The sequence below is a fragment of the Euphorbia lathyris genome, chromosome 7 (assembly GCF_963576675.1).
Source record: "Euphorbia lathyris chromosome 7, ddEupLath1.1, whole genome shotgun sequence".
NCBI classification, from domain to species: Eukaryota; Viridiplantae; Streptophyta; class Magnoliopsida; order Malpighiales; family Euphorbiaceae; genus Euphorbia; species Euphorbia lathyris.
This window is the reverse complement of record NC_088916.1, coordinates 59,143,000-59,287,178: the sequence shown is the minus strand read 5'-3', so window position 1 is coordinate 59,287,178 and position 144,179 is coordinate 59,143,000. Positions and strand designations below refer to the sequence as shown.

The following is a 144,179-nucleotide window of genomic DNA, read 5'->3' as shown; positions in this document are numbered from 1 at the left end:
TGAATACTTAATGAAATCATTATCTCATTGACAAATAACGATATTTTGACACTTCAACTTGACACGTGATATTTCTTAAAAAAAAATTTTGCCACATTATGTGGAAATAATTAATTAGATTAAAAAAATAAAAACAAAACCTATTAAATTCAAGTGTCAAAATATTTTACTTATCAACGAGATAACGAATCGGTTAAGTTTTAATACAAATTAGGTGAATTTACCAATTGGGATAGATTAGGGGTCAAATGTAATTAAATAATAGATCAAAGGCTAAATGACAAAAGTTTAAATAGGTGAGCAGCCAAATAGTGTTTGAAGCATTACCGAAGGGCTTGATACACCCAATCAAGATCTCAATGTAACTAAATGAAAGAAGAGGGGTTTAATGTACCAAATAATAAAAGATTAAGGGGGACTGAGGATACTTTTTGCCTTCATCTATCATCTCCATCCATCTTGATTTACTAGCTTCGAATTTTCAAACCCCACGCCCGCCGAAAACCAATGGCGGGAACCCTTGGCGCCATAATAAATTGGAAAAACCTGCCGGTTCTTTCTCTATTTAAACTAAATATCCAAGTTTACCCCATCCTCCGTTCTCACATTACTTTCCCCAAACCTCCTTTCATCTGCCGTCGTCTAATCGTTCGATTTAACAGTATGGCTCAAGCAGAAATCCAAAACGATCGGCCTGAAATCGCAGAGCCAGCCCCTAAAATCCCCAAGCTTGAACAGAACGGTGTCCAGCACGCCTCTGACACTCCAATCTCTTTCTTTAGGGTGAAAAAGCTCTCCGAAAACGCTGTTTTGCCGTCTAGGGCTTCTCCTCTCTCTGCCGGATACGATCTTTCCAGGTATATTTACACGAATTGAATTGCATTTTCTTCGTATGAATCGTATCCATTGAGGATACTGAATTATTGTTATGCTCTCAGTGCGATTGAGACCAAAGTACCTGCTAAGGGAAAAGCACTCGTTCCCACAGATCTGAGCATTGCTGTACCTGAAGGAACATATGCTCGTATAGGTAATTATTTATTTATTTGTTTGTTTGTTTGATTTTGGCTAGATGAGGTGAGAATGAAATTGGGGGTGTGTTGATGTTGTTAATGTAGCGCCGAGATCTGGACTTGCTTGGAAGTACTTCATTGATGTAGGTGCCGGTGTTATAGATGCTGATTATCGAGGTCCAGTTGGGGTTATATTATTCAACCATTACGATACAGAATTTGAGGTGAAAAAGGGAGATAGGATTGCTCAGTTGATAATCGAGAGGATTATGACTCCAGATGTTGTGGAAGTTGAGGATTTGGATGAAACTCTGAGAGGTGAAGGAGGGTTTGGCTCTACTGGTGTTTGAGTCTATATTTTGGATGTGTTGGTTTAGTAATATTGGCAAACATCTCATTGGCATTAGATCAAAATGTAAGTCTCTGTTTTTGTAAGTTCTTTTGTGAAGAAGATATGGATTTGCAGTCTCACTAAGCATATATGATCTATTCAGATGTTAATGAAAACCCATGAAAGCGTTGCCATATTTCCAGTTCAGAACCAATCACCATATTCTGAAAAAAATCACTAAAAAGAGCCTAAGTTAGGGTGTTAATTTTGATTCATTTGACACATGTAGATTACATAACATGATCACCTATTTTGGTCAAGGGTGTCAGAATGGGTTGTTACTGTGTTACATGATTTATATAAATTACATGATACAAATGCAATAAAAATGACAATGGCCGTGTATGAGATCGCACGAGACCACTTCGATTTATTTTGAGTCGGGGGATGTGAGCATAGCAACCCTAGTAAAATACCTTCTGCTTCGTGTCAAGCTGTTTGCTGCAGACGAGCTAAGGTTATAATCAAGCTGAGTCAATCCAAGTTTAGCTCGTAAGAAAATGGACCAGCTCAAGCTTGTGCTCAATATCTTGTTTGTTTTGTGAGCTATTCGCAAGCAACTTGTTTATTTATTTACGGACTTTACTCGTGAGCTACTTGTTACTTTTGTTTGAAAACATATTAATTATGTCCATTTGAATTTTTTGAATGTATAATTACATAGTCTTAAAACTTATTATTAGTATTGTAATTGAATAAAGTTTGTTTATTAGTTTGCTCATAAACATTATAATATTATTGCTTGTTTATAAACTTATAACTGAGTTTTCTTGTGAGCTTTCAAGTTGAGTTTTCCGTATTCAAACTTGGTTTGTTTATGAATTGAGTCACACAGTTGAACTTTTATTGAGCCAAACGTTGAGCCGCTCATGAGCAACTCGGCTTATTTAAAATCCTACTTATCCGATTATGTTAGAAATTGACAATTTTAATTTTGCCACTAAATGTCTAGGACTGTTCCCTGGTACCAAACATACAATAAGCCAACATTTTTATTTAGAAATGGAGGAACCGTAAATCACAGAGACAATTTTAATTGAATTCTGTATAGGAGTAGCTTGTAATGTACAAAATAATTCAATGTTAGTGAGGCAATTCAATTTTTCATTGGATGTTGCTACCATTGATCATTGTAAATATAGTAGACTAATTGATTTCATTGAAACACACATAATCAGAGTAAGAAAGCATTTGAGTTGATGATTCTGATAGTGATAATAATGAACAAATATGTAAAAACAATGAGAGATTACATGACAGAATTCGGAATCAGACTGCGTCGAATCCAACGTTGATGATAAAAGGCGATCTACAAGTCGGGCAAGAGAGTCGTTTTCGCAGCCAAAGATCGATACACCGTACATGAAATGTATGGTTACAAACAGGGAGACACCTGCACCGCTCCCCTTTCTGAAATGCCTCCAAACATATAACACAGCTAGTTTCAACATCTGCTTCACAGTGAAACCAAGGCAGAGCTTGCAAGTCTCGGAGAGACAAGCCTAATGAGCTTTTTGCAATGCCTAAGCCCGTCCTATTATCTTCGTTTCGATCAATGAAATCGATGATTACGTATGAGAGAACCACGTATACCAAGATAAGAGTTGAAATGGCTAAATAAGGAAGCGGAGGAGACTGTGGCGGAGGCGGAGATGGTGGTAGAGGCGGATAAGGATAAAGAGATGAATGCATTTCAGAGAGGTGAAAGTTGAAGAAAATAGGAGCTATTGGGGGTGTTGACTTGAATATAAGGCTGTTTTGTCCTTTACTTGACATGTTATTTTACTTGCAAGGTACCCGAATGGGATGGCTATTCTATTTTCTTTGACCTCATGGCTTATGCAGCTTTGGCATATGCTGTGACTTCAACTGCAGATTGTGTCCTATAAAAGTTTTCCCCAATTATAAGTTCCGTTGACATTAAGAAAGCATGACAATTATTTAAGTTTATTGATGCCGGGGCTTACTAGTTTGTGCAAAGCTGAAAGTGATGGATGGTGTTGAAAAATTTAGAATACTCCTTGTATTCTTTAAAAAATATATGGATAAAAGAGTTGCTCTTAAAGTCTTCTCGGTATAATAAAAAATAATGTACATTTTCTTTAATAAGTGATACGAAAAAATTTGTGAGATCGTGTTTCGTTGTTTGAAAAGATCTTTTCTGGTGTCTGAGACCGGTAACCTACTCTGATGTCTAAGTTAACATAGTTTAGATAAAGTACTAAATAATTGAAAGTAATTGCAATAGATGTGTATTTACTTCGACGGTGTGATGTTGCTTTTTAGTTATAAGGTGTCCAAATATAAATCCATAAAGACAGCTAAATAATGGACACATTTTAAGTAGTTTGTATCATATTTGATTTGGAATTTCCTAATCCTAGACGAGATTGAAGAATTTCGATCCGAGAAAAACGCTGGTAACATCCCATTGGTCTGTCTAAGGTGAGATTTTATTCTTGTTTATTTTAATCCGACAACTTCCTTTAATATTTTAATCCAACAGCTTCCTTTAATCCGGATGCCTATGCTAACATGAGATGAGAACACATGTACATTAATATATTTCGTATTATATCAATAACTAATGCCTAAACATTAAAAATGGAAATGTCCAAACCAAGCTTGTATCAAAACACGAAATAGTTGCAAATTCATTCTCAAAAACACAAATTAAGTGCTGAAAAGGACAACTCAGAGCATACAATATAAGAAGGCAAAAAAAGGAAAAAAACGGATGAGTTGTCCCTAATTATAGCCTTATATTACTTTTGGTCATGTAACAGATGAGACATGTCTGATCCAGAGGCTCTTAATACATGCCATTTATTTAGGATAAGTACCCAAAATTTCACACAAAAATTCAGCCTCATGATAACTAGTGTACATGATGATTGAAAAAGTATTTGCAGATAAAGCTGCTGCTGATACCCTTGCTTTTCTTGAGAAACAAGGAAAAAAAAAAAACTCTTAAATACAAAGGTCACTTGATCATGTCTATGATTTCCAGAAAGCTGCTGAATTATTTCCGAAATCTCACGAACGACGCTCAACAGTTATATCCGAGGTAGAAGAGTCTGAGGATTAGCTGGGACATCCGAACTTTCCTGCCAAGTCAACGAGTGTTATATATATACTCTTCCATAATCACATTTGGGTTAATTATCCTTTCATCATTGATAATTGATAAAATTGCGGTTACCTCTAGGTATTTTGTCAGTAAAGCTGTAGTGCTGAAGTTAAAGCCCTCAACTGGATCTTTCTTTGTACGAGATGCATTAAGCTGCTTTCTCACTTGGGTAGCCAGTGACTATTTAACAAACAGATAAGCAAATATCAAATCTTGGAATAGCTCGCTTGCATCGTAAATAAACTTAACCCTGCAGAATTTCTTAAATCTCGTACCTTTCCTAACTCAACTCCCCATTGATCAAAAGAATTGAGTCCCCATATGAAGCCTTGCACTGCTACTCTGTGTTCATATATTGCTAACAACTGAAACGAAACAAAAAGGTGAATGTTGTCGGACAAGGAAGCATATAAAGATAGATATAGACAGATAGATTGTTTCTGCATGAGCATAAACAGCTATTCTATAAAATGGAATAAAGTATCCGGCGAAATTCACTAAGTAGATTTCAATACTATAGTCATCAATAATTTCAGGTGGGAACTTTCTAAGATAAATTAATGTCTAAATATGAATGCTAATCCAATATCCATTTCCGTACATCATCATATTAACAAAAATAGAGCACAACAAATGCACAATAAAAGCATTAAATCTGAACGCCGGGATTGCTTAAGAAGAATTAGAAAGCATAACTTGCTCCATAGAAGAATGATAGAAAACCACAAACCTGTCCAATTTTGTAGGCATCCAAGGATGAAAGCAGAATACTGAGAGAAGGCCTGTTGCCAGAGAAGGTCTGCAAAAGATAAGGGTGAATAAAAATAATTTTCTAAAAATAAAGCAACATTATTATAGAGAAGCTGCAAGGATTCAACCTTGTGAGGAATTAGATTCTGTGCAACATTCTCTTTTTGCAACTGCTCTGCTGTCTACAAAAGAATAATTCACAATCAAACCTTCAGACAATAACAATTACTTCCTCCGGCCCAAAAAGATAGTTCACTTCCAGCGTTTTACGTGATTTAAAAACATATAGTTAAGGTAGTTAGTGAATAAATTTTAAAATGTGGACTATCTTTTTGAAACGGAGGAGTATTTCAGTATCATTAGAGGGAAAAGTATCTTGCAACAAACTATGTAGATACAATATCTTCAAATTTTATACATCTCCTAACCAGAGAGAAATATACGAGTTTTAAGAATAGAAATGTAATAACTGAAAATTAGAAATTTATAATGATCTACGTTAATCCACAATATTAGCCAACATTTTTAAAGAATAACTTCTCATTATTATATAATAATTCTTACAAAAACAGCAGAAATTTATGAGATAAGGAATTATATACCTTTCCATAAGCAAGGGCATCTGGCTGTGCAAAAAAGTTAGACATGAGCTCATCATGGTTACTCACAACTTCTCCTGTTAAATCGGATAAATTTTATGTCAATAAGCACAATTGGAAACACCTTTTGAATTTGACTCTCCAATTCTCAGGATTCATAATACCTTCAAGGTATACAGGTTGCTGACTCTTCACAACACCAATAAAGTCGCAGGGAATTACTCGCCCCTGAAATTAAAGGAGAAGAAATACAATTTGGAGCATTGTTAATTATATAGAAGCTTATTTGGACTGAGCAAAAGCTAATTTTAATGGTCCTTCACATAAGAAGCCATACAAGTCAGTTTTATACAATCATGAGCCTAAGACGTCACAACTTTGTGGAAACAGTTTATGATGAGGTCCGGAATGTTGAAGCAATTGCCCAGGAGAAAAGAAAAATAATCCTAAAAATTTATTCGTTTTCTAACATCATCTAAGAATTAGGTTTCATAAGTACTCTTCTGCAGAAATTCTTATATTCAAATTGTTCAACAACATAAAAGCATTTGCCAAATATCATCACATGGGTTTCCAAAAGGTTTCTCCCTCTTAAGTATAATCAGATGCAACTATCATCCTAAAGTCTTGACTGATCCGTAATCAATAAGCCAGCTAGTATTGATTAGAAATTTGAGCAGAGCTCCATCAATCACTCATGAAGATTATTAAGCATAACAGAAATGTGAATGTATTAAGCATAAACAACAACAAAGCCTTAGTCCCGAAATGATTCGGGGTCGGCTAACATGAACCATCATATAAAACCGTGAAATCAAGTCATGTCAGCGACACAAATTCTCTCTCTCCACTCTGTCCTATCCACTACCATATTTTCCTCAATCCCCAATAAACTCATATCACTCTCCTCCAAGTTTGCTTAGGTCTTCCCCTACCCCTCACCACCACATCCCTTTGCCACTCTTCAGTCCTCCTAACCGGCGCATCAAGCGCTCTTCGTCTTACATGGCCAAACCACCTTAGTCGGTTTTCCCTCATTTTATTCTCAATAGATGTAACCCCTACTTTTGTCCTCATTATTTCATTACTCACCCGATCCTTTCTCGTATGACCACACATCCATCTCAACATAGGCATCTCCGCCACCGACATCTTATGAATGTGACAGTGTTTCACTGCCCAACACTCCGTACCATATAACAGTGCTGGTCTGATTGTCGTGCGGTAGAATTTTCCCTTCAATCTATTAGGCATGCCGGGATCACAAAGGAAACCCGTAGCACTCTTCCACTTCGCCCAACCAGATTTAATCCTATGAGCAACATCTCCATCTACTTCTCCATCCGTTTGGATAATAGATCCTAAATACCGAAAGCAATCCGATGCTTGAACAATTCTCCCATGCCTTTTCTTTTTTTATTAAGCATATATAAAAAATATATCGTGTATCATAACAGAACTGGATGTTAATGTTGAAAAAAAGAAAAGGCAGGGGATAAGATATTTTTTTTCCCCATTTTAGTGAGAAGCAGCAGGTAACAGAACAGTTTCAGTAACCAAATTGATTTTTAGACTATTTAACATTATTTATGTCTACAATTATGTCGTCATGCCAAAAGTCAAACATGTTCATGAAATTGGAAAACCAAATTAAAGTATAAAGCTAATTTCTGGAACTTTACACAAGAACAAAAAAGCATCTTTCACAATAAACTGAAAATTTCAGCAGGCTTGATATCTGTTTCAATAAAAACCGAAATCAAAAGGCTTCATGCAGTTGTCCAGCATTAAATGTCACTTTATATTAAATGTATATCTGAATGTTTACCTGGTGAATTAGTTGATAAAAGCTGTGCTGACCGTTTGTCCCTGGTTCACCAAAATCAATCTCCCCTGTTCCAAAGGGAAGTGGTACACCATCAATTGACACCCCCTTGCCATTACTTTCCATGCTAACCTGAATTGAAGTAAATTAATAAGGTTTATAGGTAGTTAAACCAACTGAATTCATTGTTCTCATTTAAATTTGAGAGAGAGAGAAATGATCTCCCTAAGACTTGCCTGTTGAATGTGTGGGGCAAATTTCTCCAAAGCTTGGGTATAAGGTAAGATAGCCTGCAGGATTACTTGAATGTGTTAAACGTGATAGGTAGATCATAAAGCAATTACGAAAAATCAAGTGCTTGTTTAAATAAGAAGTACTTACTCTTGCAGGATATCCAAGAAAAGTGACATTCCATACACTCAACAAACCCAAAAGTACCTGCAGGAAAAATGTTACAATAGAGAAACTAAGAATCTTATACAGCTTTTAAAAAAAAAAAAGAATCTTATACAGCTCATACAGTATCCAAAGGCCATATACTTTGTTGTTGAGATAGAGAAGGAACTTAATGAAATTGAAGCCCAAAGAAAGTAAAATAATAAGAGAAACAGCATAGCAATAATGGTACGAGACGAAAATTATATATTCTTCAAGCCACTTTTTGCACGGTTCTCCATCAACAACAATGTTAAACATAGCTGAATATTAATGATGTGTAAAAACAAAACTACAGACCTAATAGGATTTAACACATTGAGGGGTCTTACAGGAATATTTTTCTCAAATGGTGCTGAACTGAAATGCTGATCAATACTTGATGCTCCTTTCAAGAACCTTAACAGAACAAAAGGCAAGATCTTACTAACTTAAATCACAAGAAAATAAACCATAAATACTCATTAGATTAGTAGCAGAAGATAAGTTAGAAACTACAACACTACTGAAGAATTGAATAGGGATCAAGTTATGCATGAATGTATGAGATTAGGAATTCTCAGCACTTTTTTTTTCCATTGTTGTTCACAGTATATGCAATACGTTGCAAGAAAGGAATAATAGTTAAGATTAAAAGAATGAGTACCCAACTTACTTCTCAATGATTGAGAAACCATATTGAAGAGACAAAGGCAACATGCCAACAGCACTGCAAACTGCAATTAACAATCTAATTAGGAGCAAATATCAAATTCAGCATGATTCCATCCTAAAAAAAAGGAAGAAACTTACCACTATACCTGCCACCAACCCAGTCCCAGAATGCAAAAGCATTATTAGGATCGATACCAAATTTTTCGACAAGCTGCATTTAAAAAGGAAACGAGATAAGAAGACCTACATATGAAATCTCTCGTAATATTATTTTTGTACTCAAACATCGTCTGTAAAAAAAATTTATTTGTTGCTTATTTTGTCAATGGCACATTTTACCCACTGATTGATCCTAACACATAGATGGCTGGCATATTTCCTAATTAGATATCATGGGTGAAAGATGACAACTAGTTGAGGCAACCACAATCTACAATGACACATCATTCTGTTATAAGAAAGTTGCATTCATTAAATCAAACGGCTCTCTGCATTATGACAAGGATGAAGAATGGAGGTTCGCTCTTCCCTGGCATTTGTATGGAAGGTTTTGCAATTTCTTCTAAATATTTCTGAAACAGAACCTTGTGGGTGAAGAAACCAGTGAAATCATTTACTTAAAAAAAACAATGAACTTGAAGATATAATGGGAATAGAAACAATCATAAAATACTTAGGACTCCGTTTTCCACTGAAAATGAATTAGAAACTGCAAATGAAAGGATAAAAAAGACTGTACCTCAAGATTTGTGCTAACTGCTACCATATGCTTGGCTATTGCAGATGGTCTGCAAAAATTTACAAATAACTACTGAGTTATGATTGTTGTAAGAGAGTGTAAGAGCACGACTATATGTTGTCAATACAGCAGCAGGTCCTATGCAACTTATTTGGAAACACTTAAAATGATGCACATCTGCATTTCACTCACGTAACCACCGTTTTTCCCCCTAAGAGTTAGTAACAAGCCCTAATTCAGACCTTCAAAGCAATTGGGGTAGGTTTCGCACTCACCCAAGTTCTTTTGAAATCCATGCTCTCAGTGTCCTGGCATTCAGCATAGTTTCAGCTGTAGTGAAAGTCTTAGAGACCACAACAACTGCATATACATGGCAAAGGAACCCACACTTACATATTATAGCAAGAGAACAGAGCTCTACTAAAACATAGACAATAACACATGAGACATAACAGATAAAAGATTATGCATACCGAGGGTTGTTTCAGGACTTAAGCCAGTAATATTTCTAGCCACGTCAATTGGATCAACATTTGCGAGACTGCATCAAATGCCAAAATTAGGTCACACCACAGCATTGTGAATGAAATTGAAAACACATCTAACCTTGCATCGTGTTCCCAATCACCATCGTGCCATTGATACTAAACCAATGAATTATAAAGGCATAATGATGGAAATACTTACAATCGCAGCTGGCGGCCTTTTGCATATTTGCTAGCCTCTGGATCTGCAATTTGTCATCAGTAATGAATAAATGCTTTGGGCAAGGTCTCTTCATAAGACAACATAGACTTGTAGAAAAAAGGGGGATTGCAATACAAGGACAATCAAGCAAAAAACAACTGTGAAGCCCAAGCAGCAATTTAAAAGAAGCATCAAATGACCTGTTTGAAGAGCAGTGTGGACAAAAAGAGGCCCTAAGAAGCTGCCACCAATACCGACGGCAACAACATCAGTCAGCGGCTTCCCTGTAGCTCCAACCTAACAACAGCTGCCCATTACATGCAACTGAGGCAGGAATTCAATATGCAACCTTAAATTCAGAAGAATGACCAATATCTTACCCAGGAACCACTCCGGATCCTCTCAGAGAATTGCTTTATCTTGTCAAGGACATTCCAAACATCTGGCACAACATTTTTACCATCACTGTTTATAACTGAATCTCTCGGAGCACGAAGGGCTACATGAAGCACTGCCCTATTTTCTGTACTGTTGATCTGAAAGTGCCATAAAAAAACAAGTATATATATATTGGTAAAACCACAATCTCGAGAATCAGAAGCGAAGTCAAACTACATGAATTTCCTATGTCCAATTGTCAATTATAGAACGAAATATAAACACAAGGAACTCAAATGCCTTGATGTAAACATGAGTAAGCTTAGGCTAATTTAGAAGATCACGGATGGAAAATGACTTACACGCTCCCCATTAAACATGCGATGAATCTTTTCCTTAAGATGCGATGCCTGCATTAACAGGGAACTAAAATAAGAAATTATATAATTAAAATACTCTAATCTCCAGCATGGAAACTTCCCAACTTCACCTCTGCCAACTTATAGAGCTTATCAATCGTGTCAACATTGGCTTGTTGTCGTGAGTAGTCAAGAGTGATTCCATCAAAATCACTATGAAAAATACAATTCAAGTTACAATTACTCTCAAATAATTTCCCATTCTGCAGTAGACCAATATAAAATAGATAAACAAGCAGAAGAGCAATTAAGGAACATACACCATCATCGACTTGCATCGTTCAGTGTCGCTCAACAAATCTCGTAAATGAGTCTTCTTAACATCCTCAACATGAGCCTGCGCAATTGGTAGAGTTTTACTCAATCAAATACCGATTAACGACTATATGAACACAAAGTAAGAAGCGTTCTTCTATGTTTTCTACCTTCAAGTCCTTCCATGGCTGAGTTTCGCAGATTAGCGCTGATGAAGCCATCTAAAAGGAAAGAATAGGAGAACATCAGCAAGATAGAAAATGAAATCCGAAATTAGTAAAGTCGAAGAACTTTCTCATTGATTCCCTTTTGAGCATATAACCAATCAAATGATGGTCAAATGATCTAAATTAAATTATAATGGAATAAGAATTGGATCATCTAGAGATGGAAAATAAAATGGAATGTCAAAGATACCTGGAGTGTAGAGAGAGAGAGAATGAATAAGGAAGAAGAAGAAATATGGACCTTAAGCGTAATAAAAGAAAAGAGGTGCGAAGCGAATCAGATAGAGCTTGATGGTGGGTTCAGCTTTAACTAACGCACACGGGATTTTGGGGTTGATTGTGACTTCCGGTACACAGGTTGATTGAAACCAGTGACCCGCGCAGCTCTGGCGCATCTTTCTTTATTTTGTTCCTTTTTTTCTTTTTGCACGACCCAAAATATTAAATTTACATACATTTTTCAAGCTTTTAGCCCTTATTTAGACGGATGTTGTTATATTTAGCCTATGTTCTTTATCGCTGAAAAAAACTGAACTGAACTGAATGCTACTGAACTTAGCTGAATGGTACCGAAGTTAACCGAACTTAACAATAATTATGATATTAGACTTTAAAATAATTTTAATGATAATATTAGACATTAATAAACTTATAATAATAATAATGGTTCTAATAAATTTAATAATATCAATAATAAATAAATATATTATTAAAGATAAAACTAAATTGAATATCAAATAAAAGCTCGGGTTGATAAAATCTTGGTTCGATAAAAGCCTATGAAATTAAATAAAAACTAGTCGAAAACTCGTGCGATGCACGGGGTATGAAACTTTTATATAATTTAGATAAATAAATAAATTGACATATTTACTTTTAAATAATTTTATATCATGCTATGAAAAAAATTTATATTATGTATATTTGAAATTAATATATATTTTTTAATGATAATTCAAATTAAATTAATTTTAAAAATAATTGACTACTTTTTTATAGAATTTTAACTAAAGAGGAATGATTTATTTATTTTTACAAAATTTAATGATTTGTACTTTTTATGAATTTTAATACATTTTTAGATTCCAAATATTTTGATACAGATTAAAAGCGATAAATGGAGGTTTTAATCGTAAACCAACAAAGAGTTTCTTCTCTAGCTAAACTAGAAGGAGTGAATCCCAATAACAAGGTATAAACCTCGGTTCTCAAAGAGAATAATGTTTGATTGATAAAAGTTGCCGTCATTCTTACAAAATGAGGGTTTAAATACTTCCCCTTAATGATAACAAAAGACAAGGATTACCCCTACTAGGGTTACAATAAGGCTATCCCTAAAAGGGTAAAATAGGTGATACGCCCCGACAAACAGTACATTGGTACGGGTACGGATTGTCAGGGTTGTTGGTGAATTACTTCGGGAGGAAGTAAGCCTTGAGATCCGCCCAGGGTAGATATTGATACGCCTCCTTGCGTACTCCTAGATTCGCCCAGCTTGCTTGTCTTGGGGATCCGCCCTCCTAGGTATAACCTCCGTGGGTCTGATATCTGGGGATTCGCCAGAGCGCCTGTGATCAGTGATCTCAGTTAGGATGTCCGCATCATTCTCTCATTCTTTAAAAGAACTCGGCACCGATTCGCCCTGTTTGAACTCCAAAGGACCATCCGGCTTCCATGGACTAAGGTCACGGATGTTGAATGCTGGTGAGATTTTACCAAGCCAGTTCGACAATGTTATATGATAGGCATTGGCATTGACCTTCTTGGTGATCTTATATAGCCCGTATTTCCTAGGCCGAAGTTTGCTACTTGTGGCGTTGGCGAGTCTCTCTTTGCCCAAATATACCATAACCTCATCCCCGACTTCAAACTGTAGGTCCCTGCGGTGCTCATCCGCCTTAGCCTTTAATTTCTGATTTCTCTCCTCAAGAGTCTCTCTCACCTCTTGGTGCATCTGTACATAATCCTTGGCCAGCTGGTTGGCAGTCACGTTTCCTCTAGGAAGATGGGCTATATCAAGGACGTGATTCGGGGTCTTTGTGTATACCACCTCAAATGGAGATCTCCCAGTTCCCGAATGTACAGAGCCGTTGTAGGCGAACTCAGCTTGGGCTAGAACCACATCCCACATCCTGGGCTTATCCTTACACTTGCTGCGTAGTAAGTTTCCCAAGGTTCTATTGACCACTTCTGTCTGTCCGTCTGTTTGAGGGTGGGCGGTGGTACTAAACTTCAGAGACGTATCGAACAAAGCCCACAATGTCCGCCAGAAGTGACTGAGGAACTTCGTATCACGATCCGAGACGATGCTCTTAGGTACGCCATGTAGCCTGACAATCTCTTTGAAGAATAGCTTAGCAGTCGCCGAGGCATCATTAGTCTTGCGACATGGTATGAAGTGAGCCATCTTTGAAAACCGATCAACCACGACAAAGATGGAATCCATGCCCCTCTGAGTTCTGGGTAATCCTAGGACAAAGTCCATGGACAGATCCTCCCATATGGTCTCTGGCACAGGCAAAGGTAACTGCAAGCCCGCATTTGTAGTGCGTCCCTTAGCGGTCTGGCAAACATAGCATCGTTCTACTAAGTAGGCAACATCCCTCCTCATCTTAGGCCAGAAATAGCGGGAACTCACTGCTTCATATGTCTTATCTCGCCCAAAATGCCCTCCCATGGATCCGCCATGTAGATCCCGAACAACCTTCTCGCGAATGGAAGTGCAAGGTAGGCAAAGTTGGTTGCCCCTCATGAGATACTCATCCATCAGGTGATACGCTCCATCTCCATGCTGGTTCTTACATTTTTCCCAGATACTACCAAAATCAGGATCCGCCAAGTATTCTCCTCGGATGTGTTCAAAACAATCGGTCTCCAGGTTTACTGTCTTGATTAGTGACACCCTTCGACTCAGGGCGTCCGCCACCTTGTTCTGTTTCCCAGGCTTATGGATAAGCTTATAGGGGAACTTATCTATAAAGGCGGACCACCGGGCATGCATGGAGCTTCGAAGTTGTTTCTGACTTCCCAGGTACTTGAGAGCTTGATGGTCAGTGTAGAGGATGAATTCTTTTCCCACCAAGTAATGCTCCCATACTTTCAACGCCCTCACTACAGCATAAAACTCTTGATCATAAGTTGCCCACTTTTGCCGTGCCTCACAGAGCTTCTCACTAAAGTATGCAATGGGCCTCTTTTCTTGCATCAAGACACCACCAATCCCAACTCCACTGGCATCACACTCAACTTCGAACATCTTATCAAAATTGGGATACGCCAGCACTGGCGCTGTACTCAGCTTTTCCTTGATCAAGGCGAAGCTCTCTTCTTAGGCGTCCGTCCACTCGAACCCCCTTCCCTTCTTCAAACATTCCGTCAACGGGGCCACTATGGAACTGAAGTTCTTAATGAATCGGCGATAAAACGTTGCTAGCCCATGAAAACTCCTGATATCCCCCACGTTCCTCGGAGTGGGCCATTCTCGAATGGCTCTTACCTTCTCCCCATCAACTTGGACCCCATCGCCACTAACCACGAACCCGAGGAAAACCAGACTTTCCATGACGAAATCACACTTCTTAGTGTTGGCGTATAGCTGGTGTTTCCTTAATAGGTCAAACAATATCCGTAAGTGCTCCACATGCTCCACCAAGGTCTCGCTATGAATCAGGATGTCATCAAAATACACAACTACAAATTTTCCAATCACGGGGCGAAGCACCTGATTCATCAACCTCATAAAAGTACTGGGGGCGTTGGTCATCCCAAATGGCATAACTAACCATTCATACAATCCATCTCTCGTCTTGAAGGCGGTCTTCCACTCATCCCCAGATCGGATTCGTATCTGATGATAACCACTCCTGAGATCAATCTTGGAGAAGACTCGAGATCCGCCAAGTTGGTCCAGCATGTCATCCAACCTTGGAATTGGGAACTTGTACTTGATGGTGATCTTGTTAATAGCCCTACTGTCAACACACATCCACCAAGACCCATCCTTCTTCGGTGTAAGTAAAGCTGGAACGACGCAAGGACTCATACTCTCCCTAACGTATCCCATCTCGATGAGTTCCTCCACTTTCTGTCTCATGATGTCATTCTCCTTTGGGCTCATTCGATAGTGTGGGAGGCTTGGTAAACTAGCCCCAGGCACAAGATCGATATGATGTTGGATGTCCCTCAAAGGTGGTAACCCATTTGGCAGCCCTTCAAGGAAGAGATCTTGATATTCGCCAAGTAGGCGGGTCACTTCATTCGGCATCTCCCTTTCGTCCCTTTGGGCGGATTCGTGATTCGCCTTAACCATTACCACATACACCATTTGGCTCTCTTCACATTCGCTGACAAACGATTTGTGTGTAGGACAGACTACCAAAGTAGATTTCTCACCGGCCTTTGGCTCTCTCATCATTGGCGTAAGGACGAACTTCACCCCATTCTTCACAAATCTGTAAGTGTTCTCTCTTCCTGCATGGATGGCATCGTTATCAAACTGCCAGGGTCGGCCCAACAATAGGTGGCAGGCATCCATATCGACCACATCACAACAAACTTCATCACTGTAATCACCAATCACAATAGGTACCCTGCATCTCTGGGTCACCCTAAGCTCACCCACGTTTTTGATCCATCCCACTCTATAAGGGTTGGGGTGCGCCTCCGCCAACAACCCGAACTTCTGAACGGCGCTGCTGCTCACAATGTTCTCTTGGCTCCCACTATCTATTATCACATTGCATCGCCCACCTTTCACAAGACAACGGGTCCTGAATAGGCGGTGCCTCTGATCTCCCTCTACCCGGCTGGAGACTAACAAACGCCGTACCACATGAATGGCGTATCTCTCTTCATCCGCCTCATCATCATCTTCTCCTAAGGGTTCGCAAAATACTTCATCCCCTTCGTCATAGTCATCCTCATATCTCTCCACCATGTTGGCGCTCTTCCTCCTAGGACATTCGTTGGATCTATGGCCTGGCTCATTGCACCGAAAACATTTGAAAGGTGCTTGTTGGTCCCTTGTAAGGTTGCAAATATAGTTCCAAGGGGGGGGGGGGTTAGGAACTATTTTACCTTTTTTAAATAATTTGGGCAGATTTCTTTTCTTTAAGAAAAGTTTATAAAACAGCGGCACTTAACACTCAGCAAGACACTGGCTTAGTCAACTAGTGACTAGGACAGCTTCGTTGCTTAGGTCAGGAAATAGCACTTAGAGTCTATTCCTGAACCTGCTCGTTTGTAGCGCACAACTCAGCTTGACCTCTTTTACTTGGTAAGTTTTAGTTTGTTTTAAGCAAGCAATATGAATAAGGAGTTAAGGTTTAGAAATACTTCACTCAGCAGATTTATCCAGGTTCGGCTTCTTCTAAGCCTACGTCCTGTCCCCGGAACACCTCCGAGATTTCAAATCCTCTACTGAGCTCTTTAAAGGTAGAGCCTCAAACCTTTTACAATATCAGCAATTGAGTATGACAAGAGTACCTTCCTCTATACTTCTACTCAATCCTAATCTCTCCGCTGAGTACTTAAAACCGAGTACTCAGCCTCTCCTTTCAACTTCTAGAAATGATAAAGATTTTGTCCTAAACAACAATTGCTAGAACACCTTAGATGATTGAAAAACAATCACTCTAGACTTTTACACAAATGAATAGACTTTATAGTGTAAGAAATTTGCTTTGCTTTTGATGGAGAACTTTTATATACGTTTGGTCAGCGTAACGGCTTTTGCTCGAAATTCTCTGAAGAATGTGGATTCTGAATGCTCTATTTATAGAGAGCTATGAGAGCTTCTGGTTATTTCGAATTTCGAAATAACCGTTGGAGGGAAACGGCTTCATGTCGCTTTCACTCAGTCTGTTCAGCAGTTCTCCTAGCCAATCAGATTCCAGCATCTTCTGTTCTTCGGTCAGTGTGGCAGTATGTTCCTCCAAATCGGGTAATGTCAAACAAACAGCTTTCTGCGTCTTCTGTTCTTTACCAACAGAGGAAATACTTGGTCTGGAAGTTGCTTTGTAGTCAGCGGCTGTCTTGTACGCTTTGTCGAGACAGCTCAGCAGCTTCATACCGAAGTTGTCTACGTGGATCTTCTCGATCCTTCTTTGCTCAGCATGCGTTTCATTACTTCAACGGCAGCGTTTTGGAGATACGCAGGCTGAGTGATCTTTGGCTTGTTTGACTTGGGCCTTGATTTCCATATAGGGCTTGAGCCTTATGATCTTTATGTCTTATGATAAATTATAAACTCAACATTGAACAAACACATTAGTAACACTAAATCAAAGCATTTAAACTTAGTGTGTTGTAGAATATTTACTTTCACTTAATTAATTTTGTCAAATCAAAATCCTGTGGAAAGGTGTTTCAACAAACTCCCCCATTTTGATGTTGGCAAAACTAATCAGTAAGGAACTCAGCGTTGAGCTCCCCCATGATAGTTGACCTTTTTGATTAAGTGAACTCCCCCGTCAGGGCTGAGCTACTGACTTAGTTTTATTCTAAACATTCTAAAGTTTAATTGAATAAGTCTAAGGTCAGTTTTCAGATATAGGTCAGCTTATGGGACATATTCTATTTTACTCAGTATTCAGCGGAAGTAATGTATAGTGACAGAGCGCTGAGTAAATTATTTGTTCAATGGTTTATATTTGACAAGTTCAAACCTTTATACGCAGCATGCATTCAGATAGTTAAATAGTAATGCAAGTATTCCAAAAGTAACAGAAGTTAGGCATATTGAATTTTTTAAAACAGAAAAGAATAAGGACAAGGCAAATAATAAAATTCTTCTTCCTAACTTCTATCTTCTAACTCTCTAGTTTCTAACTTAGAGTTCCTTCTCCTTAGTTGCCACTTTTCTCCCCCGTTTTGCCAGCATCAGCAGTAGGCAAATTGACGGTAGGGGCAGGAGAATTGGCCTGATCCTGCAGCACACGTATTTGACCCTCCAAGGAATTCATATGACTGACCATAGTCAGCATGAGTTCGGTCATTTTGGTCAGTTGAGCATGTGGTGGTGGCTGCGGCTGGACAGAGGAGAAGTGATTGATCAAATCATAGATTTCACGCAGAATATGGTGAGTGACAGGTGGATGAGAGGACTGAGCATGAGTTGGTGGAGGATGGGCTTGTTTTTGAAGCAGAGTGTTAGCTGAGGCGATGACACGCCGTCCTGACTCAGTGGCACCTAGATGTGCATATTTGGCAGGAGTGGGCTCATACTGAGTGCCTTGTGTAGTGACAGGACTACAAGGCTTGTTGACCTCAGGTGCTGAGTTGCTTTGAGCTTGAGGTGGGAGTGGAGCTTCTTTTGGACTCGCAGGGGTTTTGGCTTGTTTCTCACTTGGAGGAACAGAGGCTTGTTTTTGTGGAGACCCCTCTTGGGTAATGTGGGGCTCAAGAACAGATTCTGCTTCTATTCTCAGTTTCTTCTCAGCTGACTCAGCTGGGTCCTGATCAGCTTTCCTCTTGTTGCTTTCCATCAGCCTTACCTTTCTCGGGACAGTACGAATATCCTTCGAGCAGGCTCCCTTTTTCTTCTTCTTCTCAGCTTCAGCAATCTCAGATGGCACAATAGAAGGATTCTCAGTTTGAGGTTCATTGGTTGGTTCTGTACCCTCAGCAGTGTGTGCAGCTTCAGCCATAACATCATCTATAATGGCATCCAGGTTTGTCAGATTTTCCATTTCTCCAATGGGTTGCTCACCCTCAGCCATAGGATCCTCCTCCTCAGAGGTTTCATTCTCATCATACCCTTTCAGGGGTTGGCTGTGTGATAGTCCATTCAGCAGACGTGCTGTGATAGCAGTTCCTGTTGAACTTATTTCATCAACAGTTTCTATGTTCTGGTCTTGTATTATCCGGGTGATGAGAGAACCTAAACGGAGCTTCCTTCCACTTCGTTGAAAGGCTCCTACCAGAAATACAGGTAGATTGAATGGAGTGCTGGTCAGCATATGCCAGATGAAACACTGTTCAAAGTTAGAGGCAGATGAGGGAGAGCTGAGTTTAGGGAAGATAAAGTTGGTCAACAAGAAGTGGGCCATCTTCTGATTTTTGCCCATGCAGGTGCTGGGTACTTCTCCCTTGTAGTTTCTGGGTTTACAGAACCCCTTCATCTTTTCTGCGATGGCTTTTGGTATCGGCTCCTTTGTTGTCCTGAACTGAATCCCTGTATTTGGTATCTCTAGCAATGTGGCTAGATATTCAGGGGTTATCACTATCTTTTGACCCTTGACTGTGGTCTCTAGGTAGTCAGAGTTATCTGCATCAACATGCAGGTTGGAGTAGAACTCTCTCACCATTGTGGGATAGGTTTGACCGGAAAGAGAGAAGAGACCTGTCCATTTGTTGTTTTTGATCCATTCACAGAATGGAGTCTCTGAAGAGATGAAATCAGGATGGAAGAATCGACTCCTTAGTACCTCTTGATTCTTGGCCCAAGAGTGTACTTTGATCATTTTTCTCATTAGGCTAGTTGAAGGACCAGCCTGGTCAGAGGATTTGAGAGTTGGAGAGAAATAACTTTCGTTATAAGACATTTTTGAAGTTTTGAAGCTCTTTGGAAAATTTAGAAGCTTTCTTAGGGTTCAATGTATATGTGACGAGGGTAGTGGGTTAGTATTTACTATTTATAGATTTTATGGTTTAGGGTTCCGTTTGAATTTTATCCAGCTTTGCTCTGGGTTGTCCAATCGGCAGAAACCCTGACACTTATGACACTATTAAGACGTTATTCGGCGCATGCGCAGTACAGGTGCCACTTCGCGTGTAGTGACATTAAATGCTAATAAGTGCTTTTACTTAGCGTTTGTTGATATAAACGTTTCATATTCTAAGTAGTCAGTGCATTCTTTAAGGATGGTTTTTAGTTCAAGTTCGAAAACTAACTTACTCAGTGTGCAAGATTACTCAGTATTGTATATTCAGTCAGTTTCAATGACATACTCAGCAAACAATAAATCATTCAGCATGTAATTCATTCAGCATTCAATATTCATTTAGCACAGGAATTTACTGAAGAGGATTAAACATACCAATTGCTTCTCTCAGTATGCTAAATTGCTCTCGTGCTAGAGGCTTTGTAAAGATATCAGCAAGCTGCTCGTCTGTTGGTACATACGTCAGCTTGATTTCTTTCTTGAGTACATGATCTCTGATGAAGTGATGTCGTATGCTGACATGTTTCATCCTGCTGTGTTGAATTGGGTTCTTTGAGAGGTCAATTGCACTTTTGTTGTCGCATTTGACTTCAATTGTCTTTGTTTGAACACCATAATCTTCAAGCTGTTGCTTAATCCAAAGGACCTGAGCAACACAGCTTCCAGCAGCAATGTACTCAGCTTCAGTTGTGGACAGGGCTACTGACGCCTGCTTCTTGCTGAACCAAGATACAAGACAGCTTCCTAGGAATTGGCATCCTCCAGAGGTGCTTTTTCTTTCCAGCTTGTCTCGTCCATAGTCAGCGTCAGTGTATCCGATGAGTGTAAAGTCATGAGTGTTTGGATACCACAGACCTGCATTTACTGAGCTTTGCAAATATCTAAGGATCCTTTTTACGGCTATGTAATGGGATTCCTTAGGGTTAGCTTGATATCTAGCACAATAACATACTGAGAACTGAATGTCCGGTCTACTTGCTGTTAAGTAAAGTAAAGAGCCAATCATACCTCGGTATAACTTGCTGTCTACTGACTTACCATTCTCATCAGCACAAAGGACAGTGTCAGTGCCCATAGGAGTGGATATTGGCTTACAATGTTCTAGTTCATATTTCTTCAATATCTCCTTGGCATATTTAGCTTGACTTATGAATATGCCATTCTTTCCTTGCTTGATTTGAAGTCCGAGGAAGAAGTTGAGTTCTCCCATCATTGACATTTCGAATTCAGTCTGCATTTGTTTGCTAAATTCCTTGCACATAGATTCATTAGTAGCACCAAATATAATATCATCTACATATATTTGAGCCAGCAGGGTATCTTTACCCTTTCTCTTAATGAATAAGGTTGTATCAGCTTGACCCCTGACGTAACCTCTAGTCAGTAAAAAGTTGGTCAGCCTCTCATACCAAGCACGTGGTGCTTGCTTGAGTCCATACAGAGCCTTTTTGAGTTTGTAAACATGGTTTGGGAACTTAGAATCCTCAAACCCTGGAGGCTGATTTACATAGACCTCCTCGTCTATTACTCCATTAAGAAAGGCACTTTTGACATCCATTTGAAACAGTTTAAAGTTCATGTAAGATGCATATGCACATAAAATCCTAATAGCTTCTAGCCTTGCCACTGGGGCAAAGGTCTCACCATAGTCAATACCTTCTTGCTGACTGTAGCCCTGAGCTACAAGTCTTGCCTTGTTTCTGACTACGTTTCCTTGCTCATCTAGCTTGTTCCTGAAGACCCATCTCGTTCCAATGGTCTTTTGGCTCCTAGGATGTGGCACTAGCTCCCATACATTATTTCTCCTGAACTGATTGAGTTCCTCTTGCATAGCATTCATCCAGAATTCGTCATCCTCAGCTTCGGCAAAGTTCTTCGGCTCAAGTACTGAGACAAAAGCTACATTGCCGAGATACTTTCTTAGTTGATTTCTTGTCATCAGCGTATTTCCAGCTGAGTCAAGAATTGCATTTTCTGAATGCCCTCTTGGGACTCTTATCTCCTTTGGTAGACTTGTGTCTTGTTCTATCTGTGTTTCAACATTCTCTGCAGAAGTAGATAGGTCAGTGAAAATAATTTTAGGTTCACTCTTACTCTTGGTCAGCCGTTTTATGAAGGACTCAGTAGCTGGTTCTTGATCAGCAGGTGCTGAGTTTGGTTCATCTTCTGTCAGCGGCTGGTATCTTCCTGCAGGGTTAGTTTCATCGAATTGCACATGTATAGATTCTTCTAATACTTGAGTTCTCTTATTAAAAACTCTGTATGCTTTACTGTTTGTTGAGTAGCCTAGAAAGATAGCCTCATCAGCTTTTGAATCAAATTTGGCTAAGCTATCTTTGGTATTTAAAATAAAACACCTACATCCAAAGGCACGAAAGTATCCAATGTTGGGCTTTCGTCCTTTCCAAAGTTCATATGGGGTTTTCTTAAGTATAGGTCTAACTAAAGCCCTATTCAGAATATAGCATGCTGTGTTGACAGCTTCTCCCCAAAAATACTTTGGAAGCCTATGCTCATCCAGCATTGTCCTGGCAATCTCAACCAGAGTTCTGTTCTTCCTTTCAACAACCCCATTTTGCTGAGGCGTTCTAGGAGCAGAGAAATTTTGGTCAATGCCGCTGGCTTCACAGAATTCAATAAACTTTTGGTTCTTGAATTCTCCACCATTATCACTACGGATATGAGCTAATTTTAGGTCTTTCTCATTTTCAATTTTTCTAACCAAGTTTGAAAATGTCTCAAAAGTCTCATCCTTACTGGTCAGCAGGATAACCCATGTGTACCGAGAGAAATCATCTACAATAACCAAGGAAAACCTTCTTCCACCCAGACTCAGTGGCTGGACTGGACCAAAGAGATCCAAGTGTAGCATTTCTAATGGACGCTTAGTTGAGACAATGTTTTTACTTTGAAAAGATTGCTTGGTTTGTTTTCCAGCTTGGCAGGCATGGCATAATTGATCTTTTTGAAATTTAAGTTCAGGCAGTCCCTCAACCAATTGCTTTCTTGCTAATTTGGCCAGGAGGTCCATGCTTACATGACCAAGTCTCCTGTGCCATAGCCAGGAATTTTCTTCCTTTGTGACTAAGCATACAGTTTTTGAAAACTTCTTTTCGAGGTTTAGCATAAAGACATTGTCTATCCGAGGGGCAGTTAAAATTAACTCATTTGATTTTCCCTCGTATATTTTACATCCAGTAGCATCAAATATAACTTTTCTCCCATTGTCACATAGCTGAGCTACGGTGAGTAAGTTATATTTGAGTCCGCTGACTAGGGAGATAGATTCAATAGTAGGGTTACCTCCGACGGTTCCTGAGTCTACTATCTTACCCTTCTTGTTGTCTCCAAAACTTACACTCCATCCTCGTTTACGTTCAAACGTGATGAACTGAGTTTCATCACCCGTCATATGCCTTGAGCATGCGCTGTCAATATACCACATCTTTGACTTCTCGGCACATCTCAGGCTTACCTGCATTGTAACTAGTTACTTTTAGGTACCCAACTCTTTTTGGGTCCTGACTTGTTAGGTGCAACAGGTATATCATCATATTTTATTTTATGGCGGCATACATGGACAGTATGGCCATTCTTTCCACAGAAGTCACAACTGACCTTCTGTTTAGGATTTCTTACTGACTTGTCAGCACCCCAGTGCTGAGCGTGCCAGCACACTTTAGTAGTGTGTCCTAACTTCCCACAAAAATCACATTGGACTTTTCGCTGGGGATTTCTTCTCTGCTGAGTACCTTGGTACTGTGTACCTTGATACTGAGTTCTCAGCGGAAAATTATTTTTGTTTGGAACCTTTAATTGGTTCTGAATGGTTGTGACATCCTTCCTCAGTTTCTTTGAAACTGACTGGACTTCAGAGACAGACTCATGAATTATTTTCATAATTTAATGCAAAACTGAGTTGTCTTGAAGAAGGTATCTGAGGTCACTCAGTTTGACCTCTTCTACTTCATCACAGCGCCGGCTGAGTGCTTTAATCTTCCTATTACACTTTTTAACAAGTGTATAGAGATCACTCAGGGCGTTACCCATTTCATTTCTGAGTTGAGAGAGTGAGATTACCTCATTAGATTGCTCTTCATTATCTGACTCATCAGATTGGTCAGCATGCTCAGAAATGCATGGCTCAGCAAGTTCGTCAGCCATAAAGCATATCTTCGCTGACTCGGTGGCCTCAGTTTCTGTTGATGAAGATTCATCACTGTCACTCCAAGTAGCCACCATTGCCTTCTTCCCGCTTTTCTTGTCTTTCCTCAGCGTGGGGCAGTTTGACTTAATATGGCCATCTTGGTGGCACTCAAAGCATGTAATGGGCTTTGAGCTGTCCTTTCTGTATTTGCTGTCGCTTGAGTCAGCCTTATACTTATCAAACTTTTTGTAAGGCTTTTTGGAATATTTGTCGTTCTTCCTGAACAGCCTATTCATCTTTCTTGTAAACATAGCCATCTCCTCATCATCAGTTGAACTCCCGTCAGTGGAGTCAGCCTTCATGACAAGTGACTTCTGCTTCTTGTCATCAGATTTTTCCTTCACCTCAAAGTTCTTCATTGATATCTCATGGGTCAGCAATGAACCGATGAGTTCGTCATATTTGTAGGTGGTTAAATCCTGAGCTTCCTCAACTGCTGTCTTCTTTGCTTGCCAGTCTTTTGGAAGACTCCTGAGTATCTTTTTGACTTGTTCTTCCTCAGTGAATATTTTCCCAAGTCTCTTGAGCTCATTAATGATGTTGGTGAACCTTGCGTTCATGTCTGAAATGCCCTCATCATTGTTCATCTCGAACAGCTCGTACAGTCTCATCTGCTGATTCACCTTGGATTCTTTTACTTTGTTTGTTCCCTCGTAGGTGACTTCCAGCTTTTTCCAGATCTCTTGTGCCGACTCACAACCTGAGATTTTGTTATATTCTGCAGCATCGAGTGCACAGTCAAGCATATTGATAGCCGAAGCATGGTTTTGAAGCTTCTTAAGATCATCCTCTGTCCATTCAACCTCAGCTTTAACAACTGACTGGCCATCAACAACTTTCACAGGTACAAACGGGCCTTGGACTATAGATAGCCAGGCACTCATGTTTGTAGCTTGAATGAAGTTTTTCATCCTATTCTTCCAAAAGGTATAGTTTGACCCGAAGAATAGGGGAGGCCTGGTAATGGACAGCCCCTCAGGTAATATCTGAGTTGTCTGGTTTCCAGGGAGAAACCGAGTGCTGTTTTCGCCCATGGTATGGATCAACTCAAGGTTGTTAGACCTTTAGTAATGAGCTTTTAGGCTCTGATACCACTTGTTGGTCCCTTGTAAGGTTGCAAATATAGTTCCAATGGGGGGTTAGGAACTATTTTACCTTTTTTAAATAATTTGGGCAGATTTCTTTTCTTTAAGAAAAGTTTATAAAACAGCGGCACTTAACACTCAGCAAGACACTGGCTTAGTCAACTAGTGACTAGGACAACTTCGTTGCTTAGGTCAGGAAATAGCACTTAGAGTCTATTCCTGAACCTGCTCGTTTGTAGCGCACAACTCAGCTTGACCTCTTTTACTTGGTCAGTTTTAGTTTGTTTTAAGCAAGCAATATGAATAAGGAGTTAAGGTTTAGAAATACTTCACTCAGCAGATTTATCCAGGTTCGGCTTCTTCTAAGCTTACGTCCTGTCCCCGGAACACCTCCGAGATTTCAAATCCTCTACTGAGCTCTTTAAAGGTAGAGCCTCAAACCTTTTACAATATCAGCAATTGAGTATGACAAGAGTACCTTCCTCTATACTTCTACTCAATCCTAATCTCTCCGCTGAGTACTTAAAACCGAGTACTCAGCCTCTCCTTTCTACTTCTAGAAATGATAAAGATTTTGTCCTAAACAATAATTGCTAGAACACCTTAGATGATTGAAAAACAATCACTCTAGACTTTTACACAAATGAATAGACTTTGTAGTGTAAGAAATTTGCTTTGCTTTTGATGGGGAACTTTTATATACGTTTGGTCAGCGTAACGGCTTTTGCTCGAAGTTCTCTGAAGAATGTGGATTCTGAATGCTCTATTTATAGAGAGCTATGAGAGCTTCTGGTTATTTTGAATTTCGAAATAACCGTTGGAGGGAAACGGCTTCATGTCGCTTTCACTCAGTCTGTTCAGCAGTTCTCCTAGCCAATCAGATTCCAGCATCTTCTGTTCTTCGGTCAGTGTGGCAGTATGTTCCTCCAAATCGGGTAATGTCAAACAGACAGCTTTCTGCGTCTTCTGTTCTTTACCAACAGAGGAAATACTTGGTCTGGAAGTTGCTTTGTAGTCAGCGGCTGTCTTGTACGCTTTGTCGAGACAGCTCAGCAGCTTCATACCGAAGTTGTCTACGTGGATCTTCTCGATCCTTCTTTGCTCAGCATGCGTTTCATTACTTCAACGGCATCGTTTTGGAGATACGCAGGCTGAGTGATCTTTGGCTTGTTTGACTTGGGCCTTGATTTCCATATAGGGCTTGAGCCTTATGATCTTTATGTCTTATGATAAATTATAAACTCAACATTAAACAAACACATTAGTAACACTAAATCAAAGCATTTAAACTTAGTGTGTTGTAGAATATTTACTTTCACTTAATTAATTTTGTCAAATCAAAATCCTGTGGAAAGGTGTTTCAACAGTGCTGGCTTCGCATACAGATTGTTGCTCTTAGGTGGTATAGGTGCTTCCTTGTATGGCCTAGTGTCTCCAACAGATCCCCTTCCCACACTGTTAACCTTGGCCCCACTGGCACTCGCCACCTGCTTGCCTTTGTCATAAGACCTCACGTTATCTCTTCCTCCAGGCGTATACTCAGTAGTGGCGGATCTCCTGGATCTCCCGGTCAGTTGGGATTCAGCCTTGAGGGCTAAATTCCTAGCATCTTGTACTCGAACCACCATCTGTGTGCCAATACGATCCTGGATGTTGTATCTCAACCCTTCTAGATACCTAGAGGTCTTTTGGCTTTCAGTTTCAGACAAGTTGGCTCTCGCCGAAAGCCTTAAGAACTCAGAAGTATACTCATGGACACTTCGGGTACCTTGAGAGCATCCCCTGTATGAGCTGTAAATATACTGCTCATAATCCGGCGGTAAGAACCGCTCCCTCAACATCGCCTTCATCCGTAGCCAAGATCGAATCGGATCTCTGCCCCCTCTTCTTCTTTCTTCCCTCATCTAATCCCACCAAACTGATGCGCCACCCTTCAGGCAATACGCCACCAGCCTTACTTTCCTCTCATCAGGAATCCCAGCATACTCAAAGAAACGTTCAACTTCCGATAACCAGTCTAAGAACCCCTCTATATCCAGTTCGCCTCCAAAAGACGGTAAGTCTATTTTTAGCTTAAAGGCATCATCTCTATCAAAGTTCCCTAGACCTGGGTATCCCCTAGCAACCTCCACACGTCGGTTGTCAACTGGCCCAACATCCCTCATAGTTCTAACGGTATCATCATTTCCGATACCCTCAAAGTCATCACTATCAGCGTTATGCACAATGACAAAGTTGGGTCTTCTTACCTCAGGATCCCTAGGACCCATTTGTGGAAGCGGTTGTTCAAGGGCTCCTCCTTTTCTCTGGGTCGATCCTCTCGCGGTTGGTCGGATTAGCGCCAGAACCTCCAGCTTGAAGTTTTCTAAGGAGGTGGTTAGCTCCAGGAACTGTTGATCGGTCTGCCTCTGCCGTTCATGGCTGGCTTGGATTTGCTCCGCGAGGTGCTCCCTCAGCTCCTCATAGCTCCGGTCACTGGTTTCCATGGAATCTTACGGTTGTCAGGGTTGAACCATTGCCAAAAGAAGTTTCGGGTCAGGAAACGATCGGCTCTGATACCAACTGATACAGATTGAAAGCGATAAATGGAGGTTTTAATCGTAAACCAACAAATAGTTTCTTCTCTAGCTAAATTAGAAGGAGTGAATCCCAATAACAAGGTATAAACCTCGGTTCTCAAAGAGAATAATGTTTGATTGATAAAAGTTGTCGTCATTCTTACAAAATGAGGGTTTAAATACTTCCCCTTAATGATAACAAAAGACAAGGATTACCCCTACTAGGGTTACAATAAGGCTATCCCTAAAAGGGTAAAATAGGTGATACGCCCCGATAAACAGTACATTGGTACGGGTACGGATTGTCAGGGTTGTTGGTGAATTACTTCGGGAGGAAGTAAGCCTAGAGATCCGTCCAGGGTAGATATTGATACGCCTCCTTGCGTACTCCTAGATTCGCCCAGCTTGCTTGTCTTGGGGATCCGCCCTCCTAGGTATAACCTCCGTGGGTCTGATATCTGGGGATTCGCCAGAGCGCCTATGATCAGTGATCTCAGTTAGGATGTCCGCATCATTTTTAGATTCCAAATATTCTGTGAAACAATAATAATAAAATAACAGATTAATTAAGAAATATATTACAATATAATAAAAAACCAAAAATTGAATTAAACTATAATTAAAATTAAATATTCTATTTACGATACAAAAGAATTACAATATAGGTTAAACAAAAATTGAATTAAACTATAATTAAAATTAAATATTATATCTATGATACAAAAGAATTACAATCTATGTTAAAATGGAAGCAACATCAATATATTATTGTATAAATTATTACAATCAATACTTTTCTAATGTTGCATATGAAGAAACTTTATCAATTCAATATGTTACATATAAAAAAATAAAATTCGTAAGAATTAGTCACAAATTCATCTTAATGATAATTATTTTGGTTGATGGAATTTCATGATCACCAAGTATTCGAATTCAATTATTCATTCTGCTACAATAACCCAGTATATCTAATTGAATTAGTTTAAGATGATGATTTCTCATATTTTCATCTCGTAATATCTCATCAAGACATTCGATCAATTTGTTCTTCATTCTTTCACTATATAGAATATCAGCCATACTACAGATATCACTTATTTGACTTCATTAATATTTTCTAATAATTATATATTCTTGAATTTTGTAAGTAAGAAAAACAAACAAAAGAATTGAAAAAAAAAATGAAGGGGCGAAAAAGATAATTAGGAGAGAACCATCTTCCTCTCGGGTTTTTAAAAAAAAAAAATAAGAGAGAATGTCGAGACATAAGCGTATAAAGAGAAGAGTGAAAATATTTTTTGCTCATTAATTAAACATTTTATTTTTTCTTAGTGAAGTATTAAGTCCATAAATTAATTTTAGTTAAATAGAATTAAATCGCAATTGTAACCACTCAGTACAAAAAAAAACGTTTTATAATTAATATGTGAAATTAATTATATTAATTAGAATCATTATGCTCAACATTTGAGAATTTGAAGAGATTCAAATAATAATATTTTCTTAATTAATATTTTTCAATAATTTGTCCTATGATCATATTTCATTTTCATCTGTTAAAAACTCTTGAAATACTAACAATTTTGTACGAACATTAATATAATAGTTAAAAATTATATAAGCCAATGTTGCAAAAGCAATTATCTCAATATCCATAATTAATGTACATTTTTAGGATTTTGAGCATCAAAATTTATTTTTATTTACCTTGATTTTGAATTTGTATCTAGCATAATAAAAAACTAGTCGAAAACCCGTGCGATGCACGGGGTATGAAACTTTTATATAATTTAGATAAATAAATAAATTGACATATTAACTTTTAAATAATTTTATATCATGCTATGAAAAAAATTTTATATTATGTATATTTGAAATTAATTTATATTTTTTAATGATAATTCAAATTAAATTAATTTTAAAAATAATTGACTACTTTTTTTATAGAATTTTAACTAAAGATGAATGATTTATTTATTTTTACAAAATTCAATGATTTGTACTTTTTAGGAATTTTAATACATTTTCATATTCCAAATATTCTGTGAAACAATAATAATAAAATAGTAGATTAATTAAGAAATAGATTAGAATATAATAAAAAAAAACCAAAAATTGAATTAAACTATAATTAAAATTAAATATTATATTTACGATACAAAAGAATTACAATATAGGTTAAACAAAAATTGAATTAACCTACAATTAAAATTAAATATTATATCTACGATACAAAAGAATTACAATCTATGTTAAAATTGAAGCAACATCAATATATTATTCTATAAACTATTACAATCAATGTTTTTCTAATGTTGCATATGAAGAAACTTTATCAATTCAATATGTTACATATAAAAAAATAAAATTCGTAAGAATTAGTCACAAATTCATCTTGATGATAATTATTTTGGTTGATGGAATTTCATGATCACCAAGTATTCGAATTCAATTATTCATTCTGCTACAATAACCCAATATATCTAATTGAATCAGTTTAAGATGGTGATTTCTCCTATTTTCATCTCGTAATATCTCATCATTCGATCAATTTGTTCTTCATTCTTTCACTATATAGAATATCAGCCATACTCGCAGATATCACTTATTTGACTTCATTAATATTTTCTAATAATTATATATTCTTGAATTTTGAAAGTAAGAAAAACGAACAAAAGAATTGAAAAAAAAATAAAGGGACGAAAAAGATAATTAGGAGAGAATCATCTTCCTCTCGGTTTTTTTTTTTTTGAAAATAAGAGAGAATGTGGAGACATAAGCGTATAAAAAGGAGAGTGGAAATATTTTTTGCTCATTAATTAAACATTTTATTCTTAATGAAGTATTAAGTCCATAAATTAATTTTAGTTAAATAGAATTAAATCGCAATTGTAACCACCCAGTACAAAAAAAAAAACGTTTTATAATTAATATGTGAAATTAATTATATTAATTAGAATCATTATGCTCAACATTTGAGAATTTGAAGAGATTCAAATAATAATATTTTCTTAATTAATATTTTTCAATAATTTGTCCTATGATCATATTTCATTTTCATCTGTTAAAAACTCTTGAAATACTAACAATTTTGTACGAACATTAATATAATAGTTAAAAATTATATAAGCCAATGTTGCAAAAGCAATTATCTCAATATCCATAATTAATGTACATTTTTAGGATTTTGAGCATCAAAATTTATTTTTATTTACCTTGATTTTGAATTCGTATCTAGCATAATCCACATTCTTCAAGAATAAACATCTTATCAAGCGTATTAGACGCTTACAATCTCCTTATCTGGAAAATTGGGAAAAAATAACTTCTTGATAATAATAATAATAATAATATAACATAATTTATATTGAAATAAACTTCATCGTAAGTATAATATTCCAATATCTTTTTAATATTTTATTTAATATGTCTCAAACTTTAATGAACAACTATCGTGTGAAACTTTATATCTATTTGTACCAAAATGCATAAAAAGCAATTCATATCAATTAGCTAAACTCAAACTAAAAAAAAATGAGTGGATTTCAACATGTTCCGAATTAGAAAAATTAATCTAACTTCAATTAAAACTAAAAATTGAGTTCATAAAAAGCCGAAAATCTATATTTTAGTTAGAGTTAACAATCAAAACGATAACACCTAGGAACATATACTAAAAAAGAATGCAAATATACAAAATCTTTATTTTAGTCATTTTGAAAAATAAATAAATAAAAAAGAAAACATGGATAAGGTAGCGAGAGGTATGAAATCTGGATAACGACAGAAATAGAATTTCATCTCTGGAAGATGAAACTATAACAATAATTGTTTAATAAAAATAAAACAATAACACAATTGAGAAAGCCAAAAATTGAGTTCATATAAAGCCAAAAATCTAAATTTTAGTTAAGAGTTAGCAATCGAAACGATAACACCTAGCAACATATACTAAAAAAGAATACAAATTTACAAAATCTTTATTTTAGTCATTTTGAAAAAAAAGACAAATAAAAAAGAAAACATGGATAAGGTAGCGAGAGGTATGGAATCTGGGTAACGACAGAAATGAAATTTCGTATCTGAAAAATGAAACTATAAATTGTTTAATAAAAAGAAAACAACAACACAATTGAGAACAAAAATAACTACAACATATGAAAAAATCGAATAATTACCTTGAGAAACATAAGAATTTCTTGTAATTTTTGACACTTTTGTGTTTTCCGGTTTTAGTTGTTCATGCATCTTCTATTTTTGTCGGAATTCTTCAATTGAAACTATCAGTTTGGAAAAAAAAAGACAAATAAAAAAGAAAACATGGAAAAGATAGCGAGAGGTATAGAACCTGGGTAACAACAGAAATGAATTTGAAAGATGAAACTATAACAACTATTGTTTAATAAAAATAAAACAACAACATAATTGAGAACAAAATAACTACAACATATGAAAAAAAACGAATATTTACCTTCAGAAATATAATACTATCTATCGTGACCAATGAATATAATGGTGGAATATTATCTATCATGCTTTATATAGAAGTTTATTTGTGACTTTTGGATTTCCTTTGCTTTGTGTTTTTTCATCTTCCCGTAACTCTTGCTTTCTTTTATTATTTTAATTAATAGGGTAGTAATTATTTAATATATTATAAATATAAATTTGTTATTTTTATTTAATTAAATATTTATTTTTAATAAATTAACTATTTTTAATCTGATTTTTTACTATGTTGACAACTCATCAAAAAGACCTCTAAAACACTTCTTCTCATTTCTCTCTGCTTCCGTAATTATATATAGTATAGATATAGATAACTTCTTGATTTCTTCAAAAAAAAAAAATAACTTCTTGATAATAATAATAATAATAATATAACATAATGTATATTGAAATAAACTTCATTGTAAGTATAATATTCCAATATCTCTTTAATATTTTATTTAATATGTCTCAAACTTCAATGAACAACTATCGTGTGAAACTTTATATCTATTTGTACCAAAATGCATAAAATTAAAAAATACAAAAAATCGAATATTTACCTTCAGAAATATAATACTATCTATCGTGACCAATGAATATAATGGTGGAATACTATCTATCATGCTTTATATAGAAGTTTATTTGTGACTTTTGGATTTCCTTTGCTTTGTATTTTTTCATCTTCCCGTAACTCTTGCTTTCTTTTATTATTTTAATTAATAGGCTAGTAATTATTTAATATATTATAAATTTGTTATTTTTAATTAATTAAATATTTATTTTTAATTAATTAAATATTTTTAATCTGATTTTTTACTACGTTGACAACTCATCAAAAAGACCTCTAAAACACTTCTTTTCATTTCTCTCTGCTTCCGCAATTATATATAGTATAGATGAGTCTAATTTAAATTAAAAATACAAATTACATACAAACACAAATTTACATATAATTTAAAGCCTATGAAATTAAATACAAATTTTCATATGAATATAAACTCTTAACTTTTTATTCTAATTAAGGGTTAAAGTGCAAAAATAACGTTTTGGGTCAGGAGTAATTTTACCTATAACGTCTAAAATCGTGCAATTTTATCCCTAACATTGATAAATTCGGTAAATTTTAGAAACAATTCATAATATGGATACAATTCCTAATTTTTAAATATGGATGCATACTTTAGTTTTAATTTTTTTATTAAACGATAGATACTTTAATAAATTATCATTTCTTGACTTTTATCTAATTTACAGATAATGATAAAGTATAAATAATAATAATAATAATAATAATAATAATAATATATAATAATAACAAATAATGATAAATTATAGATAAATAATAATAATTATTATAATATAATAAATAATGATAAATTACTGAATGCTGAACTGAACTGAATTGAACTGAACTGATTGTTACTGAAATTAAGTGATAAAGAACAGGACCTTACTTACCTAGGTTCCCACGTTTAGTCTAAGAAAATAACGAAACTGCCCTTTATTGCTTTAGGAAAACAAAATTGATTTTTTCTCTTTATGAAACGCGAACGCCTCACCACGTGGTGAGGCGTATGTGAGGCATATTAGCCACCACCATAGGTGGGGCATATGAACAATATGCCTCCACCACAGGTGAGGCGTATGAACTTCATACGCCTCACCTGTGGTGGAGGCATATTGTTCATATGTTCAGACACCGAAAAATCGATTTTTTAAAAATACAACGATAATTTTATTATAAAAATACAACGATAATTTTAATATAACTTGAGATTCATTTACCCTCAAACTATTAGGATTAATTTTAACCCAACAGTTGGGAATGATTTTCCAAAACTTTTTTTTTTCCTTCAACAATCTAAAACTTTATCATTTTGATGTGTTGGAGGCTAAAACATTAAAAGAGCGATTGGTTCGTGCAAGGGTAATAGAATGAAATCAAGAAAAGAAAACAAGGAAAAATGAATGAAATGACATGAATTCTCTTATTTGTTTGTTTCGGTTCTAGAAAGTGAATGATATACTTGTAATTCCCTTAGTGGCTGTTTGATTTAAACGAGATAATAAATAATAATTGTGGATTATTTTTAACAACAAATTTTATATATACATATGTCTATATTAATAAATTAATCACATATAATACAAAAATAAAATAAAAGACGATGAAATAGAAGAAATTGAAATAAAATTAATAAAATTAATAAAAAAATATATAATTATAAACATTATATTTTATAAATAAAACAATCATTTTAAAATAATTAAAAATAAATACTAAAACTGAATAATACGATAAAAAATTGGTATTTTTCAGGGTAAAAAGTAAACATAGATAAGTATAAGAATTAAAAGTCAAATTAGTCTAGGGATAAAAAAGTATAAGAATAAAAAAGAAAATCAAAATGTAAAGTTTAGTCAAAAAAAAAATTTATTTGAAGAAAAAAATTAAGATTATATAAGTACAAAGATAAAAAGTAAAATTAATCTAAGAATTAAAAAGGGCTTAAAGCACTATTTGGTCCATGGTCTATCCAAAATTTTGTCATTTGGCTCCTGACCTATTATTTGGTCACATTTGGCCCCTGATCTATCTCAGATTGGTAAACTTTCACCCAATTTGGATTCACACTTAACCGAATCATTATCCCATTGATAAGTAACAATATTTTGACACTTAAACTTAATAGATTTTAGTTTAGGATTTGTTTTTTGTTTTTTTATTTTTTAATCTAATTAATTATTTCCACATAATATGAAAAAAAACTTCAAGAAATATCACGTTTCAAGTTTAAGTGTCAAAATATCGTTACTTATTAATGAGGCAACGATTCCGTTAAGTATTCATACAAATTGGGTGAAATTTCACCAAATGTGATAGGTCAATGGCCAAATGTGACCAAATAATAGGTCAGAGCCAATAACACAATTTTGGATAGGTCATAGGCCAAATAATGTTTTATGCCAATTAAAAAGTAAAAATGAATAAATATATGTATCAAACTAAAATTAAAAAATAAATAGAGACTAAAGTAGAATTTTATACCGATGATAGAAAATGTAGTGAAGAAGTGAAAAGATAATGGAAAACCTTATCAGAGGTTGGATGATTAGATTAGAAGAATTAGTCGTAAAAATAAAACTAAAAATGTAAAAAATTTGATTGAATTAATAAAACAATCATCAATAAAAGGAATGTAATTTCCTTATCTTATTACTTTTTATCTGAAACCTTTAAAACCTCCGAAACAAACGTATTCAACTTGAAAAAGATAGATATTTTAATTTTTTATAAGTCTAAGCCTATTTTTTTTTAATAATTATAACATTTTTAATAGTTTTATTTTTTATAATTTTTATAAATTAAAATTTAATTTAAAAAATATATTTTTAGTCGCCAAAGTAAAAATTTGTTTTAGAAAAAAAAAAGTTAAAAAAGTTATAATTACATAGTTATTTTAAAAATAAAATTTAAATAAATAAAAACTTTACATATAAAAAATGAGTTTCATAAGATTAAAAATCATTTCAAACAAACTCGTTTATTTTGAAATATTAAAATTATACTATAAAATATTAATATAAACAAATTTAGGGACTATAAAGGAACGCCACCATATTACTTAAACGTAAAGTCGGTGGTCAGGCCACCATATTACTTAAACGTAAAGTCGGTGGTCAGAGGCCCTCGAACCCTAAATTGGCTCCACAACTGCTTACCTTGCTTTATTTTAGTAATTAACACTTCATCTAAATGGAGTTTAGTTTTTCCATCTATTGAGGGGTAAATTACATCCATGGCTATTGAACTTTACCTATTTTCACATTATGGCCACTCAACTTCATTTCTTCCCGATATGGCCACTGAACTTTACACTTTTTAACACCGATGGTCACTCAATTTTAACTAACTTCTCAAAATGACCGTTAACGACCTTAAAATGAAAATATTCAAGAATTAAAGTTGTTCAGAACGACATTTACCATGAAACCATATTTTTTATTTTCGAAAATCACATTTTTTGGAGATTTCTCTCTCTAAAAACTCACTTTCTCTCTCCTAACCAAACACCACCTAAATGACCTCAAAACGAAAATTTTCAAGAATTAAAGTTCCTTAGAATATCATTAACGATTTGGATTTTTTATTTTTAGCCGTCAATGGTCGTTTTGAGGCGTTAAGTGGCCACCGGTGTTAAAAAGTGTGAAGTTCAGTGGTCATACAGGGAAGAAATGAAGTTCAGTGACCATAATATGAAAATAGGTAAAGTTTAATGGCTATGGGTGTAATTTACCCATCTATTGAGCTCTTCATTAACAACTTAACTAAAGAATATGCCATTGAGAAACTCAATATGTGTGAAAATTCAAGTTTAAGAGCTTAATTTGAAAAAATAAATGATTACGAGTTCATTCATGGTTTGCAGTCACGTTCAGTAACTGATCAAATATTGTTAGATATAGACTTATTAAATCTAAATTTTAATTTCTATTATAGAATTCTAATAAGTTTAAATTTAACTAACTAAATTTATTAAATTAAAGGTTGAAATTAAGAATGACAATGGGTACTGTATCCACGGGTACCTAGCACTATCTAATTCTAATGGGACTACTCGTATCTTGTATAAAAAGGTATGAGACGAGTATGAGATAAAAAACATTACTCGTGGCGGGTATAGGACGGACATGAGAATACTCCACAGGATACCCGAAACCCGATATATATTTGACGGATAACGGGTAATTGATACCCGTTACCCGTCCATTACCCGTCATAATTCCTTTATATATTAAAAAATCTTATTGTTTTTTAAATGTAAAATACGAAATTCACATCAATAACTTTTGTTCTTCAATCATTGAGTGATACCATTCAATGAAGATTATCAAAATGAAATATTTATTTTGAGTGTATTTTAATTTCTTGTAAATTGGAGTGACTTAGAATTTTAGAATTTGAGATTTTTTGTTTTATGTATTGATTCTTAACGGGTAAAGGTACCCGCGAATTAAATGGGACATGTATGAGATGTAAAAAGTATATCTGTTAGGGTAACTTGACAGATACGGATAATTAATAAATAAACGGGTAACAGTTTGAGATTGACACTATCCACGGATATCCTAACCTACCTGTTGCCATCCGTAGAAGCAATGATGAATTTGCCCTCTTAATTTAGCTTTAGGGCTCCAGATCATTGAAGGAAAATAATTTTCCGTGAATAAATATTTTTGTGTAAAGTACTTTTTAGAAAAAAAAAAATCTTCTTTTATTTTTATATAAAAGTTGAGGTAAATTCTATGGCTACTTTGTTTTAATATCCAATAGTATTTAGACATGTGTTAATTAAAATTATATTAATTAAAATTAATAAAAAAGGTAACCTGCTATAGCAGGTAATATTTAATTATGGAAATTTTAAAGATTATTAATTACAAGGTAAATAATATATGAGTCCCTATATTTTAATTTAATTATTATTTAGTTATTATATGTTAATAATACACTATTCAGTCCTTAATTTTAGCTCAATTCAATAGTTTAGTCCCTTATAAAAGGACTAATCTGTTCAATAATTTAAAATTTTAAGTGTTAAAACTGTTGATCAAAATAAAAAATCAGAACTAAACAATAAATTATTAAAATACGAGAACTAAACAATATGTTAGATATTTAACATAGGGACTGATAAAATAAAATATTAACGTAAAATTCATAAGTTTTACGTAAAACTCTATTTTCACAAGGTTTGTGAATTTTTTTCTCCTAAATAAAAAAGGTTACGTAAATTTAGTTAAATTATACGTAAATTATCTAAAAATAAAAGATTTATGTAAAGTTCAAAGGTTTTACGTAAAACTCCAATTCTCACAAGCTTTGTAGATTTTTTCTCCAGAAATAACAAGGTTACGTAAATTTAGTCAAACCATACGTAAATTATGTCAAAAAATAAAAGATTTACGTAAAATTCATAGGTTTTACGTAAAACTCTATTTTCACATGGTTTGTGAATTTTTTTCTCCTAAAATAAAAAGATTACGTAAATTAGGTCAAACTGTACGTAAATTATATCTAAAAATAAAAGATTTACGTAAAGTTCAAAGTTTTTACGTAAAACTCTAATTTTCACAAGGTTTGTGGATTTTTTCTCCTAAAATAACAAGGTTACGTAAATTTAGTCAAACCTTACGTAAATTATGTCTAAAAATAAAAGATTTACGTAAAATCCATAGGTTTTATGTAAAACTCTATTTTCACAAGGTTTGTGAATTTTTTTCTCCTAAAATAAAAAGATAACGTAAATTTAGTAAAACTATACGTAAATTATATCTAAAAATAAAAGATTTACGTAAAGTTCTAAGGTTTTACGTAAAACTCTAATTTTCACAAGGTTTGTGGATTTTTCATCCTATAATAATAAGGTTACGTAAATTATGACCAACTTTATATAATTTATGTCAAAAAAAAAGATTTACGTAAAATTCTTAGGTTTTACGTAAAACTCTACTTTCACAAGGTTTGTGAATTTTTTTCTCCTAAATAAAAAAGGTTACGTAATTTTAGTCAAACTATACGTAAATTATATATAAAAATAAAAGATTTACGTAAAATTCAAAGGTTTTACATAAAACTCCAATTTTCACAAGCTTTGTAGATTTTTTCTCCAAAAATAACAAGGTTACGTAAATTTATTCAAACCTTAAGTAAATTATGTCAAAAAATAAAAGATTTACGTAAAATTCATAGGTTTTACGTAAAACTCTATTTTCATAAGGTTTGTGAATTTATTTTTCTTAAAATAAAAAGGTTACGTAAATTTAGTCAAACTATACGTAAATTATATGCAAAAATAAAAAATTTACGTAAAGTTCAAAGGTTTTACGTAAAACTCTAATTTTCACAAGGTTTGTGGATTTTTCATCCTATAATAACAAGGTTACGTAAATTATGTCCAACTTTATGTAATTTATGTAAAAAAAAAATTTATGTAAAATTCATAGGTTTTACGTAAAACTCTACTTTCACAAGGTTTGTGAATTTTTTTCTCCTAAATAAAAAATGTTACGTAAATTTAGTCAAACTATACGTAAATTATATCTAAAATAAAAGATTTACGTAAAGTTCAAAGGTTTTACGTAAAACTCTAATTTTCACAAGGTTTGTGGATTTTTTCTCATAAAATAACAAGGTTACGTAAATTATGTCATACTTTACGTAAATTATGTCAAAAAATAAAAGATTTACGTAAAATTCATAGGTTTTACGTAAAACTCTATTTTCATAACGTTTATTAATTTTTTCTCCTAAAATAAAAAGGTTACGTAAATTTAGTCAAAGTATACGTAAATTATATCTAAAAATAAAAGATTTACGTAAAGTTCATAGGTTCTACGTAAAACTCTATTTTCACAAGATTTGTGGATTTTTCATCCTATAATAACAAGGTTACGTAAATTATGTCCAACTTTGAATAATTTATGTCAAAAAATTAAAGATTTACTTAAAATTCATAGGTTTTACGTAAAACTCTATTTTCACAAGATTTGTGGATTTTTCATCCGATAATAACAAGGTTACGTAAATTATGTCCTACTTTGAATAATTTATGTCAAAAAATTAAAGATTTACGTAAAATTCATAGGTTTTACGTAAAACTTTATTTTCACAAGGTTTGTGAATTTTTTTCTCCTAAAATAAAAAAAGTTATGTAAATTTAGTCAAACTATACGTAAATTATATCTAAAAATAAAAGATTTATGTAAAGTTCAAAGATTTTACGTAAAACTCTAATTTTCACAAGGTTTGTGGATTTTTTCTCATAAAATAACAAGGTTACGTAACTTATGTCCTACTTTACGTAATTTATGTCAAAAAATAAAAGATTTACGTAAAATTCATAGGTTTTACGTAAAACTCTATTTTCACAACGTTTGTTATTTTTTCTCCTAAAATAAAAAGGTTACGTAAATTTTGTCAAACTATACGTAAATTATATCTAAAATAAAAGATTTACGTAAATTCAAAGGTTTTACGTAAAACTCTAATTTTCACAAGGTTTGTGGATTTTTCATCCTATAATAACAAGGTTACATAAATTATGTCCAACTTTATGTAATTTATGTAAAAAAAAAAGATTTACGTAAAATTCATAGGTTTTACGTAAAACTCTACTTTCACAAGGTTTGTGAATTTTTTTCTCCTAAATAAAAAAGGTTACGTAATTTTAGTCAAACTATATGTAAATTATATATAAAAATAAAAGATTTACGTAAAATTAAAAGGTTTTACGTAAAACTCCAATTTTCACAAGCTTTGTAGATTTTTTCTCCTAAAATAACAAGGTTATGTAAATTTAGTCAAACCTTACGTAAATTATGTCAAAAAATAAAAGATTTACGTAAAATTCATAGGTTTTACGTAAAACTCTATTTTCACAAGGTTTGTGAATTTTTTTTTCTCAAAATAAAAGGTTACGTAAATTTAGTCAAACTATACGTAAATTATATCTAAAAATAAAATATTTACATAAAATCCAAAGGTTTTACGTAAAACTCTAATTTTCACAAGGTTTGTGGATTTTTCATCCTATAATAACAAGGTTACGTAAATTATGTCAAACCTTACTTAAATTATGTCTAAAAATAAAAGATTTACGTAAAATTCATAGGTTTTACGTAAAACTCTATTTTCACAAGGTTTTTGAATTTTTTTCTTCTCAATAAAAAAAGGTTACGTAAATTTAGTCAAACTATACGTAAAATATATCAAAAAATAAAAGATTTACGTAAAGTTCAAAGGTTTTACGTAAAACGCCAATTTTCACAAGGTTTGTGGATTTTTTCTCCTAAAATAACAAGGTTACTTAAAATTAGTAAAACTATACGTAAATTATATCTAAAGATAAAAGATTTACATAAAGTTCATAGGTTTTACGTAAAACTCTATTTTCACAAGATTTGTGGATTTTTCATCCTATAATAGCAAGGTTACGTAAATTATGTCCAACTTTACGCAATTTATGTCAAAAAATTAAAGATTTACGTAAAATTCATAGGTTTTACGTAAAACTCTATGTTGACAAGGTTTGTGAATTTTTTCTCCTAAAATAAAAAAAGTTACGAAAATTTAGTCAAACTATACGTAAATTATATCTAAAAATAAAAGATTTACGTAAAGTTCAAAGGTTTTATATAAAACTCCAATTTTCACAAGGTTTGTGGATTTTTTCTCCTAAAATAACAAGGTTACGTAAATTTAATCAAACCTTACGTAAATTATGTCTAAAAATAAAAAATTTACGCAAAGTTCAAAGTTTTTACATAAAACTGTAATTTTAACAAGGTTTGTAGATTTTTTCTCCTAAATAAAAAAGGTTGCGTAAATTTAGTCAAACTATATTTAAATTATATCTAAAAATAAAAGATTTACGTAAAGTTCAAAGGTTTTACGTAAAACTCTAATTTTCACAAGGTTTGTGGATTTTTCATCCTATAATAACAAGGTTACATAAATTATGTCAAACTTTATGCAATTTATGTCTAAAAATAAAAGATTTACGTAAAATTCATAGGTTTTACGTAAAACTCTATTTTCACAAGGTTTGTGTACGTAAAGTTCAAAGGTTTTATGTAAAACTCCAATTTTCACAATGTTTGTGGATTTTTTCTCCTAAAATAACAAGGTTACGTAAATTTAGTCAAATCTTACGTAAATTATGTCTAAAAATAAAAGATTTACGCAAAGTTCAAAGTTTTTACATAAAACTCTAGTTTTCACAAGGTTTGTAGATTTTTTCTCCTAAATAAAAAAGGTTGCGTAAATTTAGTGAAACTATACGTAAATTATATCTAAAAATAAAATATTTACATAAAGTTCAAAGGTTTTACGTAAAACTCAAATTTTCACAAGGTTTATGGATTTTTTATCCTATAATAACAAGGTTACGTAAATTTAGTCAAACCTTACTTAAATTATGTCTAAAAATAAAAGATTTACGTAAAATTCATAGGTTTTACGTAAAACTCTATTTTCACAAGGTTTCTGAATTTTTTTCTCCTCAATAAAAAAAAGGTTACGTAAATTTAGTCAAACTATACGTAAATTATATCAAAAAATAAAAGATTTACGTAAAGTTTAACTAAATTTTCGTAACCTTTTTTTATTGAGGAGAAAAAATTCACAAACCTTGTGAAAATAGAGTTTTACGTAAAACCTATGAATTTTACTATTCAAATGCAACCATTTGCAACTGAATTTTAGTCGTAAACATTTGTGAAACGGTCCTAAAAACTACTCCCCTTTTCATTTTTCCAATTCTTCAGTTTCCAAAGGATTAATTCGAAACTTGCAGCAAATTAATTACATCTAAAAAAATTGAATTGAAGAGAGTTGGCGATCAAGAAAAATAAGATTTCTAAATTAAAATTGGTCAATTATTTCTTCAATCATATAAACAAATAAATAAAAATAGGCAAATCAAGTAGAAATTTCTCCAAGATTTTGCAAAACTGTGCAGGTAGTGATGCATAACAAATACAAGATATAAAATCTACAAACAGATATTGAAACTCAAGAAATTCATGTAGAAAAGCTTTAACTCTACAAACAGACGAGAAGCTCGCTTCCTTAGAAGGAAATAAAGGTACCCATGGCATGGGTGCTAAGACTTCCTTTCCTGTGACACATCCTCTTCCACTGCATGAAAGCAAAACAAAATATAAATCAATTAGAAAGAAATCTGAAGTTGTATACCATATATTAGACTTCTTTAAGTACCACAAAAAAGCAATAGAAAGATATCTATTCAACAAGTGCATAACCATCAAACAATTTGCTTATAAGTTACCAAAACTTAGCCCGAGAAACGAATATGATAATACACGATTGAATACACCTTTAAGCCATGAAAGAAGTAACTTAGGACTTTTTAAGCCATCTGGCAGAGCAACACTGAACAAAATCAGATTGTGTATATAATAGTGTCTTTAGATGCCAGTTACATACACATAGTTAAATCAAAGACCAAACACCTTATATCAAGTCAAAATGAAGTAAATAGTCAGCACATATTAAGCATATGTACCTAGTTTATTGGCTAAAATAGTATCTACATTTCATAGCTATTTGTGTTATGTCATAAAATGCTCTAAAAATATGATAAGAGCCAAATTTGACTCTATCATTTTTACAAAAATGCATATTTGGCCATAACTTACAAAATGGTACAAATTTAACCTTAACGTTTTCAAATAAGATCAATTTTAGTCCTAGGTTACCAAAAATTTGAATATGCTTTTATTGAACTCTCACATCGGACCTTTCAAACATGAATTATGTGTTACTAACACAATTACAAAAAAAAAAACCTATTAAAATGCTAATAACCAAGCTTCTTTTGATAACTAATCCAATCACTTAAATTAAAATGTTAAACACTTTCAAATTTTCAGTAATAATGCCCATTAGCATCAATAAATTTGAGCTTAAAAATTGAGTTTATTGACATTTTCAGGGTAAAAATGAGGCCAATTATTGTGATTTGTTTCTTTATTAAAATTTTAAATATGAGTTCAATAAAACGAGGAGAAAGTAGGTCAAGCATGAACCCACACCATTATTGACGAGAGAAAGTCACGTATTTGAGCATGATTTCTCCATATTTAGTAATTAAGGAGTTGGAGGCATCAGCAACAAAGTATATATGTGTCACTTAACCAATTCAACAACTGAGTGGCCTCCTATTTTATGAGCCAGAAATATAGACTTAACTATTTCTCCTGTAAGTTTAAACCTCAAAATTTAGCCAAATTAACAGCAACATTCATACAACTCAACATGTAGTTGCTTAGATCTAGAAAATATAGATTCAACTATATTTTAACTATAGTTGACTATGTTTTGTTTAGCTACAAAATATTGCTTAGAAAGTAACTAAAGAAGTAATCTTTTACACTATTGAATAAAGCCATCAAATGAAACTATAATGCACAATAAGATATCACAGCTATTTTTGTTTAGCACCAGCTCCAACAAGGGAATACTTTTCTGTAAGTCGTTGTTTTCTATCACTTGCTGATGATGCTGAGTTAATCAAGAATGGTGCTGAGTTATCAAGTCAGCATAATTGTATGTAATCAAGTCAGCATGAAGTAATTCAACAAGTCGGTATAATGCTGAGTTATCAAGTCAGCATGGCTGTGGTCAGCATGGTACTGAGGTGTTAATACAGGTCATCATGGTCTTGCTGTGTTACCAGTGGTCAGTAGGTCTTGCTGAGTTAGTACATTTTGAGTAAGGATATTTTGGGTATTTTCACAACCTTGTAAAGGCTATAAAAGGTCTGGGTTGGGAAGTAGTTTCATACGAGAGATTATTCTTAGACTAAGTCATTAGTGTACACTGTGATATACTGAGTTGGAGGTTGGGAAAACACGAGAGTTTCTAGAGAGGAAACTGTTTCAATCTTGTTGTAATCTCCATTGATTAGTGAAGTTGCTGGATGTAGGCAGTTAAGCCGAACCAGGGTAAATTCTGTGTGTATTCTTTTGATTGTTGTTTCAAGATCCAATCTGTGATCTTTCTGAACTTTGTTTATCTGTGTGGTTGATTGATCGTTCGAAGTATAGTTCAACATTTTCAATTCTTTTTTTTAACATTAATAATAAATTTTCATTTTTGGTGGCTAGAAACTTGTTTGAAAATCTAAGATACAGTCCAAGCCTTTTGCAACCTATTAGTAATAGCTTTACACGATAAAACAACTAAGCATTTATGGTCATATTAGTCCAAAAGTAATATGTATCAACATATTGTTGAATTACGATGCTAATATGTGCCATTTTGAACTAATTTGACAAAAATATAACAAGTTGAAGGACCAAATCGAAATCCAAAACTTAATTTGTAGCAAATTAACTTCACAAGCAAAGTTAAATGATCAAATTGACTATTTATCAGAGCTTTTCCCTGTCTGTTTTTAGGAATTGAAGCAGAACAGGTGCTAAACTACCTTAACCTATGCTAACATTTTCACAGCCATCCATAATTCCTCAATGGTTATACAACATCTTTCTAGTACGAATTTTCTGAATGAGATTTCTTATAAAGTATTCTTAATCATATAGTATTCACCATTCTATCTAAGAAAATAAATCTACACTTACATAATTTTATAATGCAAGTCTCCAATATCTTTTTAATTAGTAAGACGCTTTCCTAGAAAGAAAAAAAGGAATTGAAGATTCTAATGTGAAATGGGATAAACATAACCATTGCTAACAGGAGATTCTAGTTTCACATTACCCAGTAAGCTGACTAACAGCATTTGCCCACTGCAGCCAGCTTACAGAGAACCTTCAGAAGGAAGCTTATGAATAGCACAATCCGATTTATCACTGGAATTAAGTACCTTTTTCATATGCTCCAAATCCGATCTTACTATGTTTGACACGAATTCACAAATTTGCTTGTGCCGACCTGTAAAGAATAGAGAACAGTAGACTCATGCCTATAACAACATTATTCATAAATGAACCTTAACTGCTCTGTCTTCCAAATCAACCTAAGCTGCTTCAGACCAAAAAAAAAATGAAGAAATCAAATAAATAAATAAATCCTAGTTGATTAAAGTACCAAATAACTAGACAAGTTTCTAATGAGATGACACAACTAGCATTCAATAATCATAGGTTATATTATGTCATTATATTCTTATACAAACTAAAATTATAAGGATGGCCACTAAAAAAATAGTAATTCTGATGTTAAATGAACAAATGTTTCAAAGAATATATTTTCAACTTTCATCACCATTACAATTATCAACCTAGAAAAAATTGGCATGTGCAGATCCCAAAACTAAGCTTTAATAGCCTTTGATTCCATATTGCAAGCAACAAAAGTAAAGGCAATTGGGTTGTTATGAAATAGTACAAGAAACAGCAAAGTATGAACATGTATGAAATTAAAGATCTATACATGTGGGCAACCTCTATCAAAGAACAACTGATCGGACATGAAACCCAGAAATGATAAATGGAATAGAAATTACCACAGAGAAAAATAAAATGAAAATTAGTGTTGAAGGAGATGTTGAAAAACAGACCGTCTTGAAATTTTCTCTCTCAATTCAGAATCAAAATCTACCATCCAAAATCAGAAGTAGATGGCGTGCAAAAATCAGAAAATATATTTTAAAAATTGGAAGATGAAATTGACAATAGGAATGGAGAGAAAGATTTGACTAATACATAAGAAAGATCGAAAATTACCTTGCAAAAGATTTATGTTCCGACTGTCCCTCTTCCCCTTTTCATTCATGCATCCATTCATCTTGAAATCCAGAAACTGAAATTTAATCAAATATAATGGGATGGGTTTAAGGAAATAATAATAGAGCAGATGAATTAAAGACCAATCGAATCAGAGAGACTCAAAACAATCTAAAACAAAACCAAACTAACGGTAATGCAGGACGATAACACTGCACCAAAAAACTGCTTGAAATCGGAAAAGATCAACACCAATAGCAAAAAAAAAAAAAGGAGATTGCAGAAGAGTTTAAACGTGATGGAGATGATAATCGACAAGAGGAGGCAATACTGAAGCAGGGGCGTGGGGAAGAGAAGTAGTAGGGAAGGAGACAATGGAGCAAATGCGAGGTGTAGAAAAGAGGTGGAGAGAGAAGTAGATGATTTTACCGGAACAAACATTAACTGGTTAGAATAATTTAATCATCCCCTAAAATAATTGAATGGATCAGATCAGGTGTGATTGTAATCAACGGCAATGTAAACAAAGTAAGGTATACTTTGTTTCTGGACAAAGTGAGGATAGCCTGCACCAAAAGTTGAGGTGTAATTGTTGGAAAAAAAATCATATGATATATGAAATATTACTTTGATTTCTTTTTTATTTTGAAAAATAATTATTCAAAGGAAATTATCTTCTTTCAATAATAAAATAAAAAAATAAAAAAAACAGAAAAACAGAAAAAATATGATAAATGGAAAAATAGAAAAAATATGATAAATGGAAAAACAGAAAAAAGCGTGAAAAAAAAATCACGATAAAAATGAATATAGGATTAGGTTTTTAGTTGTTTTTTTACCGTTTTTCATATTTTTTTTTGAAGTTTTTTACATTTTATTCGTAACGTGTTTTTCGTTTTCTCATTTTTCATGTTTTTTTAGGGTAAATTTCATCAATGGTGTACAATATTTGCCTCATTTCACACTTTAGTATACAACATTCATTTTGTCTCACTAATATGTATGACCTTATAGGCGACCTCCCACTTTGGTGTACAACAGATAAAAATAACCGGTTAACGTCTGATCAACGCGCCAACTCATCATTTTTCAACCACCCATTTAAAAAAGTGGGATCCATTTCTTATACAATTACAAAAATACCATTCTCTTTTGCAATTACAAAAATACTCTCATCCCCTTCATCCCCTTCTTTGTAACCCTCTCTCTATATTTCTGTTTCTCTTTCCAACTCCCCTCTCTCTTTCTCTCTAAGTTCTCTCTCTTTCTTTCGATCTCTATATATTTCCCTTAATTGAGAAAATATTCACTTAGAAGTTGAAAAAAAAACAAAATTAATAAAATATATTCATGAATCAATGAAACTACTCAGGGCGCTTCTTCTCTATCACTTCCGTAGTTGTTCCACTTCTCCTTAGCTTTTGGTGGGTCGATATCAACGAGGCCTAGAGTGGAGAAGATGACGAAAATTCAAAATGGGAGGCAGCAAAACCCTTCAAGTTTCACACATATACTTGGTTGAATTCTAAGCTCATTTCATTACACGTTTGACTCTCTCATTTTCTACCCAAAATAAAAGGTGAACTATTCAATGCAAAATTTAGGCACATTAAAAATATAAAATAATAAGAGAAGGCTTTAATGCTTTAATGGGTGTTTACATATAATATGGTTTTGTTTTTGTATTGGAAAGAAAAAGAAGAATAAAGAATGAAAGGTATTGGGGGTTGTGTGTCTCATGATTCTGATTTTGTAAGGAGATGCAAGAGGAACAAGAAGCTTTCATGCTGCATTTTCTACCAACAATTCTTCTTTTCCCCAATTTCATTAACTCGAATTTGAGAAGCGAAGAGTTCCTACTGGTTCAAATCCCTTGCACAACAAGTGCAGGCAGACGTAACTGATCCATTTTGTCCTTTCGGTCAGATTCATTTTTTCAGTTTCATATAATTATTTTAATTTACGTTTTGCTATATGAATACGATAAGATGATGAAAATTCAGTGTCAAATTTGGAATAGGAGGAAAACAATTTGGATTTTGAATTATCAAACCCAGAAGAAGGGAGGGGATTCGATTTTCATCAATCTTTTCCTCAATGCAGACAATGATGGTCCACTACTAACACACCAGATCTCTCGTTCTTCAAAATACATGTCCATGTTTTGTTTTTTAATTTATCAAGTTAAGAGAGAGCGGAGTTGGAGAGAGAGAAAAAAAATAGAGGGAAGAAGATGGTGAACAATGTGAAAAAATTGAAGTATAAAGGTAAAAAAGAGAAATATATAAAACTTATTTTTTTTTTTTTTTTATACTTGGTGGATCTACTTTTATTAATGAATACGATGAAAAATAATGATTTGGCATATGGACTTCGATTTGATCGGTCAAACATGTCATTTTTACATGTTGTACATCAAAGTGGGAGATCAGCTATAAGTTCGTACATATTACTGAGACAAATTGAAGGTTGTACACCAAAGTGTGAAAATTGGTAAAGGTTATACACCATTGATGAAATTTACCCGTTTTTTTCATTCAGTTTTTTTTTACCGTTTTACAAGTTTTCTCGTTTTTTATTTTGTTTTTCGCCAATTTTTTTCATTTTTACTTTTATTTCACGTTTTTTTCCATGTTTTCTCGTTTTTTTCTTCGGTTTTCACATTTTTTCTTCATTTGTTTCATTTTTTCACAAATTGTTAAACGAGTCAACTCAATTAACTCGCTATCCAATCCGTTTATTATATGAGTTAGTTGGATCGAATATTAAAAAGCAGAGGGGGAGTCAGAGCTGAACAAACTCTTTAAGAAAGTAAGATATTTTCCTTTTTTTTGTTAACTAATTTTTCTTATCAACCCATCACTGAAAAATTATATATTATTTTCTTGCAAACAAACGAAGTCTAAAAGAATATTATGAAATAAGTGGAGGCTTTATCATGGGTAAATTACATACGTGGTGTACAACCTTTACCCGTAATAACACTTTGGTATACAGCAGGTAAAAATGACCGGTCAATGCTCAGTCAACACGCCACCTTAGCTTTGACCGGTTAAAAAGTCAAAAAAATTCAACCACTTAATATAAAATTACTTCTATACCCCTATCTCTTCATATCTTCATCTTCTTCCTTCTATTTCTTTCTCTCTCTTCAAATTTGTTTCTCTCTCTAACCTTTCTCTTTGAATTTCTTTATCTCTCTAGCCTCTCTCATTAAAATCCCCTAATCTATCTTTGAGAATATTGATGTTGGAAGTCCTAATATTAACAAATTAACAAATTTAAAGATGTGTAATAGGTCTAAATATAAGTTCAGGATACTAAACAATAAAAATGCATTCTTAACGCATTGTTAACGTCATATTAATATAATGTCAGTTGTTAAGTGTAACAATGGCTAACAACAATCTAATTGTAGTTTTTTTAGAAGAGAAATTTAATTATAATTATTTTCATGATAAGTGCAAAGTTGTCTAGGTAATCAATCTTTTCTACATGTTGATATGTAAATCAATCTTTTCTACATGTTGATATGTAAATCGATGATTGAGAAGGATTTCAAGCTTTCTATATTGCAAGGTTGATTCTTGTAAATAAAGGAGATGTCTAAGTCAGTTCAAGTCTCAAATGTCGAGAAAGAAAAAGAAGAAACGAGATTAGGATTTTTAGAGTACTTATAAAGGATTACTTATCACTTTGTATTTATAGGTTGTTATACTTTTCTATTAGAGCTTTTGAGACGTCACTCATTTTTTTTAAATTGATAAATCCCTAATTTCTTCTTCCTAATTTGTCATTTTTTTAAATTGATAAATCCCTAATTTCTTCTTCCTAATTTGTCAAATTTCTTACCAAATAAAAGGCCTGGACAGATCCTAAAAGCATCAATTGTTGATACTTTTTATTACCCATTACATATAATATTCAATGGATTAAGTTTCATGATTAAGTTAAGGTTTAAAGGTTAAAATGAAATTTCAGCGAATTGCATGACTTTAGGGACACTTATTCTTTTTTTCATCGTCTAACAGAAAAATTCTAAAATGTTAGATCGATCAATTAGATCATGCCACGTCAGCACCACTGCTGTGTGCTGGCGTGACATGATATTCCAGACCAATTTGGTTTGGAACCACGGTAAAAAGTCTGAAGAATCATAAATCCGTCACTAACAACAACAACTATCAACTAACAGTTGAAGCAAACACGCAAACACGCGCCCAACAGTACTCCACATTTGTGATTAATATAATCTATTCATTTAATCATAAACACAATTAGAAAGAGGAAAAACAGAGAATTATAGGCACATTTGCATATTTCTGTCCACTCAACATAACACAAAATTACATGTACTTGTAAATCCACATATACATGGATTTTTGCCACCTAACCAGCTCCAAAGAAATACATAACAAATTTATTTACAAGCATCACATATAGCACAACATAGGAAAATTAAGAAAAGAGCAGAAAACATCCACATCTTTGTAGAACTATATATACAGCCCCTTCACTCTTCAGGAGGTTCCACCAGGATAATTGCAAGCATTATAGCCTAAAGGAAGGTTTAAAGAGAAAGAATGTAACATATATAAAGATGCAGTAAGATGGGGATAAATTTCAGAAACTTACTAGGATTTTTGAATGAAATAATGGCTGTTTGTGAGAAATCACAGTCCAATTGATTTCTAGTGGATGTTTGATAGAGTAGATTCATGGCATAAGCAGCATGTGAAGCTACTGTATTCGGTTCGTAGCAAGGTCCTCCTGGTTGAACTGGACTACAATCTACCCCTTGTCCGCAGGCATAATCCAGATTTTGCTGCAACTGCGCGTTGGAGACACCGCCTTTTGGTAAACACCATGTTGCTGTGTTTGGTGTTGGTGATGTTGCTGTGTTTGGTGTTGGTGATGGAGTTAATGGAGCTTGTACTGGCGAAGAAGATGGTGTCTAATTTAACCATGATAACTTGTGTTAGTAGATTGTAACTTAAATGGAGAAAGTCTAAATTTACCGTTTAATGTTTTTGGAGAAATGTAGATATACCTCTAACGTAAGAAATGATAAAAAATTTCCAACTTGGAGTAATTTTGGGCCTAGATAACGTTATATGGAGCATAGTTGTTAAAGGCTCACCTTAGGCGAGGCTTAATAAGTCCTAGGCAAGGCTCAGTTTAAAACACTCTCTCGCTTTCTGCGCCTCACCTGGGCTTCATAAGCTCTCCTCAGACGCGCCTCTTCTTCGTCCTCCCATTAAAAATTAAAAATAAATGTTGATTAATCTCAACCACTTATCCTACTTAGTAAACTATCTAAACCGGTGATCTTAAGTAAATAAGAATAAGAGACTTGAAAATAGAAGCGAGTGAAGAACAATTAAGAGACATAAAATGAGAGGAACTCTTTCAGGCTGCAATCTTAGTATCTTAGTCCCTATTGTCAACACTTGGTTTTTTTGAGGTTTAATATTATACAATATTAATGACATTAGTATTAAGCATTGATAATTTGATTTGGTATTTTTTTTTTTCATTTTTTGGGCTTTCCGTTCATACCCTTGTGCTCCCCTAACGCCTTAGGGCGGCTTGCACTTTTAATAACTATGACATACAGCAATTTTGAATCCAAGTAACAGAACCATTAAAACATGACTCTTACTTGAGTCCAAAGGCAGAGGACATAGGGTTACCTAGGCATCTCTGGTCATCGGGAACCATCTCTTATAGGGTTATTAAAGCGTGGTTCCCTTGTCTATTCCTTCATTTTCATATGCGAGGTATTGATTGGATACCCAACAAATGAAGGGCTATCCATCTGTTTTTTTCCTCCAGTCCAGGCCAGAGTGCAAGGATCTAAGCTTAAAATTACTCCATGTTGGAAACATTAAGGACAAAATTTTACAATTTATCTTAGAAACATGTATGCATTTCCCCAAAAGCATTAGGGGCAAAATTTAACCTTATATCTAACTTAAATTGATTTTAAATTAAATTGAATCGAACTGAAACATTGATGCTCACCTGACTAGTAGTTTTGGAGAGTCCAATATCATAAGTCATGGTGAGATCAGGCTTGAAAAGTCCGAATGATCGCTCAGAAGAAGGTCCAGGTTTCAAATCTTCATCATAAAGGGCAAATAGATATGTATCTACTGATTTCCCTGGCATCAGAGGTGTACCTACCATGGATCTAAGATGAGCTATCAAATTCCCATTATAACCTTTAGCATTCTCATAGCTAGGTGCTACTTCATCGCTGTCTCCCTTGTAAGGCCATCCAGTCTCTGCTATCACAATCTCAACATTCTTAAACCCCATTGAACTCAAAGCAGAATAAACAGCATCAACCTGCAATTCATTTCTATAACAAAGTTACCACAGCTTTATTCGAATTACTCTACGAATAAGTTCAATTAAAAGCACAAACTCATACCTGAGCATCAAACATGTTCATGTACTTAATCTTTGTGTTTCCATCTACACGTCCTTCATTCGGTTGAAAAAGGCAAAATGCGAGTGTCTCAGGCCTCGGATCGCTCCGGTAAGCAAAATACGGGTATGGATTGATAGCAAAAGGCGAACCAGTAGCATTATTAAATCCCAACAAACCCTTAATCAAATCGCCAAAGCTAGGATCGAAGCTTCCAGCAGACGGTGGCTCCGATTGCTTTAGCACTGCCATAGAATGAACCGTAGACACCTTAATTTTACCCCCGAGCGATGCAGCCTCGAGGGCATTCTGGACATTTTGCATCGCCGGCAATAGGTTCGTCATTAGGTTCTGATCACCGGAAGCGAAAACTTCATTGCCGACGTTGATTAGGATGATTTTGCTAGCAGGATAGAAGGGGATAACATTGGAATCGATCCAACTCTTGGCGAAGTTGGGATCAGAGGCCAGTGAAGGAATGTCGCCATTAGAGGTGCCGATGGTGATTCCGATTCCGGTGTTTGCTAGGGCTTTGATTATAGCTGGATCTGATCCGTATAATCTGACCTTCTGGATTGAGGTGGATTGGAGGAGCTTTGCGGTGGCTGACGGCGGAGGAAGATTGTCCGCCACTTGGCCATAGTTTACACCGATGAATGATTGCGAATCTGCATAATGTTGAGAATTATTAACAGAATCCTTAAGCGTTTATTGGGAGGCAAACAGGCGATTTGAAAATAAAAATGTAAAAACAGAGTATATACTATATAGCCGTTATTTTTTCAAAATTCAGTTTTATTCTTCTTGGTACAAGAAGACCAACTGAAAAACCTCAAGTCCAGTTTTCATGGTGAAGTAACTGGATTTTCCCACAATAATGCTTTTGAAAAGTATCATCCAAAGCCAATCCCTAGTTTAAACTTTGGTTTAATATATAATTATGGGATAAAATGAAAAAAAAAAAAAAAATCTCCAAATTAGCAACCAACCAAGAGTAATCATATCTCTAAATGTTTGTAGATTAAATCAATTTTACCCCAATTATAATTATACACTAGATTAAAGACACGTAAACACACGTGAATTTAAAAAAAAAGTTGCAAAAAAATCGTATGCATAACATGAGCTAAAAAAATAAAAAATTTAGATGTTTTTGATGTTTTTGATGAGTGGAAAAAAAGATTCATGAATGCATAGATTGTTTTATTAATAAAAATCAAAATTACCGAACTTTTAAAATTTAGGAGTAAAATGGGCTACTTATAAAAATTAAAAGCATAATTGTATTATTTATAGCGTGTAAAATTAATATTGGCCGGCGGCCAATATTGAAGGTATTTTTATATCTTATTCGTGTAATTATACACCTAAACTTATTGCTTTTTTTTTTTTTGTATGATTGACATTCTAAATTTATATGGACCTATAATCTATTAAACATTTAGGACCTGTTTGGTTCGGCTGTTAGCTAATAGCTGTTGCGGTTGCGGTTGCGGTTAGCTGTTTGTAGTTGCAGTAAGCTGTTAGTTGTTGTTGTTAGTTGTTTGTTATTAGCAGTTTAATTACTAGTGTTTGGTAAAATTATATTGAACCGTTGCTGTTCGGATTTAAAATGTCTAAAATGGACATGTTTTAAATTAATAACGATAAAATTATAAAAGGGAAAATGTGAAAAAATACCTATAAAATTGGTTTTGGCTACTAACATTATGGGTATAATTGCACCATTTTAGACGTTAAGGTTAAAATTCCCTCTAGCTATAAATGTTAAGGGTATTTTTGCATATTATCCTATTATAAAATAAAAAATGTGTTACACAAATTAATAAAAAATAATCTATATAAAAAATAAAAAATTTATTGAACGCAATAGAACCATGTTCTTCCGGTAATTATGTTGTAGAAATATAAATAATGTTAAAGAATAAATATATTCTGCGGAAATAAGAAGAATAATTTTATCAATAACATATAACTACAAACAGTTGTTTATGAAAAACTCCAAATAGAAACTTTTCGTGAAACGCTCCAGAATGCTGCAGTTTCCTGAGAAAATGTTAAACGCTGCGGTTATGTAAACCTAACCAAACGCTATATTTCATGCGGTTTGGAGTGAAACGCTAAACGCTCTTCCGAAAAGCTGAAACAAACACCCTCTTCAACTTATGAATTTTGAACCTATTTTCTGATTTAGCGGATTTCAAAATTGATATGCACCGCCAAGACAAACTTTTATCTAAATACATTCTATATTTTATCCGCACATAAACAGGCCTTACTATATTTTGGCAGGGGAAGGTTTGCCTCCAGTACACCCTTGTGGTTGGACCTCTCCTCGGACCCTCGCTCAGCGGGGACGCGTAGTGCGACCGGGCCGCCTTTTTTTATAAACAGGCCTTACTAAATGATTTTTTTTTTATCAGAAAAGACATTATTTTGGAAAAAAATCCGAAGAAACAGAGATAAAATAAAGTTAAGGGATTTCAAAATGAAATTTCAGTCATCTTCTTCACTAATAGTTAGTAAAGCTACTTTATCAAAGACAATATGACAGAAGTTGTTGTCAAGAAAACAACATAAAGATTAAGAAATGATACAATAAATTTCATAAAATTAATTGAAGACAAAAATAGTAAGAACTTACTGGCGATGCATAGAGCCTGTAAGAGAGAAAGAAGAAGCAAGGGAGCACTGTAATAAGAAACAAGCTCCATGTCTTTCTTTTGCTCTTCCAAACCTAAAATGGAGATTTAAATATATAATATAGGCCTAAGGGGCAGAATCGTTAATACGCTATCGGTGGCTAATTACTTACTTTCTAAAAGCAACTACATAAAACAAAAATTGAACATAAAGCTTTCACATGTATATATTATAAAAAGAAATAATGTTTGAAATTGTTTAGGGATATCCTAACATTTACAAGGAAAATGCTAATTTTATTTTAACAAATGATGACCTATCGATAATCTCCGATGGAATTTTTCGAGTAGGTTCATTCTGTGTTGGGAGTGGTCTCCTGAATAGTACTTCGATAATCAAGTAAGAAAGAAGTGTAAGAGATTAGAGAGAGAGAGTCTCAACCCGTTACTTCGATGCCATGGGGTAGCGTTTATAGATGTTGGGCTGAAACAGAAGGACTAAGAGTTCATTGGACCTGATTTGTACTCGATTCAACGTATTGGTAGATCCAGGTTTATAATGATGTGGGGCATCTCCTTGGAGGATCGGGTCCGGACGAAGGAAGTCGGAGAAAGAGCCAAGCACGAGCAACAAGCGAGTAAAGAGGCTAAAACAGTACCACATAGCAGGTCATCAGCTCAGGCACGCTCCGCGTGAGTGACAGCACGCTTCGCGTGCTTGAAGGTTTGATCCGGAGAAGAGTTCAACAGCCAATTCACGCTCCGTTTGGATTTGGGCACGCTCCGTTGAGGGAAGGCACGCTCCGCGTGAATTAGGGTTGTTCCGGAGAAAAGTCCAGGAGGTCACCTACGTGGGGCTTGGATTGGGCACGCTCCGCTTGGAGAAAACACGCTCCGCGTGAAAGAATGAATGATCCGAAGAAAAGTCCGAAAACCCATCCATGCTCCGCTTGGAATTAGACACGCTCCGCGTGCCTTCACTTTAATGAACTGAACTTGCCGCTTACTCCAGCTTCCTCCTTAATTACAATCCTGCCACTCCTTATTTACAACCTTTGCCATTCCCTAATTACAACTCTACCACTCCTATATTTACACCTATGCCACCCCTTTATATTTAACCCAATTTACCCTTATCTTGTTATTTTAATTAGTTATGTTCTTTACCCTTTATTGTAATTTGGCAATTAGGTTTTAGATGATATAAATTCATCTCTTTTCCTTTCCTTGTAATCCCTAACTTTTTATCAATCAAATTAATCATCTTCTTCAAGAAGCTTTGTTAAGGGTTTCACCTTCAACAATGGGTATTTCATTATTCCTATGGATTTAGTCCATAAAACCGGGATTAACTCCTTCTAGTTTAGCTAGAGAAGAAATATCTTTGTTAGTTTACGATTAAAACTCTCATACGATTTCGATCTGTATCATATAAGATATTTGAGAGTGAGCCTGTTTTATATAATCTGTATTGAGCCTTTTATGTGGAAGTCATTTGCTATATCAGGAAGTCTTTTGGCAGATGGCAAAAAAGAGTGAGGCATTTGATGCAAACTGATTCATTTGTTGTGAACATGCAGGTGGTGTGTGAGTGACTGTAAAGGTAACTTAATGTCTTTGGGACGTGTTTGTTGGGGTCCCAAATATTTCAATTGTAATAAAGATGTCGTCGTTTTTAATTCCAAGGGTAGGAAATGAGACGACATTTGGGTTTATCACCAAGCACTATAAATAGAGCCTTGCAAAACTCCATTTAAAACATTTGTTTCTTTCTTTCCTATAAAGATATATGTAAGCTTATTTTTAAGAGGGTTTCAGAACTATAAAGAGGGTGCGAGCGCATTTCCTGCATCTCGGGCGTCAAGGTGTCAAGTTGTTGTCTATTGCGAGGCCAATCTACTCATCCATTGTTTCGGATTTTCTTTCATCATTACTTGGGTGTCTATTTTCTTTCAGTATACACTCCGACGATCAAGTTAGCATAGAGAAACTAAGAGTGGAGCTAGATACGTAATAAGTAAAGAGTTCTAGAGAGAGAATGGTGTTTCATAGCCTTTACCAATAACGTCGTCCTATTTATAGGGTTTGAGCAATGAGTTTAATGAATGTGCTTTTGGGCATTTGACAAAGTGGGTCTGACCTCTGTTGGACTTGCCTTTTGAATGAGCGTGGAGATGAGATTTTCGGACTTAATACATTTGTCGACTTATATTTCTATAATATCTTATTTAATTAATTATTAATTAATAAATAAAACTGACTATTAACATAAATTATGAGTACTATATATATAATTAACTAATGATGGAAAGAAAAACTTAAAATTTTATAAATTTTTTCATTGGTTTATTTTTTTAACTAAATAGTTGAATGTAACAAAACTCATTGACTTGTAATATATTTCTAAGAAATAAGACTAATTTTTTTTCGAGTGATATTACGCTCGCATTGGACTGTTAGCCGTTTTTTAAGAGGGTTTTGTAATTTAGTGCTCCTGTATTTTTAGAGCGGTTCGATTAATCGATCCATTAGAATATTATGGCGACCCCTAATGCACTCAAGTATGATCTTACACTTAGGACCATGGTTAATTGAAGTTTGAATCCCTTAATTAATATTGGATTTGAAGGTGCATGGGGTATTAATAATTTCTTCTCTACTAAGAAATGACATCCCCTATATATGTAGGAAACGTGGCATAATTTCCAAAACACAAAAGAAGTTCAAAGAAAACATGGAATAAAGACAAAGTGATGAGGAAAGTAAAAGTAAAAGTAAAGCATATATTAATTAATTTAATTTTTAATGCTCTAAGGAAACAACTCATGTATGCAATTCAAAGAGTGCAAAGGTGAACTTCCTTTTTCCAATTCACTATTTTTGCAATCGGTGCTTAACTTAAAGCACTCCTTTTTTAATAGTCATCTAATATATTATTATATAAAACTTTAGATAAATGTAGATTTTTCTCAAAATAAAAATAAATATTATATTTTTTTATTAAAAAAAATACATAATTATATTTTTACTAAAATTTACTAATTTTTTTAGTTTGACACGGTGTACACTTATATTTAAACCTATCATATATTAGACCTATTACACCGCTAAATTTATCAATTTTGCCATCTGACACCATCAATAACGATTTGGTAAATTTCAAATATGACATGATATGTAACATGTTTTATAGTTTTTGATACTAAATCATCAAATAAAAGTGTTAGAGATTCAAAATTGACAAATTTAAATACGTAATAGTCTAATAGGTATAAATGGACAAGTTTAAACATGTGATGGATCAAAATATAACTACAAGGTGATATATAAAAAAACGTTACGAATTTAGATATATAATTGTATATCAAGTTGTAAATTTATCTATTTTTGAGGTAACCTACAAACTTAAGAATGTCTCGTTTTGACGAGTTAGTATTTAAAACTGAGTAAGAATGTATCGCTTTTGACGAGTTAGTAGTCATCGAAATCAATGAGCACTCTAAGTTGGAACTGTCGAAGAATTGATAAATTTCTTTCGAGAGCTGGGGTTGAGCGTCTAATAAACTCATTTTGGTGAGGCTCGAATGATGAAGATGATAAAGGCATCCAATGGACTTCCTGAGATAAATATGCCTTCCAAAATCTATTGGTGGAATGAGTTTTAGAAAAATGAAGGATTTTAATTTGACTTTGAAACAAGGGTGAAGACTTTTGAATCATCCTACTTTCCTAGTGGCTTTGGTATATAAAAGCAAAGTATTATCGTTATTCTCATTTCCAAGCTCAGTTATGTTCGACGCCTACTAGTCCATCTTTTCCAACTGCTCGCCCAACTGCTTGGTGTCCATCTTTACATGGTATGTTGAAATGTAATATTGATGCCGCAATTTTTCCCACTCAAGGCATTGCTCGTTTTGGTTTCGTTACCAGAGATAATCCTAATAGCCTGGTCGTTGGACGTTTATCCTGTTCCTTAGTCCCCCTTATTGCTAAGTGTTTTAGTGTGTGAGAAGCGTTGAGTTGATTGAAAGAGCACAATTACAAAGATATTATCATAAAATCTAATTCTCAAATATGTGTTAATGCTTTTCATAGTATAGATGAGATAGATTCTGTATATCTTTGATTGTAAATCCCTTTTTACGGATATCATTAACCATCATATCAGTTTTGTAAGTCGATCAGAAATGCTTACTTGTGTCGCACTAGTACAGAAATGCTTACTTGTGTCGCACTTTTTCATGTTGTTGTGTCGCACTTTTGTGCGACACAACAGGGGTGCGACACAAGAACTCTGCATCGCCCTTGAGAGCGACACAAGCTACTCATCTGTTGTGTCGCACTTGTCAAGCGCGCGATACAATAGAGCGATAACTCTTGTGACGCGCTTCTAGAGTGCGCGACACAACATATGATAATTCTTGTGACACGCTCCAAGGGTGCGCGACACAAGCTCCCTGATTAATCTAGTACACTTTGTATCGTTCCTTCCTCATGCGCGACGCAAAATATTGATATTTTTTTAAAAAAATATATATATATTTTGGATTGAATGGAGCTCTAATATTGAAATATAATCAAGCATAAATATTACCACAATAATCCGACGTAATTGTAGGCAAAAGGTTTTTCGTTGAAATAGGGAAACTGTAATGAATGCTGAACCAACTAATAAATTAATAGCAGTGCACAATGTAATGATCTTTTTTTTCAAGGACATAGTCAAATAAAAACTCTTCATCGAAAATCAAATAAGCAGACAAACACATGAAGTAACTAGAGATTAACCAGGGACATACCATCTGAAGATTGCTAACGTTTTCCTCTGAATTCATCCAAGGTTGAAATGCAAATGGTTTTGTTAATTGTACAGACTTTGGTGGAAGTGTGCTCAAAGAGTCTGAAGCACAAAATAAAAAGTTACAACTAAATACAAGAGACTGATAGACTGATACTTAGATATGTACAAAAATCATGATCTGCCAAATAGCGATAAAGAGAAATAATTAGTGATTATGAGTGATTGCAGAGAGCTAATATTTGGAACCAAATGCACAGAAATTATGAGTGATTGCTAAAATTACGAGTGATATTTGGAACCAAATGCATAGAGTCTTTGAAGATAACCCTTTTGTCGAAGTAAGCATACAAAAACAGATATGGATAGACTACCTCTAGTTGGTCTCCAAGATTGATAACAATGGAGTGGCGCATAGGTGGGACATCAATCCATTGGCCGTCTTTGAGAAGCTGAAGGCCACTCACTTTGTCATCCTGGAAAAGCAAGATGATACCACCAGCATCTGTGTGTGCTCAGTCCCTTTATAAGCTCTGGCTTTGGGCATGGCGGGTAGTTGCTAACTTTAGTGCCAAAGGTTGGACCTTTTGATCCATTAAATGCTTTTTTCAGATACCCCTTTTCAAGTCCAAGATTCTCACATAACAAATCCAGAACTTCCTCTGCTAGTTTCTCTAACTTCCCTGCAAATTCCTTCATCAATTTCCTGTATTCATGAGCGAGATCAGGAATTTCAGAAATATTAGATTGGGGAAGATGGCGGATATGGAAGCTACTTTCCCAATCCATATCTTTGATCTCAGTTTCGACAGCATCAAGCCATTTACTTGCTACCATTTCCTTGAATCTCTGCTCCATACATTTCTGGTAATGTCCCTTTGTTATCCTCTTTACTCTGTCTAACAACTCTGTTTCAATTCGATGCTTCACCACCTGGAAAACAAACCCACTTAATTAATTCATTAATTCATTGAACATGATTCGAATAAAGATGACACCTCCTCAGTTATGACAACACAGAAATTACATAATTATATCTTTCTATAATTAAGTTGATTTCCCTCGAGTTGTCGAGTTCGAATTCTGGTTTCCCTCGAGTTGTCGAGTTCGAATTCTGGTTTAGCGTAATAGACTTTAATTAGTAAATGAGTCAGTGACTCCCAACTTTGCCATTGTCCGAAAACCGTGTTTTTACCATTGTGAGTGGATCCACCGTGTGAGAGCTTCCAATGGTAAAACTGTTCTCGTAGGTGGATAACCTATGACTCATTTCAGCAGCAACTGAATGCCATGGATTTACCGCATGAATATAAGATAATTTGACGGTCTGGCCCTTGTCCACTATGTACAACAATTATTAAGTAAAAAAAATAAATCATCAACTTAATATACATGAAGCATAACAACTAATAGGCAAATCCATACCGATTATCATAAATTGGATCAAGAAAATCAAAACTTCAGATCAGATCAACTTTGTGAATGAAAAGCCAATATATATATATATATAACTAATGCAGTCGACTATTACACAAATGTGATATATATATACACACACACAAACACGCGTTAATCTCAGTACTCTATTTCAAGAAAATCATATTATAACACTTGATAATAGATTAGTATATCAGAATTTAAAAAAGTTCCAGACAAGAAGATAAAGAATGCATATAACAATTGTGAAATTCCTACTTAAATTTGGAAGTCTCTTTAAGGAGGTAATAGTGAGGCATAGTTAACTAGATTCTCTAATAAAATAAAACATAAGGGAAATGTATGAAACTAGAAGAACATCAGCATACATACAACTTTTTCTTAACCTGACCTGATTTTTAAATAGAAGAAAAAAAACTACATAATTCGGGATTTATGGTATCTGGCTAAGAACTACAAGTAGGCTTGGCATCAATTACATATAATTGATCCTGACCTTATCACTTAAATATGTTGTCATGACACAAACACAACCTTAGAAACCTTAATTAAAAGGGCTAAAAGCATATTAATATCAGGCCTCAGTAGAAAATATTCATGTTGCACTCACGTGAAAACAAAATTTATTAGGAATGAAACAAAATAGCTAGCCATGATCTTGAGTGTGCAGATACGAACTCCAAGTCATAAAAGTTCCCGTCTAAGCTATCTATTGTAGCCAGAAATATGCTGGTCATTGCCAAAACTATACCAGGGCCCAGAGATATAAACTAGCCTATATAGAATGCGGCTCTAACTTCAATCCCACAACTATGTATATGGGATGGCCACTGCTTCATGTATGCACCCCATAAAATCTGCTAGAGGTCAAGTATTAAATCTGTCAAAAATCATGTAGGATATTCATCCCCTGTAAACTGCAAATAATATTTTGGAACACACGCAAGCATAAGATATGAAAAAAGAGAATTACATTAACACATCTTATAGGGGAAATAGCAAGCTTATCATGCACTTACAACAAAAGTGCCGCAGAAAAATCTGACTTGTTCAATCCAACCCCAGCAATACATTTTGTGAATGAAGCAGAAGCTGTACCAAATCCAATTTCACCACCCAAACTGAGTTCATTACTTCCAATAGCTGCTAAAAGCTCCAATTGTGGAGTTGGATTCAGACCAATGCTGGAATTGATGGCTGCATGCTGATGAAGGTACTTCAAGTCCATCTAAGATGCAAAGCATTTAAACAGAGATCTTAGTATGCCTTCCACCATTGTCTAATCTAACTTCGACAAGAAAGAAAAAAAAGAAAAGCCTTGAAATCTCCACAGCATTTGAATAAAGACCTCGAGGGAGCAAATATTAGGGGAAAATAACAAAACCTTTAGATTTTGTGCAGAAGAGGTGGAGATCGAGAGGTGGAGGAGGCAGTGGAGAAGCCGCTCCTAGTTTCCGGCGCCGTGAGAAGTGGGAGATACGAACGGTGGTGTGTGAGGTGGCAGTGCGAGATCGAGGTGGCGATGCAAGGTGGAGGTGGCGGTGTACGAGGTGGAGGTTGGCGGCGATGGAGTGGAGGGGAGTGGGTGGAGATAAAATAAAACCCTAGAAAATAAGGAAGGAAGCAGAGATGGATACGATTAGTGAATGAACAATGGTTAACAAATTAATTGTGTAAAAATTCTACTAATATTTAAAATTTTAATATTTGTTATAATTAGTGAATAGTTGACAAGAAATAAAATTGGTTCAGATGGTTAAGACATTTGATGATGTTTTAACTAGTTAGAGGTTCAATTCTCCATATTTACATTTTCATTATATATTTTTTCAGTTCATTTTATTTTTAATTAATTTATATGTATTTTAATTATATATTTTTTAGTTTATTTTATTTTTAATTAATTTATATGTATCCTTTTTTTTTAATTTTTAGTATTTTAAGAAATATGAAGAAAAAATAATTATATTCAAATAGTAGTTCGTATTAGTTGTGTCGCACTTTTAAAAAGGAGCGACACAAAGATAACACACTACTTGTGTCGCTTTTATAAAAGCGTGTCACAAAGATAATACACTCCTTGTGACGTTTTGGTAAAGGCGTGTCACAAACTTGCTCTTGTGTCACACTGTAAGACAGGCGATACAAGAAGCAACTCGTTTGTGACGCACGCTTTTCAAGCATGACACAAGTGATGACACAGAATACTTAGTTGTGTCGCGTTTACAGAACGCGCGACACTAGTTACCCTGTTGTGTCGCTTTCTCTTCAAGCGCGACACAAGAGGTGCGACATAAGTGAGCATTTCTGTACTAGTGCCGACAGACTGTTCTCAGCTGGTGTTTTCTATAATTTTGTCTTTATTTTAGTATTTTATTATTTTTCTTATGTATTTAAACCCACTTTAGGCTGTTGTAAGAAACACATTATCATTAAGTTAGATTTGAAGTTATGAAAATTCAATAAAGAGGGGAGGTCTCATTGAGACCAAACATAAGCTTTTTTTCTATTTTTCTTATATTGCATGGTTACAAAGAGTGAGCAGTCACTCTATTTTATTATTTTTCTTACGTATTTAAACTCACTTTAGGCTGTTGTAAGGAACACATTATCATTAAGTTAGTTCTGAAGTTATGGAAATTCAATAAAGAGGGGAGGTCTCATAGAGACCAAACCTAAGCTTTCTTTCTATTTTTCTTGTATTGCATGGTGACAAAGAGTGAATAGTCACTCTATAGGCTGAAGCCAGCCTTAGGCTGGTGGATGTAAGTGGTTTTTCTTTCCTATTATGTGCAAGAATATCTTTAGATGATTGTTAGGTTGGGTGCTCAATTCATGATAGGTCTATCTAGCCTATCCTTTAGTTGCATGACCACGGAGGAGACTCGGGTTAGATAACAGAAAGAGTGAGTAGTCACTCTATAGGCTGAAGCCAGCCTTAGGCTGGTGGATGTAAGTGGTTTTTCTTCCCTATTATGTGCAAGAATATCTTTAGCTGATTGTTAGGTTGGGTGCTCAATTCATGATAGGTCTAGCTAGCCTATCCTTTAGTTGGATGACCGCGGAGGAGACTCGGGTTAGATAACAGAAAATGCAATCTAACACATATTAGTTGAGGATGGAGACACGATCAATTGATATGCCAATGGTTTTTAGCTTCACTGTTAAATGCTTTCTTGTTCTTAATGCATAAGAGTCTTTGTGAGCCCACGTTTTATACTAGTTTGCATGCTCTTAGAAGAATCTCTGGAACATGGGAGACCTGACCTTAGTGAGATTAGTGAAAGCTACCTTGGATCTATATGCATGATATTGTTCATTAGGGAGAAATCTGCTTGTTCGCTAGCCGTCTGGTTGTGCTTCCAGCATGTTCTCTATCATCCTGACCTACCCTAAAATTACTTTGCATGTTTGTTATTAACTCTGATTTATGTATTATATTTCTTGCGTTTAATTTTAATTACTCAAACTCCAATTTTAAGTCATCCAACTCTATGTTATAAGAATCTGACTATTCTATTTAAATATTAGTGACTTTTGCTTGTTCTATCCCTGTGGAGCCGATAATTTGCTATCACTTTATTACTTGTACCTAGTGCACTTGCTAGAGTCACACCTTTTGGGGGACAACGAGTTGTGAAGTGTGAGATCATGTTCCCTTTTCACAACCAGAGACTTAGTATGATCTTTAGAAATTTCTCATCTCGTATAGAAAGGGATGGGAGAGAGGGAAGTTGAGTTTGTTCTTATTTTATTTTTTTTAGGTTTTCTTAATTTTTTTATTTCTTAGCTGAAGTAGAGAGAGATGGAAGAGAAGATAGTTGTAAATAGTTTTTTATTATTATTATTATTATTTGTTTCTAATTTTCTTAGTTTTTCTGTGTAGAGTAAAAATATAGATTTAGGGTTTTTTTCTTCTTTTTCAAATTAACTTCCTAAGTGTTATCAATTAAATAAGTTATTCAATTTCAGTTAAATATATTAATTTAGTGTTAATTTTATTTATTTATTTTTTGTAGGGAAAAGAAAGTAAAGACAAAACAAACATCACAACAAATTAATTCGGGATTAGCCTAGGAAAGCTAACCCCCACAATATCTTCAGAAAGCAAAGATAACAGGAAATCAGGAGGAGAAGAGAAAATAGAGACGCCCAAAGCCCTCTCATGGACCTCAACAGCAAGCCGATCTGCCACCCGATTCTGCTCCCTGAAAACATGGCAAAAGTTGATAGAATCGAAAGATGAGGAAATCCTTCTAATTGCTTTAACTAAATTCTGGCTCCCTAAACACAGAGCCATTTTATCAGAAATCATCTTGACTGCTTCAAGATTGTCTGACTCCACTAGCAGCCTTCTAATCCCCAGATCCTCTGCCACCCTAAGCCCAGGAAAGATATCCCAGAGGTCAGCAATAAAAGAGTTGCTCAAACCCAGATTCTGAGCAAAACCTGACAATCAAGCACCTCCTGCATCTCTCAATGCACCGCCGGTAGCAATTCTTTCATCCTCTTTACGCGACCCATCGGTGTTCAACTTTACCAACCCTTCACCTGGTCTATCCCAGCCTATCAGATGAACAATCGCCTTTTGGATAGAACCTGCTAAGCTATCAACCTTGAAACTCTCAATTATTGAATTAACTTTTCTGAAGAAGAAAGCCAGCAAATTAGGAATGACAACCGCTCATTCTCCAAATACCTCAACATTCCTCCAATGCCAAATTTGGTGGCAGGTTAATTTTATTTTATAATTATTAGAATTTTTTATTAATTAGTTAAAATTATTATGGAATTTGAAATGAGTTGATTTGATTTTGTTGCAATTGCATAATTGTTAGCTTCTATATTCTTAAAGTACAATCAATAGATTGCAAATAAAGTTTAGGTTTTTCAAATAATTTAGAGGTAGAGGAAGGTTTTTAATTCGTTTGATAAATTTTTATCTTTTTATTTAATTTTTTTATTATATCATTTGAATGTTAGGTCATTTAATTTAATTTTTTTATTGGGTATTTTTTATTTTGGATATTTTTTTAATTATTTGAGATTAATTTAAATATTAAATTAATTATTCAAATTGAACTAAATTTTAGCTCAAATAATTACTATTGAACAATGAACATACCGGAATAACTTTGTATATAAATACATTTTTAGTAGAAATTAAAATCTTGAATCGTTACTTAATTTTTTTTACATATAATGGAGCTTCCAAACTTTCGGTCATGGCTCCGCCACTGCCTCAATGAATATATTTTCTCTTTGAAAAGAAAAGCTAAACGTTGACAAACAAATCAATCAATTTCTTAGAACTCAGGAATTATAATTAGCATTTTAGAATGGTGTTAATGTATATAGAATAACAAAGTAAGCTTTTTAATCCATCAAATTTTAGCTTTATACCTAGTTGAAGTACTTGTGGCTTTTTCATTGTTTTAATTCATTTTTTGGGTAGGAAATGGAAATAACTTAAGTCTACTTGTTCTTTTTTGATGACTCCATCAAGCAATTTCATGTCTTTCATTGTTTAATAATTTGGAGCAGCTAGACCTCAGGCTTATCCTTTTGTTTTCTTGCCATATATTGTCAAAAAATATTCAATTACATATTTTACAAATTTTTTTTTTTTTGGATATAATTAAAGTGAAAGTGTTACATAATTGTTGTAAAAGAACACTATGTCCATATTTTATGCTTTGCAAAACTATTATCAATGTATAATATAAAACACTAATAATTAAGTGTCACTCTCTCATTTTCTTAATTATGTTATTATATATTTATTTAAAACAATTATTTTTATTATTATATCTATGTTAGGAGGTTTGCAAGAATTTATCCATAAATTTTCTCTTAAAATATCTCCAATTCCATCTTAAAGGTATTCAATTAAAATTCTTTGGAACATCTCTATTTTTTTTCAATGATTTTCGTTTTCTTTTTATTTGATGTATGTTTCATTTTTCAGCAATTTTTAGTTTTTCTTCCCGTTCGCTTTTTTTTTTTTTTTCTGTATCTCTCATTTAGCTTCTCCTTTAGCGATTTCCTTTTCTTCTCTTGATCATGTTAATATTATTCTTAGTGTGATTGCGTTATTTAACTGAGTTTTGATTTTATTTTACTTTACTTTTGTGAGTTGGGTCTTAATTAAGACTTATTTTTTTGTTCTTTTCACCATTGTTGCCCTATCGATTCGACATTGTGAGCACCGTGAATGGCGTGGTGGTGAAATTTTTGGATCTGGAGTTAATATTATCATGTTTTTTGGCTTTTGTTCTACGACATTGGATGTTTTTAGAAGACTCTTATTAGGTTGATTATTTGTAAAAGCTATTTTCTCCGTATTATGTTTTTAGAAGACTCTTAATTAGGTTGATATGTTGCGCTTGACTTATTCGCATGCATCTTATGGATGATATACTTTGCACAAAGACATTCTTGTATCTTGGAATTTGCTGAAATGCGTTCTGATTATAGAGATTGGAGAAGTTGATTCAAATTGTCTTTAAATCACACCATATAGAACAAATTTAGACAGACATTTTTCGTTCCAATTCATTTTTTGCCTCAATTTTAATTTCAGATTCAATTTCAATTTATAGGATTATAAGAGATATGTTGCTTTAGTTAGTGGAATTAAGATTATCTAATTTAGCTAGATGTTCCTTTTATTCCGACGATGTTAAAGAATATATTTTTCAATTTATTTTGATGTTTGTTCAGAATACAATTTTATTGTTCTTGAGAATCATATTTATTAATAATTGAGTATTATATAAAGGTAAAGTTAAAGTTTTCTTTATATTATTTGTAATTAACTCAAACGTCAAACAAATAAATTCAATAAGGAAAACCAAATTTTTATTATTCAAGGAGTCTATTATTACTCTAGGACTTTATAATTATTAATCTCGGAGTAATATATTTGTCAAACACATTTGAAAATATATTTTTTTGATGTTTGTTTTTTATATGATAGTTTCTTTTTGCATTTTATTATAGTTTTTATTGATTTTCTACTTTGTTATGGTTTTTACTCATCGCTTTCTTTTCGATTTTAACTCAAGTTTCTTGGTCTATGACGATCATGTCTTCCTTTATGTGATTTTCTTTTTATGGTTATTAGTTTCAGACGGTGAGTATAGTTAACAAAGCTCATAAGCATAAAAATAGTAATTATATGATAGTAATTGAAATTATCTGAAGTCTCTCAGATACTAATGCAAAATCAGTCTCATTCGATGCACTATTATGAGTTTTGACAAAAAAAAATTATTAGTTCATTGCTTGATATTTATGAGAGTGTTTTATAGTCAGTTTCCTTCATTTTTGTGATTCGGTATTTCGATGGGGTATTTCCCAATTCCTGCTCTTTACAATCAGAATTTCAAACTAAAAAAAAAAGATCCAGGGCCGTCAAATCGTTTTTTTTGCATTGATTGTTGATAGACCTGTCCGCGGGCTCGGGTACCCACCCGTCTCGTCCAGGACCGTGTCCCTTGGACCGGGCTTGGACAATAAAAATTGTTCATAAACTCAGTTCGGTCCAGGTCCGCTAAAGCCCGCCTATTTTTTCGACGGGTTTGGGATTAATAAAAATAACACGGGTCGGTCCAGCCCGGCCCGTCTATTAATAATAATTAATAAATATATATATTAATATATTAAATTTTTATTTTTAAGTATAATATTTAATTTTTATAATTAATAATTTTATATTTATATTTAGGTGGGCTTATATAGGTTGGGTTTGAGATTTGATTTTTAAACCCGAGCCCAGCCCGGCCCGGGCCCGTCTAAATTAATAGTGGGCTGGACTGGGTTTGGACCAGGCATTTTTACCTAAAAACCCGACAGGCCCGGCCCGAGCCCGGCCCATGGACAGGTCTAATTGTTGATCAACCTTCGTGCTCTTAGAATTTTTATACTTAACTATAAGTCGTTTTCTTTGAAATATGAATAAAATCCTATATACCAGAATAGCAGACTAACTACTACTCCATTGAGCATAATTAAGATCTTAGATTTCAAAGAAACTCCTTTGCAATTAATTAATATCATCTCAAAGATTCAAACACAGTATTAATCATCAAACAAGAAAGCATTCAAATGAATCATCAAATATTCCTTAATACCCATAACAATATGATCATCTGATCTGATCAATACTAAACAAAAAAGAAAGAAACAGGATAATGCTCTATTTTTCCAAATCCAAATCAATCTCAGAAGATGTAGAAATATATATATATATATATATCAAGTGTTATTCTTCTTTCTTCTTTTTCTGATCACCCAAATCTTGATTCAGACGCACCTTCTCTTTGTTTTTCCGATCAGAATCCGTTATGAGTTGAGCGAGTTGAGCGAGATGATAATTGTAATTCTGATGGTGTTTCAACACAGCTCTAATTTCAGCACTTGTGGCTTCGAACTCTTGTTTTTCTAACCGCTTCTTGACTTCCTCCAATCCCTTTTCAGATTCAACTTGGTAATGATGGAGCCCCATTAATATGTTCTGAAATTGCTGATATAGAGTCAATCCATCGCCATCGTTCGCCATTCTTGGATCCAGAGAAACCCTTGATTCTTGATCTATCGGATTAATTGGAAATGGATGAATGAATTACAGCTCCTTTTACTTTACTCGCTTTGCTTATATAAAGGAAGAAACTCGCGGGAAAAATAACTAATTGTACACCTCTTCTAACTAACAATTCTTTAATTCATCTATTTGGACTGAGCTTTTTTTATTTTTTATTATTTCAGTTTTATAAATTCTTTTTTCTATTAGTTCTGTATGGCATTTTTTTTTTTGGTAAATTTTATATAAAATGATAAACTTACTAATTTATCACAATTTATTTTAATGTTTAGCATTAATTATTTTATTATCTTGTGTTATAGACCATGTACATGGGTTCTGTAGTTCAGGGGCCGGAACCCTCCGGTCTCCGATACCATCCTTAAAAAATAGTGGTCCAACTTGAGCAGTTTCTCAAAATAGTTGAATTAGTATTTATTATATAGATGTAATTATATAAGACAAAATTAAATTTACATAATTGATCTGAGTGTTAGTTAACTTAAAATGGTTATAGGTTGAATCCAATATTATTCCGTCTAAGGGATTCCATCACATTACTCCCTAGTAGCCTTTCTAACTTAGCTAACCGAATCAGCCGAGGCAGAAGTGAACTTCTCGAGGCTACCTCTGCACTTTGCTCTTCTAAGAGATACTAACCCTCATATCATACCGAGTAGAGGTATTGGGCATATCTCTGTGACTCTTTGAAGTTTCTTTACTTTCAAGCCTGCAAACAAAACAAAGGGCGTCGTTCGCTCATGAAACGGCTCTACTGCAATGGATGGCAGAGGGTCCGTAGTACTCAAAGCACTGGAGTGATCCAGTAGCCGGGAAGGGACCTTGAAAACTGCTTTGACTTACTTCAAAGATAGGGAACTCGCCTGGACGCTAACGTCTGATTAGTCTGATTAGTACGATCTAGCGGGCGCAGGAAAATAAAGCTAACTTGGCGAGCTCGAAGTCGACTTAAGCTATCACGCTTTTCTCGATGCTTTGAATAGCTATCCGGATAGCAGAAGTGCAATCATTTGCGAAAGCTCTTTCTTCGCGCTCTTTTGAATCTAAGTTCTATTCTATTCGTCCTCGGGCACTCTTCCAAAAAACGCCATCCGGATCCAAGCCTAGAAAAAAGTGTATGACGAAGAATTATTATTGATTAATTTTAATTTTTTTCTTTAACCAAAATGTCTAAGTAAATGTTCAATTTATAAAGATTTGAAATCCTAGTATATGGATTAAGACACTATATAGATTTTTTTTTTATCAAACTGTATATAGATATTTTAGTTAAGGTAATACATATATGTATATATTGATTTAGTTACATTTATTAAATTGAATTATTATGTAACATCTTGTATAAAAATTAAGGGACAAAGTGTAAGAGTATCCCTAACATTTAAATCTAGAAGCAATTTTATCTTCAATTTCTAAAATAGTGCAATTTTATCCTTAACATTGATAAGTTAAGTCAATTTGAGAAATCATTCATCAACCTATCTTTCCATTCATCAACCTATCTTTCCATTCATAAATCTTGTCATCTACATTTTATACGTGCATTATTTTATTACTCATTAGTATATGATTTAGACGTGAAAAAAATAAAAAAAAATAAAAATTATTGTTTTTTGTACGAGTTGGGCAAAAAATTCAAATATTTTACTGAATTTATAAATATTAATATTCAATTCTATTATTAAATTATAAAAAATATAAAATCTTTTTTTAAAACCAACGTGTACATATTATTTTATAATAATAACTGAAATTTGATCCTTAGGGTAAATTTGCTCTTTCATGCCAATATTAAATATAAAATGGCATCATTTTAAAAGTTAAGATAAAATTGATCTTGACTCTTTAAAATTTCTAGACAGAATGATTAAATAGACTGTTTTGAAAATATAAATAAAGGATAATTCTGAAATGGGAAGGCGGGCGGGACTTGAGTTTTCGAGTTTCTGCGTATGCTGGAACGAAGAAAGGAATTGAGATAGGGGAGAGGGAAGGAAGTGTAAGTCTTTGCCGCAGAGAGTCTTCATCTTCGAGTGATAATTTACCAAAACAAAAATTTGGTTATCAACATGGAGCTAATGGAGGTCGAGAGACAATGGAAGGGAGGAGGATTTGAAAGCGGAAGAGTAAAAGAAGAAGAAGATCTTCAATGCATGTTCAAACTAGGTTGAACCTATTTTCTCTGAAATTGGGAGCAAGGGAAGGAGTTTAAACACCGGAAGAATCAAATAAGGTATGTTAATATTAACTTTATACTAATATTTGGAAACTAAAAGATTAGTGGAATAGATCAATGTGATGGGATTTAAAGGATGAAACTAAATGTGTTCTACTAATTTCTTCTGAGTAGATTTACAGTGATCCAAAATGTAGTAAAATTTTCCTTTGGATAAATTTTAATAATGAGGACTAAAAAATGAATTAAGAACTACAACTCTGATCTGGGTTACGAAGGTTTGGGGGTAATCAAAGCTATAATTGCTGTTGAAATGGTTAATGTTTGTTGTTCCCAAATTTTGTTTTGGCTGCTACTCTGTAAATAAGGGAAATTAAAAGTTAACAGAGTTCCTTACATTATCTAGTTCTGGGTGCATCTTATTGGTTGTGTATATAGATTATATTCTGATACTAGAAGTGATGAAGCTGGGATCGAGAAATTGAAAGCATTCCTTGTTACTCTTTTTCAGATAAAAGATTGAAATACTTATGGAAATTGAAGTTTTGTGCAGTCTCAAGTGACTATCTCAGAGGAAGTATTGCCTAGATTTATTGAATGATGCCGGTTAGATAGAGATGTTGTTTGTCATATTTTGAGATATCTAAAAGGAGCTTTAGAACATGGCATGTTATATCAAATCATAGTCATTATACGATGGAAGGTTTCATAGATGTTGACTATGCATGAGATATTTCAGACGAAGGCTCTACCACTACTGGTTATTGTGTCTTTGTTAGAGCCTCGGAAGCAATCTTGTCTCTTGGAAGAGTAAGAAAGGCAGTCTTGTATCCCGGTCAAGTGCGAAATCCAAATATAGGAACTACTTGTGAACTTATATGGCTATGTCATTTAATTGTGAAATTGTGTTTGTTCAGTCTCAACCAATTAACTTGTGGTGTGACAATGAAGCAACTAGTTATATAGCTAACTATCCAGTGTTTAAGGAAAGAACTAAGGATATAGAAATGGATTGTCATTCCATTCGAGAAAAGCTAGAGGAATGGTTAATTTCAACTCCACATGTTAGAACATGGAATCAGTTAGCTTAGTTGATGTGTTCATCAAGGTTTTACCTAGAAATCAGGTCACTTATATTTGTACCAAGTTGGGCATGATCAATATTTATAGTTTGAGGGGGAGTGTTACAGATTGTTTGGCTGTGATTTATAGTGTGTACATATGTGAACACAATGAATAGATAGTTGTTATAGACAAAATTATAGGGATTTAGCATATATTCTATTTCCGTAGAATATCAAACCTGTATAAATTGTATAGTTTCTCAATGAATAAAATCATGACATTCTTCCCATTTCGTATGCTTTCTCAATATGAAAAATATTAATAACTAATGGAAATCATATTTATGTATGTGAAAGTAAATCTTAGAAATCGGTGCGGATAAAAATTGGTTAATATTGATGATTAGAAAGCATGAAAATAAGTTGGCTTGGCATATTCGAATAAGGTGCTATTATTCTTGAAATATGCTAGTTGAAATCATAATTGGATGATTTGTAAAATTTATTTTTATGATTAATGACATGAACATGTTATTGTCATTAGGTTAGGATGTTTTGCAATAATTTCAAAAAACTTTGGAATTTATAATTGATTTCTAAATTGTTATAATATGGCTTTCTAAGCATGCACAGATCATTTATTAGATACTTGGTGTCTTAAGCAGTTCTATGTTGTCCACCCTGTGTTCTAAATTGTCATTGAAGATCACATCTCCTATAGAGATGTTACCTTTTGTAGAGATCCATCAGCCATAAACACCTTCTTAGGGATCTTGAAATCCTTCAATTTTATCATATGCTTTAAATAAATGAACATATGTGCTGTGGCGCCCTGTGTTCTAAGGAACAGGGTGTGGCAACTGTTATTCCACTTCTCACGCCATGCTTCTTTATTTTCCATCAATGGTCAATCTCGTTAACACATCATTATATAGTAAGACAAGAGATCGCCTTTTGTTTTTTATACCAGGAATTTGTACTTTCTATTGTTACTTATTAGAGTAGATTATTTGGAGCCTTCAGGTTCACCCGTTTTGCTACTTGCAACAATTGCTACTTTCAATTCTTGAGTTATGACTGCCAATGCAATTTGTTTATGCTCCTTACGGTTTTGGTGGTTATAGAACTTTATATGATTATTGTTTTAGTGATGCATTTGCTTTTAACTCTAATTTTTTTGGGGTTTCTCTTCCTTTAGTCAGATTGTTTAAAGCTTATTTTCCTTGTGGATTTTTTTGATTAGATTTTAGATGAGTCCCCCCACCCCCCCCCCCCCAAAAAAAAAACAAAAAAAACAAAAAGGATCTCAAGTTGAACAAAATGGTTCTAAGCTAATCCATAGTTGATCAAATTGACTTCTGAATAATGAAATTAGCTTTGATCCTTCCATTTTTTTTCTTCTTTTGTGTAAACAATAAATGCAAAATGAAGGGTCTAAATATAACTGGCATATCCTTATACTTCTGACTCAGAAGACCATTAGCTGCTGCTACTTTCTTCTCGTAAAATAGGGTAGTATCAAAATTAAGAGTTCTAATTGTCTGATTTCAGTGAAAACCTTGAACTGAGAGTCCGAAGCAATGTCAGACACCCAATTTTGTTTTCTTTTCTGGTCATCAAACTGGCATCAAGTGATTTATCTAGAGATGCTCTCCGCCTTGATAAAGGTAACTTCTTCTTGAGATATATATATATATATATATGGATTATTTCTTAATAGGTATTACCCATCCATGGGTACCTTTGAAAAATGTGTAAATTTATTAATGTGACTTTAAAAATACCAAATACCAAATTATAGATTATAAATACAATATGGGAATATGTGCCTTATACATCATTTCCAACACACAAAAAAATTAAATTCTAAAAACTAATTAAGAAAAGAAAAAATTACTTTTAACAGTTGGTGTTCATCGAATTGCTTTCTTTGATAAGTTTAATACCATTACCAGTTATTATAAAAATATTGAACTAAAGAAAATAGCATTATGTTGTAATAAGTATTACTAATATAATTACAGTTATTTTATACTAATTTCTTAGACTAAGTCTTGTTCAATTGTTTTCTTTAATTGAACTTTAATTTTTTTTTAAGAATCGATAGTTTTTAATTAAACACTGTAAGTTTTAATACAATTATAGATGTAGAATTTTTTTTTATTATATAAGTAGATAATTTAATGGATTAATACATCATTTATCTTCTGAACATTTAAGGGAACTATTGAGATATTTTAAATAAGTTGATGGGCTATCAGAACACTTTGCAAGTTCAGAGGCCAATAAAGCTTTTTTTGAACAAGTTAAGAGGGAAAGTGATATAACAAGTCTAATTTAATATTACATAAACTATAAGCACTAGATGAACGGTTTGGCATTCATCTCGATAAAAAGCTCGGTAGTGTTCGGCTCAATTTATAAACCAGTCGAGCTTGAGTATGATTTTGAGGCTCGATTCATAAGGGAGCTGAGCTTGAGTATGGTGAAAATTGAATCGAAAGCTCGCAAACATGCTCGGTTATAAGTTTATGAACAAGCTGACGAATAAACTCGGTTATGATGTTCATGAACAAGCTCGTGAGCAAACTTGGTTTGACTATTTTTTTTTATAATAGTATTTTTTTTAAAGGGCGAAATGTAAAACTACGTGTTTTGTATGAAACTTTTAATTTATAGGTTTCAAAACTACGTAGATTGTGAACATAGTTAATGAATTATTCACGAGCAAAGTCTATGAACATAATCAACAATAGGCTTGCGAGTAAAACTCGTGAACAAATAAACAGGTGCTCCCGAACAGCTCACAGTCAAATAATTTTCTTAATGACCAAGCTCGAAAAGGATGTTGAGCTCAAATTGAGCTCAAACTCGAGCTTATTCATTTTATATCGAGCCGAGCATGAGCATGCCAAAGCTTGACTTAGCTCAGCTCAATTGCACTTTTAATAAACACTACATAAAATAAATATTATACGAAAGATACATTAAGATGTTGCGCTTGATAAAACTATAAATTAAGTATTGAAAATATAAGTACTGGATATTAAGTGTTGAATATAATTTATGCATAAATCTAAGTTTTAGGTAAAGTTCATATTTAAGGTTATAAGTTTTCATTAAGTACAACTTTACATAAATTAGGGTTATAAATTTTTAATTAACTCCAAAGTTAACTTAGCGTAAATTAATGTAACTTAGATAACTTAGCGTAAATTAACGTAACTTAGCATAACTTAATGTAACATAGCGTAACGTTACGTAACATAATGTAATGTAATATCACGTAACGTAATGTAACTTAACATAACATAACTTAATGTAACATAACTTAGCATAACTTAATATAATGTAACTTAACGTAAATTCAGGTAATTTAACTTAGCATTACGTAACGTATCATAATGCAACGTAATGTTATATAACGTAATGTAATTTAGCATAACTTATCGTTACTTAATGTAACTTAAATTAGCGTAATATAACTTAGCGTAAATTAATATAACTTAACATAACTTAGCTTAACTTATTGTTACTTTTTTTTTTTGAAATAACTTATCATTACTTAAGTAACTTAAATTAGCGTAACGTAACTTAGCGTAAATTACCGTAACTTAACGAAAATTAATGAAACTTAATGTAATGTAATTTAGTATAACGTAATGTAATTTAGCGTAAACCCTCATCGAGGTCTGTGGTTTGCCCTGATCTTGGGAGTGGGTCGACCTACCCTTACCTAAACTTTTTTTTATCAAAAAAAAAATTAACTGAATTTTTAAAGACTGAATTAAAATAAGAGCAAAAGTCGAAAAATATAAAATTAGGAGAGAAAAAAACATGGACATAATGTGAGAGATCACAATTGTGAGGGTGTACAATTTGAATCCATGTACAATTTTAAAAATCAATACTTAATTAATTTAGCAAATAAACTTTAGCAAATAAGCTACAATTTTAGAAATCAATGCTTACTTAATTTTAGATAATTTGTAGCTTACTTCAAAAAAAAAAAAAAAGGATAATTTCGTAGTTTAGTTTGCTAGTTTTATTATCAAACAATGTAACCCACTATTCTTGGAAGTTGAAATGAATTTTCGGAAATTGTAATTAATTTTCAATATTAATATTTTAATTGTAACTTAATATTAATGAATAAATTTAGATCTAGACCATTAAATTTTAATCCAATGGTTATGATCATAGTACCCATAGATGGTGATAGATGGTAATACCCATTAAAAGTGCACTCATATATATATATATATATCTTATAATGAGCTGATCTTGATGGTATGAACATTATATTGACATATTTTTTTGCTTATCAATCAGATTTAGTACTTTGTCACATTTTCCATGGGAATTGTTATCTTCTTTAGAGATAAAGTTGTTTCCATTCCAAACCAGTATCCAAGATGATGTCATCCACAGTAGTTGCTCATTATAGTTTTTACTTTTTAAAGGTTTTATTGTTTGTGTTTCCAAATGTTTGGAAAGCTTAGGTGAAAAATTAATTTGGAGTCTGAACTGATTGAACATATGTCTGAATAGAAATCTGCAATAAGCATCAGAGTTGAGCAAAAATAAACAGTTTAAATTGAGTGAAGTTGGTGAAAACCAGATAATGTACACAAAAAAAATGCTTTTTACATGTGCCTCAGAATGCAAAACCATTGTTCCTGAAATATCATGCATATCAAAACACTAGAAGATCTTTGGTAAGCTCATCAAGAAGTCCATTAAGCACATGCTTCTCGACATCCTTTATCACATCTTCTTTCTCAAGAGACATAAACATCATTTTGTGCCAACCGAAGTCCCACATACAATTCACATCTGGATCCTTGTTGTAGACATCAAGCTCGAGCATTTTGGGTAGGTATTCTTCAACAGCACATTCAATTTTATCGTTTCGACCATAAAATTTTAACTTCTCTAAGTCCTTATGTAATTGCTTAATCAATTCATCCAATGATCTTACTTTCAGAGGAGTGATATAAATGTTCATGAAAGGATGATAGCTGAACTCTTTCCTTTTCCCCTTTCTTCTCATTACTTCATAACCACAGTCTAATATGAGCTTGCTCCCTTCACAATGACAATCAATACTACTGGCGTGGAGAATCCCAAGAGGAATATTGAGTTTGAAAAGTGCTTCTGCTGTGTTGAGAAATAATCGAGTTTTTACCAGGATCTGCATTAGGTTATTTTCACTTTCTGTTAATGGCTCTGGTGTTTCCAAGACAGGTTCATGTCTTTTCTGCAGTTCTGGGTGGGTTGCATCTTTCCTGCCCCCACAGATTCCTACAAAAATCCAGTAATGAAATTTGAAATTCTATGCCTTTTTTAAGGGAGGGGGGATGATATAAGTTTGTCTCACACTCTTTAGCAGTATAAATTTTTGAAAGAAATTTAAATTAAAATGAACTAGAACATATTGACAAAACATGATCACCAACTTTCTTCTCATTTCCAACTCACTGTTTGAAAGCAATATCGAAAACCGAATTAAATGTAAAGTTCTACTTACGATTGAGTGGACTGTATTTGTTGCTGTGAGATTGGAGTTTTCTATTGACTCCTTGACCTTGTTGATCGTTTATCCCTGTTGACAACTTCACAATGCCAAAAAGAGGATATTTTAGCATTTTGCTTTAGAGGTAAGATTTTATACTAATGAAGTGGATTGTAGTTTGTAATGAACTTTATTTTCTTTAAAATAACTTGATATAAATTGCAGTGAAAATAAGCTTACATTTCCATCTAGAGCTATTTCTGGTCCTTTTAGGTTTTGGCATTCATTGTCTGTTGGGGGAGTGCAGAAGCTGGAATCTTTTTCTGCTTGAATCTGTAGTTCTCCCAATGCATTTGGTTTATCAGTGCTTAATTCTATTTTGTTGGATTTGAGAATTCTTGTGTCTGCTTCTCTGGACCTGCTGAGTCTCACGTGGTTGCCTTCATTGGATCGACTAAGTTTGTTGTGCCTTCTCTGCTTCACTTCTTGCAACACAGGATTCTGATGTTTCGAAATCCTTGCGTGCAGATTTGTACTTCTTGTTAGGAGTTCATCATTCTTTCCAGAAGTTTCAGCTTTCTGCATTTTTGTAACCTTTACCTTGTGCATAGTTTTCTCTTGCATGTCTGTTGTAACAGAGCTTCTACTTTTTTCTTTTATTACATCAGAATAGAGATTTCTTGGGGAAGAATTTTCAATTGAGTTTTTGTTCATTGAATCTTGCGCGCTCATCTTGAAATTAAGAAAATTTCTATCTTGGACTACATCTTCTTGATGCCTTGTATTTGGTAAGCCCATGGATTGTATTCCTCTGCTTAAATCTATGGAGCTTCCATTGCTAGAAGTTTCTTGGCTTCTATATGAATGTTTTCTGGGCAAATACAGATTATCTTGCATGGGTTTTGGCAAACTCGTGTGTTCACTTCCTATATGCGCTGTTACTTGAATATGCCTTTTTCCGCTCTGTTGATTGCTCTCTGCTGCATGATGCTTCATTTCTTGTACCTCGAAATTTTGGTGTATCCGAGGCTGTTGGGATGCAAGATCAACAGGAGACTCTGCTAGGCTACTCAGTGGCTGCTCATAAGCGTTTCTCCTTTCTGTTTTAAGCATGGTTGAATTGCTTTCTGCTTGCCCCTGCAGTGTAATTGCAGCGTCAAATACCTTTTCCGTTTGTGATGTCATTTTCTGTAGCTGTTGCTTCACAATTGGCTCCTTGATTTCACTTCTTTCTTTGTCTTTTTGTTCCTTCGGCTTTGCACTGTCCATTTTTTTCTCTTTCCCCCGAATATCCCTTCGGCTTCCTGTGTTTGGGGTTGATTGATCAGTGTTATTTTGACGGTTATCTGTAGCCTTATTTGAGCTTTTCATTTCCTTCTGGGGTGGTTTTCTGTCATGGATAGTCCCATCGAAGCTAGTAGGGCGACTTGATAGATTTCTTTGTGCCTGCAGGTCATGCGAATCCTGAGTCACTTGGATTTGGTTGGGTTGGGTCTCTTTATGTTTTCTGATGGAGGACACCAAATTCTCAGCATCTTTTGTCTTCCATTCTTGTGTAGTGCTTTCCTTCCCAGTTTTCTTTGTAACTGTTCGTTCAATTTTATCCTTGTGAGTGGACTCTTTCTTTATGATGTGCTTTGGATCATCATTTTCTGGAAGTCCTTCAAGCCCCATTAGTTTTGCAATCACATTTGGAATTCGCCCCGTTTCTGGTTTGGCTTTTGTTGAGTTTGGGTGATTCTTTTGTTCTGAGAATGCTACAAAAGGTTGCATGCTTGGGCTGGTGCTAGCTGAAAACCTCTGAGAAGCTGAATTTGAGGTGCTTAAATTTTTTCTACTGTTGCTGTAGTTCGCATTTTCTGATTGGTAAGTCAGGGCCATAAGCCTCTGCTTAAGTTCAGCCCTGGCAGCTTCCTGAATGTGACGAGAATTTCTTGAAGGCTTGTCAAAGGAGAAGATCGGCCGACCAAGTTGCTTGTTCTCTTCTATTTTGACTGTATTGTCATTGTCATCTTCATCGTCATCCAACAACGTGATCCGAGCTTTGTTTTGGGGTTCAATCATGTAGTCTGAGGCTTCTTGAAGGTTTACTAGCATCCTCAGTGACTCTTCTAGATCTATGGCCCCTTTCAATAGTTCTTTTCCAATTTCAATTGAATATCTATCAAATTTTAGGCCATTAGAGCAAGCTCTCAGGATCTGATTTAACTTTTCTGCCCCTTTCGCTATTTCATTGATATGGAGATGAGAGAGGGAAGGGAAGTGCCTAGTCGATGTGTTGTGCATAGCAATGCTGCTTCCGTCCACCTTGCCCGTCTGCACTGATCTTCTGCCAATTTGATTCAGGAAGCCCAACATCAAACTGTTGTTTGAAGAATCCGTTCTTGTGATTTCCCCTCCATTCTCAAGGGCAAAAGTCAGTGCCATGGAAAGATCTCCAAATTGCTCTGAGCTTCGACCTCTCCCGAGCGGAACAATGTCTTCTGGACCTCCTCTGATGGAGACTGATTTATTGCCCCCAGTAGACCTATGTGTTCTTCCACTTTTTAAGTGAGTCTGCAGAAATGAAACAATAAGTAATTAAAGTTCGTGAGATGCTACAACTGTTATCTTCAGTCATGAAAACTTACATTTTGATGCATGTTCATTTCTCTGGATCCTCTGTAAGCTTGCTTGGAATGAGAATATGCATCTGTATGAAATTAACGATTCTTTAGGCTAATCAAAGTTATAGCAATTTTAACATACATGTAGTCAGCACACATAAAGTTTTTTGAAGACAGTATTAAAAGATTTTCTTTGTAAACCCCTCAATAGTTTGAGATAGTCTTCTAATGTTTTTTGTTTAACTCAAGTTGATTAAACAAGATCTTCCTTGTGCATATTTTCTCATATTGTTCTCATAATTTACCTATGTTCAGGCTATAAATTGATTTGTGGATGCTTTAGAAGTATTTTCTGATAGCCTGATATTGCTGATGTTTGTACCTGATGCAATTGAATTTCCCCTAGTTTCTGAAGAACAGAGTTATTCTCTAATCCATGTAAAACTGTTTCATAATTTTTTCTGAACCTCACCATATTGCTGTTAGACTAATTTTTTCTGCTCCTTATCCATCTGATTGTATCTGCTCTCTATTATTCTGTCGTTTATGCTTTTTTCGGATTTAGCAAGAGCGGAAATGATTTATCTTATCCGTAGATCAATAAATCTACGTGGTTGCAACAAAAAAAAGGACTCAGATCCGAATATTCGGAATGGTCTAAAGGATGAAGTTTGGATTGCAGATGTCTTTCTACTGATTTGGATCAAGGAGAAATATATTGTAGTTTTGTGTTTTTTGTGCCTTTTATGGGTTCTTTTTTGCTCTTTGTAGTCATTTTCATCCCTTCGTGGATATTGTATTTGTTTTAGTCTGTAATCATGTGAGGTTTTATTCCTTACATTTTGCTTGTTGTACTTCTTTATTTTTTATCTAATGAAATTACAAGCATTTTCTCAAAAAAAAAAAAAAAAAAAAAAAATTTGTTCTGCCTAGTATTATCTTTTTCAAGTGAACATGAAAGCCATGAAATGGTTGCATCGAATTTAAATATTCTAATACCTAATGCATTTCAGGCTTTCATGGTGTTGGTCCACTTATAGAATTTCCACTTATAGAATTGCTTTGAGTGATTGAACAAGTGTAAACTTTTGCAGAAAAGAAAGTTTAGCATATAGGAGAAATTAGAGACTTGAGCTTCAGTTCGCTCCATTCGGTGGACTCCCACTTGGGAAAAGTAATTTAGCTGTGTACTCTAGGAAAAGGGGAAAAAGTCGAGCTACAAGAAAAATTCCCGCAGCTACCATAGTAGCAGCATGTATCAGCTCATGAAATAACCAGTCAGTGATCAGAACTTCTGATAGAATTGCTGTTATATGGTGTTGGTACTATGATTCTAAGAAGAAAGTAAAGATCTGAACAAGCAGATTGATATAAATGATGTTTTATTTTACTTTGACAGTTTGTCAATAAGAAATACGAATATTGGTTTATTCCTTTCCTTTTGATTGTTTTCAAGAACAGAAATTCTGATTTCTTTTGTTGTCTGTCTCAATTGGTTCTCATAGTTTATATCCGGAACTGAGATGTTTATAACTTTTGTGGAACATTTTCCTTTCAGTAAAGGGCAGCCCGGTACACTACGCGTCCCCGCTAAGCGAGGGTCCGGGGAGGGGTCCCACCACAAGGGTGTACTGGGGCAAGCCTTCCCCTGCCAATTTTTTTGGCAAGAGGCCGCTCCTAAGACTCGAACATTTTCCTTTCAGTGACTGAATAAATTTGAACTTCAATTTCTATATTTCAAAAGTTCTCAACTTGATGCATTTGTAAATTGTGCAAAATGAATGTGACATATTTAGTATTAATCTGCTGTTACCTCCTGCAATTGGCTTTGAACTTTTGGAGCTATGAGATGCAGGCAATTGTTCCTTGCGCATCCGGAGATCATCTAACAGCTTCTGTGCAAAATCCGATCTTTTTGCCATGTTTTTCGTCTCAGCTGCAACCCAGTTGGAAACACTCTTCAATTCAGAAAAGGAAAAATGGTAGTCTGTATCCACATTGTGTTTTTGATACTTTAGATGTGTTTCTTTTTTTGTTGTGAGGGCTCTATCATGGTTGGGTAAGGTGGGAACTCCAGTCCAAAAAAATGGAATAGTTTTTGAATTTCTTTACCATTAAGGTTAACTTCAGTAGTGTCATGACTTTGATTCTAATCTAAGCAATGGCAGAGGTTTCAAAGGCCTTTTATACCAAGCCTTGTATATATATGTATATGTTATTCTATTATTGTTGAGTTTTTTGCTTGGAAAATAAAGTTGATGCCAATTATTTCTGCATAATTCATGATGATCAAGTAGGTGAGTTAACAATTCAGGATTACTGTTAGAGAGAAAGGGAGAGATTATGGATGGATGAAAAGGAAGAAAGAGCTTGGAGCTGAAGTAAAGCAATAAAAGTGTATGGAGATGAATGGAATATAAGCACAAACACACATGGGATATGAGATGGCCAAAAGGCATCTAAGACTCATTCTGCTTTTGGTGGATTGCGAAATCCCGATGATCAGAAAAGTTAACAGAGTGTTATTTATTTCATTTATGTTTGATTTTGCATTTTAATTGTTACAAATAGCTTATTTCATTCTAAGACCCATTGTCGTACGGGATCTCACTCATATATATATATATATAGGAGAGGGCTCTTGTGAGAACCCTTTTTTAGGTAAGAACCACTCAAAACTAACGTCGTTTTGAGTACAAAAATTAATAAAAATGGAATGCTGTGTTGGTGGGGTTTGAACCCTGGCCACTTCACATACACTTCATATTACTTACCACTGAGCCAATTATTTTCCTTGTCTATTATGGAGCGCGCGGATTAATATACCATTGTCCATGTAGCTTCTATTGTTTAATATTTCACACATGCACTTATTAATATCGATTAAATATGCATAATAATAAATTATTAATAAAAAAAAAGAAATGTGCATAATAATGAATTATTAATAGAACAAAAAATCCAAAAACATGCTCTAATTTTTTATTTATTTAATTCCTCTATATTTTTTGTAATTTATGTTTTTAAATGTTAAGAACGATGTTCTAAATAATGTTACATAATTCTAAACTTTATAATTTACGTTCTCCAAATTAAGTATAATGTTTAAAAAATCAATAAATATCTCGATCATTTTTGCATTTGTTCTATAATATAATTTATAACTCATGTTCGAAAAACGTAACGCATGTTCTAAAAAACATAACACATGTTCTAAATTTTATATTTTATGTTCCAAAAATTAAGTATAATGTTTTAAAAAAATCAGTAGATATCTGGATCGTTTTTTCATTTGTTCTATAATATAATTTATAACTCATGTTCGAAAAAACATAACACATGTTCTAAAAAAACATAACGTATGTTCTAAAAAATATGTCGTACGTTCTAAACTTCATAGTTTGTGTTTGTTCTATAATATAATTTATAACTCATGTTCGAAAAAACATAACGTATGTTCTAAGTTTATAGTTTGTGTTCCAAAAATTAAGTATAATGTTCTAAAAAATCAGTAGATATCTGGATCATTTTTTCATTTGTTCTATAATAATTTATAACTAATGTTCGAAAAAACATAACACATGTTCTAAAAAAACATAACGTATGTTCTAAAAAATATGTCGTACGTTCTAAACTTCATAGTTCGTGTTTGTTCTGTAATATAATTTATAACTCATGTTCGAAAAAACATAACGCATGTTCTAAAAAACATAACACATGTTCTAAATTTTATAGTTTATGTTCCAAAAATTAAGTACAATGTTCTAAAAAAATCAGTAGATATCTGGATCGTTTTTTCATTTGTTCTATAATATAATTTATAACTCATGTTCGAAAAAACATAACACATGTTCTAAAAAAAACATAACGTATATTTTCTTATATAACATAAATTATAAAAATATAGAGGAATTAAATAAATAAGAAATTAGAGCATGTTATTAGATTTTTTTTTTCTATTAATAATTCATTATTATGCACATTTCTTTTTTTTTCTATTAATAATTTATTATTATGCACATTTAATCGATTTTAATAAGTGCATGCATCAAATACTAAACAATAGAAGCTAAAAGAGAAATAGTATATTAAGCAGTGCGTAACATAATACACAAGAAAAGTAATTGGCTTAGTGGTAAGGAGTGTGGAGTGTAGTTGAAGGGTCCAAGGTTTGAACCCCAGCAGCATTAATATTTTTTTAAAATTTTCATACTCAAAACTACGTAGTAAAAAAATATATTTTTTAGACAAATAAAATAAGTAATGCTTTTTTAATTTGACAAATAGAAGGTTAATGTGATAAAATATAAATTATCAAGATTTAATGTTTTTTTAATAGTTTGTCCGATTTCTCGGTTTGAAATTATTAAGGCATTCTTTAAGTGAATTCTCTCCTAATAAAAAGTTAGAACCTGAATTCATTGGAATGAATAGAAATTTGAGTTTTTTTTTTTTTTGTATAGAGTTGGCATCTAAAGTTGAGTGAGTGTAAAACTGTCAGGAATCATGAAAGGTATAAAATCTCCATCTCTATCTTTTTCTTCATGAGGACTTTTGTGCATAATAATGAAAATAGAGGATAAGCAAGCATATATGGTGATGGTGGGTGAAAAAGGTTTATTATGTCACTTGTATTGAATAAGGTTGTATTGAATAAGGTTGCAATGGTGCCAATTTTCATGCCATTATATTATGAAGTCTAAGTAAGACCCTCTTGAAAACTAAATTTTTTTATTAGGAAGGTTGGGTTGTCTATTCACTACTTTTTAATGTATTTAAACAATTCAGGATTAATTTCAAATAAAACCCACGTTTTTTCAGATCTATAGGTTTTTTATTACAAAACAAATTCCGTGGTTGATATCGTTAGCTATTTTGGGTTTACTTTATCAAATTTGACCGATAATAATATCAAATTGAAATTTTGTAAGAATTAAATTACACTTTAAGAAACGTTAATTCTTTATAACTTTTTAGGGTTCAAGTGTTTTTTTAGGAAAGAGAACGTTAATGTTTAGAGAAAGGAAACTCAAATAATGATGATTTTGAAAAATAAAAAATGTGGTTACATAGTAAGTATGATACTAAGCAATTTTAATTCTTGAAAATTTTCATTTTGAGATCGTTATCGACCAAATTTAGTAAAATTAACCCAAAATGACTAACGATGTCAACCACATGATTTGTTTCGTAAAAAAAATCACAGTGATATCAATTTGTAAAACTTTTTTTTAAGGTCCCAGATATGAGAAATTTTATTGATTACTAAAATTAATATTTTCATTTTAAAACGGTCTATACTAAAATTATCTTTTTATTATTATTAGGGTTAAGGTGCAAAAATACTCCTAATGTTTTGGATCAGATGCAATTTTACCTCTAACGTCTAGAATGATGCAATTTTACCCCTAACGTTTGTAGCCAAGAACAATTTTACCCATAACATTGATAATTTGGGCCAATTTGAGAAATAATTCATAAAACTGTCTGCTCGATCATGAATCTTATCATCTACACTTCACACGTGCGTCATTTTATCAGTAACAAGTTACAAATATATGTTGGGATGTAAAAAAATAAAATAGAGTGGTTATATTTTGATGAGTCTCTTTATGGTTTTCAAACAAAACTTTAATAGAATAAAGTAATTTTATCTTTAAATTTAATAACGCTTTAACAAATATAGTTTACAAATACTATAGAAATATATTGCCCAATTAGTAAATTTGATAAAATAAAGTGATTTATTTTTAAATTTATCTTTACCACCTTTCTAAAGTTGAATTTGAAAGTTTACCTCTTTTTATATTATACTAGTTTTTGACCCGTGCGATGCACAGATTCATCTTAATATATAAATATTAACAAAAATATAATTTAATAATTACAATTAATGATATAAAGGTACTATATAAATTAAATATTATTATTTTATTTTCAAATTTAATTTAAATAATTTTTTTATAAATAAATATAATAATATAACTAAAGTTAATATATTATATTGTTTATTATATTTTTTATCAGTAAAAAATGAGGAAGTGACACCTCAGCTCCATCGTTACTGTTTTATATTATATATAGATTTTTAGAAGTATTTAAAAAAATTCAAAAAAGTCTCAAATTCTATAATCTCTATGTCTAGAACAAACGCGTTATGTTATAATTAAATATATTTTTTTATTATGCCTTCTAATGGTTGAAAAAATTATGTTAAAATTTGCAATGCACCTGATATATTTTCAAACTACAGATAACCTCTAATTTTTTTTATCATTTGAATTCTTAACTGGAATACAAATCATCCATGTCGCATGATTAGTAGCATCTGGTGCACAAAAATAATGAAAAACAAAATATGCCATAATTGAATACGATCCTTGCATACTAATTGAGGCAAATAAATTGATAAAAGAAAGAAGACCTTCTGTTCTCCAAACTAATGCTCGAGAACCATAGGGAATAAGGTATTATATTAATAATAATGATATTACAACATTTTGGGAATAGGGTATACACTAACATCCTGACCCGTGAACTAGCTAATTTTACATGCTTACATAAATCATATATCTCCAAAACCTAAGTTTACAACCTATTTAGGGATTAGTAAGTTCTCTACAGTAGTTACTTGTTCGATAAAAATCTATTTTCCATAATCATCTATTTCTCAACCATCATTCAAAATTTAGGGCTGCTGTTATAAGTATGTTCTAGAAGTATGTCCATCCCTTCTCTACCATTGTCCAATTCTTACACATTTCTCATGCATTTCATTCTCCTCATGTTTAGTATTATTTCCTTATTTCTCATACTGCCTCTTTGCCCTGCGTATTTTACTGAATTTCATATGACAATGTACGCAAAACCATTTCCCTACTGGCACTGTATTACGTGGTGGATTCATGCAATATATGTGATGTCCATTATCACACCCATCACATAGAACAATCTTATCATCATCTTTGTTGTGAAGGCAAACTCTACACAAACAAGAAGGGCAATACCAGTGAGGACCATACGATTCTAACATGTTACTTGTCAAACACCGCGTGTGGTAATACTTATAAGAGCAATCAATATGCTTACATGTCATTACCTTTTCGCCATTTTCCACCTCACTTCCACAAATTTTACAACAACAAACACTTCTACTTCCTCCTAATGCTTTGCAGAAATTATCCCCAGAGCAAATTGAAGCCTCTTCAAACTCGATGAACATTTTTTCATTTGTAGGAGATCCGCCTTTGACATCGGCTTGAGTGCATTGAATTAGAGGGGCATTCAGCCTTGCACACACTATACAATTCTCATAGGGAGAATCCATTCCTCTAGCAATACAATTTGTACAGTACCAATTTCTTGGAAGAATCTCTTTAACATCCTGTTCAATACAAGATATGTGGTATGTTTCCTCGCATGAATCACAAACTAAAGATTCCATCATATTTGCTTTGCCACCACAATGTTGGCAACTGAAGACACGGTATGTCCCGCAAGGGTATCGAATCATCACTAGAAGACTAAGAAATAAGGCTAACAAATTGAAACAAAAGTTCAAGCGGTTGAACCAAATTTGGTAGAGAGGAAATATTTTTAGATGAAATGTTTATGTATTTCAAATGAGAAAAAAATCACTCTTATATGTAAACTGTCGAAGTAGTTTTTCCTAAACTAATTCACTTAATCAAAAATTAATTTTACTAAATGAATTCATGTTAATGGTAATAAAGCTAGTGTAGCCACTAACACGTTTTACGGAATTATTAATGAACATTTATTCAATTTCATTCCATTAATAAGATTTAATTTTTTAGTAACCACCGTTCAAAATTTAAAAGGAATTCTAACAGTTTAAATAAGCCTCACATTTAAGTTTTCTCAGAGTTTTCTCTAGAATAAAAATAATAAAATTCTAAATTTGGCATGTCAACAAATATGATGCATTGTCACTTTATGAGAAAATTGAATATTTTAGAACTAATTTACTTAATGAATAATTAATTTTATTGAATTAATTCACGTTAATGGTATTGAAACTAATGTAACTACTGAAACATTTTACAAAATTAATAATGAATATTAATTCCACTTAATTCTATTAATGAGATTTAATTTTCTAATAACGATCATTCAAAATTAAAAAAAATTATGAGTTTAAATGAGTCTCACATCACGTTTTCTTAAAGTGTTCTCCAAAATAAAATAAAAATAAGAACTTGATATATGTACAAATATATTCAATTGTCATTTTATGAGAAAACGAAATATTTTGACTTTTATATATTATATATAGAATATTAATTCTATTTAATTTTATTAATGAGATTTAATTTTCAACTAACCATCATTCGAAATTTTAAAAACATTGGGACAATTTAAATACACTAGATATGTAGACTTGTGATTGCACAGTTTTTTTTATAAATATTTCATCAATTATGTACTTGAAATTGAAGTTTATTTTTAGAGAGCAGAATCGTGTTGCTGATCGCTTGGCGGCGGCGGGCCATGAAGGGACGTTAGGCGTTACTACCCTTCCTGTTTCCCCTAGTTTCATCTCTCATCTTCTCTTAGAAGATAGGATTGGGGTTAGCTTCCCTAGGCTAATTCCTGGGTAGTTTGTTGTTATTCGTTTTTCTTTTCCTTTTCTACCAAAAAAAAAAAAAGAAATTGAAGTTTATTTTTAATAGCCTATATATATTATATATATTTAAAATAGTAATAGATTAGTAAAATTTTTTTTAAAAAAAGATACATTTCCACGAATAAAACTATAGTCCTCTTAATATTGTCACATACATTCTATCATGGTTAAAAAAATGCATATGCAAATAATTGTCATTGTTTTTACTTATTGTCATGGCAAAGTAAAAACAATTCTGAATAATAATTTAATATCTATTGGAATCAAAGCTAAGTTTAAAATGAAACTTTGTTATAGTATAATGGTTGGGTCATATTCATATTTTGAAGTTGTTTTTTCAAATACCCTTTAAAGTCTTGTTTATAAATTTAGTTAGAAAATTGAAATATCAGTTTTTCCATTTTTTGGCATCTTTTAATAGACAATATAATTTAAAGGGATAAGTTCAAAAATAAATCATGGAGTTTTGGGCCTTGGCATTTTGAAGATTGTGTTATTTTGTGTGACAAAATAGTACTTTGTGGTTTTTAATGTTAGAAAAAAAAAAGAATTTTTTAATACACTACTAAAATAGAAAAGAAATTGTCCAAATAATCCGTTTTTTTTATAAGAAAGTATAACTTTATTAATTCAAGGCTAAGATTACATTTATCATTAAGACAAAGATCAACAATCTCAATAGGAGCATCTTCAATCAAAATGATAGGATTAGTGAGTGTCTTTATAATCCTTCATGTACCAGGTAGAAAAGAGAAAGTATATTCAGGAAAAAGTAAGTATTGCAGTACAGCCTACATCCTTATATAAGGAAAATATAGAACATTCTAGATACAATACAGTTGTACATGTTGTTATTTAGTTTTATACAAGCATTTCATCTTGCACATTTAGTCTTCTAACATTCCCCCCTCAAGATGAAATGTCTCTGAGTTGAACTATTCCCATCTTGTTCATAGCCGGTATCATAGACTGATTGTTTAAAGCTTTTGTCAATAAATCTGCCATCTGATCTTTGGAATACACATGTGGAGTAAAAAGAAACCCGAAAGCAATAAAATCCCTTACAACATGACAATCAATCTCTACATGTTTTATTTTGTCATGAAACACCGGCTTTTTGGCTATCGATATAGCTGCCTTATTATCGCAATGTAAGGCAATCGGCTTGACACATTTAAAACCAAATTCTTCCAACAAATAATTCACCCATTTTACTTCACAACTCGCTTGAGCCATACTCTGATACTCTGCTTCTGCCGAAGACCGGCTGGCTACAGTTTGCTTCTTTGTTTTCCAAGATACAAGTGACTTCCCTAAGAGTACACAATAACCCGTCAATGAACGCCTTGTAGATCTACAAGTACCCCAGTCTGCATCACAAAATGCAGAAATCTGTAATTGTGTCTCAGCTTGCACAGGGAAGAACAAACCGTAATGCATTGTACCCTTCAAATACTTCAAAACATGCACAACCGCTTGTAAATGATGTTTAGCTGGTGTTTGCATAAATCAGCTCAATTGTTGACTAGCATATGCGACGTCAGGACGGGTAAATCCCAGATATAATAATCGACCAACAATGCGTCGATACACTTCTAAATTTTCTAAATTTTCCCCAACATCTGTTAACACAATACCGTGTGACATGGGGCTAGAAACTGGTATAGCATTTTCCATTCCAGCATCAACTAATATATCTGAAATATATTTAGCTTGAGATAACATCATACCAGCTTCAGACCTTGCAACCTCGATGCCCAAAAAATACTTCACAGGACCGAGGTCTTTAATTGTGAACAAATCATGGAGAAAAGTCTTAACATCCACAATATTCTTCTCACAAGCACTACTAATTAATATGTCATCCACATATATAACTAGAAAAATAGAAGCATCATCATTTGAACCATTTTTAATGAACAAACAATGGTCATGTAAAGATCGCCTACAACCGAAAGCAATCAACTTACTTGAAATTTCTTTATGCCACTGCCTCCCGGCCCGTTTTAGACCGTATAACGACTTAACTAGCTTACAAACATGTCCTTGAGGACATTTGGTGTAACCAGTAGGTGGTGTTAAGTAAAGATCCTCCTCCAGGAACCCGTGTAAGTATGCATTATTCACGTCAATTTGATGTATAGGCCATCGTTTTGCTGCTGCAATAGCTAAGAACATTCGAACAGTGACGTTTTTGGCCACCGGACTGAACGACTCTTGATAATCAACTCCATGTGTCTGATTGTAGCCCTTGGCTACCAATCGAGATTTGAACCGATCAACCTCTCCATTAGGTAGAAACTTCACTCGAAACACCCATTTAGAATCTAAACTCTTCTTGTCAGGTGGTAATTTTACAAATTCCCAAGTATTGTTAAAGTATTGTTATTCTCCAACGCTTCAAGTTCCATCTCCATAGCCTTAACACATCTAGGATCTTTACTTGCTTCTGCATAATTTTTGGGCTCCTTGACAGCTGAAATATTTGACACAAAATGTGAATGCTCAATGGAGAAAACAGTATTTGTAGATAAGGAAGAAATTTTTGTGCTATCATTAGAAATATTATTTTCTTGAGCAGTACAAATAAAATCCTTTAACCAATGTGGTTTTGAAACCACTCGAGTGGTTTCTCTTCAGTTGGCGTGGGATTTGTAGTTGGTATTTGTGGTGATATAGGAGTAAGAACAATGGGCTCATTGGGGGAAGAGTCTTGTATGAGTGGGGTCAAAAGTGAAGAGTTTGGTGAATCAGACAAATTATAAATAGCATTTGAAGGTATAACCCATCTAGGATCTTTACTTGCTTCTGCATAATTCTTGGGCTCCTTGACAGCTGAAATATTTGACACAAAATGTGAATGCTCAATGGAGAAAACAGTATTTGTAGATAAGAAAGAAATTTTTGTGCTATCATTAGAAATATTATTTTCTTGAGCAGTACAAATAAAATCCTTTAACCAATGTGGTTTTGAAACCACTCGAGTGGTTTCTCTTCAGTTGGCGTGGGATTTGTAGTTGGTATTTGTGGTGATATAGGAGTAAGAACAATGGGCTCATTGGGGGAAGAGTCTTGTATGAGTGGGGTCAAAAGTGAAGAGTTTGGTGAATCAGACAAATTATAAATAGCATTTGAAGGTATAGTAATGGGTTGTGGCGGAAAAGTTGTGCTAGTGGAGTTAATGGGTATTGTGGGACACTGTTGGGAAATTGGGAAAGGTTGGAATTCATCCAACTTGTCAGGTGACCCATCACTTTATAGAAAAGGTAATACCTTATCTTCAAAAAGTACATCCCTTGATACTAGCAATTTATTTGTCTTAAGATCCTAGAAAAGGTAATACCTTATCTTCAAAAAGTACATCCCTTGATACTAGTAATTTATTTGTCTTAAGATCCAAGACCTTGTATCCTTTCTTACCAACCTCAAATCCCATAAAAACAGTTGGATTCCCCCTTGCTTCAAACTTCCCTTTATGTGGTATCACATTTGCATAAAAGCACAAACACCCAAAAATATGAAACATTGTATAATCAGGTGGTTTATTGTATAACCCTTCAAAAGGTGTTTTCCAATGTAAGTCTTTTGATGGTAGAACATTGATGATAGTTGCTGTTAAAAGTACTGCTTCTCCCCAATATTTTGTTGATATCCCACACGGAAAAAGTAGAGCACGAGCTATATTGAGAAGTTGTCGATGCTTGCATTCAACCACTCCGTTTTGCTGTGGAGTATACGCACAAGACGTTTGATGAATAATTCCTTTTGATTGAAAATAAGATCGACACTGGGAGTTTACAAACTCGGTGTCGTTGTCACTTCGCACTTGTTTCACTGATTGATCAAATTGTTTTTCTGCCATTGTAATGAAAACCTCAATTGCCTTACTAACTTGTGATTTTTGCTGCAAAAGTATTAACCATATAGCTCGAGTAAAATCGTCAATGATGGTTAAAAGATAACGAGCTCCTGTAACAGAAGTAACAGCATAAGATCCCCAAACATCACAATGCAACAACTGTAATTTGTGCTTAGTTGTTATTGAACTTAAGGGAAAAGCAAGTCTATGTTGCTTAGCTTTTGGACAAACCTCACAAACAACATTCTTATTTACAACTTTAATATGGGGAATATGGCTCAGCACTTCATTAGAAACATGTCCTAATTTTGAGTGCCAAATATCCATACCATTATTCTCACTAAACGAAAACAAACATGAACTGTCCATATCTGTTGTAACATTTTTCAAAACTGGAGGTATAAAGGATCTATTGTTTAGCTTGTACAACCCTTCTGAAAGCCATCCCACTGCTATGACCTCATGTGTACTCTGATCCTGCAAACAACAATAGTCCGGATAAAAAATCACAACGATCTTTGACTGTCATAACAATTGCCCTACATACAATAAATTGTATTTGAAAGAAGGTAAATGCAGCACATCTTGCAGTTATATTGTAGAAGATAAATCAACATCTACTATATGTTCAACAATCTGAGTATTTCCATCTGGCATAACTACAGGCCTTTTGTATTTTACCTGTTTGTGATTTTTGAATAATGATAGATTGGAGCACATATGACTGGTGGCTCCACTATCAACTATCCAACAAGTTGAAGACTTAACAGGAGAAAAAGGTTTAGTATATACATTACCAGCAAAACCAGAGAAGCCTGCAAAAGCAAAAAAGTCATTGGAGCTTGAGTGCGTCTGTTGATTCTTGGATTTCAACATTTTGTAGACTTCTTGGATCATGTGTGTCATTGTTTTCGCATCCATAGCATCCTCTCTATTATCTTCAGGCTCACTGTCTAACGGAGTCTGTTTAGAATCACTACCAATTACATTATTTGCCCTTAGCACTGGTGCAGATTTGAGATGAGATTGTGTATCCTTGCCTCTACCTTTCCCTTTCCGTGGATCCTTGAACCAATCTGGGTAGCCAATCAACTTGAAACACTCTGTTTTTATATGGCCTCCTTTGCGACAATAATTGTAATGTTTGTCCTCTTTACGTTCTAATTCAACATTTTTAGACTTGTCATTATTGAACCTAGAAGCAGATTAATTTGCAATCTCAAGAGGTTGATCCATGGCAAGCTCCTTCTGTTTTTCAATCTTCAATATCATGGAAAAGGCTTTGTTCACATTTGGCAAAGGCTCCATAAGCAATATCTGATTGATAACATGCTCATATCCTTCATGTAAGCCATTAAGGAACTGCATCAACATATCCTCATCTTGTATATCTCATATTCTCTTGAACGCATTACAAGCACATTCTTTCACAGCTCCACATTGACAATCAGGTAATGGTCGTAACAGACATATTTCATCCCATAACTTCTTTAAGACTGTAAAATAAGCACAAACAGTTTGATTACCTTGCATCGTAGAAGTGATCTGTCGTTTGAGACAAAAATAACATCGGTGAGTTATTTTCCCCAAATCTTTGCTCAAGTTCCTTCCAAAGTGATCTTGTCGATGTAGCAAAAGTGAAAGACTCCGAGAAATCCTTATGAATAGAATTAATAATCCAAGCAGTGACTAAACAATCATTTTCTTTCCATTCATCATATGCTGTAATATTAGTTTTCGGTGGAGGAGGATCATCAGAGTGAATGAACTTAAGCTTCTTCTTAACAGTTAATGCTCTCTCCATTGCATGACTCCAGGTAAAATAATTGCAATTAGTAAGAAAAGTGCTTACTAAATTCGCACCTCGATTGTCGTTGTTGCCGCAAGAATTTCCTCGATTCATAGTGGATTGATGATCGAAATCATGAATAGGAATTTCTGAATTGGAATTAAATGTTTCGGAACCTGGATTAGGAGAGTTGTTGTGCTCTTGATTTAGATCGAGAGCTTGATCTGGATCTGAAACTTTAAGATCTGAATTTTGAGTTTTTGAGAAACTAGGTATTGTATCTTCAAATTGTATAAACTGATCTTCTTCTTCTACTTCATAATCAGAGATGAAGCTTGATTGAAATTCAGATTTAGATTTTTTTCCCTTTCTCTTCTTCTTTCTAACCATGCTCTGATACCATATAATCCTTCATGTATCAGGTAGAAAAGAGAAAGTATATTCAAGAAAAAGTGTCACATCCGACCCAAAACAGAATCAGGTATGAACGGAAAATAGGATTACGAACGCCTAACAAACCTATTTTGTTTTAACTCGTTAATTTCTTAATTTAAATTTTCTAATAGATAAAAATTTATTTGGACTACCTAAAGTTTTATTTAATTATTTGGCTTGGACTCGATAATTCTATCAAGCTTCCTACGTATCCCGAACGTCTTTTAATATTTAAACCGGGAATCAAAGCCACGTAGTTCTACCTATTTTAGGTAGTTCTCTTTAATTAGATAGTTCTCTTAACTTATGAACTCATTGTAACTTATTGACACGTTGATTGACACACTAATAACTTAATTGTATATTTCATTTTATTACTATATAATTTAATATATATAAATAATTTTATCAAATCGAATAACGTTTTATCAAAATGAATCCCAATCGAACAACGTTTTATCAAAATGAATCCCAATCGAACAACGTTTTATCAAAACGAATCAAATCGAACAACGTTTCATCAAACACAGTCAAATCGAACAACGTTTCATCAAACCGATGCTTTATCAAACCAAATTAGTAATCAAATAAACGTAAAATTATATTCAAATCATCAAGCATTTTCAAAACGTAATACTAAATTTGCGTGTGTCCATCCTCGAATTCCACTCGTGTAGCTTATCATAACATCAATCATATCAATAATCGAGATATCTCATTCATATCTCGCTTTGCCTAACGTTAGGACTACCAGCCGTGCACTCTGGCCATACCGCCCTTAGGTATGGTCTTACAAATACAACTCCTACCCGGCAATCCTAGATGGACAAAACCATTTTATCTTTCTTTCAAAATATCAGAACATAAAAATCATATTTGGACTTCAATCCAAATCACAGAAATAATAACAATAACAACCACAACAACTTTCTCAATCCAGAAACAATTCGCATAAAATAATCGAATGCATTTTCCAACCTAATTTTCAAAATACCACGATAATAAATAATTATTCTTCAAATAACCAAAATCAAAAATATATAAATATTTTAAACAATATATTTTAAACGATTTAATAAAACGTATTTAAAGACACTCAAATAATTTAAAACCTTGTCATCGGAATAGCTATTTTAGACCGAAGGTTCAGTTAGACTCGTTACGGGTCATAAGTCTACTTGGACTAATTTTAAATTCAAATTCTTGTACAAATTTTATATTCGACTCTATACCGACTCTACTTGACAAATATCGGTATTAGTCCGTCTATTTTCAACGTATTTTAATTCTAACTATTAAAGTTACTTAAAATATTTTATTAATACACTTTAGAATAATCGAAATATTCTTATTGGAGTATTTTCGGTCGCAGAGATATTAATTCTAAACCGACTTAATTATTTTGGACCGGTTATACTTTTAAACTCGTTACACGGTTAAAAGTCTTAATACGAAATTTCACTTCGATAAATCTAAAGAACAACTAGTCCAAAATTTTATATTTATATTAGTAACCTATAGATTGATAAATTATTATAAATATCGGAACCGAACTTACTCATAGAACGTTTTAAAAATAATTTGAATCTAAAACATCATTACCGAAATATTGCCGTCGGTCGGTCACCAAAAATTAATCGGTGTGATCCGTTGACCAGCTGATGCAAAACTTCATCATCGGTCACCGAGAATTAATCGATGTGATCCGTTGACAACCGAAAAACGTTTTTCCCCAAAACCTCTCTTTTTCCTTCCATATTTATGTATCTTATATGAAATTGTATCTTTGTATTTTTTTTCAAGTTTGTTTTGTAAAATTAACCTAAACTTTTATATATTCCCCAAAACCACAAACTTAAAACTCCCCTCTTATTCTTTTAGCACCCCTTGTATATATGTTTTTGGCAAATAATAGCTCACTCATGCATGTAATTATTTGGACACATGGCTTTTAAATTAAGTAAATAGAGACATGTAGTAGCTTAAGTGGTGATGAATTGATTTTCTTTAATTTAATAAAGACACTTGTAATCTACATTACTTAAGGCCACCTAATTCATATAATAATAATAATAATAATAATTTAAGTAAAATCAAATTAAATTAGTAAAATATAATATATATATATATATATATAGAGGAGAAATCATGTGTGACACATTTATTGTGGTGTGACAAGCCTTATTGTGTGACAAGGACCAATTTTATAATTAACCAAAAGGATGGGGCAAATTTATAAATAAAAGGAAAGAGAAAATTGTTTTATTTTTTTCTTTAGAATGCATTTTCCCAACTTTTCCAACCTCGTTTTTCAAAAATTTTTATATCGTTGGACTCGTCTTAATTAAACGGTCATTTTAAGATCCATGAAGCTCAAGTAAAAAAAATTCCGGTGAACGGAATCCGGGTGGGCGTTTTTCGGCGAGAAAAAAAGTGTCCAGAAAATTCTCAAAAAATTCCAGAAAATGTAAAACTTTATTCTAAGAAACTTTAATTCTTCGGTCAAAGCGATATTTTTTACGGTTTAGTCCCAATAAAACGTTTTCCTTAATTTTATCCATTTTACACGGTTCAACAATTTGTTGGGTAAAAAATGTAAGGAATCTCGCTTTAAGCCAAGAATTAAAGTTTCTTAAAATAATGTTTTACATGTTTTGGAATTTTTTGATAATTTTCTGGACACGTTTTTTGTCCTACTTACGTTGTTCCAAATGAGTGTACCATTTGTTCCAACATAATACTTATATTGTTCCAACAGAAAATTGTTTTATTTCTTTTCTTTAAAATACATTTTTCTGACATTTCTAATCTCGTTTTTCGAAATTTTTTATACTATTAGACTCGTCTAAATTAGACAGTCATTTTAAGATTCTTGAAGCTCAAGTAAAAAAAAAATCGGTGAACGAAATCCGGGTGGGCGTTTTCTGATGAAAAAAAAAGTGCCCAGAAAATTCTTAAAAAATTTCAAAAAATGTAAAACATTATTCTAAGAAACTTTAATTCTTGGGTCGAAGCGGGATTTCTTACAGTTTAGTCCCAATAAAACTTGTTCCTTAATTTTATCCATTTTACATGCTTCAACAATTTATTGTGTCAAAACTGTAGGGAATTTCGCTTTGAGCCAGAAATTAAAGTTTCTTAAAATGATGTTTTACATGTTTTTGAATTTTTTGATAATTTTCTGGACACATTTTTTGTCCTACTTACATTGTTCCAAATCAGTGTACCATTTATTCCAAATCAGTATACCATTTGTTCCAACATAATACTTGTATTGTTCCAACAGAAAAATGTTTTATTTCTTTTCTTTTAAATACATTTTCCCGATATTTCTAACCTTGGTTTTCAAAAAATTTTATACTATTAGACTCGTCTAAATTAGACGGTCATTTTAAGATCCCTGAAGCTCAAGTAAAAAAAATTCCGGTGAACGGAATCCGGGTGGGCGTTTTCTGGCGAGAAACAAAGTGCCCAGAAAATTTTCAAAAAATTCCAGAACATGTAAAACATTATTCTAAGAAACTTTAATTCTTGGGTCGAAGAGCGATTTCTTACGGTATAGTCCCAACAAATTGTTGAAGCCTGTAAAATGGATAAAATTAAGAAAAAAGTTTTATTGGGACTAAACCGTAAGAAATTCCGTTTCGACCAAAGAATTAAAGTTTCTTAGAATAATGTTTTACATTTTCTGGAATTTTTTGAGAATTTTCTGGATACTTTTTTTCTCACCGGAAAACGCCCACCCGGATTCCGTTCACCGAAATTTTTTTTACTTGATATTCATGGATCTTAAAATGACCGTTTAATTAAGATGAGTCCAACGGTATAAAATGTTTTGAAAAAAGAGATTGGAAAAGTTGGGAAAATGCATTTTAAAGAAAAAAAATAAAACAATTTTCTCTATCCTCTCTTTCATTTTATTTACCAATTTGCCACCTTTCCTTTTTAATTATCATCAAAACTACGTAGTTTTGTTATGTCACACAATAAGCTCCTTGTCACAACTTAAACCCTTGTCAAGCTGGATCTCACCCCTATATATATATATATATATATATATATATTTGTATTTACGTAGACATGGGTAATTAGTGGGTAAATATTGATTTTAATCCTTCTTATTTATAACTTCTTATAAAACTTACCCAAATCTTTTAATTTACATCTAAAAACATTAAATTAAACCCTATAATATATTTAAATTCATAAATAATTTACACTATTTATTTTGAAAAATAAAATTTTAGACACGGATGTTACAAAAAGTAAGTATTGCACTACAGCCTACATCCTTATATAAGGAAAATATAGAACATTCTAGATACAATACAGCTGTACCTATTGTTATTTAGTTTTATACAAGCATTTCATCTTGCACATTTAGTCTTCTAACAGTCTTAGCCTTCTTAGCTAATGCATGTGCAATGGTGTTTCCATCACGTTTTACGTGGGAGAATTGAACCTCTTGGAATCCTCTGATCCGTCATTGCATATCCTCAAACAACATTGTACTCGCACCAGTCATAAATCCAGCGCCCGCCAAAGCTGCTACCAAATTAGCATTGTCTATTTCAATAACAATCTGCTGCCAGCCACCGTCTTGCGCAATTTCCAGCCCCCTCATCGCAACTTGCAATTCAAGAATTTCCATATTCAGTGACATCCCTACCGGAACAGCAGCTGCTAGCATCACTTCCCCTTCCACATCTCGTATTGCCACACCAATACCTCTGTGCACTCCATTTGATCACGTAGCATCCACGTTTACCTTAACCAGTGGATCAGGCGACGTTTTCCATCTCACTACCTCCTCCTCGGACAATGGATTAACACATCCTGGATGTTGATGTTGTAATCCTACCGTTTGTCTAACCGTCTGCCATTCTATTCGAATATTTCTGCTCCCCCCAGGATCTCCTCCTCCGTAATCTCATTCACATTACGAACCAATTGGTTTCGCCGAAATCAGATAAGCCATGCTATAGATCTAATTTTTCATACCTCCCTTTGATCCACGAACATCCTCATCCATTCAAACCATCAGCATGTACATCGTTGCTTCAGTTTCCATTGTCGTCAAAGCTAAAAAATCCTTTTCACATATGTTTTACTTCGGGGCGGGTGATAAGGGCGTGGTAACCAGTCTCTTCCGTGGACCCACATCGTGGACAAGCCTCTGGTTCTTGGATCCCTCTTCCTTGGAGCTGTTGTAAGGTAGGCAGAATATCCTTGCATGCTCGCCACACAAAATGCTTGATTTTTAGTGGTAGCTCTAACTTCTAGATCCACTCCTAATCCTAGTTCCGACCGCTGGATCCCGTAGCTCGACCCTCCTTTGTTTTGCGGACAGCTTATGCCAGAAAGTAAGCCGTTTTAACTGTAAATCTTCTTGTTCTGGATGTCGGCCAGTAAAGTTCATCCTATGGCAGTCTATAGCCGATCGGCAATTTCTGAATTTCAATGGCTTCATCCAAACTAAAAACGGTTCTCAACCTCCCAACATCCTATTGTCTTGTCAATGGATCAGTTAAATTGTCAATCGTTGAGAACTGAACATGTTCTAAATTTGTCAATGATTTCTTTGCATTTAGATTAGGTACCCAATTTTCTCTCCAAATATCCATATTTCTCCCATTACCGACTCTTCAATACATCCCTCAAGCAACCAATGCACGTGCTTTAATTATCCCTCTCCACACATAGCTATCATTATTTCCACAGCCAGCACCAAAAAAGTCACCATGGGGGAAATATTTACCCTTAAATAATTTTGAGCATAATGTACCTGGATTTTGGATCATCTTCCAAGCATGTTAAGCCACCATTACCAGGTTGAAAGATTCAAACCATCTGAATCCCATTCTTCCCTCCTTCTTAGCCTTACATGAAACGTCCCATGTCTGGACTTTGTAATTCATTCCGATATTTTTACAAATATATAAAATAACTTCAAGTCGTCATTTTCATTGGAATTTTTTGCCGATTGAGGGTAGACAATGAATTCATCTAGACTATTATTTTGAAATTTATCTTCTCAAATGCTATTTTTTGTATTTTTTTTCTCTAAATGATTATATGACAAAAAAAAAATTGATTTGGCATAAATGTATTCTACCACATTATCAATTTCAATGCATGTAAAATTGATTTTCTTTTTGTTACGACTTTTTCTCTTCTATTTATCCAAATTAAATATTTCGTTCCGCTGTGAGGTTTTTCCCTACCATCAACTTTTGGTAATTTGCATCAATCTATCTGATTCCATGCAATACAACAAAACAATAACATGTCATTGTATCTTTTTAATAACTTTTAGTTGCTTCCCGCATAAATAATATGGTTGTTTTTTTGAAAAGAATAAGGTAGTTATTTGGAAAGAAATCAATTCTTATGCAAACAATGCTAGAAAAATGAAACTAAAGGTTTATTAATTCAAATTAAAATTCAATTCAAAAGAAAAACATGTTCTATGGATTAGGTCCTTTAGATTCCACATTGATGAAAGAGTTATGATGGGTTCAATCACCTATTAGTATTCTGGTGAGATATTTAAAAAATTGGAATGAATTTAGATAGAAAAAATTTAATTTAAGATGAAATATACTAAATTAGATACATTTCCTGCTGAGATATTTAAAAAATTGGAATGAATTTAGATAAAGAAAATTTAATTTAAGATGAAATATACCAAATTAGATACATTTCCTGCTGAGATATTTAAAAAATTGGAATGAATTTAGATAGAGAAAATTTAATTTAAGATGAAATATACCAAATTAGATGAAATGTATGAAATCAGAACTCCAAAAATTTCATGGAGAGACTTTTAAGATTTAAAAGGAATCGAGATAGGGGTAATTGCATCGGGATGAATATATCTTCCCAATTAACACAGCTTTAAACGGGCACCTATTGTGAAATTTAACACAAATTAATATAGCAACTATTTCTGCCAAATTGGAGTGTTCCAGCTTCTATTTTTATGGTCATCGACAATCTAACAACTCAAATAAGAAAATTATAAAATCTAAGTTTCTAAAATCAAGGGAAATTTATCTATAATTAGTTGACAAACACAAAAGAAATATGAGAATCAATCTCCTAAAGAATTAAATTTGGAGGTCAAAATAATTAGGGCATTGCAGAAGCATATATTTAGTCATGAATCCAATGGAGAAAAAAAAACCATTTATTAGAACCTACAAGTTTATTCACAAAAACAAAGGGTAAAAAAGCAATAAAAAGAATGAGAAAACATCATTTACTCGCAAAAAAAAAGAGAGAAGCGAAATGGTAGAAGAAGATCTAACCATGAAGTTCGAACCAAGGAGATCAACGTTTTGAGATAAGAGTAGATGAGTTGACATTGAGCTATAAGTTGTAGAAATTGGTTTTTGAAAAGAGATCGAGATAACGATTACACGATTAAAGGGGAGAAGAGAAATTAAAAAAACTAGTAGTAATATATTAAAAACCGGTTTAACAGAGAAAATGACATATCAATTAAGCGCTTCAATATTCAGTCACATCAGTTAGAGAATCTATAATATTTTGCCTTGTGTACTTTTAGTTTCCAGTTTTCATATAGATAATAGATAGATACCACGTTTAACTTTTCCCGGAGTTTTCTCTAAAATAATAATAATAAAAATATGCCAATAAATATAATTTTAGTATTAATTTATTGTAGTTAGTTACAAGCCTCATTTTATAAATATTTTTTTTAGTAAAATTAGGGGTTTAAGTCACTTTAGAGGTTTTGATTAGTCAAACCTCTAATAGTGGTGTGAATGCCCTGTTTGGTTAACAGTTTTTTGGAGTAAAATTAGAGGTTTGAGACACTTAAGGACACTTTTACCCATAATTATCACCCTTTAGCCCTAAATAAAAAATTTACTATATTTTTATTTGTCATTTTACAGAACCAACCATTAGCAATCAGCTAAGTTTTACCAAACAAATTTACATAAACAGCTAGTCAAATTAGCTAACCAAAAAGATAATCAGCCGAAAAAATGTTTGAAAGAGCTTATTAATCCAAAAAACTAATTTTGAAAAAAAGTTGATTTTATAATCTTTTTCAATTGGCTTATTGTTCCGTCTTTTTTAATTCCCTAAGTATAACCATTCAAATCCGTTACGGGGTGTTTGTTAGAAGGGATATAGGAGGTAAGATATGGATAAAAAACACGAGATAAGTTATCTCGTGTTTGTTTAAGAGATAGAAGGGTGAGACAGATGAGTGATAAGTCTCTTATCCCTCAAATCCTATACCTAAAAAGGGGGTGGGATAACCTCCTGCGATTTTAATATAGTGGAAAAGTCCATTTTATCCCTCAAATTAATGTTATATAGTTCAAATAAGGTTAAAATAGTAAAATGTACTATTTTTATCTCTATCCATATCCCCATAAACCAAACATTAAATAATAATTATCAACTACAACTATCATGTTTTTTTATCCTTATCTCCAACTATTTATCTTTATCCTTTTCCCAATAAACACCAAAAGTGGATTTGTATTTAACGCATTATGTAACATAAAAATTAGTCCTACGTTGCAATATACACGGCTTAAAGAAAAACAAACAAAAAAAAATCTCTTGATCAAGAGTCAAGACAAATCGGGACCTCCTCAATGAATAATAACCGTAGGATCTCTACCGACCTAAAATCCACAAACACAACTGTCCAACGAAAATATCGACCAAATCACACCGTACAGCTCAAAGTTAATATACATCACAACCGTTGGACGGTCCAAGGCTTCCTCTATAATAAGATAAGCTTATTTCTATCTATATTGCCTATAGAGATATAATATAACTCATGTATAGGCTCTCCTCTCGCGCCTTTATAACAGATGTGTGTCTCATGAATCTGTTTATACTACGTTTGGGCATGTTTTTGCTTGGTTCATGGCGCAGAAGTGGTTTCTGGATGAGGAATTCGTAGTCTCATGAGTCAAACCAGATCTATTGGTATGTATTCTTTTTTTCTTTTCTTTTTTTGATTATCTCCGTTTTCTTTCTGCTTTTCCATCGATCTGTGTTGTATGTTGTTATATTTATTCAGATCTGTTCATATCTGCAGGTTAAAATTAATTTGCCTTGCTTAGAGGTTGATTTATGGATTCTGATGTTCAGCTCCAGCTGGCTGAGGTAATTGTTTTGATGTTGAACCAGTTAAGAGCTCTTTTTGTGAGTTTGGAGCTGGTGATCTATTCGATATGATGGTATCTGGTTCCATCTGTTAATAGATGGCTGTGCTGGTTCACAGTTTTGATGGTGGGCCATCTCTTCTTCGTTGACGAAGCTCTGCGAACGGTTCTGAGGATGATTGGTGTCTTTCCAATCGAGTCTGGTAGTTTGAAGATTCCGCCATGGTTATTTAGGTGACAAAATGGTTTGTGGTTGTTCATCTGTTAATTTTGTTTGTTTATATATATGTGTTATGCGCGATTGTTTTCTACCGTGATAGTGAATCCTATAGATCTAGGATGATGGAGGTTTGGCGGATAAGATGTTTGGTTGGTTAGTTTGTTAATTTCTGCTGCTGTTTATGTTCTGACCTTTGCCATGACGGGTGCGCTTGCATGGCAGGTCAAAAACATTAATAAAATTTTATTTTTTGGGTTTTGAGGGGGGAGATGGCACGGGGTTGGTATTTGTTCAATTTTCCCGGCTCTCCCCCTTCGTGTGTGTTGTCCTTCTTTTTCTCTTCCTTACTCTGCTTATTCTCCCCGTATCTGCTCGGTTACATATGCAACTTCATTGACAACCACCATAGCTAACAACGCACAGATCATGCGCAGGCATCATGAACTCGAGGTATAATTTTCAAATCATCTATATATCGAATTAGATAGCACTAATAATTCAAATATTATGCTCAATGCACACACACATATAAAAACTAAAGCCGGTTTCATCATCCACTGCCCAAGATATCTGCACTGATTATTCAAATATATTGCTCACTGCACACACGGATAAGAAACTAAAGCCGGTTTTATGGCATGCCCTCCCAAAGTTACCTGCACTGAATCGGCATAAACCAGATAGTTAACTATCCATTTTCATTATCGCTCTCTATACTGTACATGCTTTGGCAAATCCAGAACTGAAGACTACAATTGATTGACATAATCTCGCAGCGCCAATAAAAGGTCAGGTGATATAAATGCAATAAATTAATATTTGTTAATAATTTGTTTAGGAGTTCGGAGGTTAATGGATGTGAGTTATGGGAGTTGACGAAAGGGAATGGAAAGGATGTGTTTGGTAGTTTATGAAATCTAAATGGGTTTTTATTACTTCCATTAACCTCCAATTTAGAGTTTAAAGTTTCCATTTTAGTCTAAAAAGGTTAATCTTAAAATAATAACACATTAACTTCTACATGCTGTTAGAGATTGTTCTAACTTTTATCAAGAAGCAACTTTGACTCTCAATTATTTGACAAAATACCTCGATAGCATGTTCAACTGTTGCGTTCTTATGTTTGATTTTTGTTAAAATTAACAATATTTTTATATAATTGTGTTAATAAACCTGGAGCAATGTAATTAACATCTGAAGGTTTAATTAATTTACTTAATACACACCACGTAATATACTAATGAAGTTGAATGAATCTTCTCAAAAACGAAAAAAAAAAAGGTTTAAGTGAATAATTGGCTAATACTGGTTTTGACAAGCGTTCATAATCATCAGTTTTACATTCTCATCAAAGTTTGATTTGCTGAGATCTGTTACAATTTGTCGGCTATTACCTATATATTCATATATATCTTTTTGTATATATATATATACATACATATACACCCTTGAAAAAATATTATTTTTCTTTTAGTCATCAATTATGAGCAACACGAGTAAGAGTACTTGGTTTATGAGATATGATTGAGATTTGGGGTCTCGAAGTTGTAAATTTTTATGTAGTTATGGTAATAATGATTGGGAAGATAGGGGATGTGCATCTTGTCAGTAGGAGTCCCAATATGTATCTTATGTAATATACTAGGGCTTGTAGCTTGTATGTTGTACTCTTGCTCTATGTAGTGAAAAGTACCTGGGGGCGTGCCACACCAATTGCAGCTGTACCATGTTCTTGTTGAGAGCTTATTGAAGCTATTAGCGAAGATGGAAGTGAAATAATTTGTTGTCTGAAGGAAAACTGTTCTTCAGTATGTTTTTACCTTCTGATTGCTCAACAACGAATCTAAAGGTTTGTGTTCTGGTTTTGCTTGTGGTTTAATATGGTTTTGTTTCATTGAATGTTATGTTAATTTAGACCTTCGCTAACTGTATAACATTGTTTGAATGCAGCTACACATTCAGTGTACCTTTGCTCTTGTGCAGACATGGATCCTTCCCAGTTGATTACTATTTGATGTTTCTCAGCATGCCTTATGAGGTCACTGCTTTGATCGGGGTAAGGTGCTTTTTTGAAGTTTTATATTGTAAGTTATTGTCATGAAATATTTTTTATTACTAGAATTCTGTTTCCTTAATTCCTTAAAGGATTATGTTTATCTGTATTGATTGGTTTGTGTAATTGCTTGTGCAGGAGTGATTCCTTACAGTTGATTGAGAATTGCTGTTTCTCAGCATGCCTTATGAGTCGTCACTACTTTGATCGGGGCAACGTGTTTGTTTAAAGTTTTATATTGTAAGTTATTGTTATGAAATGTTTTTTATTATTAGAATTCTGTTTCCTAAATTCCTGAAAGGATTATATTGATTTGTATTGATTGTTTTGTGTAATTGCTTGTGCAGGAGCGATACATGGCTCTTGAAGCTTAAGTTGGATTTTATTCTCCTGTTCAACTTTTGCCAATCATGTGCTGGTGATTATTTGTTCATTTTGTCAATAGACAAATCACAGTTCCAAATTTCTGTAGAGATCTTGCTTATACGGCCTTTGGGGATCTATTGATATACACTAATTTTCTTGTGTTCCTTGGTGGAAACTGTTGATCTGCGCATCTATTGTATTTTTGGAGACTAGTGCAACCTGTGGATGAAACTACTGCTGATATTAGTTTATGTACAGTATATTTCTACTCCAAGTGAGGCGGTATCATGGCGACACCATTCCTAGGTTACAAAAGCTTCGAAGTCCATTCCTAGGCTACAAAAGCTGCAAAGTCGTTGCAGAATCTATCAGTCCTTTTGTGCAGGCTGCTGCCTCAAACTTCCCCAAAGGTCGCGGTATGTACCAATTGGCGTCTGCTGTCTCAAACATCACTGAAGGTATGTACCATTGGCGAGCCCAGTATCAACACGGTTCTCTCTCCTTTTTTCAGGAAAGCAGAGTCTATTTTTTTTTTAATAAAGGCTGGGTGAGCAAAGCAGAGTCTATTCATTAACGTATTTATTTTTCAATGATAAATTATAAAGAACTGTTGTGTCTTAAGTGGGGAAAGCTTTGACAATGGTATTTGTTTTTCAATGATAAATTATAAAGAAATGTTGTCATAAATGTATTTGTTTTTCAATGATAAATTATGAAGAAATGTTGTCATAAGTAGGGAAAGCTTGGACAATGGTATATGTTTTTCAATGATGAATTATAAAGAATTGTTGTCATAGCTTTGGCAATGGTATTTATTTTTCAATGATGAATTATAAAGAAATGTTTTTGATTAGTGGGGAAAGCTTTGACGATGGTATTTATTTGGTGCCTTCTATGGTTACTTTGTTTTTGACAAAGTACCATTACTTGGTGTGTTTAAGTGGGGAAAGTTTGATTTTTTATATATTTAATTTGTTATTACAGGCAAATAGATGATGGTTACAAGAACATAATTAATTTGATTTAAATTTTGGAATGATTTAGCAAATCAAAATTTAATTTGATTTAAACTAAAGAATACAGAGGCGAAGAAAAATTAATTATAATTCATATGAAATCTTGAGGGGAATGGCAGGAGAATTTTGTAGGAAAAGTAATCTCAAAAATGATTTGAAGTCTATAAAAACCATTTTGATTACTCTAAAAAGTTGCAATTGAATACATCTAGATTCATGTATAGACGTTTTAAGTCTTTTAAAATCTATTTTCAATTCCTTCGAACTTTCGTAGACTCCTTACAAATCTCAATTGAATACCTTTAAGACTTTTAAATTCCTTAAAAACCTTTTAAACTCCAAATTGAATACCCCCACCTAAGTTCAGTTCTTTTTCTGGTTTAATAGTTTCAGTCTTAAGTCTACATCTGTGTAAATGACTATTTCTCTGAAGCTAATACTACCATGCATAGTTCATTTTCTTTCTTCATATCTTATTTAAAGAGCAGCTTATACACTCCAAGCTTTTAATTTGTTCGTTGTGCTTAAATCGAAAGGTACAATCTTAGGTCGACAGTTTCTGCTATGCACAGCCTGTTTTTATATCTTCAAGTCCATTAAGGCATTTGTATAATAGGTGCATACTCTGTTGATAGAGTCTGCTATATGATATGTTTAACTGATGGTAGCTTGTAGAAGGCGGAGCATGTAGATTTACAAGTCTGTTTTCCTTGATGCAAAGGTTATACGCATTGTAATTGTGTATATTTCGTCTTTCTTCTTCTTGCAGCAAAACAAGTAAAAAGCATCTGCATTTTGTGCATTTTTTTTTGGATCCGAGGATCAATTTAACTCATTAAATTTAGATATCAATTCAGCCTTCAATCTATTTTAATGCCAAAAAGTTGTCGATATTTTGCCAACTTGAGGGCTGAGTTGATATTAAGATTTCAATTTTGGCTAAATATTTGCCTAACTTGAGGGCCGAGTTGATACTAAGATTTCAATGTGGATACTAAGATTTCAATGTGGGCTAAATTGTTCCTGACCGAGCCATTATCACATTCAATGCTTTTGCTAGTCAGCCTGTGTTTTTGTGGACATAGAATGAGATATCTGTTGCCAATTGAATTTATTAGTAGGGTGTGTTGCTCCTAGTATCCTAAATCTTCTGTGTCCACTGTTCATGTGTTTCTGAAACGATAATGCTCTTGATTTACCGATCTAAAGATTTAAAAACTTTCAAATTCCATTTACAAGACAGACTACATTGAAATTTAAAAATTACGGGGCTCTATAGACATGTTAAATATTAGTAGGTTCAATTTAGTGATGTTTCTATTTGTTTGACCGAATATTTTGGTAATAAAAAAAAATCCATAGGAAAATAAAATATTTTCCTATGTTTGAACACCTAGAAATGAAAAAGTGGTAATTTTCGAAGGTTCTAAAAGGTTTTAGAAAATATTTTACTGTGTAAATTATTTGCCATTTTCTTGGTATTTTTCTGTTACTATCTTATACTTTCTAAGCAAATAATTACTTGAAAGTTTGCATATAAATCTTATATTTTTCTAAGCAAATAATTACTTGAAAGATTGCACAAACGGGGGTCTAAGAACATTTTTTCTCTTCTCCTTCAGTGATAATTTTTCAACACCAATATAAAGAATTACCTTGTGAGTTTGCCATTGCCAGCTGGGCATCTGGTTGACTTGTACCAAGTCTTCTCATAAGAATTAAAGCCAGCTTTTGATCCACTTAAAAATAATTTGCTTCAAGTTGCTATATTTATTGTGTTGCCTGGTTAAATGCTTTAGATTTATTGTCTTGTATTATATCTATTTTTGCGTCAATAACACTTTTAAGACGTTTTAGTACTTCCCTAACTAACGATTTTTTTTAATTCTGAATATTTTTTTCTCGGCATTAAAATTTTACAGGATGCTGCAAGGTGGTAAGTGGCAAATTTGTAACGTGAGAAAAAAGAATTAGGCAATTAAAATTTTGAAGTTTGGACTAGCAAAAAAGAGAATTTGTGGCTGACTAAGTAGATCCATGAGCTCGATTTGGTTAGAGCGCCCTGGTCAATTGACTGGGGAGGATGGTGGTTCGAGTCCACCTGGATCTTGGGTTTGTTCTCTTTATGAGAGTATAACCTATTCTATTAACTGTTTTTTTTTTTTATTTTTTTGTACCACCAATCGAAAAGAAGTGATCAGGGGTCCTTAATTAAATTATATCCATGATGGTCATAAACATACTGGTTAAAATGATATGTAATTTTTTTTAAAATTATTTTGTCCACCTTGTCTATACCGTTATAAAGGGATGTGTTTCAGATGAAATTAGCATCACCATTTTAAAAGTGATTTGGTGTAAGAATTTGATAATAAAGTATTTTATTCAATATTTTATCCTAATAGGACATGTAATTGTTAAGTTTGTCATGCTTGATTTATAAGTCAAAATTTGTCTTCTCGATTGCATTAAATTAAGTTAATTTGTAATTATTATTTGCTGTTTTATTTTGAATTGATTACTTTTTGTCATATTTAGGCGATTCTAATAAAAAGATTCTATTCTTACCAAAAAAATAAAAAGATTCTATTACAAAAAAAGAAAAAAAAAGTAAGATGGTCATCCATTTTTCCTCCTGGTTAATGCCGCTACTGATTAACAAGTTTGCAGTGTTATACTCATCTTAATGGGTGGCGTGGTATATGCACAAGTTTTCAATCCCAATATTTGTTATTTGAATTTGAATGTTATATCATACATGTGGTATGCCAAGTCATGTTGTGAGACAGCAAGTGACAAATCTAGTTAAGAGTTCGGGAGATCCGGTTTTCTGGCTATCAATCTCTGAGGAGCATACTCATTAATACTGGATTAAAGCATCGAAGAGCGCCTCCCAGCTTTGTTGGATCTCCGGGGTGAGCGATAGCTCAGTTAGATATGTGGCAAAGAAGCTAGTAAGTTGCTTCTTTGTCAATCCCGTCACAACCATAATGGTTGCAAAAATGATAAATTATATTAATTTGTAACATAACAAAGGAAAAAATATTTGACTTCTAATATAAAAATCACAATTAGGTATAAACTCAATTAAATCATATTACCGGAATTAGTTTTAAATATGTTATCTTTTTTTATATATCACAAATAAAGTATAGTTTTACATTCTAATTTAAAAATTCTAGTTCGCAATTCATAAGCCAACAACGAATATCAAATTATATAATTGTTGTTGCGACAAAAAAATGTAGGATAGAAAGTCACTATAATGTTTGATTATTGAGATAATTGGCCGACAGATAAGAGGATATGTCTAAAGTATGGGACAAACAAACAACATGAGATCTAGTATTTGAGATATGGCTACGAAATCTAAGGGGTGGCGTAGTTAGGAATTTATATTTGGGGGCTAAATTTAGTTTTGCGGTTAGTCATTGACGGACAAAAATGACTGGAAAGTATTATGTTAAGTGGAAGAAAATCTATTGTTTTCATTTTTCTATCCCTTTACGGGTCTCTCGTTCAGTTTCTGAGATGTGACATAATTATCATACTTTAATCCTATTAACTTTGGTTAACTCATTTCAAAAAAAAAAATATTAACTTTGGTTAACTTTGATTAAAGTAGAATAATTATACGACGTGTCAGAAATTGAATGTGAGACAGAAAAATAGAAACAATAGATTTTCTTCCATCTTAAGTATACAAAAGAATCCTAACCAACCGTATTGTAATTACAAAATGAATAAAATGTAGTACTGGTTATAATATTAATTTAAGCTCCAACCTTGATAAACCCAATTTTGGATATAAGATTCCCGTACATGTACAACGAGTCATATACTTCCTAGTTACATAACATAGAATATTTAACACATTCTTGATACAGATTGAAAGCGATAAATGAAGGTTTTAATCGTAAACCAATAAAGAGGTTCTTCTCTAGCTAAACTAGAAGGAGTGAATCCCAATAAACAAGGTATAAACCTTAGGTTCTCAAAGAGAATGATTTTTGATTGATAAAAGTTAAATATCCTTACAAAAGTGGGGGTTTAAATACATCCCCTAATGATAATAAAGACCAGGACTACCCCTACTAGGGTTACAATAAAGCAGTAAACAAAAGGGTAAAATAGGTGATACGTCCCGACAATTCGTACAGAGGTGCAGATATGGAATGTCAGGGGTGGTTGGTGTTTACTTCGTGAGGAAGTAAGCCTGACGATCCGCCCAGGAATAGCTTAAGGATCCACCTCTCGTACGCCCCAGTGATCCGCCAACAACGTCCGCCAGAAGTGACTGAGGAACTTCGTATCACGATCCGAGACAATGCTCTTAGGTACGCCATGTAGCCTGACAATCTCTTTGAAGAATAGCTTAGCAGTCGCTGAGGCATCATTAGTCTTGCGACATGGTATGAAGTGGGCCATCTTTGAAAACCGATCGACCACGACAAAGATGGAATCCATGCCTCTCTGAGTTCTGGGTAACCCTAGGACAAAATCCATGGACAGATCCTCCCATATGGTTTTCGGTACAGGCAAGGGTAGCTGCAAGCCAGCATTTGTAGTGCGTCCCTTGGTGGTCTGGCAAATATAGCATCGTTCTACTAAGTAGGCAACATCTCTCCTCATCTTAGGTCAGAAATAACGGGAACTCACTGCTTCATATGTCTTGTCTCGCCCAAAATGCCCCCCCAGGGATCCGCCATGTAGATCACGAACAACCTTCTCGCGGATGGAAGTGCAGGGTAAGCAAAGTTGGTTGCCCCTCATGAGATACTCATCCATCAGGTGATATGCCCCATCCCCATGCTGGTGCTGACACTTTTCCCAGATACTACCAAAATCAGGATCCGCCAGGTATTCTCCTCGGATGTGTTCAAAACAATCGGTCTCCATATTTACTGTCTTTATTAGTGACACCCTTCGACTCAAGGCGTCCGTCACCTTGTTCTGTTTTCCAGCCTTATGGATAAGCTTATAGGGGAACTTATCTATGAAGGCAGACCACCGGGCATGCATGGAGCTTCGAAGTTGCTTCTGACTCCCCAGGTACTTGAGAGCTTGGTGGTCAGTGTAGAGGATGAATTCTTTCCCCACCAAGTAATGCTCCCACACTTTCAACGCCCTAACTACAACATAAAACTCTTGATCATACGTTTCCCACTTTTGCCGTGCCTCACAGAGCTTCTCACTGAAATATGCAATGGGCCTCTTTTCTTGCATCAAGATACCACCGATCCCAACTCCACTGGCATCACACTCAACTTCGAACAGTTTATCAAAATTGGGATACGCCAGCACGGGCGTTGTACTCAACTTTTCTTTGATCAGGGCGAAGCTCTCCTCTTGGGCATCCGCCCACTCGAACCCCCTTCACTTCTTCAAACATTCTGTCAACGGGGCGACTATGGAACTGAAGTTTTTAATGAATCGCCGATAAAAGGTTGCTAGCCCATGAAAGCTCCTGATGTCCCCCACGTTCCTCGGAGTAGGCCATTCTCGGATAGCTCTTACCTTCTCCCCATCAACTTGGACCCCATCGCCACTAACCACGAACCCAAGGAAAACCAGGATTTTCCATGACGAAATCACACTTCTTAGTATTGGCGTATAACTGGTGTTTCCTTAATAGGTCAAACACTATCTGTAAATGCTCCACATGCTCCAACAAGGTCTCGCTATGAATCAGGATGTCATCAAAATACACAACTACAAATTTGCCAATCACCGGGCGAAACACCTGATTCATCAGCCTCATGAATGTACTGGGGGCGTTAGTCATCCTAAATGGCATAACTAACCACTCATACAATCCATCTCTGGTCTTGAAGGCGGTCTTCCACTCATGCCCAGATCGAATTCGTATCTGATGATAACCGCTCCTGAGATCAATCTTGGAGAAAACTCGGGATCCGCCAAGTTGGTCTAGCATATCATCCAGCCTTGGAATAGGGAACTTATACTTGATAGTGATCTTGTTAATAGCCCTGCTGTCGACACACATCCGCCAAGATCCATCCTTCTTGGGCGTAAGTAGGGCTGGGACGGCGCATGGACTCATACTTTCTCTAACGTATCCCATTTCAATGAGCTCTTCCACTTTCTGCCTCATGATGTCATTTTCCTTTGGACTCATTCGATAATGAGGGAGGCTTGGTAAACTAGCCCCGGGCACAAGATCGATATGATGTTGGATGTCCCTCAAAGGTGGTAACCCACTTGGCAATTCTTCAGGGAAGAGATCCGGATACTCGCCAAGTAGGCGGGTCACTTCATTCGGCATCTCCCGTTCATCCACTAGGAAGGCTTCGTGATTTGCCTTAACCATTACCACATACACCATCTGGCTCTCTTCACATTCGCTGATAAATGATTTGTGCGTAGGACAGACTACCAAGGTAGACTTCTCGTCGGCCTTTGGCTCTCTCATCATTGGCGTAAGTACGAACTTCACCCCATTCTTCACAAATCTGTAAGTGTTCTCTCTTCCTGCGTGGATGGCGTCGTTATCAAACTTCCAGGGTCGGCCCAACAATAGGTGGCAGGCGTCCATATCGACCACATCACAACAGACTTCATCACTATAATCACCAATCTCAATAGGTACCCTGCATCTTTGGTTCACTCTAAGTTCACCCACGTTCTTGATCCATCCCACCCTATAGGGGTCGGGATGTGCCTCCGCCAACAACCCGAATTTCCGAACGGCGCTGCTGCTCACAATGTTCTCTTGGCTCCCACTATCTATTATCACATTGCATCGCCCACCTTTCACAAGACAGCGGGTTCTGAATAGTCGGTGCCTCTGATCTCCCTCTATCCGGCTGGAGACTAACAAACACCGTACCACATGAATGGCGTATCTTTCTTCATCTGCCTCATCATCATCTTCTCCTAAGGGTTCACAAAACACTTCATCCCCTTCGTCATAGTCATCCTCATACCTCTCCACCATGTTGGCGCTCTTCCTCCTAGGACATTCGTTGGACCTATGGCCTGGCTCATTGCACCGAAAACATTTAAAAGGCACTGGCCTCGTGTACGGATTGTTGCTCTTAGGTGGTATAGGTGCTTTCTGACAAGTTGGCCCTTGCTGAAAGCCTCAAGAACTCTGAGGTATATTCATGGACACTTCGGGTCCCTTGAGAGCATCCCCTGTAGGAGCTGTAAATATAATGCTTATAATCCGGCGGTAAAAACCGCTCCCTCAACATCGCCTTCATCCGTAGCCAAGATCTAATCGGATCTCTGCCCCCTCTTCTTCTTTCTTCCCTCATCTGATCCCACCAAAATGATGCGCCACCCTTCAAGCGATACGCCACCAGCCTCACTTTCCTCTCATCAGGAATCCCAGCATACTCAAAGAAACATTCAACTTCCGATAACCAGTCTAAGAACCCCTCTATATCCAGTTCGCCTCCAAAAGATGGTAAGTCTATTTTTAGCTTAAAGGCATCATCTCTATCAAAGTTTCCTAGACCTGGGTATACTTTAGCGACATCCACACGTCGGTTGTCAACAGGCCCAACATCCCTCGTAGTTCTAACGGTATCAGCATCCCCAATACCCTCAAAGTCATCACTATCACTATCAGCATTATGCACAAGGACATAGTTGGGTCTTCTTACCTCAGGATCCCTAGGACCCATTTGTGGAAGCTGCGGTTCAGGGACTCCTTCCTTTCTCTGGGTTGATCCTCCCGCGGTTGGTCGGATTAGAGCCAGAACCTCCAGTTTGAAGCTTTCTAGGGAGGTGGCTAGCTCCAGGAACCGTTGATCGGTTTGCCTCTGCCGCTCATGGCTGGCTTGGATCTGCTCCGCGAGGTGCTCCCTCAGCTCCTCATACCTCCGGTCACTGGCCTCCATGGAATCTTACGGTTGTCGGGGTTGAACCATTGCCAAAAGAAGTTTCGGGTCAGGAAACGATCGGCTCTGATACCAACTGATACAGATTGAAAGCGATAAATGAAGGTTTTAATCGTAAACCAACAAAGAGGTTCTTCTCTAGCTAAACTAGAAGGAGTGAATCCCAATAAATAAGATATAAACCTTAGGTTCTCAAAGAGAATGATTTTTGATTGATAAAAGTTAAATATCCTTACAAAAGTGGGGGTTTAAATACATCCTCTAATGATAATAAAGACCAGGACTACCCCTACTAGGGTTACAATAAAGCGGTAAACAAAAGGGTAAAATAGGTGATACGCCCCGACAATTCGTACAGAGGTGCAGATACGGAATGTCAGGGTGGTTGGTGTTTACTTCGTGAGGAAGTAAGCCTGACAATCCGCCCAGGAATAGCTTGAGGATCCACCTCTCGTACGCCCCAGTGATCCGCCAACTCTAGTGCTCCCCCCTTGGATCCGCCAGGATGCGTCTAGGAATCTGATGCGCCTAGGATCCGCCGGTTCTAGCGAGGATGTCTGCATCAATTCTCACGTCCAAAATCATATGGAACATGAAGCATCTCCAAGTGATCCAACAATTTATACAACACTAATACCATGTAATTGTCTAACTCACTATAAACTGTACTTCAAAAAAAATATTTAGTATATATAACGGGCCATATGGCTTCATAATTAAATAGTTTAATATTTTAATAGAATCGACTGAATAATTCAAATCTCGATAAATTTCATTTGAAACCCTAAACTGAAATTCCATTAATGAAAAGATTCTTCATTACAAAACTCAATAAGAAAATTTTAATTTCAATAATTTAAATTCCTTTATTCAATTCATATTCATATTCTTTTACTACTATTATTATTATTATTATTATTATTATTATTATTATTATTTAACCACATCAAAATTGAAACTATAATGGTAATCTAGCTAAAATTAGAATTTGCTAGAAAATATGTTTATTCTGAAGAAAATACTAACACATCTATATATAATATTTTATATGTCAGTATTCTATTAAAAATATTAAATTTTTTTTTTTTGAATCAAACAGACAATGCATTAATGGGCCAAATTTTGGCAATATTGTAACAATAAATCGAAAACAGAACTCGGTAATAAATTAAAAAAAGAAGGGCAAGTGGATAAACGGGAAGACTGTGCTAACACATGTGCCATCCCATTCGCTTGCCGCCGTATCCATTTGACTGAGTAAGAGTCATTTGACATTAGAATCGATCGTATTTGAATAATTCTATCCCCAAATTCAGAATCATCAACAGAACTGGAATTTATTGCATCAATCACTTGTTTAGCATCGGACTCAAAAACCACATTCCTTATTCCATTAGCTTCTAACCATTGCATAGCCTGTAATAGAGCTTCGACCTCACATTCTCGTGTTGTTGGACAGTATAACAAACCCGCACACCTTCCCATTACAAACTGCCCATTTGCATCTCGTACTGCTGCTCCCATCCCTGCACGCCCATCAGCATTAAAACATGCAGCATCAACACAACACGATAGAAATCCTTCTGGTGGCGTATGCCAAGCCGTGCAACCAGCATATGAAATATTTCCTGCTGATGTATTTCCGATCTGATGTTCTCCCATACCAGTCTGATTCTTCAAGGCATTAGCTTCTGACCAATCGTTCAATACAGTGCAAGCTTGAGCCACTATCTGATCTGTTGTGCGAATCTCATACTGCCAAAGACGAATATTTCTAGCATTCCATAAACTCCAGAGGTGCATCAAAAAAGTTTTCACAATTTATTCCGGGGTTGCTCTAATCATATTATGAAACCATGTTGTCAAGTTCTCAGCCACCGCCGCCTCTGCATTAATTCGATCCAGAAGTCCCGTCTTTTGCCATACTCTTATAGCTCCTGCACATTCAATAAACAGATGCCATCCATCCTCCCAAGGTTCATTACATATTACACAATTACTACATACCTGTAACCCTCGAAATTGAAGATTTACATGTGTTGGAAGACAATTGCGTGCTAACTGCCAGCCAAAGTGTCGAACCTTGTGTGGAATTTCAGCATACCACAATTTTTTCCAGGCTCCCTGAACATGAAATCTTTCTCCTGCTTCCAACTTTGTAGCCAATCGATAAGCGCTTTTCACTGTATATCGTCCTGAAGAATGGAATTGCCATATTAACCGATCCTCCTTAGTCAAAGTACCAACAGATAATTTATGAATTTCTGTAATATCTCTATGCTCGAAAAGTTCCTCCAATAGCTCTTCATCCCAATCCCTGGAATTATGGATAAACAAATCGTTTACTTTCAGATACTCCAGCCCTTCCACCATAGGAGTTCTTATAAAGCCATCCTCTTCATCACGCAACCATCTCTCACTCCACACATTTATTGATTGACCATTTCCAATTTTCCACCTAACTCCTTCTTTAATGATTAGTTGAGAACTCCAGATACTTCGCCATATAAAACTTGGTGAATGCCCCAATGAGGCCCCCATAAAATCCCCTTTTGGATAATATTTAGCTTTGAAAACTTTACTAACAAGCGAAGATGGATTGGTAAATAACCGCCATCCCTGTTTTCCCAACATAGCAAGATTAAAGGCCGTGAAATTTCGGAAACTCAATCCTCCCATCAATTTTGGAGCACATAATCTATCCCAAGCCATCCAATTCAATCCTCTCTCACTTGATTTTTTATTACCCCACCAAAATAAATTCAACATTCGTTGTAATTCCTCAGTTGTCGATATAGGGAGCAAGAATACACTCATAAAATAGATTGGGATAGCTTGCCCTGCTGCTCGAATAAGTGTAGCTTTACCAGCTTTTGAATTATTGAGTTCATAAATATTAATAAAATATATACGAACAATACAAACTATCCATAAAAAAATAAAAATAAAGACAACACTTTTAGTTTGTACACGGAAGTAGGTATGATAGATAACTAATTTCTCTTGTTCTCTGAAAATTAAAAGGAAACTTAACTGAAAGGATAACAACGTCGTTTCATAGTTTAAAAAAATATCGTATTTTTAAATATTTCTTTTTATTAGATTAAACCTAAAAAAAAGCTATCATAGAAACAATAATGGAGGCAACTTTATAGAGTTGGAAAATTGTCTAAAGTCCAACCCGTTATAGTTGCGTAATTTTTTTTAGTGTCTAGCACTCTAAGGCCTTGATTGGATGGGGGGTTTAGGAGGGTAAATAAAGGAAGGGAAAGGAAGGGAGAGGAAGGGGAAGGAAGGGGAAGGGAATCACTAACCTTACCATTGTTTGATTGGATGGTAAGGGTTTATAAAGGTTTGTACCTTTCCCTTGTTTGGAATGAAGGGTTTGTAAGGGAATGAAATATTATAAAGTGACTAAAATGTCACACTCAATTAATTATGTATATTAGTTACTTCCCATATAATTAAATCATATTACTTACAATTGTTTTTAATTACATATCTAAATAACAATTATCCAATTTCATATATTATTTATTTAAAAATCTAATAAATTATTGTATAATTTAAATTAAATTATAAAATATATATTCTATTATTTTATTATATTTATATGTTAATAATATTAATAAAAAATAATAACTATTTAATTTTTATATCTATTAAATTATAATAAATTCTTAATGAAGTTAACTTTTAATATAAATGAATTATGAAAAAATACATTGGTATTGGTATGGGTTTGTTTGACAACCACAAATTGGTTTTTCTTTTTGCGGCAATGCACCCAAAAAAAACAATGGGATAATGAAATTTTAACAAGGGTAATAATGGAAAATGAAATTTGTAACCCTCCTAAACCCTCCAAATTGGTGGGTTTGAAAATTGAAACAAATATACACAAATCAAACCCTTCCAAACCCTTCCCAAACCCTTCAAAACCCTTACCCTTCTAAATTTATATCCTCCAAACAAGGGTTTCCACAAACCCTCCCAAACTCTTCCCTTACTAACCCTCCCAAACCCCCCATCCAATCAAACCCTAAAACTCTGTCGTTCTAATATGTTGGATGCTAAAAATTAAAAGTTATCAGCCTAAAATGAGTAAAAATTACATTTTAAAAATTATACAACTTTTATATCTTTTTATTCTTAATTATGAATAAATTAAAATTTAGGGTAAATAATTTATTAGTCCCTATATTTCTTACGATTTTTTACAAAACTAGTCCAATGGAAGGCTCATTTATATTTTTAGACCAACTACAATCCATTGTACCAAATTAGATACTTATTGATATTGTTGAGATTTAGCAACACCGTAAAGCGTCCCTGTGAGGCGCCGTTGGGATCGGCCAGGGGCACTCCGATGCCTAAGTCAGTAAACTTCTTAAGAGAATAAACTGCAATGGCAAAACAAAGCTAAGAAGAGTGTGTTAAGTGTACCTCTGTTGTCATGCTACAAAGGTATTTATACAAGTTTGAGCGATAACTGTAATAACCTTCTCTTTTAATGAAGAGTAATGCTCTTTCAATGTGGTTTAACTTCATCTTCTAACCTCCAAGCTTTGGCAGGTTCTCAGCCATCATTAATGATAATGAGTTACGCCGTCTGATCCTCTGCTTCTTCTAGAAGGGTATTGCCATATGAGGCGAATCCCCTTTGGCCCCTTTTTGGGCGGATCCTTGTAAGTAGCCCTGGTACGACACCGTATTTCCGACTAAGGCGGATCATAAAGGGAGTTCTACGAGACGACATCGTATTCCTGTTATGCGCTATGTGGCGGATCACAAGAAGGAATGCTCAAGACGACATCGTATCCTTATCTGTTCGCCATATATCTTGGCGGCGGGTCTTTTCTCCTTTTAAGCCCTCTTCGCTAGGGAATATCTCCAGCTTAGTCCTTCATATTTCATGGCAGATGTTATCAGAAGCCTCCCCTAAATGGTCTTTTAAGTTCTTTAGGACTTCTTAGCTTCCTCGCATGCTATTAGCATTAATTGTACCTGACAGGCGCCTTTATCTAGGCCAATGACGTTTTTACAGGTGGCAGTCCTCGACACAGATTTCAAAACTATTTTAATCATTTCACTAAATAGAAAAGGCTTTCCTTTCAACTTATATTACTTTTACCATTACTTTTTACAATTTTTTTCGGCCATCCTCAGAAGCTTTTGTTGGTCCCGTGTGATTAGTTCCAAAGGGGGGTTAGGAACTAATATAACTTTTTCGAGTTTAATTATGGTGACTTAATATAATTTCTTGAGTTTATTAACTCAGCTTTGGTCAGCACGGCCGATTGTAGCGTAAGACAGCTTTAGTCAGATGTTGACTAGAACTGTTTTACATATGAGTTGTGAATTGACACTTTAGTGGTCAGCTTCCAACTCAGCACTCTTATTTACTCAGTGTCAATTTAAACAATTTATATGCTGAGTAAATATAACAAGCAACACATACAGATATATGTATATATATATATATATATATATATATATTGAGAGAGAGTTAGAGATTACTCAGCACGACTTATCCTGGTTCGGCCTCTCCGCCTACGTCCAGTCCCCAGAATCCCTCCGGGCTTTTTAAATCCAATACTGAGCTCTTTAAAGGTAGAGCACAAACCGTTTACAAGGCAGTTGAATATGCAAGAGTACCGTCCTCTATTCATCTACTCAACTCCTACTAAGTGCTATAACCAAACACCTAGATTTCTCTACCACTAAGCACTCAACACCGAGTACTCAGCACAACACTCTCAATTTTACAATTGATACAAATTGTTCTTTTCGGATGAAGAACACTTTAGATGATTACAGAAAATCAATCTAGCTTTTACACAAGAATAAAAATTTGGTGTAAGATCTCTTTTGGTTTTTGTGTGCTTTGTATGTATACTCTTTTTGTTCTTATTGTATTCGGCTAATGATCCAAGAATGATCATGTCCTTTTATAGTTGAGGTCTGAAGCAGAAACAATTTGAATCTTGGATTTTTCCGTTGATCCAAACGGCTCCTTTTTGAGACAAGGCCCTGGTCAGCTTCAGATTTGCAGGCCAATCCTGTCGTCTGAATTCCGCAGGCGTCAGGTTTGTCTGCTTCTCGCATGTTTCGTCTTTTTGTGCCATTTTGTCTTTTAGCAAACGAACAGTTGACCCATGCATCTCGAAACCGTATCCGTGCATAATTCCAAGGCTTCTGAATTGGTGCAGACAGTTGTCGGATCTTGTCTTTTAGTGAACGGATCATTCGCGCTGTCCTGAGGATTACTCAGCTTGACTTTGATAGCCGTTGTCTTTGATTGTTGCCAATTCAGATACTGAGTTCTCTTTTACTCAGCTTCCATGGTCAGCTTCGTTCTGCAAGATATCGTTCCTTAAGGAGACTTCTCTATTTTTGATACTGAGTTGCGTTCCACTCAGCTTCGTTGATTAGCTTTATCTTTAATCTTATGTTCTGAAGATGACTTATCTTTTGTCATGCTGAGTTGTACTCCACTCAGCTTGTGCTGTATTCTCATGCTGACTTCGTCCTGTCTTACTTTTTATTTCTATTTTCATTTATATTTATGCTCAACATTGAACAAACATATTAGTACAATTAAATCAAAGCACTTAAATTTAATTGCCCCTTAATCATGGATTAACTTAAATTATTTTGTCAAATCAAAATTATGTGGAAAGGTGTTTCAACAAACTCCCCCATTTTGATGTTGGCAAAATATTTAATTGATGGAACTCAGCATTGAGATTCCCCATGATTGAAATTCTGTTTATGCTTCTGAAATTACTCCCCCGTAAGGGTTGCATCAATTGACTTAATTTAACTCTAAACCTTCTAAGATTTAATTGAGTAAAATTAAGGCATGCTTATACTGACTTAGTTCATTTCTAGACCTTCCAAGCTCTAATTCAGATGAGCCTAGGTCAGCTTTCAGAAGAGGTCAGTGTGTGGAATATGTTTTCACTCAGTTTTAATACATAGTTAGTTTGATATCAAAGTTATGGGAAAATATTATCAGAGCAGATGTATCAAGTCTAATGTGTACTGAGTATATTCCTTTTTCTTTTGTTTGTTTGTTTGTTTAATTAAGACAGATCAGCATAAAACACAATACGTAAGTAAGCATCACATAAGATTAATCAATTTTGAGATGCATAATTTTATAGATAGTCAGCAAGACAAAATGCGCCGGATAAGGGAAACACAAAAAAAATACAAGTCAAGAATAAAAACTAGCAAACTATTTCTTCCTATTGACTTGGACAGGATTGACTTTGTCTTTTCCCTTTTGTTGCTGCTGACTACCAGATGCTTCTCCTGTGTGCTGAGTTCTATCAGCTTGTTCTTTCTCCCCCGTTTTGCCAGCATCGGGCGAAGGAGGAACGAAGGTGTCGTTGAGAGCATCATGAGTTAATCTTACGGAATACGCCTTGAGCCTTTTCGTTCTTTCCCTGAGACCATCAAAAACTGGAACACCATCTTCCAAGGTAGAACCGAGAATTCTGATAGAGGCACTGAGCATACTGAGTATATATTCCTGAGATTTCCCAATCCATGTGATCGTGTCAGTCAGCTGGGCATAAGCTTGATGGTACATTTTGAGCAAAGCCGAGTCATAGAACTGACGTTGAGCATTCGTGTGGCGCACATGTTTGAATATGGCTTGGGAATATTTCAGGATATCATTTGTTTTGACCAAGTCAGTATCCATCTCTTCTTTACTCAGGTTGAGTAGACGGACAGCTTCGCTAATTTGTTCGATCGAACATTGAGAAGTTAAGATTAGCTCGCGAGTGCCAGTCAGCTCAGAGTTCAACTTGGTGAAGTGTTGATTCAACTCAGCAGAGGTAGCATAGCCCGTGTTGACTGTAGAAAGAGCATTAATTTGGCCTTGAAGGGAATCCATGTGATTCACCATCATTAACTGCAGTTCGGGCAGCTTGACGATGGATTCTTGCTTGGGTTGTTGTGTTTGGACCGTTGTCATGACACTCACTAGATCTTTGAGACCCTTGATCTCATTTAGGAGCTGAGTGACAGACGAGATTTGTGGTGACTCAATATTTGCAGACCCAGCAGCATCGGCATGAGTAGTGTTTAAATCCTGGAGAATAGTTTGAGCGGAGTCAATAATTCGACGCCCAGACTCCGTAGCATGAAGATAGGCATATTGTGCCTCAGTATTTTGCTCAGTTGTCGGAATTCGAGTGGAACCAGAGGGGCCAGGTTGGTCAACAGCTGGGCTTTTATTTAGGTCAGCTGTAGGAACTGACTTCTCAATATTTTGCGATATCGGAGTGGAAGGAGGTGGATCAGCAGAGATATTGACCTGCTCAATGTTGGTTTGAGTTGGTGCAGGAGGAGTCAACTCAGTTTGAGCAGGATTTTCCTTTGCATGCTTTTCACTTTGAGCAGCTTGGACTTCGAGCTCTTGCTCGACAGGGATTGGATTTTCTGGAGTCTTGGCTTTTTTCCTCAGGATGAGTAATAGAGGCTTGCTTTTTCTCGAGTTCCTTTTGGAGAAGAATTTAAATTGCATGTCAGAGAGATCAGTGATAGGATCCCGCAGAGGAGAATCATCTAGAAGGTCAATAATGGGAGATTTGTGAGCCTTTTTCTTGAGTCGCCTTAATTTCTTAGCCTTGGGAGGAGAAGGGTCAGCTTGAATAGAGTCAAGAGAGTCAGAGGGTGAGTTTAACCTTAAGTCAGCGTGATCCTTCGCTGTTGGCTCAGTTTGCTCTTCAATCTGCTCAGTGTTAACTGTCTCATGTTGCTCAACATCTGTTGTCTCCTCAGCGTCAAGCTGACTTCCGAGATTACCCAATTCTTCTTCATCTTGATCAGTGGGGGTTTTCTCAAGATCAATGCCTTGACTTCGCATAAAATGTGAGTCTTTAGAGATGACGACGTCAAGTGGGGGTGCATCAATAAGACTCAACCCAGAGGAGATCTTCTTCTTCTTTCTCAGAGGCTGCTCGGGAGTGTCCTCTTTCTCTTCCTCCTCAGGCTCAACTTGCCTTTTGAGGTTTTCTGCTGACTTGGGTCCATCCTGACTTGGCTCAGCATCAGTTTTCTTTCCTCTTGACATAATTTTCAGCTTCTTCGGAGCTGTATTAATTTCCCTAGCTGCCTGGTCAGCTTTCCTCTTTTTATCCTACCGAGTGCGGTTAGCAGGTTTCTTTCCTTTTAGCGCATCCTGACCTTCTTCAACTGCGGCCCCTTTTCCTTTCTTGGGCACTATCGATTGGTCAAAGGCCAGACCGAACAATACTGCAGCTGTAATCTCCGTATCCCAAACGTTGATTGCCTCCACTAAGCTTACTTAGTGGTCTTTGAGGATCCTGGTGATTAGAGAGCCTAACCTAAGGGTACCAGTACTACGTTGGAAGTCATCGATGAGAAAGATCGACATGTTGATCGGCTGGTAGGTCATCATGTGCCAAATGAAGCACTGCTCAAAGTTAGACGCTGAGGATGTGGAGTTGACCTTTAGGAAGAGGAAGTTGGTCAAGATGTAGTGGGCCATCTTTTGATTCTGACCCATGGACGTGCTGGAGATTTCCCCTACATGACCGGCGGGCTTGCAAAACTCAGTGGGGTAGTCGATTTTAGTGTAGTCATTGGTGGTTCTGAGTTTGGCTCCACTATTGGTCAGTTTGAGCAGCTTAGCGAGGTAAGGAGGATTGAAAAAGATATCTTTCCCTTGTACCTTGGTGATAATGTAATCCCTGTTATCATCAACGGCTCTCAGATTGGTGTAGAATTCCTTTACCAATTCTGGGTATGTAGCTTCTCGAATAGAGAATAGCTCGGTCCAGCCATTCTTAGAAATCCATTCGCAGAATGGTTTTTCCGCGTTTATGAATCCCTCAGAAAACTAGCGTGAATGGTAAACTTTGTAGCCTCTTACACTGTTGTAGACCAGCGAGTACGTTCGCTCCATTGGTTTCTTCCCCTTATCCTTTTTCTGTTTCTTTCTTGACGAAGTTGCAAGGTCATCGTGGGGGTTCTTGCTGGAAGTTTGGTCATGCTGACCGTGTTCTTGAGACTTAGTGGGAGTCTCGCTGTATTCCTGTTGAGCAGGAGATTTAGGGTTTTCATCGGAGCGGTTGTCGTCGTAACCGGCACTGGAGATATTTTGAGAATCTGACATGATTTCCAGAGATTTTTGAGAGGTTTGGGATTTTTAGATGGAGAGAGTTTGATTGCCAGAAATTCTAAGTGTAAAGAGGTAGAAGTGGGAATTCATCCACAATTTATAGGGATGTCGAATTGATCTGAATCGTTGAGGTGGCGGTTTTGACCTCGAGATAATCAACCGACAATGATTCTTGCATTTATGACACAATCGGCGCATGTGTTTTCTAATTATTGCGCTTACGTCATCCTAGGTGGCTATTTAATTCGTGTGCTAGCATTAATTGTACAACAGATCTTTTACTCGGCGTTAAGAATTTTAAACGTTTAGAATTTGAGTAGTCAGTTTTACGTAGGAGAATTATTCGTGTGCTTAGTAACTCAACTTAAGATAATCACTCAGTATGTAAGTTTGCTCAGTATGAGGTGATTTAATATTATGTCTGACTCATCATGCAAAGGTTACTAATTTGGCACAAATCACTCAGCATGGTAATCACTCAACATTCAATTTAAACATAGACTTTTATTGAAGAGGATTAGACATACCGATTGCTTCCCTTAGTATGTTAAATTGCTCACGAGCCAGAGGCTTAGTGAAGATATCTACAAGTTGTTCATCTGTGGGAACGTAGGTCAGCTTGATCTCACCCTTGAGTACATGATCTCTAATGAAGTGATGCCTTATGCTGACATGCTTCATCCTGCTGTGTTGGATTGGATTTTTGGATAGGTCAATGGCACTCTTGTTGTCACATTTAACCTCTATTGTTTCCGTTTTGACTCTATAATCCTCTAGCTGTTGCTTAATCCATAGGACTTGAGCCACACAGCTTCCAGCAGCAATGTACTCAGCTTCAGTTGTAGACAAGGCCACTGACGATTGCTTCTTACTGAACCAAGACACTAGACAGCTTCCTAGGAAGTGACATCCTCCTGAAGTGCTTTTACGTTCTAGCTTATCTCGTCCATAGTCAGTGTCAGTGTATCCAATGAGTGTGAAGTCATTTGTATTTGGATACCATAAACCTGCACTAACTGAGCTCTGCAAATATCTGAAAATTCTTTTTACAGCTATAAGATGAGATTCTCTGAGGTCAGCTTGATATCTTGCGCAATAACATACTGAGTACTGAATGTCAGGTCTGTTGAAACACCTTTCCATATAACTTTGATTTGACAAAATTGTTTAAGCATAATTGAAATACATATTCTAAACACACTAAGTTTAAATTCTTTGATTTATTCTACTAATGTGTTTGTTCAATGTTGAGTTAAATTGTTTATAAGACACAAGAATTAAAAGGCCCAAGCCCAATACGGAAGTCAAGGCCCAAGTCAAACAACTCAGTACAACTCGGCCCGCGTTTGTTAAAACGTTGTCGCTTTGGACAAAACGCAACTCAGCAAGAAAGGATCTAGAAGACCTTCGGGAACAACTTCAAGATGAAGCTGCTGAGTAGTCTCGACAAAGCGTACAAGACAGCAGCTGGCTAATGAAAACTTCCAGACAAAGTATTTCTACTTTAGGTAAAGTTCAGACGACACAGTATGCTGTCCAGTTGACTTTACCATAAAAGGAGAGACAGTCTGCTGAGCTGACCGAGGATAGAAGATACACAATTCTGATTGGCCGAGAGCTCTGAGCAAGTCAGGATGACAACGATAGGTAGCCGTTTCCCTCCAACGGTTATTTCGAAATTCGAAATGACCGATGCCCAAACGTCTCTATAAATAGTGCCATCAGAAGCTTCATTCAACACAGAACTTGATCAAGCCATTACGCTGACCAAATTTCTACACAAGTTCTGCAAGCAAAGAAGCAAAGCAAATCTTACACTACAATTCATACATTTGTGTAAAAGTCTAGAGTGATTATTTCAATCGTCTAAAGTGTCTTAGCAAATCATTGTATAGGACAAAACACTTATCATTTCTAGAAGATAGAAAGGAGAGGCTGAGTACTCGGTTATAGTACTCAGCGAGAGATTAGGATTGAGTAGAGGTATAGAGGAAGGTACTCTTGTTATACTCAGTTGCTAAGATTGTAAAAGGTTTGAGGCTCTACCTTTTAAGAGCTCAGTAGAGGATTCGAAATCTCGGAACGTGTTCCGGGGACAGGACGTAGGCTTAGAAGAAGCCGAACCTGGATAAATCTGCTGAGTAAAGTATTTCTTACCTTTAACTCCTTATTTATATTGCTCGCTTAAAATAACCAAAAACTGACCAAGTAAAGAGGTCAAGTTGAGTTGTGCGCGTTAAACGTCTGAGCTCAGGAATAGACTCTAAGTGCTATCTCCTGACTCAAGCTAAGAAACTGACCTAGTCACCAGTTGACTAAGCCAGTATCTTGCTGTTCACTCAGCGCCGCTGTTAAAACCTTTTTCCTTAGAAAAAGAAGTCTGCCCTAATTGCGAAAAAGTTTAAATAGTTCCTAACCCCCCCTTGGAACTATACTTGCAACCTTACAAGGGACCAACAAGTGGTATCAGAGCCTAAAAGCTCACTGTAAAAGGTCTAACAACCTTGAGCTGATCCCTACCATGGACGAAAATAGCACTCGGTTTCTCCCTGGAAACCAAACAACTCAGATATTGCCTGAGGGGCTGTCCATTACTAGGCCTCCCCTATTATTCGGGTCAAACTATACCTTCTGGAAGAATAGGATGAAAAATTTCATTCAGGCTACAAACATGAGTGCCTGGCTATCTATAGTCCAAGGCCCATTTGTACCTATCGAAGTTGTGATTGGCCAAACAGTTGTAAAAGCTGAGGCCAAATGGACAGAGGATGATCTTAAGAAGCTTCAAAATCACGCTTCGGCTATCAATATGCTTCACTGTGCGCTCGATGCTGCAGAATATAATAAAATCTCAGGTTGTGAGTCGGCACAAGAGATCTGGAAAAAGCTGGAAGTCACCTACGAGGGAACAAATAAAGTAAAGGAGTCCAAGGTGAATCAGCAGATGAGACTGTACGAGCTGTTCGAGATGAACAATGATGAGGGCATTTCAGACATGAATGCAAGGTTCACCAACATCATTAATGAGCTCAAGAGACTTGGAAAAATCTTGACTGAGGAAGAACAAGTCAAAAAGATACTCAGGAGTCTTCCTAAAGATTGGCAAGCAAAGAAGACAGCAGTTGAGGAAGCTCAGGATTTAACCACCTACAAATATGACGAACTCATCGGTTCATTGCTGACCCATGAGATATCTATGAAGAACTTCGAGGTGAAGGAAAAATCTGAAGACAAGAAGCAGAAATCCCTTGTCATGAAAGCTGACTCCACTGACGGGAGCTCAACTGATGATGAGGAGATGGCTATGTTCACAAGGAAGATGAAAAGGCTATTCAGGAAAAATGACAAATACTCTAAGAAGCCTTACACAAAGTTTGATAAGTATAAAGCTGACTCAAGCGACAGCAAATACAAAAAGGACAGCTCAAAGCCCATTACATGCTTTGAGTGCCATCAAACTGGCCATATTAAGTCAAGCTGCCCCACACTGAGGAAAGACAAGAAGAGCGGGAAGAAGGCAATGATGGCTACTTGGAGTGACAGTGATGAGTCTTCATCTACAGAAACTGAGGCCACCGAGTCAGCGAAGATATGCTTCATGGCTAATGAACTTGCTGAGCCATGCGTCTCTGAGCATGCTGACCTATCCGTCGCATCAGATGACGAGGAGCAATCAAATGAGGTAATTTCTCTTCCCCAGCTCAGAAACGATATGGTTAATGCCCTGAGTGATCTCTACACACTTGTCAAGAAGTGTAATAAGAAAGTTAGAGCACTCAGCAGGCGTTGTGACGAAGTGGAAGAGGTCAAACTGAGTGACCTCAGATTCCTTCTTCAAGACAATACAACTCTGCATGATAACATGAAGATCATACATGAGTCTGTCTCTGAAGTCCAGTCAGTTTCAAAGAAATTGAGAAAGGACATCACAACTATCCAGAACCAACTAAAGGTTCCAAATAAAAGAAACAGTCCTCTGAGAACTCAGTACCAAGGTACTCAGCAGAGATGGAATCCCCAGCGAAAAGTCTAGTGTGACTTTTGTGGGAAGTTAGGACACACCACTAAGGTGTGCTGGCACACTCAGCACTGGGGTGCTGACAAGTCAGTGAAACATCCTAAACAGAAGGTCAGTTGTGACTTCTGTGGAAAGAATGGCCATACTGTCCATGTATGCCGCCATAAAATAAAATATGATGCTTTACCTGTTGCACCTAACAAGCAAGGACCCAAAAAGAATTGGGTACCTAAAAGTAACTAGTTACAATGCAGGTAAGCCTGAGATGTGCTGAGAAGTCAAAGATGTAGTATATTGACAGCGCATGCTCAAGGCATATGACGGGTGATGAAACTCAGTTCATCACGTTTGAGCGTAAACGAGGAGGAAGCGTAAGTTTTGGAGACAACAAGAAGGGTAAGATAGTAGGGTCAGGAACCATCGGAGGTAATCCTACTATTGAATCTGTCTCCCTAGTCAGCGGACTCAAATATAACTTACTCAGCGTAGCTCAGCTATGTGACAATGGGAGAAAAGTTATATTTGATGCTACTGGATGTAAAATATACGAGGGTAAAACAAATGAGTTAATCTTAACTGCCCCTCGCATAGATAATGTCTTTATGCTAGACTTAGAGAAAAAGTTTTCAAAAACTGTGTGCTTAGTATCAAAGGAAGAAAATTCCTGGCTATGTCACATGAGACTTGGTCATGTAAGCATAGACCTCCTGGCCAAATTAGCAAGAAAGCAATTGGTTGAGGGTCTGCCCGAACTTAAATTTGAAAAAGATCAATTATGCCACGCTTGCCAAGCTGGAAAACAAACCAAACAATCTTTTCACAGCAAAAATATTGTCTCAACTAAGCGTCCGTTAGAGTTACTACACTTGGATCTCTTTGGTCCAGTCCAGCCGCTGAGTCTGGGTGGAAGAAGATTTTCCTTGGTCATTGTAGATGACTTCTCTCGGTATACGTGGGTCATCTTGCTGACCAGCAAGGATGAAACCTTTGAGACATTTTCAAATTTGGTTAGAAAAATTGAAAATGAAAAAGACCTAAAATTAGCTCACATCCGTAGTGATAATGGTGGAGAATTCAAAAAACAAAAGTTTGTTGAATTCTGTGAAGCCAGCGGCATTGACCACAATTTTTCTGCTCCTAGAACACCTCAGCAAAATGGGGTTGTAGAAAGGAAGAACAGAACTCTGGTTGAAATAGCCAGGACAATGCTGGATGAGCATAGGCTTCCAAAGTATTTTTAGGGAGAGGCTGTTAACACAGCATGCTATATTCTTAATAGGGCTCTAGTTAGACCTATATTAAAGAAAACCCCCTATGAACTTTGGAAAGGACGAAAGCCCAGTATTGGATACTTTCGTGCCTTTGGCTGTAGATGTTTTATTTTAAATACCAAAGATAGCTTAGCAAAGTTTGATTCAAAAGCTGATGAGGCTATCTTTTTGGGCTACTCAACAAACAGCAAAGCATATAGAGTTTTTAATAAGCGAACTCAAGTTTTAGAAGAGTCAGTACATGTAGAGTTCGACGAAACTAACCCTGTAGGTAGATACCAGCCGCTGACCGAAGATGATCCACACTCAGTAACCACCGCTGACCAAGAACCAGCTACTGAGTCATTCACGAAAAGGCTGACCAAGAGTAAGAGTGAACCTAAGATTACTTTTACTGACCCATCTACTTCTGCAGAGATTGTTGAAACACAGACAGCACAAGACATGAATCTACCTAAAAAGATAAGGATCCCAAGAGGGCACTCAGAGAGTGCGATCCTTGATTCTGCTGGGAATACCCTGATGACGAGGAATCAACTCAGGAAGTACCTCAGCAATGTTGCTTTCGTCTCAGTTCAAGAACCGAAGAATTTCGCTGAAGCTGAGTACGATGAATTCTGGATGAACGCAATGCAAGAGGAGCTCGATCAATTCAGAAGAAACGATGTATGGGAGCTAGTGCCTCATCCAAAGAGTCAAAAGACCATTGGAACAAGATGGGTCTTCAGGAACAAGATGGATGAACAAGGAAATGTAGTCAGGAACAAAGCAAGGCTTGTAGCTCAGGGCTACAGTCAGCAAGAAGGTATTGACTACGGTGAGACCTTTGCCCCAGTGGCAAGGCTAGAGGCAATTAGAATTCTATGTGCATATGCATCTTACATGAACTTTAAATTATTCCAAATGGATGTCAAAAGTGCATTTTTTAATGGAGTTATAAACGAGGAGGTTTATGTTAATCAACCTCCAGGTTTTGAGGATCATAAATTCCCTAACCACGTTTATAAACTCAAAAAGGCTCTGTACGGCCTCAAGCAAGCACCACATGCTTGGTATGAGAGGCTGACCAGTTTCTTGCTGACTAGAAAGTACGTCAGGGGTAAAGCTGATACAACCTTATTCATTAAGAGAAAGGGTAAAGATACCCTGCTGGCCCAAATTTATGTTGATGATATAATATTTGGTGCAACTAACGAATCAATGTGCAAGGAGTTTAGCAAACAAATGCAGACTGAGTTTGAAATGTCCATGATGGGAGAACTCAACTTCTTCCTCGGTCTTCAAATTAAACAAGGAAAGAATGGCATCTTCATCAGTCAAGCCAAATATGCCAAAGAGATATTAAAGAAATATGACTTGGAGAATTGCAAGCCAATATCCACTCCTATGGGCACTGACACTGTCCTCTGCGCTGACGAGAATGGTAAGTCAGTAGACATCAAATTATATCGAGGTATGATAGGCTCTCTACTTTACTTAACAGCCAGTAGACCGGACATTCAGTTTTCAGTATGCTACTGTGCTAGATATCAATCTAACCCTAAGGAATCTCATTACATTGCTGTAAAAAGAATCCTTAGATATTTGCAAAGCTCAGTGAATGCAGGTTTATGGTATCCCAATACTCATGATTTTACACTCATCGGATACACTGACGCTGACTATGGACGGGATAAGCTGGAACGTAAAAGCACCTCTGGAGGATGTCACTTCTTAGGAAGCTATCTTGTATCCTGGTTCAGCAAAAAGCAGGCGTCAGTAGCCTTGTCTACCACTGAAGCTGAGTACATTGCTGCTGGTCATTGTGTTGCTCAAGTCCTATGGATTAAGCAACAGCTCGAAGACTATGGTGTTCAAACAAAGACAATTGAAGTCAAATGTGACAACAAAAGTGCAATTGATCTTTCAAAGAACCCAATTCAACACAGCAGAATGAAGCATGTCAGCATCAGACATCACTTCATTAGAGACCATGTACTCAAAGGTGAGATCAAGCTGACCTTTGTCCCAACGGACGAACAGCTTGCGGATATCTTCACGAAGCCACTGGCCCGTGAGCAGTTCAGCATACTGAGAGAAGCAATTGGTATGTTTAATCCTCTTCAGTAAAATTCCTGTGCTAAATGAATATGAATGCTGAGTGAATTACTATGCTGAATGATTGTTTTTGCTGTGTACTCATTGAAACTAATTAAACAGCAAATACTGAGTAAACTTGCACACTGAGTAAATAAGTTTAAACTTAAACTTAGAAATCATCCCTTTATGCAATACTGACCACTCAGAATATCAAACGATTAGTATTCTAAACGCTGAGTGTTAGATCCGTTAGAATAAATGCAATAGCACGCGTATAGCCCTAGGATGACGTATACGCCGTATGTGTCATAAATGCCAGGATCTTTGTCGGTTCAAAATCCTAAGGCAAAACTGACACATGGATTCGATTAAATCCACACCACACATCACCTCTATAAATAATGGGTATTTCCCCATTTTTATTCTTTACGCTTATCGAACTCTCAAGCAAAGAAATTCCTTCTCTCTAAAAATCCATCTAAGCTTTCCCATCCTAAACTATGACTAAGGTTTCCTACAACATCTCCGGTGCCAGCCACCAAAAGTCCAGCTCCGATGAACCTACAGGGAATCCTCCAACACCCAGCAAAGGAAAAGCTGGTCAGGAAAAGCCTGTAAAAGTCAGGACCTACTCAAAGGTTTTTGAAAATGTCCGTGAATGGAAATTTGAACCCTCAAGATGGGTATCAGAAAACTTCGTACAAAACGAACAACCTTTCTGCGAGTGGATTTCACAAAATGGCTGGACGGAGCTGTTTTCGGTTAGGGATAACACCTACCCTGACCTGGTAAGGGAGTTTTACCACAACCTCCGCGTTGCAAATGAAAACACTGACTATCTGTGTATAGTGGTGAAACAGAAAACCATCTTCATCAACCATCTCTACTTAGGAAATCTTCTCAAATTAAAAACTGAGGGAGCAAGGCTGAGAAGATCTGGAGATCAGGATGGCACTGGGTATGCACACAACTTCTGCAAACCTGAGGGCCACTCAGGAGAAGTCTCATCTTCATCCATGGGTCAGCACCAGAAGATGGCTCATTACTTGCTAACCTACTTCATCTACCCGAAGATCAACTGCACTACATCAGCAACAAACTTCGAGCAGTGCTTTATATGGCATATGCTGACATACACACCAATCAACATGCCAGTTTTTCTCGTCGCTGGCTTCCTACGTAGCTCTGGTACGTTGAGGCTAGGATCGCTCATCACCAGAATCCTACTTGACCACAAGGTTGATCTCGAAGGTGAAGAAAAGACTCGAGGATCTGAGATCACATCGGCTTCACTGAGAGCACTAAAATTTGGACAGCCTTTGAAGAAAGGTAAAGCTGCTGCTGCTGGACAAACTGAGGGAACTATTGAGCCAAAGAAAGGGCGAAGGACTAAGGCCCCAGCTTCTCGCAAAAGAAAAACTGCTGAGACTCCTTCCAAAAATGTTGAGTCTCCAGCAAAAAGGCCGAAGTCAGCTGGTAAGTCAGCTGAGAAACGAAGCAGGCAAGGTGAGCCTGAAACTGAGGAAACTGCTGAGCAACCTCAGAAGAAGCAGAAACCTTCTACACTGACTCCCTTCAATGCCATACCTACAGACTTTGTTGTATCGGGTGACTCTCACTTCACCCAATGTCAAGGTACAATAGCTGAGTCCGAAGAACATGAGGTACAACTGGATGATCATTTCATCTCACAAGTTGAGGAAGAACTTGATGGTGACAGTACCGAAGAAGAAGAAGAAGAGGCCAGCGGTCAGGATGACGCTGAGGACTCTGAAGAGACAGCCAGTGAACATGAGACTGAGCAGGCCAATGCTGGGTTTGCTGCTGGAGATGAGCAAGTACTTGATCAACACAATGTTGATCCAGTCCAAGAACAAGCTGGCCAGCCTCATGATGAGCAACACGAATCTTCTCCTTCTCACTCAGGAGATCCTAGTTAAACTGTCACTCCACCTCGTAGAAGAAGAAAGTTGGTTAAGGCCAGTGAGAAGCCTGTCAGTGAAGATTTTGTGCCACCACCAACTCTTCCTGACTTTGTCATCTCAAAGACAACTAAGGACCCCTCTACAGTCAAGCTGACATTTTTCAAACGCCAACAACCCTCTACTGTTGCAGCGTCCTTAGAAAAGCAAGCCTCTGTTTCTTCTCAATAGGAACATGCCGACCAGTCAGGTTGAGCCGATTACTGTGAATGCTATTTCTTCAAGCATGGTGCTGACTCCACACACTTCTGCCGTCAGCACAGACAGTATTCAGATTACCACTTCTCCAACTCAACTCTCTGCTGATCAATCAACTATACCTAAAACTCAAGTGCAGATTGAAAATGCTATTCCAGTCACTGACCAGGTCACTCCTTTCACTCCTCTTCCTTCCGGTCACACTGATGTCCCTGAAGGCTCACAAAGCTATCTGAATGCCACTGAGTCCGGCAAAAAGATCATTGACTCAGTGCAAGCATTGATCAGAGACCTTCAACAGTCCACTCCTCCTGCTACCGGGTCTTCAACTTTTGAGAATACTCAGCTTTCCCAGGTCACTCAACTTCTCAACGAAGTTAAGGGACTCAAGGACTTGCTGAATGTAATCATTACCTTCCAAGCACAGCAAGCTAAGCAGGATTCAATCGCCAAACTGGCTGAGATCCAGCTGACAACCGTGCAACACTTGAACTCTTTACATCAACAAGTTTAGAACTTGTCAGCTGTGCATCCCGACTATGCCACTTCATCTGAAATCAAGATGCTCTTTGCTCAGCTTCACACCGAGCAACTCAAGACCAACGAGCAAATGGTTTCTTACAATCAGTGCTCAGTAGAGCAAATTGGTGAGGCTATTCTCTTGCTGAATCTGAATAAGCAAGAGATGGATACTGACGCAATGAAACAGAATGAGATGCAGTCTATCATACAACAAACCTTCAACCACATTCGTCATAACAATATTCAACGTCAGTATTACGACACAGCCCTTTTAAAGACCTTTCACCAAATCTTTGCTGGTCTTACTGAAGCTCTCATCTGGCAAGGCAAAGCTCAAGCGTTTAGCGTAAACATGCTCAGTGCTGCTGAACTCAAAGTACCCGAAGAGGTATCAGCTGATGGAGTTGCAATTTTTGACGGCGTCAACGAAAGCGCTGGGAAACTTAAGGAGCTGTCTAAAGAACTGACTCGAGCTGTCTTAACTGATGCTTTCAGACTTCCTCCTCCTGATGCTGACAAAACGGGGGAGAAAGAACAAGCAGCTAGAGCTCAGCATGAGCGAAGTCAGTCTCAACACAAGAAAAAGAAATAGATAAGCTAGCTCAGTATAGACTAAGTCAGATGTAATCTATATGCCTTATCTATAAGTTTTGTTGTGTAACCACTGACTACTATCAATATATCATATCTGCATCTTTTATTCCTATTCCTGAGTTATGATATATGTTAATATATGTTACTGTGTACTGAGTCATTACGTATCTTCAATTAAATCAGCTATGTTTTATACTTATAAATCTTATTGACTGAATCAAATGCTGATAACATGTTTGACATTGACTTGTGTGCTTATAAAACATTGTCTGTTAAGAACTCATTGAACAACAAATTACTCAGCGCACTCTATATGATTATACCTTCCGCTTAATACTGAGTAAATAGAATATGTTTAATAAGCTGACCTATATCTGAAAAACTGACCTTAGACTTACTCGAATTAAACCTTTAAATGTTTAGAGTAAAACTAAGTCAGTAGCTCAACCCTTACGGGGGAGTTTGCTAAGTTGAAATAGGTCAACTATCATGGGGGAGCTCAATAATGAGTTCTTCGCTGAATAGTTTTGCCAACATCAAAATGGGGGAGTTTGTTGAAATACCTTTCCACATAATTTTGATTTGACAAAATTGTTTAAGTATAATTGAAATACATATTCTAAACACACTAAGTTTAAATGCTTTGATTTATTCTACTAATGTGTTTGTTCAATGTTGAGTTAAATTGTTTATAAGACACAAGAATTAAAAGGCCCAAGCCCAATACGGAAGTCAAGGCCCAAGTCAAACAACTCAGTACAACTCGACCCGCGTTTGTTAAAACATTGTCGCTTTGGACAAAACGCAACTCAGCAAGAGAAGGATCTAGAAGACCTTCGGGAACAACTTCAAGATGAAGCTGCTGAGTAGTCTCGACAAAGCGTACAAGACAGCAGCTGGCTAATGAAAACTTCCAGACAAAGTATTTCTACTTTGGGTAAAGTTCAGACGACACAGTATGCTGTCCAGTTGGCTTTACCATAAAAGGAGAGACAGTCTGCTGAGCTGACCGAGGACAGAAGATACACAATTCTGATTGGCCGAGAGCTCTGAGCAAGTCAGGATGACAACGACAGGTAGCCGTTTCCCTCCAACGGTTATTTCAAAATTCGAAATGACCGATGCCCAGACGTCTCTATAAATAGTGCCATCAGAAGCTTCATTCAACATAGAACTTGATCAAGCCATTACGCTGACCAAATTTCTACACAAGTTCTGCAAGCAAAGAAGCAAAGCAAATCTTACACTACAATTCATACATTTGTGTAAGAGTCTAGAGTGATTATTTCAATCGTCTAAAGTGTCTTAGCAAATCATTGTATAGGACAAAACACTTATCATTTCTAGAAGATAGAAAGGAGAGGCTGAGTACTCGGTTATAGTACTCAGCGAGAGATTAGGATTGAGTAGAGGTATAGAGGAAGGTACTCTTGTTATACTCAGTTGCTAAGATTGTAAAAGGTTTGAGGCTCTACCTTTAAAGAGCTCAGTAGAGGATTCGAAATCTCGGAACGTGTTCCGGGGACAGGACGTAGGCTTAGAAGAAGCCGAACCTGGATAAATCTGCTGAGTAAAGTATTTCTTACCTTTAACTCCTTATTTATATTGCTTGCTTAAAATAACCAAAAATTGGCCAAGTAAAGAGGTCAAGTTGAGTTGTGCGCGTTAAACATCTGAGCTCAGGAATAGACTCTAAGTGCTATCTCCTGACTCAAGCTAAGAAACTGACCTAGTCACCAGTTGACTAAGCCAGTATCTTGCTGTTCACTCAGCGCCGCTGTTAAAACCTTTTTCCTTAGAAAAAGAAGTCTGCCCTAATTGCGAAAAAGTTTAAATAGTTCCTAACCCCCCTTGGAACTATACTTGCAACCTTACAAGGGACCAACAAGGTCTACTTGCAGTAAGATAAAGTAGAGAGCCTATCATACCTCGATATAGCTTGCTATCTACTGACTTACCTTTCTCGTCAGCGCAAAGGATAGTGTCAGTACCCATTGGGGTTGATATGGGCTTACATTCTTCCATATCAAATTTCTTTAACATTTCTTTGGCGTATTTGGACTGACTGATGAAGATACCGTTCTTTCCTTACTTGATTTGTAAACCAAGGAAGAAGTTGAGTTCACCTATCATGGACATTTCGAACTCAGTTTGCATCTGTTTACTAAATTCTTTGCACATAGATTCATCAGTAGCACCAAAGATTATGTCATCTACTTAAATTTGTGCTAGTAGGGTATTTTTACCCTTTTTTTTAATGAACAAGGTTGTGTCAGCTTTGCCTCTGACATAATTCCTGGTCAGCAGAAAGTTGGTCAACCTCTCATACCAAGCTCTTGGAGCTTGCTTCAGGCCATATAAGGCCTTCTTGAGTTTATAAACGTGGTTTGGAAGTTTTGGATCTTCAAACCCTGGAGGCTGACTAACATATACCTCTTCGTTTATAAAGCCATTAAGAAAGGCAGTTTTAACATCCATTTGATATAATTTAAAGTTCATATAGCTAGCATATGCACACAATATACGTATAGCCTCTAACCTAGCAACAGGAGCAAAGGTCTCACCATAGTCAATGCCCTCTTGCTGACTATAGCCTTGGGCTACAAGTCGGGCTTTGTTTCTGACTACATTGCCTTGCTCATATAGTTTATTTCTAAAGACCCACTTAGTTCCTATGGTCTTTTGATTCCTAGGTTTTGGTACAAGATCCCATACCTTATTTCTTTTGAATTGATCAAGCTCCTCTTGCATAGCATTGATCCAATGTTCGTCGTGCTCAGCTTTTGAGAAGTTCTTTGGCTCCTGTACTGAGACGAATGCAACATTGCTGTTATACTTTCTAAGCTGATCTCTTGTCATCAGCTTGTTGTCAGTGGCATCAAAAATGGACTTCTCCGAATGTCCTCTTGGTATTTTTATTTCTTTGGGTAATGTTGAGTTGTCTGGTATATGTGTTTCTACAATATCTGCAGGAGTAGATTGGTCAGCAAAGGTAATTTCGGTTTCATTTTTACCTTTGGTCAGCCCTTGTACTGATGACTCAGCGGCTCTTGTTTGGTCAGCGGAAGCTGAGCTTGGTTCATCTTCGGCGGGCTGAGTTATCTTTCCTGCAGGGTCAGTTTCATCGAACTCTATATGGACAGACTCTTCTACAACTTGAGTTCGTTTATTATAGACCCTATATGCTTTACTGTTAGTTGAGTAGCCTAAAAAGATCGCTTCGTCAGCTTTAGCATCAAATTTTGCAAGGTTATCTTTAGTATTGAGTATAAAACATTTACACCCAAAAGCACGAAAGTAGCCAATGTTGGGCTTTCGTCCTTTCCAAAGTTCATAAGGAGTTTTCTTAAGTATAGGTCTAACTAAAGCCCTATTCAGTATGTAGCATGCTGTGTGGACAGCTTCACCCCAAAAATACTTTGGAAGCCTATTTTCGCTCAGCATTGTCCTAGCTATCTCAACTATGGTTCTGTTCTTCCTTTCAACAATCCCATTTTGTTAAGGTGTCCTGGGAGCAGAAAAGTTATGGTCAATGCCACTGACTTCGCAGAATTCATCAAACTGTTGGTTTTTGAATTCTCCACCATTGTCACTTCTAATATGAGCTACTTTTAGGTCTTTGTCATTTTCAAGCTTCTTAATCAATGTTGTGAACATCTCAAAAGTTTCATCCTTGCTACTCAGCAAGATGATCCAAGTATACCGAGAGAAATCATCTACAATGACTAAGGAGAATTTCTTACCGCCCAAGCTGAGTGGCTGGACAGGTCCGAAAAGGTCCAAGTGTAGTAATTCCAATGGTCTCTTGGTTGAGACAATGTTTTTACTTTGAAAAGACTTTTTCATTTGTTTACCTTGCTGACAAGCATCACATAATTGATCTTTTTCAAATTTCAATTTGGGCAATCCCTCAACTAATTGCTTTCTAGCTAATTTGGCAAAGAGGTCCATGCTTTAATGACCAAGTCTCCTATGCCATAGCTAGGAGTTATCCTCTTTAGATACTAAGCATATATTTTTTGAAAAATGTTTTTCCAAACTCAACATATATATGTTGTCAACACGAGGGGCAGTTAAAATCAATTTGTTTGTTTTTCCCTCGAGTATCCGACACTGAGTAGCATCAAATACAACCTGTCTACCGCTGTCACACAGCTGAGCTACGCTCAATAGATTGTATTTGAGACCCTTAACTAAGGAGACTGACTCAATAGTAGGATTACCTCCGATAGTACCTGATCCTACTATCTTTCCCTTTTTATTGTCTCCGAAGCTTACGTTTCCACCTCGTTTAAGCTCAAGTGTGATGAACTGAGTTTCATCACCAGTCATGTGCCTCGAGCATGCGCTGTCAATATACCAAAGCTTTGACTTCTCCACGCACCTCAGGGTCACCTGCATTTTGAATCATTCATCTTTAGGTACCCAATTCTTTTTGGGTCCTCGTTTGTTAGCATAAACAGGTGCAAAGTCATGTTTTAACTTGTGACGGCATACTTTTATTGTGTGGCCAGCTTTACCACAGAAGTCACAGAATGTTACCCTCTTGGGGTGACTTTGTTTTTTTTCAGCACCATTGTGCTGAGCATGCCAACATAGCTTAGTGGTATGTCCTTTCTTTCCACAGAAGTCACATTGGACAATCCGCTTGTTGTACCAACACACATCTGTTGTGTGTCCCCTTTTCCCACAACAATCACTCTGAGTGAACTGTCTACGCTGACTAGTACCTGAGTACTCAGCATGGGATTTGTTTGAACCTTTTATTTGGTTTTGTAGATTTGTGACGTCCTTTCTCAGTTTCTTTGAATCTGATTGGACCTCCGAGACAAACTTGTGCATAATTTCCATGTTGCTATGCAAAGTTGAGTTGTCTTGGAGAAGATATCGAAGGTCACTAAGTTTGACCTCTTCGATCTCGTCACATCGCCTGCTGAGTGCCTTTATTTTCTTATTACACTTTTTAGTTAGTGTATATAAATCACTCAGGGCGTTAATCATTTCATTTCTAAGCAAGTGTAAGGATGTTACCTCATTTGAGTATTCCTCCTGTTTAGATTCTTCAGAGAGGTCAGCTTGCTCAGATCGAGTGTGGTCAGCAGCGTCGTCGGCCATGAAGCATATGTTTGCTGACTCGGTGGCATCAGCTTCAGATGATGTTGACTCATCGCTGTCACTCCATGTGGCCACCATTGCCTTTTTGCTTCCCTTCTTGTCCTTTTTTAGATTAGGGCAGCTTGACTTAATGTGCCCAGTTTGATGGCACTCAAAGCATGTGACAGGCTTGGAGCTGTCCTTTTTATATTTGTCACTGGACTCAGCTTTGTACCTATCACTTCTCCTGAATGGCCTCTTGCTGTTCTTTTCATTCTTTCTGAACAGCTTCTTCATCTTCCTCGTGAACATGGCCATTTCCTCATCATCTAATGAGTCAGCTTCAGTTGAGTCAGCTTTCATGACAAATGATTTTTGTTTCTTGTCTTCTGACTTTTCTTTTGCTTCAAAATTTTCATAGAGATCTCATGAGTCAGCAGAGATCCGATCAGCTCGTCGTATTTATATGTGGTCAAGTCTTGGGCTTCCTCCACGGCAGTTTTCTTAGCTTGCCAGCTCTTTGGTAAGCTTCTCAGGATTTTCTTCACCTGCTCTTCTTCAGTGAAGTTCTTGCCGAGCCTCTTTAGCTCATTTATGATGTTGGTGAATCTAGCGTTCATTTCTGAGATGTCCTCATTGTCGTTCATCTCGAACAGCTCGTATAATCTCATATGTTGGTTCACCTTTGATTCCTTGACCTTGCTTGTACCTTCGTAGGTTACTTCAAGCTTTTTCCAAATCTCCTGTGCTGACTCGCAACCTGAAATCTTATTGTATTCTGCA

At 35.1% G+C, this 144,179-nt stretch overlaps 5 protein-coding genes, 2 long non-coding RNA genes and 1 pseudogene across 12 annotated transcripts; 2 read left to right on the top strand and 6 right to left on the bottom strand.

The window, feature by feature from the left end:
* The first annotated feature begins 466 nt into the window (after positions 1–466).
* LOC136234889 (deoxyuridine 5'-triphosphate nucleotidohydrolase) lies at positions 467–1,491 on the top strand. The gene is made up of 3 exons (XM_066024386.1): positions 467–857; positions 939–1,030; positions 1,119–1,491. Exons 1-3 carry the CDS (start codon positions 508–510, stop codon positions 1,361–1,363), a joined length of 687 nt encoding a protein of 228 aa, XP_065880458.1. The 5' UTR covers positions 467–507; the 3' UTR covers positions 1,364–1,491.
* Positions 1,492–4,129: 2,638 nt separating this feature from the next.
* LOC136235754 (glucose-6-phosphate isomerase, cytosolic) lies at positions 4,130–11,865 on the bottom strand. Of its 2 annotated transcripts, none has more exons than XM_066025739.1 (24): positions 11,744–11,865; positions 11,446–11,496; positions 11,281–11,357; positions 11,092–11,173; positions 10,964–11,011; positions 10,604–10,759; positions 10,424–10,520; positions 10,224–10,266; positions 10,010–10,077; positions 9,812–9,896; positions 9,537–9,585; positions 8,936–9,008; positions 8,799–8,859; positions 8,476–8,542; positions 8,090–8,146; positions 7,945–7,998; positions 7,712–7,840; positions 6,048–6,111; positions 5,887–5,960; positions 5,413–5,466; positions 5,265–5,333; positions 4,810–4,899; positions 4,607–4,714; positions 4,130–4,511 (listed from the first exon to the last, which is right to left on the bottom strand). In XM_066025739.1, the coding sequence occupies exons 2-24, from the start codon at positions 11,494–11,496 to the stop codon at positions 4,461–4,463; spliced, it is 1,707 nt and encodes a 568-aa protein (XP_065881811.1). In that variant the 5' UTR covers positions 11,744–11,865; the 3' UTR covers positions 4,130–4,460. The 2 variants fall into 2 exon arrangements, with proteins under 2 accessions (XP_065881811.1, XP_065881810.1); XM_066025738.1 differs by having other exon boundaries at positions 11,693–11,830.
* A 31,057-nt stretch (positions 11,866–42,922) lies between these two features.
* Positions 42,923–47,224, bottom strand: LOC136235798 (uncharacterized). Of its 3 annotated transcripts, none has more exons than XR_010691934.1 (4): positions 46,787–47,224; positions 46,567–46,657; positions 45,925–46,085; positions 42,923–43,211 (listed from the first exon to the last, which is right to left on the bottom strand). It is a non-coding gene; the product is annotated as an uncharacterized lncRNA (long non-coding RNA). The 3 variants fall into 3 exon arrangements; XR_010691933.1 differs by having other exon boundaries at positions 45,925–46,082; XR_010691935.1 differs by lacking the exon at positions 46,567–46,657 and having other exon boundaries at positions 45,925–46,082.
* A 3,862-nt stretch (positions 47,225–51,086) lies between these two features.
* Positions 51,087–55,966, bottom strand: LOC136200911 (glucan endo-1,3-beta-D-glucosidase-like). 2 transcript variants are annotated; one of them, XM_065991415.1, is made up of 5 exons: positions 55,864–55,966; positions 53,223–53,887; positions 52,811–53,137; positions 51,422–51,740; positions 51,087–51,344 (listed from the first exon to the last, which is right to left on the bottom strand). In XM_065991415.1, the coding sequence occupies exons 1-5, from the start codon at positions 55,931–55,933 to the stop codon at positions 51,307–51,309; spliced, it is 1,419 nt and encodes a 472-aa protein (XP_065847487.1). In that variant the 5' UTR covers positions 55,934–55,966; the 3' UTR covers positions 51,087–51,306. The 2 variants fall into 2 exon arrangements, with proteins under 2 accessions (XP_065847487.1, XP_065847486.1); XM_065991414.1 differs by having other exon boundaries at positions 51,087–51,740.
* A 4,956-nt stretch (positions 55,967–60,922) lies between these two features.
* Positions 60,923–70,659, bottom strand: LOC136200422 (uncharacterized; annotated as a pseudogene).
* Positions 70,660–78,212: 7,553 nt separating this feature from the next.
* Positions 78,213–84,009, bottom strand: LOC136201293 (uncharacterized). Its single transcript, XM_065991924.1, has 5 exons — positions 83,876–84,009; positions 82,087–82,148; positions 79,697–82,012; positions 79,472–79,556; positions 78,213–79,245 (listed from the first exon to the last, which is right to left on the bottom strand). The coding sequence occupies exons 1-5, from the start codon at positions 83,982–83,984 to the stop codon at positions 78,638–78,640; spliced, it is 3,180 nt and encodes a 1,059-aa protein (XP_065847996.1). The 5' UTR covers positions 83,985–84,009; the 3' UTR covers positions 78,213–78,637.
* Positions 84,010–88,864: 4,855 nt separating this feature from the next.
* Positions 88,865–89,575, bottom strand: LOC136200421 (PHD finger protein EHD3-like). Its single transcript, XM_065990808.1, has one exon. The coding sequence runs from the start codon at positions 89,573–89,575 to the stop codon at positions 88,865–88,867; it is 711 nt and encodes a 236-aa protein (XP_065846880.1).
* A 16,018-nt stretch (positions 89,576–105,593) lies between these two features.
* On the top strand, positions 105,594–110,069 carry LOC136235155 (uncharacterized). Of its 2 annotated transcripts, none has more exons than XR_010691683.1 (6): positions 105,594–105,774; positions 105,887–105,954; positions 106,073–108,022; positions 108,124–108,229; positions 108,365–108,466; positions 108,574–110,069. It is a non-coding gene; the product is annotated as an uncharacterized lncRNA (long non-coding RNA). The 2 variants fall into 2 exon arrangements; XR_010691684.1 differs by having other exon boundaries at positions 106,053–108,022.
* The last annotated feature ends 34,110 nt before the right edge of the window (positions 110,070–144,179 follow it).

Coding starts and splice junctions, on each gene's coding strand:
- LOC136201293 (XM_065991924.1), bottom strand. CDS start 83,984: ATGGCAAAAAGATCGGATTTTGCACAGAAGCTGTTAGATGATCTCCGG. Junction 82,149..83,875: donor TTCAAAGCCAATTGCAGGAG/GTAACAGCAGAT, acceptor AATTTCATACAG/ATGCATATTCTCATTCCAAG. Junction 79,246..79,471: donor CAAATACAGTCCACTCAATC/GTAAGTAGAACT, acceptor GGATTTTTGTAG/GAATCTGTGGGGGCAGGAAA.
- LOC136235754 (XM_066025739.1), bottom strand. CDS start 11,496: ATGGCTTCATCAGCGCTAATCTGCGAAACTCAGCCATGGAAGGACTTG. Junction 9,897..10,009: donor AAGTCCTGAAACAACCCTCG/GTATGCATAATC, acceptor ATGTATATGCAG/TTGTTGTGGTCTCTAAGACT. Junction 8,543..8,798: donor GGTTTCTCAATCATTGAGAA/GTAAGTTGGGTA, acceptor TGTTCTGTTAAG/GTTCTTGAAAGGAGCATCAA.
- LOC136200421 (XM_065990808.1), bottom strand. CDS start 89,575: ATGATTCGATACCCTTGCGGGACATACCGTGTCTTCAGTTGCCAACAT.
- LOC136234889 (XM_066024386.1), top strand. CDS start 508: ATGGCGGGAACCCTTGGCGCCATAATAAATTGGAAAAACCTGCCGGTT. Junction 858..938: donor GCCGGATACGATCTTTCCAG/GTATATTTACAC, acceptor TTATGCTCTCAG/TGCGATTGAGACCAAAGTAC. Junction 1,031..1,118: donor AGGAACATATGCTCGTATAG/GTAATTATTTAT, acceptor TTGTTAATGTAG/CGCCGAGATCTGGACTTGCT.
- LOC136200911 (XM_065991414.1), bottom strand. CDS start 55,933: ATGGAGCTTGTTTCTTATTACAGTGCTCCCTTGCTTCTTCTTTCTCTC. Junction 53,888..55,863: donor ACAGGCTCTATGCATCGCCA/GTAAGTTCTTAC, acceptor AACATTATGCAG/ATTCGCAATCATTCATCGGT. Junction 51,741..52,810: donor TCTCCAAAACTACTAGTCAG/GTGAGCATCAAT, acceptor TGGTTAAATTAG/ACACCATCTTCTTCGCCAGT.